Source organism: Schistosoma mansoni, chromosome W, assembly GCF_000237925.1.
Source record: "Schistosoma mansoni strain Puerto Rico chromosome W, complete genome".
Lineage (NCBI taxonomy): Eukaryota > Metazoa > Platyhelminthes > Trematoda > Strigeidida > Schistosomatidae > Schistosoma > Schistosoma mansoni.
Genome location: NC_031502.1, coordinates 2566036 through 2683509, shown reverse-complemented (window position 1 = coordinate 2683509; position 117474 = coordinate 2566036). Strand labels below are relative to the sequence as shown.

The 117474-nt window shown below is 35.4% G+C and overlaps 7 protein-coding genes across 7 annotated transcripts in view; all 7 read left to right on the top strand.

Moving 5' to 3' along the window:
* Nucleotides 1-442: 442 nt before the first annotated feature.
* On the top strand, nt 443-1070 carry Smp_143040 (putative cullin; the record flags this gene model as incomplete). Its single annotated transcript, XM_018799925.1, has 3 exons — nt 443-619; nt 651-750; nt 786-1070. The coding sequence occupies exons 1-3, from the start codon at nt 498-500 to the stop codon at nt 1068-1070; spliced, it is 507 nt and encodes a 168-aa protein (XP_018653790.1). The 5' UTR covers nt 443-497.
* A 5746-nt stretch (nt 1071-6816) lies between these two features.
* On the top strand, nt 6817-25933 carry Smp_143030 (putative cullin; the record flags this gene model as incomplete). Its single annotated transcript, XM_018799924.1, has 9 exons — nt 6817-6948; nt 9522-9704; nt 12979-13148; nt 13491-13622; nt 15306-15385; nt 16908-17167; nt 19505-19738; nt 23597-23715; nt 25488-25933. 9 exons carry the CDS (start codon nt 6817-6819, stop codon nt 25804-25806), a joined length of 1629 nt encoding a protein of 542 aa, XP_018653789.1. The 3' UTR covers nt 25807-25933.
* A 15731-nt stretch (nt 25934-41664) lies between these two features.
* On the top strand, nt 41665-77095 carry Smp_038440 (putative heart-specific myosin light chain phosphatase small subunit; the record flags this gene model as incomplete). The annotated part of the gene is made up of 5 exons (XM_018799923.1): nt 41665-41727; nt 61315-61542; nt 62566-62742; nt 76418-76459; nt 76790-77095. 5 exons carry the CDS (start codon nt 41665-41667, stop codon nt 76880-76882), a joined length of 603 nt encoding a protein of 200 aa, XP_018653788.1. The 3' UTR covers nt 76883-77095.
* Nucleotides 77096-81618: 4523 nt separating this feature from the next.
* Nucleotides 81619-83406, top strand: Smp_038430 (hypothetical protein; the record flags this gene model as incomplete). The annotated part of the gene is made up of 1 exon (XM_018799922.1): nt 81619-83406. One exon carries the CDS (start codon nt 81619-81621, stop codon nt 83404-83406), a length of 1788 nt encoding a protein of 595 aa, XP_018653787.1.
* A 146-nt stretch (nt 83407-83552) lies between these two features.
* Smp_038420 (hypothetical protein) lies at nt 83553-97162 on the top strand (the record flags this gene model as incomplete). Its single annotated transcript, XM_018799921.1, has 6 exons — nt 83553-83593; nt 87245-87550; nt 90236-90452; nt 93076-93225; nt 94575-94628; nt 96802-97162. 6 exons carry the CDS (start codon nt 83553-83555, stop codon nt 96835-96837), a joined length of 804 nt encoding a protein of 267 aa, XP_018653786.1. The 3' UTR covers nt 96838-97162.
* Nucleotides 97163-97850: 688 nt separating this feature from the next.
* Smp_038410 (hypothetical protein) lies at nt 97851-98321 on the top strand (the record flags this gene model as incomplete). The annotated part of the gene is made up of 1 exon (XM_018799920.1): nt 97851-98321. One exon carries the CDS (start codon nt 97851-97853, stop codon nt 98319-98321), a length of 471 nt encoding a protein of 156 aa, XP_018653785.1.
* A 14833-nt stretch (nt 98322-113154) lies between these two features.
* Nucleotides 113155-117474, top strand: part of Smp_143020 (hypothetical protein) — a gene marked incomplete at both ends in the record, with an annotated part of 15740 nt that continues 11420 nt past the window's right edge. The window contains 6 exons of the mRNA XM_018799918.1: nt 113155-113208; nt 113256-113421; nt 114237-114361; nt 114609-114746; nt 114792-114881; nt 116810-116899. Of these exons, the coding sequence (XP_018653784.1) occupies nt 113155-113208; nt 113256-113421; nt 114237-114361; nt 114609-114746; nt 114792-114881; nt 116810-116899 (663 nt within the window). The remainder of the gene's footprint in view (nt 113209-113255; nt 113422-114236; nt 114362-114608; nt 114747-114791; nt 114882-116809; nt 116900-117474) is intronic.

The following is a 117474-nucleotide window of genomic DNA, read 5'->3' as shown; positions in this document are numbered from 1 at the left end:
CGCGATGGCGTTTGAAGCTACGGTACTGGGTTCGAGTCCCAGAGTGAAATCAACTCTGAGATGCAGGTACATCCAGCTGACGAGTCCCAAATAGGACGAAACGCGCGTCCTGGATTCCACTGCTAGCCACTATCCATCTCTGCTAACCATGCTTGTGAATTAAGGCTATATCGAGGCAATACGCACAGTATGCACATATGCCAAATAGAGACTGACCAGATGCAGTCCTAACAAAATCGATGGGAAGATCCAAACAAGTAATACGAAGTGAATTTAATTCATAGCTTAGTTACAGGCAAGCTATTATAAAGGTCGAATATGAATGGATCTGAGGATTCGGATAAAGGTTTTAATTTTGTAAATGTTGCTTCTCCCACCGTGCTATTTGAAGTTTGATCTCATCAATTAGTCCTTGAATTGATATTTTTACAGCGCGTAGTACGGAAAAGTTGGGATGCTAGCTGTTGATGTGAGTTCTTCAGTGCTAAATTGATGACATGTACGTTTCAAAGTGCCATGAGGACTGTTATGAACAGAGGTGGCCAAAAGTGAATACAATTGTGAAGCGCATCCTCAATACCGAGAATGTCAGTAGGGACGAGTGGCAGAATATGTTTGCGTAAGGATTTTACCTCACGTTTATTGTTTAGAGATGTACATTATATCGTCTCATGGCAAGAATCAGCAACGACCGCCATCATTTCTTCTCTTACAGAGACTGTTAAGGAATCGATTATGAGAGTTCAGCAGGTAATAATTTCTCATTTCTGGAATTTCAACTTTAGCTTGTTATGCGTAATCAAGATGAATCTTCATTATTAAAATCGTACATAGCTCAATGGAATAAGTTTTCTAAACAAAGCGAATATCTTCCGCAACCATTTAGTCCACTAGAAAACTATCTGGTTGGTAAGCATCTTAACGGTCCCAACAAACGTCATCTTCAAGAAAGTACTATTAGAAAAGTAGCTTACAGTATGACATTCAGTTACATTTTAGCTGATGCTGGAAACGTGGAACAGTACTATATACGAATCCATAAAACAGAAGCTCCTGGACAGTGCTATTAAGCTTATACAAGATGAAAGATGTGGCCAGGTTATTGATTCACAGCTCGTCATAGGTGTTCGTGAGTCCTGTGGTAAGTGTTCTACCATTTCACGTTTCTCGCATTATTTTTATTGAGCCATGTAGCGTCTGTTAGTGGTTGGTATCGTAGGATCTTTCAAAATTTGATTTCTGACTGACATGTCTTAGCCACTTGTTTCTGCTTCATTCGTATACCATCGTGTATATTAATTTTAGTAATTCCTCAGCCTGAATTATTTGTATTTATTCCCTTAATAACAAATCTCATTGTGGTCCAATAGCAAGTTGACACGTAAAGTCGCTTCGCTTTGTTGGTCACACATCCTAAAGGTGTGCCTTCCTCAGGAATAAAGAACAGTAGAAATGTCGGCGAGACTATAATTTCTGAGTGAACCACTAAGATTAAGGATAACAGATCCTAGGTTTTGGCGTGAAGTTCATTCACTTATTTGTCTTAGCGTTTTGGTATTTTCATAGTTGAAATCATGAGTGAATTGAAGCTAGACCACCATGAAAAACCTGGAAGCACTGGACGGCCGTTTCGTCTTACTATGGGACTCCTCAGCAGTGCGGATCCACGATCCCGCACTCGCGAGATTCAAACTCAGGACCTGCCAGTTTCGAGCCAGAGCCCTTAACCGATAGACCACTGAGTCGGCATCCAACGGTGTTAATATCTTGGCATTTTAGCTGATGTCAGTTAGTGATTAAAACCCCAAATATAATTCCTAACCTTAACCATCAACTGTAGTTCATAATGTCTCCATATTTGTTTCATTATGTTAAGCGGAATAGTGCTTTCGTTTCTTAAGGCGATCGTAAAGTACTTTAACATGAAAAACTAGGATATCGACGTTTATTCACCTTGATTTTCAGCCGTTTCTCAAGTGATCGAGGCTGATAATTAAGTAGTCACTTTTATCAAAATCAGTAAAACTCTCGGTGTCTTAATAATATACAAGAACTCAAATCGTTCTGAAGGGTTCAGTTAAAATATCATCTATGTAGAGGCTGTCAGAAACATGAGTTTGTTCGTTACCATGACTAGATTAATAGCAAGAGATCAAAATAATGTGGCAGTATGAATAAAGTAAACAATTGAACATTGAAAATATAGATCAAAATTACAGATCGGAAAGGTATGTATGAAGGAATACTGGAGCTCATTATCATGGAAAGGCCTAAGAGCGAATGTTTCTGTGTTATGCCTTGAGACTAATTGTTGATATGCTGCTACTGGCGTCCACGTTGGTTATAGCTGGGAGATAACTGATTCTTGTTCAACGGAACAAGATTGAGTTAGCTGAATGAAATGAAGGAAGCAAGACTTAGATGAGGATTTATCTCCAAATAAGCCATTAATTAAAATATCCGAACTAATAAGAAAATGCATCATTTTAAATTTTCGGTCAATAAATGAATCCTAAGCGTAATGACAAATTGGTGGAGGATAAGGTACATGTGGATGCTGAGAAAGTTTATATATATATATATAATTTTAATTATTCGGTCAGTAAATTTAATGGATTGAACTAGAAGCTAATCAATAATTTAATATGTGTGTACGATTTATAAAATCGATAGATCAACATGTTTCAGCTAACAGATGTTACTAAATTACTGAGTTACGTATTTTGCTTCATCATATTACCTATCCCCTATAATTCGAGTGCACTTGAGTAGGGTTTCCTACAGAGGGACCTTCAACTTGAAACTTTGTTCTCTTTCTTGACTCCCTCTTCTTTTTGCGAAACATATGGTATGGAATCATGTTCGTTTGAGTCTTTGACGTTGTTGAATGCCACTTCGATGAAATAAATAAATTGACGGGAAACTAATCTTATTATTTTTGTGAATGTATTTATTTTATTATTTATTTAAACACATAAATATTGGTACAAGGAAGCACCAGATAAATATGCGCCTCACAAATCTCATTTGATTTGTGTGAGGGCTGTGATACTGCTCAGGTGCCCAGACCGAAGCAGGTGGTTTTCGTAGGGGGCCACACCCCGAGTCTTTGACCTAAAGGTCTAGTCCACAAGGCAGTGGAGCATCGTAAGGAGATACAGTCCCATGGTAGCCGGTGACCAACAGTTGGTTCATACGCCATTCGTTCCTTCAGGATCCTGGAGCCCATGTGCACCATTGGTTTGGAATCAGGGTTTGTCAACTCCCCTAGGTGGATCCTCCACATCCCCTAACCCGGTTAAAGCACCGGACATTCGCTTTTCGTCCTCTCACTTTTGTGAACAACAACCCCGCCACGAGAAGGCAGTGAGTAGGGCTTCCCTGGCAGAGACTATATATTCGCGTGGCCATATGAGAGCATTTCGAGAGGGAGGGCAAACTCTCCCCACTCTCGGCTGTACCAGGGCATTTGGGGGCTTGTGAATGTATAGGCGACATCGGTCTTCTTAACAAAATGACCTTTGTACTTCCCTCTTTCATGCTTTACACATTTGTGCTTTTCACGTAAAAACGATAGATACTCGATAGACGATAGATGCCATAGATCGTGTTGAGTTACGTTACGAAGCATACATTATAGAACTACGTATGGAGTTGGCCATTCGATTGAAAAGTCTTTGTACCCGCAGTATTAAAATTAGCTTGTATATTTGATCGAATCAGCTCTAGACTCTTACATATTTTTACTTTTATATCTGTTGGCTAACACTTATCTGATGTTCTCAGTTTATATAGTCTTTGAATATTGTTAAGTCGCATAATTTAGTGGTCATTTATGCTTGTAATTCTAGGCTGGTTTCATTTTTATGTCTTCTCTGCGCAGAATTGTTAGGAACCATGTACAAAAAATTTGCTGGTCTTTTCTTCACGAAGCTTAAGTATTGCAATTTAAGTGTGTTATTTCAGTATCCTTCACATTCATTTCCCATGAATTCAGTCCCCAGTTTATTTTTAATCCATAACACTTATTTTTATTGTTCAGTCTGCTTGTAAATCATATGTATTTTGTTGTTTTACCTTACGCATTCTAGTCAATTTATCTACGTTATCAGAAAAATCCTTTCGAATATATGTGGATAATTTTGAAAAAGCATATATTGAAAGCACAGAGAGTTTTTATCGTATACGTATAGATGAATACATTCAGAAACATGGAATAAGAGTAAGTATAAAAGTGAAATAAAATAGTAATGATGTACATATCATAATCAATATTAAATCTCTTGAAATCAAAGCGAGGCTGTGAGATATAAGCCTTAACTGTCTAGTTATAGTTTAAATCGAACTTTACGTACATTGACTTGATCAGTTCGTATCGTTTATCTTCAAATCAGTAGATTTCGATATGAGTAGTGAATTAGCTATATCTGTTTCAGTCATTTAATTGAGTTCCGAGAATCCATTCCTCATTAAATCTTAACCACTATGTAATTTTGAACCATGTCACCTAGTTTCTACCACCTATCACCATCTGCTACTGTGTGGACCCATACATATAGTATGCTCCTATCCACACTATTCAGACCAAAGGTAAATGACTTCATAGACTGATGCCGCATCTTACTTTGGCCACCTTCAACTTACTTCCAACGCGCCTCTTAACAAACCGGCTTTGGGTGTCTGGGTAGGCGGTGGGTGAGGATTCGTAACTCATTCTCCAATTACCTCAGTCAATGTTGATTTACAGTAACATTAACTGTTTAGACATTTCTATCTGGTACCCCGCATCCAACTTCACTATTGCTTATTTGACTGTTCCACCTTATGCGAGCACTACTTCGAGGAGATCTGTGATCAGTTACTAGTGAAGTACATCAAAGTAGTGGCTTCGCGGTTAAGTCGTTCGACTTTCGGCCACTAAGTCTTGGGTTCAAACCCAGCCCCACCCCACTTACCTCGGCTCGGGAAATCAGGTGGTACTGATAGTCCTGACACTTGGATTGTGACTTGCTTCCAAACACTTGGTGAATGAGTTGGTTGATTTATTTTTTAGTGACGTACACATGTCGTCTACCTTAAGAGGTCGTATCTCCCGGTCGTAAAGCTATGCAAGGTAGACTATTTAACAGTATACTCTCCTCCTAATAGAGAGGTAGGTATTTTGGTTGTGTCACAGTTAACGCAAGTTTGTAATAACCGAATGAGATATTATGAATTTTGTTAGTCATGCATAGACTAAGGGAATGGTCGTGTGGTAGAGTGAGGTATACTTCATAATCCAGGTTATCTTCTCCCAGTGGTCCCACTTCAAGGTCACTACAGTGATGGCCAACACAACCGTTACATCAAAGAACACAAGATCGTACTTTTAATTTGCACTGTGAAATTTCTTGGTAACTTGATGCATCCATTGCTCAAAAGAACGAGGCTAGTCCATCATCTCCCCTCAAGAAATCGACTCAATTGTTGATAATAAAAGCAGTTACTGTTTTCCACTTCTTTCTGTACTAGTTAATTGTTAACTACTAGCCTTTTTTATAGTTAAACTATATAAATGTAGCTGAAATTTTAAGCCTTCAAACTTTTATAACACAAAATATCTTACTTTCTTTTGAATATCAACTTCTAATAAATCATACTAGCCAATAATAGTTATTTCATTTTGTATATTCTGAAATTGTTCAAAGTATGGAAATTATGTGATTGTTTGATTACTCGGAAATTAAATGATGATGATAATAATAATTTTTTCTAGGTTTATTTTATTAAATAAATTATTTAACATTATTTCTCATTTCGATAATTCAATGAGAAGACGAAGCTTATCAGAATTATGCGATATATTTGCTCAATACATTTCAAAGAGTCTGACCACACACATACTTGTTAAAACATTTTATGTATGAAGACATAAGGGTCAACTACACAAATTAAAAGGTAAGTGGAAACTAGTCAGTCAGCTACAACGTAGGACCAGGCACATATATGCATCGGTCCAAGTTGCCACACCTCATTAGCACAACAAATGAATACAAAATCCATAGAAGTAGTCAATACAATAGCAGCAATGTATAAAAGAAAGTTTGCATATAAGGATACAGTACAGGAAGAAAGAATTAGTTCGTAGAAAGAGTTAAATTAAGCAATTCGTCACAATAAAATAATAATGTCCTTACTATAATCTTTGTTATTTACCAACTTCAGAAAAAATGTGAGCAGAAACTTTGCTTATTATCTACTGATAACCTCAATAAAGAGTTATAGATTGCAGTGCTTCCTAAAAATTGCTCTTCACAGGTTACAAAAGTATTAAAGTTAGCTAACATCTAATCATCGATAAATGTGAATCTATTTTTATCAGTAGAGATGGATAGTGGCTAGCAGTGGGATCCAGGACGCGCGTTTCGTCCTATTTGGGACTCGTCAGCCGGATATACCTGCATCTCACAGTTGATGTTCACTCCACCATCCAACTCTGCTTATGATGCTTGTAACTTCGTGCAATATCGAAGCAGTCTCCACAGGATGCACATATGCCAATAGGAGACTGATCAATTGCAGCCCTGAACATCAATGGGAAGACTCAAACAACTAATACAAAAGTGAATCTATTTTGTTTTCAAATGTTTCTCATAATTCCTAGCTTATTTCTCCCGTACATTTTTGAATCATGTTTGAAATGTTCACGCGTCATCAGTAGTAGATATATTTGTACATTATCTTATGAATTATATGCATCATTTCCCGTTAGTGCTTTCAATTTATCTTGTTTTCTTATAATTAATATTTATTTTTTATTAAAAAATACAGAGTTACATGCAATACGCTTTGCAGAAACTAGCTGAAGAAGAGGCTCGAGCTGTAAGATATTTAGAAACTCAGCCAGAATTCAATTCCATCCCTAAGTTAATGAAAGTATGCCTCAAGACATTTGTAGTCGACTATATGGTAAGTTTGTCGCCTATTGTTTACATTGATATTTTACTTATCAGTACTTTTATACTGAGATATATAACCACAAGCAATATGTTCATATATATTGTTTAAATCGTTTGCATACTGTCTACTCTCTTAGTCCATTCAAATCACGTGGTACCATTCATATGTTATAGACAATTTATTTTTACAATTAGTAGATTACTAGTTCGAAATTTCACCATTATCGATTGTCTTGGAAGGTTCTATTCACTGTCTGATTGTATAGACTTTTCTCTGCAAATTTCTATATCATTTTTCATTGGTTACATACATATTTATGTTATATAGAAATACGACTCCTTTTGTTGCTGCCTAAATTATACTTTCACATAACTTGCTTATATTAGACTTACTAGATTTGGGAAAGTTGCTGATTTTTCGTCTTTGAATATTAAAACTATAGTATGGATTAATTTTTATCAAAAGCGATTGTTTAACTAAACACTAATCATTTCTCATTGAATAGATGAATTGAAACACTATAATTTTGCATAATCAATGTTTATCATTCCAACTGGGTACACTGTATATGAGCATATCGAAAAAGTATATTATTCAATGTGTAGAAAGGGATATAGACTATAGTGAAAAAGTGTAGTAAAAAACAGCTAAACAAATGAATGAGATTAGAAAATCCATGGTAAAAATATGTAATCTAATGCGATATATATATAAACGACCGAAGAAATCAGGATGGCCATCAGACAAATCAAGAGTGGGAAAGCAGCAAAACCTGACAGTATACTAGCTGAAGCTCTGAAGTCAGACATAAAAGTAACTTCAAACATGCTTCACGTTCTATTCAGGAAGATTTGAGAGAAAAAACAAGTGCCATTGACAGAATGTAATGAAGGATACCTCATCAAGATACCAAAGAAAGGAGATTTGAGCAAATGTGAGAACCACAGAGGCTGACATCGTCAACATCATACGGAATTCATAACTTGGACTACTCTGCAAAGTGGTGTATGGAGGACAGATGACAGACGCATTCCAAATGAGAACCGGAGTCAGATAGGACTGTTTACTCTCCCTCCTTCTGTTTCTTCTGGTGGCTTACTGGATTATGAAGACCTCCATATCTAAGGGGAAGCACGGAATACAATGGACAGGTTGGATGCAACTAGATGATTTGGACTTCGCAGATGACCTGACCCTTCTATCCCATACACATCAACATATGCAGGTAAAGGTAACCAAGGTGGTAGTAGCCTCTATATGAGTTGGCTCCAACATACACAAGCGAAAAGCCAAGATCCTCAAATACAACACGGAGAATACCAACCGAGTCACACTTGATGGGGAAGCTCTGGAAAATGTGGAATCTTTCGTGTACCTGGACAGCATCATCGATGGACGTGGAAAATCTGATGCAGACGTAAAGGTGAGGATTCGCATAGCAAAGACAGTATTCCCACAGTTGAAGAACATATGGGACTCAAAACAACTGTCAACCAATGTCAAAGGCAGAATCCTCAATACAAACGTGAAGAACTACTACAACCATCATCAAAAAGGTAAAAGTATTTCTAAATAATTGTCTACACAAGATGCTGAATGTGCATTGTTTGGACACCATCAGTAATGGCCTACTGTTGGGGTGAGCTAACCAGCTTCCAACTGAAGAGGAAATTAAGAAAATATGTTGGAAGTGGATGGGACATGCTTTTCGGAAATCATCGGACGGCCCCATGAGGCAAGCGCTAACTTGGAATCCTAAATGGAAACGGAAAAGATGAAGGCGAAAGAACACACTGCACCGGGAATTAAAAGCAGACGTGAAAAGGATGAATAGCAACTGGAAAGAACTGAAAAAGATTGTCCAGAACAGAGTTGGATGGAGAATGTTGGTGGGCGTCGTATTCTTCTCCGTATAGAGTAACGGGCGTAAGTAATTATTTGTGACAAACTTATGGTTTATACTAAAGCTACCCTGAGAAATCAGTCTCAATAATGTTTCTCAGAGTTAGGATTATTTGTGTAACTTATCGCCCTGTGGAGTTGTATGTAGTAACTCTGCTGCGTAATACGTTCATTTAGTCAATGGCCCAGATTAGGTTTAAAATGTTATGTCACATTTCGAAGGGGGATTGAATAGCAGCTTTTCATATATGCCTAACCTTGTCATCCAATGTATGGAAAACTGTAGAAATCTAGGCGATGATTACCTTACCACTAAGTGTGTGTGCATATATGACAAATTTGAATGAGAGCGTGGTTAGTAGATAGCTGTGTTAAGTAACATTCGATAAAAATACTGGGTCATAACACAAGAAAGTCTTTGAAAAATGTCCTAGTAAACTATTTCAATCAGTTCGATGCCTGTCGCAGCAATAGACAATGTATAAAGACATCTCTGAAAAATTAGTTTGATCTCTTGAAAAGTTATGCGAAAATTTGTCAGTTAATATCTGTTTGTTCCGTAACATGGGGAATGTTAAATGACGTTTGAGACCCAGTTTTAGCAATATGTTTTTGACTACTTACTAATTTAAAGTAGTGTATATTTTCATATTACATTAATACACATTGAAACCATTTAGGACCATATCCTCTCAGAAGTTCCAAGACTATTACATGAAGAAGATACAAACCAGTTAAGATTATGCTATGAACTAGTTAATCGTGTTCCACAGGAAATTGACCGTTTATTGGTCCTTCTGGAAGAATATATTCGACAAACAGGCTTGAAGGATATACGTACTAATGCAGAGATTATGCTTAAAGTTAGTTAACTTTTTATGCTATCTGGATTTTAATTATTAGATTTTAAATATTTTTACAGTTCCGACTTTCTAAATCAAATATCCTTTTTTGTGACTTCATGATCAGTAAAATCCAAACTTTATCAGTTAACTATTCTAATCAACACCCTTTTACTTGCAAATGTAATGAAGTATTGCTTTATGGTTTACATATATAGTGATCTAACATTAGGTCAGTTTTTTATTCAAATAATCTTAAACGTCGTTGTGACATATTTGGCGTATGGCTTATTTCGAAATCCAAGACGCGCGTTTCATCCTATTTTGGGCTCGTCAACTGAATGTGCCTACATCACTGTTCATGTTCATGCTGAATAAGTGTAACTGTGATAAATACCATTCGATGCGAATACTAGGTGACAGCACGTGAAATTCTCTGATATGTATTGTAGTAAGCAACTTCGATCAATACGATTCACCAATTTGATACCTCTTTTAGTGATGGATAAATGACAATCCCAGTTCAGTTCACCTAGGATGGACTTATCTATCTAGAGATTGACTAGTTGCAGTCTTTATCATCAACAACAAGAAAAAAATTAACCCATATAAATAATAATCAAAATGTAGGTCATTGGTTCGTGCGTTTAGTTTGTGAACTACGGATTCAAACTAAGTGGGACTTATTGGAACAGAGTTCTGATAACGAAATTATATTATTAACCTAGTTACACAGTTTTGTTTATTGTTGCCAAGTCACTAGATCTTTCTGAGGTCGATTTCTAGTTAAACTTCAATGTATGTTTCATGAAAGCAGTGTTATTCCTCATGTGCACAATATTTATAACATATTATCTACTATACGAACTTATTCACATCTGTCTTCCTTCCTGTACTATATCCTTATGTACAACCTTTCTTTTATATATTACCACCACTAAATTAACTACTTCTATGAATTCGGTGTTCATCTTGTTGTTCTAATGAGTTATGGGAACTTGGACCGATGCATGTGTGCCTGGTCCCACGTTGTAGCTGACTGACTGACTGATACGAACTTATTTATTGTTTGTTGAATCACTCAAAGTGCATTCATTATGAATTTCACGTTTCATAAAGAGACTAGTGATTATAAATCATGGGAGTAGTTACAACTGTTGCTTAACCCCTTCTGAACTAAGTAGGAAAGCCATTTGGCTTATCTGAAAATGTAAATACCTTTAGTGAAGATGTGTAAGACTGAGAATTTTCACAATAGTGAATGGTTGACATGTTTAAGAGTAATGGTTTTTGGTTAAATTAAGCTATGACATAACATGTTTGTTGTATGTTAACTGTGGTAGACACCGTATAGCAGAACGATTAGTATCTACCTTTGAGTATATAAATTCTAGTGTATCTACGTTTCATTCTACCAGAAAATATCTACGAAGAGAAATTTGGATGCAGTGGATAATTTTTATCAGATGAAATAACACTTGTCAGTAGTTTGCATGATTTTGAAATGTCTATCTACAATCATATACCTAATAATGACATCAATAAATTCATCATACACACACTTTACTAATTACCTTCAGCACTCCTCAACACGAAGTTTTTCCTCAAAAGTTTAAGGAAGAACAACGTAAAACAGTAGAAGAAACTAGGTAATATATAGGGACTCATAAGTAGTGAAAGTACGTATCGAGTTGGTGAGTGCTAAAACTACTCAATATCTTTACATAAAATATAAGCCAGACGGAGAAATTCCTTCAAATGTTTCAACATATGCGTAAATTAATGTAAAAAATACATCAAGATTATTAAATGTGATATATAGTTTGTTATTTTTTTTAGCAGTTTAAACATCTTCATAGAATATACTCAAAAATAAAAAATATTGAGGCTAATAAGTGCTTCCAATAACTTCATCAGGTTCAGTTAGTTCATAATTATTGTGTTATATTGCAAAGGTCAAAATATGACATACATCAATTGGATGTCGGCTCAGTGGTCTATCGGTTAAGTGCTCTGGCGCGAGACTGGTAGGTCCTGGGTTCGAATCTCGTGAGTGCAGAATCGTGGATGCTCACTGCTGAGGAGTCCCATAATAGGACGAAATGACCGTCCAGTGCTTCCGTGTTTTCCATGGTGGTTTACCTTCAATTGACTCATGGTTTCAACTATGAAAATACATCAATGTATTAAATAATGTGTTTAAAAAAAGGTGAACTTTCTCATAATTGCTTCAAAAAACGTGTCATTTTTCAAATTAGAAAGGTCATTTACAAAAGGTTAGAACGATACATTGTAAGGTGTTAAGTTATAATCAATATAAGTATGAAATAAATTATGTGAATAAAGTGTATCGTAGGTGAATTTGTTCTGTTTAATGTAAATAATAATAACGATAACGTCGTGTGGTTATACATTGTAATAAGTGGGGTTTTTTCAAGGTAATTATGATTAAAAACCCTTGTGAATTGGAAAAGATAGATGTATACACTAAGAATGGAACAGGGCAGATATAAACGTGCCAGGAATTAGTGGATAAAAGGGCCTTACAGTGTCCAATTTAGGTTTATGATAATCCGGTTGTTGACAAAAGTAAACACAGAGAGTGAGCACACTTCTTTTGGATACATTAGATCTAGAGTTTATCCCGATGTCTTCAGTTAGTATAGAGAAGTGGAAATCCTAAAGTAATACAAAATGGATAAAGTTTCATCTATCCTATCGTAATGTTCACTATTCATCAATTCTGAAAGGGTAGCGTTGTGAATAGATTTTGCGACACCCTACCCTAACCATACCGACACATGTTCACGAGTACAGCCTACGTAACCAGCTCTACATAAGTAGTTCATTCGGTATACTCACATTTTTCTAAAACGTAACATTGTCTGATTTACTAGCATGTCTTATTTTGGTCCGATGACGAAGTTATTAAGAACAATTTCTCGCTCCAATATTCTTTGTTTATTTTCTAATTTTAAATAACGGTGTTCTGTAAACTGAGTTCCTTACCAAAAGTGCGGTTCTTTTGTACAAGTCGTATGTATAGGGTTGTGGAGATTGTTGAATTTAATTAAAACCGTAAACCTATCTAAGTTAGACCACCGCTCTAGATCGAAGATCCTGGGTTCGATTCCCACGTGCATGGTCGTGGATGCTCACTAGCTCGAAATAGTCGTCCAGTGCTTCCAGGTTTTCAATGACGGTCTAACGTAGGTCGGTTCACGATTTTAATCAAATATTATAACTTGTTGTTTATGCTTTTCAGATGATATTGTTTCCTCTCTTTCACGTTTAGGATGCAGACAAATATGTATGCCGTTTGTTAAATTTATACGTTCGTTTTTCACGTATGGTCAATGATGCGTTCAATAATGATCCACATTTTTTAACTGCACGTGACAAAGCTTATCAGGATATTGTAAATAATACATCCGTTTTTGTGACTGAAATTCCAACTTCTGTTTGGTAAGCTCTCCAATGGTTGCAAATAATTAATAATAAATATTCTCCCATAGAGTAATTATAGGTGTTACTATTTATCGTCAATACTAATTTGAAATGGTCAATTCTTGTTTCAATAGTTAAGTACCCACTTAAAAGCACTTTGATATAATAGCAGAATTTGGTTTTACACAGTCAAACTCAGTTTTTTTACAATATGTAACTAATAGTTTCACTTCGAACTGATTACCGTATTACTTGTTTACATGATATTCTAAAGTTTTGTGCATTTTGAACCAGGTCAGTCCAGACGTCATAGATTAGTAGCAGGACATAGGCTCAAGTTGTTACATCACATCAACATAGTAAAATGAAATCAAAAACTGATAAACAGGGGAGTGAAAGTAATCGCAGTTCCCATAATGTATGTAGTATGATTCTAAAAGAAGTAATGAATTCGTGGAATGAAAAGTATGATATTCTTCTAAAGTTTACAATGTAGAAGAAGTTAAAACTGAATGCCTTTATATCACTGTGTCCGATTTTTGAGCCAATTAAACTTTCAAAGATCTCCAGTCGTTTATTATGATTGCTACATGAATTAAAACCGAAACATCTGTCTCTGCGCACATCTCAGTTCACTAAGCAATGGTTTCTTGTCCTAATACTGCTTCCCTATTTTCCTGCTCGTAGAATTTTTCCATTCCTGTTCTATGTCAAACAGTATTATTTGTCGAGATAGTCTATGGTTGGGCATGTTTAACATATTCCTTAGTTGTCTCAATTGATGGAGATTCACATCAATCGATTTGACACATTTACCTAGTACCAAGCGTTTCGCATCATCTTTGCTCACTTGGCTGTTACATTATACGCTAATAATGCTTCAGTGACATCTGTAATTATTTTTTACACCCGTGAAAAGAATACAGAACAACTTGTTGGAAAGTATAATCGTTCTTTGATGATAGGAAGATGGATATTTTGCTTGTATCACAGGTACTGCAGTTTAACAAAAGTCTAACTGGTGTTTTGCATTCGTGTTATGATTTCATTAGACTTCTACTTACTTAGGTTAATTAATGAGATTTCTGAGGAAATCGAAGTTATGAACGCATTAATTATTTCGTTTCTCAAGGGGAATTTTCAACCGATCGCCTTCATTCAGTAATCGTAGGAGTCTTTGCTAATATAATCAGTTGTTTCTTTTGTAAATTCACATTTAAAAATAATTTTATTGACAAAACTGTACTTCATGTTCACAGTTTATTAAAATAATAATTTGCTTAATAATAATTGACTTGAATGATTGACAAAGGTTGTTATTATAGACACTGTTTCAATAAATACAACTTCAAACTAAAGCATTTCTTTAGTAATCATTATTATTATTATTTGAACACATAAATATTGGTACAAGGAGGCACCAGATAAATATGCGCCTCACAAATCTCATTTGATTTGTGTGAGGGCTGTGATACTGCTCAGGTGCCCAGACCGAAGCAGGTGGTTTTCGTAGGGGACCACACCCGGAGCCTTTGACCTAAAGGTCTGATCCACAAGACAGTGGAGCATCGTGAGGAGATGCAGTCCCGTAGTAGACGGTGACCGACGTTTGGTTCATACACCATTTGTTCTCTGAGGATACTGGAGTCCATGTGCACCATTGGTTTGGAATGAGGGTTTTCCAACTCCCCTAAGTGAACATCCCGTATCCACCAAACCGGTTAAAGCGCCGGATATTCTCATTTCGTCCTCTTAATTTGGTAAACAACACCCTCGCCACGAGATGGCAGTGAGTAGGACTTCCCTGGTAGAGACTATATACGCGTGACCGTGTGAGAGCATTTCGAGAGAGAGGACGGGCCCTCCCCACTCTCAACCGTACCAGGGCACTAGTAATTATTAGTACTGGTTTATAGCGATACAACTTTCTCATTATTGGTTTACTGTAAATCATTCTGAAATGGTGTATATTAACATTTTCTACACTATTTGTTAGTAACGACAATCAATAAGAAAGTAGCTTTTTCTTCCAATTTAAGCAATTTTGGATTGTGAGAAATAATATTTCAGTGTTATTTTGAACTGTTTCTATATTGATATTATTGTATTGGTCAATTACAGGAAATGCATCTGCAAGTTAGTTACATATTGGTTTAATTAAACCATAACAAATAGAAGTACATTAAATTGTTTATCGCTTTTCATACAAAACTACCATCAAATTGAAATCAACAAAAAAATAATTTTAAAACATTGTACGTTTATTTTTTTGAGCTAAAGTTTTTTCAAAAAAATGGAAAAAAATGCTAACGGTTATGTACTTGGAATCTTTTCGCTTCACCTTAAAGGTTATGGTAGCACCGGAGATCTGAGTTTCATAGCTACTAATATAAATATGATATGAAATCATCCTATATTTTACAAAGTTGTGAGGATGGAAAGCAATTGTCTTGCGCTTTAACCGGTGTGGTGGGTACGGAAGATCCATGTAGGTAAGTTGGAAAACCCTGATCCCAAACAAATAGTACACATGGGTTCTAGGATCCTAAGAGAGCAAATAGCCTATGAACCTGCTGTTGGTCACCCACCACCATATGAAACTGCAACTCTTAACGTCGCTCCACTGTCTCGTGGACTAAACATCTGAGTCAAAGACTTGAGGGTTGGCCCCCTAAGAAAATCACCTGCTTCGGTTTGGGCACCCAAACAGTATCTAAACCCTCACACGAAATCAACCATATATTGGTGCTCTCTTTGTATCAGCGTCTATGTGTTCAAATAATGAAAGCAATAATAAGTTTTAAAATAAAAAAATGGAAACGAATTTCGTCAGACGGTAGCCACAAGTTTTTCAGGTAATTTGATATTCTTTAATTACTTGGGTGTTCTAATAGAGTTAAAATACAGGTTTCGAAGCTTATTCTTTTCAAGTTAAGTGATTACAGTAAACCTAACAGACATTTTTAAAAATTCAAATTAACTTTTTTCAAGTATCACGCTTGTACATCTTTTGTCTATTCTTGTGTTTTTTTTCTGAATTACTTTTTCAGTAGCGGTATTTCACGTGTAGAATCTCGTTGTCCTGAATTGTTAGCGTCTTATTGTGATATGTTACTTCGCAAGTCACCAACTAATCGTCGTTTAACAACTGATGAAATTGAACAAAAATTACGCAATGTTTTATTAGTATTAAAATATGTCAATAGTAAAGATATTTTCATGCGTGTTCATAAATCTCATCTCACTCGACGATTAATTCTAGAAACATCAGCTGATAATGAAATGGAAGAATTGATGGCTGGACGTTTACGAGTAAGTTAACAAAAACCAAACTATTGTCATTTTTTGTTGTTAATTGAGATTTTTGTTGATCATAGTTGGCTATGTTGGTCCATATGGTTACCCAAATTCACTTGATCAAATGTTGCATATAGTACCTGTTAGGAGTCCGCAAATATTCCTTGACAGATTCTTTAGAAGCCTAGAAAATAGTTGAAAACCCTTTTTTCCAGTTAGCATTGAATAGAAGCTTCTCAGAAACATCTGGAAGAACGAAGGACTACATATCACCTTTTGTATCAAGTATCTTAGGAGTATTTTTCTCGTAATTCCTTAAGTTTGAATAATGAATCACTTGCAAAATTTAAGTTATGAATACTGAAGGGATAGAATTTAGTTTGTCAGTTATTTAATCCTAAATCCTCTCTTTCTCTGTGTGTGTTAAGTTACTTTATATTTAATGACCTTTTTATACCAAAATATTGTATTTTCAGGAAGTTGGAATGCCAGCTGAACAAATTAATAAACTTGGTCGAATGTTTCAAGACATTAAAATATCACATGACCTTACTTCTGAATTCAAAGAAAAATATAAAATATCTCCACAGTGTTCTACATCATGCATATCAAGTAATACACCATCGTTAAATTTAGACATCATAACAATTAAAATTTTGAGCGGTGGTGCCTGGCTTTTACGTCCTCAACCACAATCATCTATTTCATTACCAGCGGAGTTAGAAGATTTCCTTCCTCAGGTAAGGTAAATTTTGATAATGTTAAAGTTACCATGCAACACACATATATGTGTATTTATAAAACTTGACCGTAATTTGTATGGGTCTAAATTTCCACTTAAAATGTAATTCAATATTTGTAGGAAAATGTCACAACTCAAAGAAATTCATTCAAATAAACATCACTGTCAACTCATCCACACATTTCATATATACTAATAAATGTAGAAATGAATGTCATTACCAAAGTTTGACTTGATAATTTCAAATAAATTGAGCATTGGGTAGATTGTTGTAAATAAAAATAATATATTTTGTAATACCCTAATGAGTGAAAAAAAACAGGTCATCCAATCATGTTGACAATGTTGAAAATAAGATTTGGTTCAGTGAGTATAAGAAATTTTATATGAGTCCAAAATAGATCAAAACGCGAGTCCTGGATTCCACTGCTAGCTACCACTCATCTTTGCTTATAATGCTTGTGACTTGAGGCAATCTGGAGTCAATCCACACAGGATGCACATGTGCCAACAGCAGACTGATCATTTACAGTCCTAAACATCAATGGGAAGATTTAAACAACCAATACAAAAATGGATTGAAAACTTCGCCTCTTTACACAAGCTAATGGCTATCTGGACTCAGTAGCTAATTGGATAACGTGATGGCGTTTAAAGCCAATGGTATTGGGTTGCAGTTTCGGAGTGAACATCATCTCTGGGATGCAGGTACATCCAGCTGACCAGTCCTAAATAAGACAAAACGCGCGTCATGGATTCCACTTCTAGCCACCATCCATCATTTCTTATAATGCATGTGACTTAAGACAATATCGAGTCACTTCTGACAAGAAGCACAAACGACAATAAGAGACTAATCAATTGCAATCCTAAATATAATTGTAAACATTCAAACCACCGGTACGAAATGGATTTGATATGAAAAGTTGAGAAAAGTATGTTAAAACAACAGATTGTATGTATGTGTAAATGGATCTGAGGTGAGAGAAAAAAGTCCATCAACTGCTTTTGATTAAGTCAGATAGTTTTTATAGATGACATCAGTTAAACCTGTCAAGAAATACATAGAATGATTGATTGTTCATCATCTATTCAGATGAATCAGCTGATTAGAACAAGTAAAAGCGATTGTTGTTTTTCACATAATAAGTGATAGATTAAATGGAATAAAGACTTCTGTTTGACTTATTCATTATTAGTTACCATGAGACAGCTATTTTTATTACATTCCACCTAGTAATACTGTTTGGATTTGTCCATATATGTAGGACTTCTGCTGTTATTATTCTTTCTTTTTATATGAACTAAAACCTTTTTTCATGATTTTTGTTCTATTGAAATTAATTGTATGATCAGATTCAATTGAGTGTAAAGCTATTGCTGGTTTTTTGTGTGGTCGTCTGAGGATTTAAGGATATGCTTCAATGGAGTTATTTATTCTTTAATAATTTCACACATCCCCATGATTTTATTCATAATTGTTTCTAATATCACTTCATTTCATTTAACCCTTCTGTTACCTTTAATTATTGTAATAAAAAAGGTAATTATCTTATTTCATTCACATTATAATCCATTGTTAACTTATTAATTTTACAAGGCACTTTCTATTTGCACACATACAATCTTTTATTGTTACCATTACCATTACGTTATCTAGGATTATAATCTTCCTATTACTTCACCATCTTCATCCAATGTTTATATATCCTCACGAAATTAATAGTTAAAATCATAGTCTTTATTTCTGTCTAGTCCTATTGATTGTTACCCACTTGGAATTATTACCCACTTAAATGTTACTCCTCCTCACACTATACAACTTCACAATCTAAAATGTTACCAGTGATCTATACCTTACAAGACGTTGATGAGTATGTAACATATCAGTATCAATTACCAATTAAAAATACAGTATTTTCATTATGTAATGGATACTAATAGATACAGCCTGTAGCTCGTCTAGCGTTACTGTCTATCCCAAGCCCGAATAAAGGAGGAGGTGGGGGTAGGGGTCAACAACCCCATCCTATAGAAAACAACTTTGTTATAAGGAAAATGCTAACCAGGATAAACAATTTAAGAGATGGAATATTGTAAATGTATTTTATATCTCTTTCAAGCTTACTAAATATATATATATATATATATATATATTAGTGTTTTGGTTAATAATCGTATCCAACATTCATTACTACTATTCACTTCGAATATTTATAATTACCAAGATATTAAATAACTATATTTGTCTGATAAGTTTCACCATAATTTATTATTTCGTTACAAGTAATATGTTTATCATTATTTTTATTATATTTTCAACCATACTTTTCAGATTGAAGATTTCTATCGTCAGAAACATCAAGGTCGAAGTCTTCTATGGCAACATCATTTATCGCACGGAGTACTGGCTTATACAAGTGATCATGGTCGTTATGAATTTGAAGTGACCACTTATCAGCTTGTTGTTTTATACGCTTGGAATAGAAGATATGATCAACACCTTCATTTAGATTGTTTGCTTACATCGACTGGATTACAAGATGTTGATCTTCGTCGAACATTATGGGTATGTTTTAAATTAGTTACTTATATAAATATATATATATATTGTTGTTTACACTACTTATGCGAACAGAAATAAATAGTATGTAGCAGGAATCGGAAGTAGAATACTTACCAGTAGAAGAGTGAAATAAAGAGAAGAGGAAGGAAAATGTAGAGTTATCGGAATGACAATAGGATTAAAAGAATAATTAAGTGTGTAAAGGACAACTGACAGAAAATATACAGATGATGTATTTCTATGTATGATTTTGATATTTTGCAAAGCCACTGTTTTTGATTTTACATAAAACAATAAATTGGTTTACCCCAACTATGTTTTCGTCTACAACACTATATGTCTTGTGTAGTTTGTTTCATATGTTCTGAAAATATCGATAATATTATCCCTAACTAAATCAGTTTTCTAATATTCTTGATTATCATTAATCATTTTATGTTAAGATACTTTAAGTTTAATTCTATTTGAAGGCAACTAATCATTGAATTGTTCTAGAAATCATCTGTTGTTATACATAATGCAGATGTATAAAAGAACTAACGTATTATTATTAACACTAAAGAATTCTTTGTCAAGAAAGCGATACTCACCTAATGAGTTCTGTAAGTGGAAAAAGTTTAACTAGGTTTGAGCTTAACTCATGCTAATATTATCATATCTGTTGAATAAGAAGCTGATAATAAGTTCAGATTACAACATGATTGTGTATACATTTATAATTTCCTTTGTTTTTTATAGATAAATATATTTCAAACATACATTTGCTCTGTGTTAAGTACGCCTTATTCTTAGTAGACAGTTCTGGTGTTGGCACAGGAGTAGGCTGAAGGGAATATAAGGTTGGAGGAAAGACAGTAGCACATCAGTCCATGAAGTCGTTGACTGTTGAACTGATCTGTGTGTAGAGAAGCGAGATTCCTTATTAGAATCCTTGCGATCTTAGTGATCACTGATTGACGAGTTTGGATAGTAAAAATGGCTCAGATTTAGATGAATACATTATTTATTCAAAATACTGTAATCAAGGAATAAATTCACTTCTCTACTAGGATAACCATTATATGACTGTCGGAGTCTTTCTGATAAAGACAGTATGGTAAAACTCCCACTTTTCATAGTTATAAACTTTTTCTTTCCTAACGATCACATACAAACATAATTTATAATTCCTTTTACTACAAATATGACTACTCACAGGTCTTCAGTCTCTCTACTTAACATCACCTATAAAAGTACCAGATAATCTGTTTTATATCAAAATTCCTCATTCATTGATATAACTAATTTATTGAAAAACATTTCTAGACAAAAAACAGATATGTGAATAAAGAATATTCCTTTCAATAAATTCTCTTCAAGTTCAACTGAATGACCCAATAAGTGATCAGATTAAAAGCAAAATACATTTAAAATTATAGCATATGAATTAAGGATTATAGATCAGGGGTTTTGTGGAGATTTCAGTATTTTCATAGTTTAAACCATGAGTCAATTGAAGCTAGACCACCATGGAAAACCTGGAAGCACTGGACGGCCGTTTTGTCCTATTGTGGGACTCCTCAGCGGTGCACATCCACGATCCCGCCTCGTGAGACTTGAACCCAGGACCTACCAGTCTCGCGCCGGAGCACTTGACCGATAGACCACTGAGCCGGCATCCAACTGTGTTAATGTCTAACTTCAACTAATCCACGAAATTGGGCAACCGTTCACCAATTGTCTTCAGTGAGTTGAAATCTCTACAACAGACGTGGTTGAATTCCACTGGTTACTGCTTTCCACTAGAACTTCAGGAAACATCTCTTGAAGTCAGTCACTAGTGAGCATATGATTATAGATCAGAAGGAGTTTTGTGGAGATTTCAGACAAGTAGGTCCTGGGTTCGAATCTCGCTAGGCGGGATCGTGGATGCTCACTGCTGAGGAGTCCCATAATAGGACGAAATGACCGTCCAGTGCTTCCGTGTTTTCCATGGTGGTCTAGCTTCAATTGACTCATGATTTCAACTATGAGGATTAAGGATTGTTTATAATAGAAAATCAAATCAAATTGGTAATATTGGGTTAACTTATATGAAGTATTGATTTGAATAAGTTTATACTTTAAGTGAAATGGCAAGATAAATGATCAGACTAAATGTGGTCAACATTGGGTGAAAGAGAGAATAATGTAATTAAAAATAAGAAATCACATAATATATAGAGTAATATGAATTAGATACGAATTAGTAAATAGAGGTGAATGCTGAATAGCTTTCTCAAAAAGGTTAGCAAGTGTAATAATAATATTGACGATGGTAAGATGTGTAGATAAGATGAATTTAGGATATAAAAATGATCATTAACTAATTAAGCCAGAATTTGGTCAAGGTAAAAGTGATATGAACGAAAACTCAGATGGAGAAAATTAATTTATTGTTAAATGCAAAATTACAGAATGCTTTCATAAAAGATGAAAACCATGCATTAAGTATATTATCTGAACATCTTCAGTTGTCTTCAATATGTTTCATGATTCTTCTCATGTTGTTAAAATTGCTCTCTGTTTACATTTCTGTTCTCTTTAATTCGATCTTCTTAATCTTCTGTTGCCATGAATTCTATTTTCGATCGGTGTTACATGCTACTTATGTCTGTCAACATAAATAGCATACACCACAAATGGAGCGGTTGAACATACTTTTTTTTAGGAGCAAAGCTCCGACTTTTTGATCCAAATAGCTATTACTTCAGCCATCTGAAAGATTCTCATGTTAACCGTATTTACTCTGGTTAGTTATCTTACAAATTCACTCGATGTATAAATTTGTTCAAGTCAACACTTCATATTAGTTAACTCAACATTAACAATTTGATTTGATTTTCTATCATCAACAATCTTTAATTCACATGCTATAATTTTAAATGATGTATTTTACTTTAAATCTGGTCACTTATTGGATTATTCATTTTGATATATGTGAGGACGGCCCCAGGGTGAACTAAAGGAAGCTCTAAGAAGCTCAGAAAGAGCCAAAAACATTCCATCCAATCATTTCTTAGGAGAACATTCCAGAATCTTCACGTGTAGCTTTCCTATTGAACAAATACTAAAAACCACCGTATGCTGACTGGAAAACTGTAATGACGATTTCGATTTTACAAAAAACTACCTGAGAGTTTTGTACTGTTTGGAATAGCATTCTTTCTCACTTGTCTTCTGTTTTCTAACTTGCGAGTTGGAGGGTTCTAGAGTTCGAGCGCTCAAGTAGTACGTTGTATAGCAAGAATCTAAACTCTGGATATAACAATCTATGATTGTAGAACATGAGATTTTGTTGAAAGGAATATTCTTCGTTTATATATCTGTGTTTTAATATGATGGGAATTTTTCAGCAATTAATTATTTGTTTTTCACTATTCAGACCTGGAATACTATCTGATTGTATTACTCTTGGAAAAGAATGTATCTTGTTATTTATTTTCAAAAGAAATAATAGAAACGACGATCACAACAGCATGTCTTTCAGACTTCTTTTTTCTGTAGTTCGACTGTTTTTTTCTTCAAATTCGATTCGATTCATTTGAGTGTTCACTATGATTTCTTGTGAGTGCGAGAGGTGTTTTATGCAGAGAGATCTTAGGCATGCTGATAGATATACACACCTAATGAGATTAATGTTCCAACACTGGTAAGAAGCAACTATCCATTAATTTACTAGTTTTGAATGGTTGTTTAATTTAGACTATTACATAGCGTACTTCATGGGATGTTTATTTTTTCTCATCACGTTTTCGTTTCGTATATCATTTACACATCGTTCTGTTACTAAGTCTCATATTTGACTATCATCCTTTTTATATTTTTTCCCATACTTTTTAGTCATTATGTGAACATCCTAAATTGGAACAACAGATTGTTTGTTATTCTCCTAAAGTAAGCTCTGAAAAACAATTCACTGCTAAGACAGAATTCTGGCTTAATTTGAAATTTACAAATACGTAAGTTATTCGTAATATTTGAATAAGAAAGACAACTTGTATTATAGAAAATATTTATGTTAGTTTGTTTACCTAATGTTATATATAAAGTTTACTGCTGTACCTAATCCAAACTACTCAAGTTCTGAGTTATTGTGTTTATTTATAGTTTGATTTCATGGTTTTGATATAGTGCTAATAAGGGAAAATGTTCGCTAGTTCTATTACTCCATGTAACTTCACTGGGTCGTTATTCAATTGTAATCACATTGCAGCTGAAAATCAGATTTGTTTAGGGTGTGTAAAAGGCTATATTTTGTTAGTGTTGTGATTTAAAAGAAAAAAAAAGACGTTTAAGTGGATGACGTAACCTTTATGTAATAGATAAATCTCTAAGGTATCAGACGACAAAGTTGTATTAATGACGAAATTGAATAAAAATGCACAGAGTAGATAACTGTGGTGAATATCGTTTAAATCAAACATTTTGTAACAGCAAACAAAAATACCTTTCATTGACAGACGATATTACAAAGCCCCTCTACTGATGATACCAAATACCTTCTTTATATTGGGACATGTAATAATTGTTGTTTATTGTGAAACTGAATGAAAGGCAAAAAAATTGTCCTATCTAATGATGGCATAGCATACAGATTTTTTTGCTCTCAGAGGTCAGTTGTTTTTGAACTTCAATTTAACTTCGGATTGTTATGAAAGGCAAGATTTTAGATACATGACTATTTAAGCCGGCTTATATTGATTGTCACAAAATGTGTCTTTTCTAATGAATTAGACGATTTGACAATGGAAGCGGTCAAAGATTGATTTGTTTTCTTATCAAGATCCAGCTATTCATAATTTCACTGACACTGTTGTACTTCAATTTCTAGTGTCGTCGACTAATAAAAACTTGTTACTTTTTAACTGCAAAATCTTGGATCATTGATCGACAGCGCTTAGTTATCCAATATTTAGTTCCATCTGTGTATTGAAACGCTAGGTTTTGGGACTTATACATCAAACATAACTGATAACTGAAGGAGTTGAGGTTTTAGTTTTCTATCTGACTGGAAAGGTTGCCTGTAGATGTCGCCTTACAATGTTTAATGACCAGAACTCTCCTGTCACTTTGGGACAGATAGTAGAAAGCTAATAATCAATGGAAAATGTTTGTGAAAATGTGTATTTAGGACAGCCGGCAGAACTCGAAATAGAGAGAACAGGCAAACAGACTATTGGAAACTGACAGCAAGTGTGTTAATATTCAAACATAGAGCGATGAATTAATGGTGAATCCGTTCGATTTTCGGCCACTAATTTTTGGGTTCGAAACCCATGCCAGCTATCTAAACCTGAACTACCGTGTGGTACCATTCACCCTCACACAGTGCAGTTCGTATTAAATCAACGTGACAGACTGATTTGATGTATTTTCAAGGGTTCAGTTAGATTTCTTAGTACGGATCATAGACTGACCTTAGCCAGATAACCGTTGAAAAACAGGAATCCCTAGACAACTGTTTCTTCTTAGTATGTTACTTTTTATCATTACTCTTACAAGATCTTGTCGGGCATCGAACCTAGGACTTTTTTTGTCTGGCGGCAGTTACTTTGGATCAATGAACTGGCATCTAATGGTTTACTTATCTAGCCTCAATCAATCCTCGATTTCGTGCAGCCATCTTTCAGTCCCAATAATGTCCATGCATCAAAATTCCAACAAATCATCTCGAATGTACTGAACGCTTCATTCCCCCTGTACATTTTTAATGTTCTTTTTCTTTTTATAGAAAAATGGGCAAAGTTCAAAATCGACGAAGAATCAATCTGATCGGTCGTCTCCAATTAACTCATGAAATAACAAATGAAGAAGAAAGTATGGCTATTGTAGAATTGCGTCAACTACGTGCACAAGAGGGCATAATTAAACTATTAAAAACACGTAAACGTTTACATCATAATGAATTATATCAAGAATTAGTTGATCTATTAAGATTTCAATTTGTTCCATCAAAACGATTAATTAAAGAAGTATTAGAATGGCTTATTGATAAACATTATGTTCGTCGTGATAATAACGATATGAATGTATTTGTATATGGTACTTGAATATTGAATGCCTTTCTGTTTGTTTTTTTTCATAGCTTACTATTTTAAATTTATTTACATGAAATCAATTAGATCTTCACCCCTCCTCCCCCCTCTGTTTTATACTTCCCATGTAATTAGTCTCCAAAAGAAAAAAACAACACTCAATGAAGGCATTGGTGGTCTTTTTCCTCATATGTATCACGAATTTTTCTTTTGTTTTTATTATTATTATTATTATTATTGTAGAATGTAAAGTAAAAGGGTTGAAGTCTGGGTTTTCATTGTTACATTTTTAATTTTCTTAGTTTTCAGAAATACGCTGTCTTTTAGTTACCAGTTATTCGTTCGTGATTTTGTAACGTATTCAATATTTTTTTCTATTTACTTCATGGTTAATAGACTGGTACTAAATATTGTTTTAAATGATATTCTAACGGGTTGATGTATGAAAGTTATCTAAGAAATGATACGTGTTACAAAGTCATAGAACAATAACTTTTTCATATCTTCTATGCTCTTTCTGCTCTCTTTCAATCTGATATTATTTGGCATAGTTGCTCAATCGTTTGTATTTGTAAAAAAGGATTGAAGGATAAAGTTATAATCTTTGTTTCTTGGTAATATCTCAGTTCTCTGTTTGTCATTAATATTCATAAAATTACCTGTGAACGATTTTATTGTCTAGCGAACTTTAACATTTCTTTTTTACTTTACTGTTATTCATTCTTGTCATTCTGACCTATTCTTTCTAGGATTTTATAAAATCCTAACTATCTCTTTATTGAATAATGCATAGCTGGTTCGACTTCATGTATTCAGTTTAATTTATTTAAGGTTTAGCTTATTAATGTTACAGTTGAGTTTGTCTTTTTGTTTCTTTTTGTTGTTGTTGTTGTTGCTGTTGCATTATCTTCAATTTATTTTATTTCATATTTTTCATTCGGTTTATTTTCGATTGACTTTGTCAATTTCCAATAGTTTCATCATTGTATAAATTACTCTAGTAATGTCTATGAATGAAATGAACGAATCAATAAAACAATTATTATTTAGTTGAGATCATGAGTCAATTGAAGCTAGATCACTATGGAAACGCTGGAAGCATGGGGGTCTAGTTTCAATGGACTCATGATCTCAACTATATATAAAATTACTAAAATCTTCACAAAACCCCCTTCTGATAATAATAGTGATAATTATTTATTAATTTAGTAAACATTTTTATTAAATTAGCTTATCTGTTAATGGATAATTAAGTGAGTATAATCATTTAATATATGTAATATATTCAGTTTATATAGAAGAGGGTTGTGTTTAGATTTTGTTTAAATGGAAGTAAATGGTTTTCGTCAAAAGTATTGAATTTTCAATGATTGCAATTTTGTACATTATTTTTGTTGTGAATCATAGAATACGTGCACAGTATGTTGTTTTAACATTTTGATTGTTCATGCTCTGGGAAAACTGGGATTTTTCGTTATAGGTCCATCCATTCCACTGAGAAAAAGATTTCATATGAAGTTTTTTTAGTTAGGTTTTGTATTTTAGCTGTATGGGTCGTTTGAGAAAAAAAAGAGGATTCTAGTTATTCTTCGATTCACCACGTCAGGTCATGTAACTTGAATAAATGAAAGTCTTTCCATTCCACGAGGCATCACATATTCTTTCGACTACTTTATTACATGCAGTAGTTATTCGTAATGTTATTCCCAAACACATCAAAATATTGCTAGTCAAAATCGAACTCAGACCTCGCAGTATTCAGAAGGTCGTGATGCTGTGTCCCATAAACTAACATCAGTGTTTGATGAAGATCTGACTGATCTACGAATTGTCTTTAAATCAGATCTAGAAATTAAGTTTGTCTCATGGCGGAAACACGGGGCGAAACATTTTCGTCTATATATGTGGCTTCAGAGTGACATATCGATTTGATTTGTGTATTATAGGTGTGTATGTAGTGCATATTGCACATTGAGCTAATCTAAAAGAAAGCGAAATTCCACTAGAAAAATGTATAAATATTTTCCTTTTTTGGTCTATTACTCCTATATATCACATGGTAGTTTTGCTTCTAAACTATCACTAAACTTGTAGGGACTAATTAGCAATCAAGTTAGTCATGAAATGTTTATAACGTCGATTCTAAAATAGATACAATAACTGTCTGGTATCTTCCAGTTGTTTCAATGCATTGTAATTGCTGTGTGTAAGACTGATCTCTGAAATTGTAGAATAAAATCAACATTTATTATTTTAAAACGACATTAAAATGTGATGATATCGGCTGTTCATGTTAATAGTGGAATCATTTGTAAATATGAGTATATACCTTAGTAACCACAAACAGATCCGTGTATCAGACAGTAGGAAATATGTATGTTTTGTAATATCATTCGGTTTATTCGTTCAGAATCTTTTAACTCATGTTTAACTAGTTGTTACTTCTTTGTCAATCTGTATTAAATTTTAGTCATTTAAGTGACCTTTCTCTGTTGCAGATGATGATCAGTCAGTCATAATCAACGTGGACCCTAATACATAGTATACACTAACTAAAATTACGATTCAACATTAACAGGACAAGAGAGATTTAAAAAAGACGAATATCAAAAGAATCGAAATAATTTAACGACAATGTTAATAAGAAAGATTGAGTATTGAGAATATAGTTAGAAATTACTCAGTAGAAAGGTAATATACGAAAGGACACTTGTACTCAAGGTCGAGAAAAAAATAAAGAGTCCCATCTTGATGGAATCTGAACCATTTTGTCCAAAGTCTCTGTCTACTGTTCGTAGTTATCGCGCGGGTCCTTACCACACAGACTATATTTTTTGACATGACTCAGATCAACAGTCAGTGGCTTCATGAACTTTTCTGCATTTCTTCCAACTTCACAAATCGTAGCTATTCGTTGGATTGACGTGTACTGTTAGCACACAATCAACATTATTAAATTTGAATACAATCTAACGGATTGTTTGTTTGGTGTTGACAAAAATATTGAATAAATAATTTTCTTTAAGTTATAAAGCGAACCTGGAATTGTTATCTTGGATTTTATTGAACTGTTCCTTATCCTCATTCTTCGGCGAAATCAGGTAGAGCTTATACATGACATATTGGGCCAACCAGAGATCAGTCAAATAATAGACGAATATGATTCGGCAAAAAGTGATGTGCATTTACTAGGGATGCGACAAACCATTGGTAGCATGATTTGTCTGATAATATATATATATATAAACGGGGACACATATGGATTAGGTTTGTCAATCAACTTCTTGTTATCAGGCTTTCCACTTAAGTATAACCAGTTGGGTTCGTGTATGGGAAGATTGTGTATCAACATTAAAATTGAGCACTTCACGTCACAGCAGTTCTGTCTGATGAATTCAGGTAATTCCAATTACATGATGTATTTATGTCTAAAATACTGGAGGGAAGATACACTTCATTAGCATTATTCTATTTCTCCAGCAACCTTTGCTTTAATGTTCATCTTTTTGAGGTTATTACTTCTAATTCAGGCTATTTTGGAATTATATTAATAGATATTTATAATTGTTCAACAAATTGGAATAGTGGCATTAAAAATCCTCCAAATTAATCCTATGCAAAATGTGCGTTTGGGAAGTTCTCTGGAAATTAGGGAAGTCCCAATCCGCTTCAAGAACCAAAGATTACAGGATTTTAGAAATCGGCTATAAAGTCATCGTCTTAACTGTTCAGATTAACGGGACCTTCAAAATCTTGGTGAGACCGTCGGATAACACGGGTGTTTAGTGGGGAAGCTATTAAGTTTGTGTTCTGGTATGAACGTCAACACTGGGTTGCAGGTATATCCGACTGAAAAGTTCTAAACAGATTGAAATATGAACCTTGGATTCTCCCAATAACCACTATCCATCTTAGCTTAAATACTTTGGTTTAGGGTTTAACCTGATTGTCTTCTCATTAACACGGTCTATCTTCAATTTTTCGACTTAAAATGGTTCAAAGCTAATAAATTAATGGTAAATTTATATTATTTCTGATGAAAAGCGAAATCTTATGCCTCTAATATGTAATGAACATGTAAAGCTATCCAGGTGATGAAAAACTAGCATTTCCTAATATGAATGGGCTAAGTAAACATTAAACCACTATATATATACATACATATATAATACTGCATTCACCTGACCTAACTTATTCTGTGTTCCCTAATAAAGGAATTGGCATTTACAATATAAGAAAACTGAAAATATCATTGTATAACCCAACAAATTATATATAATCTACGTTTATATGTTTTGTAATTAATATTAAAAAATTTCCTCATAAATTAGTATTTATTTTTGCCCATTATTTCCACATTTTGCTCTTTCTCTCTCTTCATATGATTGAATTTTCTTTATTTAGATGAAAATATTTGAAGTACATAATTGACGTTATAATTTTCAAATATTTTTGATACTTCAATTATATAATTTTATAGTTAGTACCTATTAGTGAGCTATAGGCCACCAAATGCCCTGGTACGGCTGAGTGGGGAGAGTCCGCCCTGTCTCTCGAAATGTTCTCACATGGCTACGCGTTTATGACCTCTTTCAGGGAAGTCCTACTCACTGCCTTCTTGCATCAGGGGTGTTGTTTACGAAATTGGGATGACGAAAAGCGAATATCCGGCTCTTTAACCGGGTTGGTGGACACGGAAAGTCCATCTAGGGGAGTTGGAAAACCCTGATTCCAAACCAATGGTGCACATGGGCTCTAGGATCCTGAGGGAACAAATGGCATATGAGTCAATCTTTGGTCACCGGCAACCATGGGACTGTATCTGTTTACGATGCTCCATTGCCTTGTGGATCAGACCTTTAAGTCAAAGGCTCCGGCTGTGGTCCCCTAAGAAAACCACCTACTTCAGTTTGGGTACCTGGGCAGTATTTCAGCCCTCACACAAATTAAATGAGATTTGTGAGGCTCATATATATCTGGTGCCTCTTTGTACCAATATTTATGTGTTTAAATAAATAAATCAAAATAAATAGTGAACTATAGAGTTAAGCCAATGTAATCATAAATTAAGAGTAATTATAAAGGTTTCAATTTTTCTTGCTCATCAACGTGCTCCAACCATTGAGTTTAAAGATTATTTTATACTTATGTGTATCATAGTTTCATTTGTTATTTTTAAATTACACCCTTTTTTTAGTTCACTTTACTATCATCGATACTGATATTACTTCAACCTTTTGGATTTCCACCGTGTTGATTACCTCTCTTGTTTTACTGATATGGCGTTTTCGACCGATACAATTTTACCAGGTTCCATGTTGCTTATACGAGACTAACTGACTGATTGATGAAAGTATACTGTCCAGTAACAATCCTTATTTAGTTACGTAGTAACATAGTCCAGAGATAACAAGGTGTTTTTTTACAAAATGTTTGTTCGGATGACTGCATGTTCCCTGAACGAAATTCATTCCAATTAAGAAGTATGCTTTTTCAAAGCATCAAATTTTTTGATGCTTAGATGAGTGGCACCGATAAGTTAGCTAAAGTCTCTTTCACATTCCTCCACCACATTGTTTGTTATAGAAAAGTCATTCACAACAGAAAAGTAAATCCAACACATTTCACATTACTAAAAGTGTTATTCCCCATTTTAATACTTACCTTTATTTACATGTGCCTTTTGATAGTCATCCTTTTTACAATCTCCCTTGTTAATGCTGATTTTTGAGAACTGTAACTGTATTTATTATCAATTCGTTTATTATTCATACATCCATGCTGGTTATTCTATTATTATTCGATTGACTCACGCTTTCAACTATGAAAAATACTAAATCTCCATAAAACCCCTTCTGATAATTAATATAATCATATGCTCACTAGTGACTTCGAGAAGTATATCTAGGAGCTCTAGTGAGAAGCAGTGACCAGTGGAGTTCAAACCACGTCTGTCGTGAGATAGGAACTCACTGAAGACAATTGGTGAATGGTTGCTCAACTTCGTGGATCAGTTGAAGTTAGACATTAACATCCGTTGGATACCAGCTCAGTGGTCTATCGGTTAAGGGCTCTGGCCCGAGACTGGTAGGTCCTGGGTTCGAAACTCGCGAGTGCGGGTTCGTGGATGCGCACTGTTGAGGAGTCCCGCAATAGGATGAAACGGCCATCCGATGTCTCCAGGTTTTCCATGGTGGTCTAGCTTCAATTGACTCATGGTTCCAACTATGAAAAATACTAAATCTCCACAAAAACCCTTCTGATAACTATTAAAGCTCACTTAATTTTTGATTTAAAGCGTATACAATACTTATTTGAACTACTCAATTCAGTAAATATTATCTCATGTCTAAAAATTGTAATAATCCTGACACTCAAGTGATGGTGCTGAATTAAAATTGAAATTTATTATTTAGTTACATATTTTCAGATAACTGTTTTTATCTGTATTAAAATATATCTTAGTAACCAAATGTAAAAGACTGTGAGTCACTTTCTTCTTCTTCTTCTTCAATCTACTAGTAGTTAATTGAATGTATTATCGTGTAAATTAATTGTAATGTAAATCGTTTTATTTTGACCCAGAAGTGTGTGTTTGTGTCGTACTAGCTATGGTGGAACTACAGCGTATAGTTTTATTAACAGTTGTTTCTGAAATACAAGAAGTTTTCAACGATAAAGAAATATTCTTCTTTCTTGGATTTATCATTTAGGAGTATAAATCAATATCAATCGGTTAGCAGATTTTCACAAAGTAAACACAGAGTAGTAACTAATTACTTGTTGTTGTGTGATCCTAGCTATCAAATGACTGCTATCGATAAACTTGCTAAATGGGCACTAGTTTAAGTGACCTGATATAACAGACAATATGTGATCCTGGATCCACAGAATTGTGTTAGCTTGTAGTATCAGTTTATTTGTTAAGCCCATATACTTTATCCTAGCTACTGGCCAAGCCAATTCGCCTGTCATGAGTCATATTTTGATCTTGTTCATTATTCGCTTATTAACCTTGGCTATACTTTTATATGAGCATATATGTGTACACTTCGTATCTTATTCATCATATGTCTGTCACTCATTTTTGTCTGACTATAAATGTTGATTAACGCTTGCTTAAATCGAGTTGGCTTCCCAGCCATCTCCGATACGCATCATCTTTTGCCTCGCTCTCGAGTTGGCTTCCCAGCCATCTCCATTGCGCATGATTTTTGCTTCGTTCGCTTCATCACTCTGATTCTCTGGCCAAATCAATGACTGTAGAAAATATATGTATCCTAATTCCATTCTCGTATTTGACTTATTTAACTCCGTTGTTCACCAACGCGGAATAAAGTCATTTATTATATACGAGTATAGACAGAATCAGATTTAGGCCACTACATAACTGGTTAGCCCGACTTACGAACACGCAACATAATTGGATGCCTCGCCGAACGAACACGGACAAGAATCGACAACCTCTGCGTACGAACTCACTACATAATTGGCGACCGCAACGAACGAACACAAACCAAAAATGGAACCGTCGACGACATATTCTGTTATGATTCGAATAACCTCTATATGCTCATTATTACAATAATTTCATATCATCAACTAACGTGGAATTATTTTTTGTTCGTATTAACGTTAAACTATGGCATTTACGCTGTCGAATCACTAATCGAACAAATCATAATTATATGGACATTACACGTTATGATATTCAAAACTCACTGGATTATTTTTATTATCCAATGACGTACAATTTTCCTGATTCAAGTGAGTTCGTTCCAATTTTTTTTTCATGTCACTTTCGGTCTAATATTACACTCTATCATAGACATAAGTTTGGAGTCATACTCCCGATAGTAGGAACTTATGTTCTCGATACAACTAATATTCATTCATCTCATCGGTATTCAGCAATCGTCGTTTTCTACTTTTTACTCGACAACCTCAACTGAACTTCAGCAATTTTGGTTTCACGATGATCCATACTTTAATGTCTATACACAAATCAAGTATTCCACGCCGCATTACCAGCCGATTTGTAATGATTATGTTCATATTATCTATTCATTCACATGTATAGCTGAATGCTGCATCATCCGTTACCCATAAATATTATTCGATTACTGCTATTAATTTTCTATTCCCATTGCACTGTACACCAGAACATAGAGTTTAGAGCTAGTCTCTCAAAGATACACTCTTGTTCGTCACATCCAAGGCAGTCTCACCCGCCGTCATCGATTATCATATGCATTGGTATTTTTATCACGCCTTTATACGGTTTCGTAACAAACGAGGTTGAGCGCATATCCCTCTAACTACACAAACCACGATAGGCTGCATGACCATAAAGGAATACGACTCCGCAAATCTCGTCTCCGCAGTCACTATCCTGTTCCTCTGGTCATTCTACTAATACATATTTAACGATAACTCGACGCACACGACAACGTACGCTGACTTCGCATTTTATTATCATTATTAGTACAGCAACAAATATCACCCGTTTACGCAGTCATCATCCTACGGCTGGATTATTTTTTATCCCACATAAACTCCAATCGTGTAAATTCGAATCCACTCATCGCCAATCAACTCTATTTACTCAACTGCAGCTTATCAGAACATATTTCACTGTTCTTCATCCTCATATTCAATCAGCACCACATAGCAATTACTGTTATATTCTATTTTCACGATATTTCGAATCGCTCATACAAACATGTTATTTTATCATCCGGACAGTCTCAACATAAATGCATGTTAAATTTTTTTCGTACGCTTACTAATGTACTCATAATCACATGCTAGCATTTCAATTTTTGTCCGCATCTTGACAATATTCATGTACCTTTTCACATAAGTATGACACTTTTGTTTAATACGCTCGCCCCTCACATGACACTGTAATTTATCAGGTATTGTACCATTTTTTCCCACATTTTGACGTTATCCACATACCGCTTCAGTGTTATTTTTCGAAAACAGACATTTTTTTATAAATGTGCTATTTTCTACAAGGGGGCTATGTAGTATCAGTTTATTTGTTAAGCCCATATACTTTATCCTAGCTACTGGCCAAGCCAATTCGCCTGTCATGAGTCATATTTTGATCTTGTTCATTATTCGCTTATTAACCTTGGCTATACTTTTATATGAGCATATATGTGTACACTTCGTATCTTATTCATCATATGTCTGTCACTCATTTTTGTCTGACTATAAATGTTGATTAACGCTTGCTTAAATCGAGTTGGCTTCCCAGCCATCTCCAATACGCATCATCTTTCGCCTCGTTCACTTCCTTCGCTTATTCGCCTGTTCACTCGCTCGTTATTATTCGCTCAGGTGTTGCTAACTTTCTGACCTGAGTTATTCGACAATAAACTGTAGTTGCTGCTATCCTTTGTCTTCTGATTTTACGCGCCGTTAAGATTAGAATTATATCGGTTATCGAGACGAACGATTAACGAATCGCGGCACTACAAGCTGATCATTGTTAGCAATGTGTGTCTGTAATTTCAATTCAACCGATGAGTGTTAACCAGTACTAAATCTATAGGTCAAGTTTCCTGAAGAATCCCTCAAAGTACCAAAAATACTATGCTGAGTAATAAAAGGTGTATGATACGATGACTAGACGTACATTTTCATTGGTTGTTTTGCAAGTTTTTGTTAATTTCTCAATCAGTTATTTACGATCTGATAAGTACCTCATTTTTATTCTATTAAATATTATATGTGTATTATGTATTCGGCTGTTGGCCAGATAGCATCAGCAACAGTCTAATATGAAAGAGAACAAACCAGCTTCCAGTCGAAGAGGAAATTAGGAAAAGACGCTGGAGGTGGGTAGGATATACATTGTGGAAATCATTAGACTGCATCAAGAAGCAAGCGCTAATTTGAAATCCTGAAAGGAAACAAAAAAATAGGAAGATCAAAGAATACACTGCTTTGAGAATTGAAAGCAGATATAAAATAGATAAATAACAACTGAAAAGGATTGCCTGAAAGAGAGAGTTGGATGGAGAATGCTGGTATATGGCCAACTATAATTCCCCTAAATTTATTCAATTATTTGATTAATAATTTTTTCTTAAGAAGTTTAATTATCGTTTGAATTTGTAGATGCGTCTTGGAAAATCATCAGTTCATTAAACAGACTCAATTATTTTATTAGTAAATCATTGTATCATAATCTGATCAATCATTAGTCTGTTATATTCAAAGCAATTTATAATTTCCCTATTAAATTATTTAATTAGACTTGTAGTAAATATGAAAGAAGTTTTAGTTTTCCTTAAATGATGATTATAAATGAATGGCACCTAAGTGTCATGAAATATTGAGTCTTTTGAACAAAAACTCGTTATTATAAGCAAAGATGGATAGTAGCTTGCAGTGGAATACAGGACGTGCGTTTCATCCTATTTGGGACTCACCAGCTGGATGTATCTGCATCTCAAAGTTGATTTTCACTGTGGGACCAAACAATACCACGTAAATTTATACTTCACCCCATTGCACAAGCAAGTGGCTATGAGGATTCAATAGCTAAATGGATAACGCGATGGCATTTGCAGCGAATGGTACTAGGTCCGAGTTCCAGAGTGAGCATCACCTCTGAGATGCAAGTACATCCATCTGACCAGTCTCAAATAAGACGAAACGCGCGTCCTGAATTCCACTGCTAGCCACTATCCATCTTTGCTCATAATGTTTGTGAGTTAAGGCTATATCGACGCAGTCCGCACAGGATGCACATATGCCAATAAGAGACTGGTCAATTGCAGTCCTAAACGTCAATTGGAAGATTCAACCAAACAATGCTAAGTGAATTTAAAAACTAGTTATTTTAACAATGAATCTGTTATTGTCTTTCTAGATAACATTGCGTTATTTAAGATGATAATGAAAACGTGAAACTGTAATTTGTGGACGACCTTTGAACAAGTTTAAAGTGACTGAGAGTGTCTACCTACTTACTAGGGCTAAATGAGGTTTATAAGGCAGTTTGAACAATAAGGATTATGATTCACAGTTGATGGTCAGGAATTAGATTTACGGTTTCTCATCACGAACTGACCTCAACTAAAATGCCAACACGGTATTTGGCCAAATGGGTCGGTGAATTTCGCGCCATATTCCGAGATCTGTTGTCCTAAGTCTTATAGGTTCGTCTATAAATTATAGTCTCGTCATGAAAACTTTATGACTAAATCATTCAACACGTAAAAGACAACACTACCAAACTTTTCATTCTGAGCTAAAAAATATTCTCATTATCACTATACAAAAATGAAAGTAATTTTGTAAGTAGATCAATCCATCTAACGAACAAATTAAATAATTATCAGAAGGGGTTTTGTGGAGATTTAAGTAATTTTATATAATTGAGATCATGAGTCAATTGAAGCTAGACCACCATGGAAAACCTGGAAGCACTGGACGGTCGTTTCTTCCTATTGCGGGACTCCTCAGGACGAAACGGCCGTCCACTGCTTCTAGGTTTTTCATGGTGGTCTAACCTCAATTGACTCATGATTTCAACTATATAAAATTAAATAATTATTAATAAGGGAAGAATTGCATCTTCAATTCCTCTTTAATATTCATAGCTATTCAATTCTTTTATTCCATAGTTGAAAGCATGAATCAATTAAAGCTAGACCACCATGGAAAACCTGGAAACACTGAACGGCCATGGTGGTCTAGCTTCAATTGACTCATGCTTTCAACTATGAAACATACTAAATCTCCACAAAAACCCCTTCTGATAATTCTATTATTATCAATATAATTATGAATGATCGATACGATTAATAAATAAAACGTTCAATTGTCCTAAAGGTGAGACAACACAATAATAATAATGATAAAGTTGACCTCTAATTAATCACTAGTCGGTTACTAAATGTAATTCATTATTTCTATAGTCACTTAACATCGATCAATTAATTTTTTACTATAAAATGTTGACAGTAATAGTAAATTAAGAATTCATTGATCATGCAATAATGAAAGTAAAATACATCCTATACACAGTTCTATCTGTTTACATATTCGGTTGTTGGAGAAATTGTAATACCCTTTACCTCTGCTATTCGTAATAAACAAACGCATCTTGAAAACTTTATTGGAACTCTGTAGATGATGGTGAATGTTGAACATCTATTGGTTTTATACTCTGTTCCTAATGAATAAGACAATAGTGATGTTTTGATTGATGAAGTTACTCCTTCACTTAATCATACTAGATAAATACCTTTAAAGCATCAGTGGATTGACTAGTTCAGTCGTTTTACAGTAGCAAATAGAGGGTAGGCTTCCAAGTCGAATAGCTTTTATATGTATTTGTAGATTTGACTATACTTGTGTTAGTAACACCTGAGATAGATGTAGGAAGTAATTTCCTACAGATTAAATTCTAAATTTTTCTAGACTGTAGAACACAGAGTCTGAGCTTAGCGAGAGCCAGAACAAGTAAGTTATTTGGTTTGATAAACTTTATCTGTTTTGAACAGTAACTAGAGGATAGGAAAATTCAGTCAACAAAGTGAATATTGTTTTATGATAAACATAAAATTGTGATTGATGAATAACCAAGGCATAGTCATACAAAGTGAAAGACAGTTAATGTGGTGGTGAGTGTTTCATATTATCATTGGCGGGTTCGTTTATCGATCACACTTTACAATAACTGCATTAAAACAATGACCTGAGAGTGTCACCGTGACTTTTCGAAGAATTGATCAGCATTGACTAGTTGAATGGTTTGTCAAATCAATATTTTTATTTATTAGATTGATAAAAATATAAAATTAATTATTGTAAGCAAAAACATACTTAACGTCAACTAGATGATATAGATAGATACTGTTTTGATCGATGATAATTATATTTTTATAGTTGAATTCATGAGTCAATGTAAGCTAGACTACTATGAAAAGCCTGGAAGCCCTGGACAGCCGTTTTGTCCTCGTATTCGACTCCTCAGCAGTGGGCATCCACGATCCCGCCCGCGAGATTAGAATCAAAGACATATCGGCGTTGCGCGCGAACATTGAACCTCTAGACCACTGAGCCGTCTTCCAACGGAGTTCATGTTTAGCTTCAACCAATCCATAGTAGAACGAAACGGCCATCCGTTGCTTCCAGATTTTTCATGGTGGTCTAGCTTTATTTGACTTATGAATTGAACTATAAAATTACTAACATCTCCATAAACCCATCTTCTAATAATTATATTTTTATCAATATAAAAACATGTACATGTTTATGGGAAATAAGGCGGTTTAGACCAATACTTGAGATTAAGGTAATACAGAAAACATATAAAGTAGATATTATCAATTACAGATTGAAAATTAGGTGTACTAATATTCCAAAATTAGTATTCAGTTCTCTTCACAACAATAAATAGATAAAACCAACTGGCTCATTTTCCGAAAGGTAGAGTTTTAAATCGTAAAATTCTTTGACTGATTACAACGTTTTGATGAAAACAATGAATGATGCAAAAATTTATACACCTTTACTTACACGTTTCAATCATATACTTTTTATAATACACTAGAATAAAAATGAGTCTCTTGAGTTTCGGTTGTATTAATATAGGAGGTTTGTAGAGATTGTTCATTTTGACGATAGTTAACATTACAGAGATTTTATGTAGATGGCCATTGACAAGTCGGAAGCACTGAGTAGCTGTTTCGTTCTAGTATGGAACTCCTGAAATATGAACATTCATGATTTGATCAAAGATCAAACTTAGCACTTTTCAGTATCTTAGCGGGCAAGATAAAATAGTGGGTGAGTTAAAATCCAGTGGTCCATAATTTTCAGTTGTAAGAGAAGTACATTTACAACTGAAGAACATCTGGAACTTAAAACAATTGTCAACCAACACCAAGATCAGAATTTTCAATACAAATGTCAAGACAGTTCTACTGTATGGGGCGGAAACCTGGAGAACTACCAAAGCCATCATCCAGAAGATACAGGTGTTTATTAACAGTTGTCTACGCAAGATACTTCGGATCCGTTAGCCAGACACTATCAGAAACAAGCTTCTGTGAGAGAGAACAAACCAGATTCCAGCAGAGGAAGAAATCAGGAAGAAGCGCTCGAAGTGGATAGGGCATTGAGGAAATCACCCAACTGCGTCATAAGACAAGCCCTCACATGGAATCCTGAAGGTCAAAGGAGAAGAGAAAGACCAAAGAACACATTACGCCGAGAAATAGAGACAGACGTGAGAAGAATGAACAAACGTTGGATAGAACTAGAAAAGAAAGCCCAGGACAGATTAGGTTGGAGAATGCTGGTCTGGGGCTTATGCTCCATTGGAAGTAACAGGCGTAAGTAAGTAAAGTAGGTCCATAATTTCAACTTCATTCAATTTGTGATATATTAAGAGATAATATTCCAATTCAGTCGACTATATTATGTATTTTCTTTTTATTCGGAGCAACATACAAGTGTAATGGCCATGATTTTGTATAACTATCCACTTGAACTGTTGAGAAACGAATTATATTACAATGTATAGTAAATTTATCTTACCTACCTTTTTTACAACTACGTTAGAGATAATAGCTAACATATTTTTTTAAAAAGATATGTCTACTTATTGACTTTACTAGTATGTTCTACATAGGGAAATAATGCTCAATATGTGTATTAATTGTGATTAGTCAACATTTATGAAAAGATAAATGAAATCACTTTACTTGTTCGACCGTTGCATCCTACAGTACAGTTTCTACTATGAGTTTGGTCTAATTCATAAGTATTTTAAAAGTTTTTTTGCTTAATTGATATATTTGAAAAGATTTTGTCGAGATTGATCAAAATTATTCTTACAATTCTTCATAGATTAATCTCATTTAGGCTTAGGCGTTCGCTATGAGATCTAGAGATGCCCTGGTACGGCCGAGAGTGGAGAGAGTCCGCTCTCCCTCTCGAAATGTTCTCACATGACCACGTGTATATAGCCTCTACCAGGGAAGTCCAACTCACTGCCTTCTCGTAAAATTACTATTGTTTACGAAATTGTGAGGACGAGAAGTGAATGTCTTTAACCGGGTTTAACCGGGTTAGTGAACACGGCGCCTCCACCTAGGGGAGTTGGAAAACCCTCATTCCAAACCAATGGTGCACATGGGCTTCAGTATCCTGAGGGAAAAATGGCGTATGAATCAATCGTTGGTCACCGGCTACCATGGGACTGAATCTCCTTACGATGATCCACTGCCTTGTGGATCAGATCTTTAGGTCAAAGGCTACGGGTGTGTCCTCCTAAGTAAACCACCTGCTCCGGTGGGGGCACCCGGGCAGTATCACAGCCCACACATAAATAAATGAAATGATGATTTCTACCGATAATCCTATTCACTCTCCCACTAGAGATCCTGGGATCACTAGCTGGTGTACTGGGAGATGCACATTTTTGATGAATTCAGTGCTAGAATGATATAATTGTCCCGTTCTTCCTGATTTTCAGTAATAAATTTAAATAAAATTAACCTCAGATGAATGCTACACGTAATAAATGTGTTTATCTATATTTGTAAGTGAGTAAATATCAATTTTTTGTAGACCAACAATACGATCCACATGTATGATGATAAGATTTGAAAAAACATACGATTTTTCAAGTATTAAGACATTTTACTGAAGAAAACTTCTTTTTCGACGATATCACCTACTTGATCTATAAAATCATATTTATAATTAATAATCAATTGTTTTGACTGTATGGACGGTTTTGAAATAGAATTCTTGTGAAATAGAGTAATCAAAATATACAAGACGTTCTTTATGTTGCTTGATAGATTTTTGTAATCATTCTCAAAGTTACGTAGGATAATGTTTGAAGAGTTGTTCCGAAAGAGCTTGCTTTGTGCAGTCAATAAAGGCTGTATCACAAAAGTAAGTGAACTGACTGGTGTACATTGATATAGTTCAAAGCGGAAGTTTATTCTTCACATAATCATGACCGATTCGATAAGACAATGTGAAGTTTGAGACAAATAGAATGTTTTTTCTTTAAAGAGATAGAAAGTCAATTTTTTACAATCTCTACTGAAGAATCTTATCTAGAGTAAATGTTTATGAAGATCTTTCTTGGTACCCTATACATTCTTTCCTTTTCATTGTTATTGTTTTATATTTCTGTCAACGAATGTAGATGGATAGCTGCTATTGATAAATATATGCCCTAGAAGCCCCTACTAATCCACAACATGAAATGGTCAGTTGACCAACTTTCAAATTGGATTTTAATGAACTGAACAAGAGACTTGATTCACTGTATGTCCACAAGGACCAAACAAATTTTTACAACTGACTTAACTGATACTTGAGTAGATAAAATTATTATTTGCAAACGTTAACCATTAGTACAATTGTACATTCTAAGTAAATAGAGCAATACCGAAAAGAAAACTTTCTTTGCTGAATAACCCTTAATTCTTCTTCAGTGGTAAAATATATTTCGTTCATTATTTGCTGGTGAGATTTCCAAGTTAAATATAATATTTTAGTTACCTTATTATAATGATTTACAAGTTTATTAATTTATTTAAACACATAAATATTGGTACAAAGGGGCACCAAATATATATGCACCACACAAAAAAATTGTCATTTCATTTAATTGTGTGAGGCCTATGATACTGCCCGGGTGCCCAGACCGAAGCAGATGGCTTTCTTAGGAGGACACACCCGTAGCCTTTGACCTAAAGATCTGATCCACAAGGCAGTGGAGCATCGTAAGGAGATTCAGTCCCATGGTAGCCGGTGACCAACGATTGATTCATACGCCATTTTTCCCTCAGGATACTGAAGCCCATGTGCACCATTGGTTTGGAATGAGGGTTTTCCAACTCCCCTAGGTGGATGCGCTGTGTCCACCAACCCGGTTAAAGCGCCGGACATTCGCTTTTCATCCTCCCGGTTTCGTAAACAACAGTAATTTTACGAGAAGGCAGTGAGTTGGACTTCCCTGGTAGAGGCTATATACACGTGGTCATGTGAGAACATTTCGAGAGGGAGAGCGGACTCTCCTCACTCTCAGTCGTACCAGGGCACTTGGGGTCATATAAATGCATCATAGAGAAATGATCAAACCTAAAGTTGGTCAGCGTATCTTGTAAAGGTGAATGCGAATAATATCACACATAAGTATATAGACAGATATATTGAAATAAAGATCAATTAAGCTGCCTTTTACTCGTCATAACAAATGTATAAAATATTTTTTCTAGATAGTAAAGATATTTCGAAAGTTCTTTATTTATAAAAAGTGCACAAAGTTAACAGACTAATTGCTTCTCACAAAGCAACTGGAATATTATAGATGATTCTTCGCTTAAATATTTTTTTGTTATATTATCCCCATTCTGATAGTAATCATGTGCTCACTAGCGACTTCCTTTAAGATGGATTTCCTGGAATACTAGATAGAAGCCGTGATCAATGAAGTTCAATCCGTGTCAGGTGAAGACAGGTGTCCACTACAGACAATGGATGAATGGTTACCTAAGTTCATGGATCGATTAAAGTTAGACATTAGCACCGTTGGATGCCGGTTCAGTGGTCTAGAGATTAAGCGTCCGCACACGAGACCGAAGGTCGTGTGTCCGAGTTTCACATGAAGAATCATGGATGCTCACTGCTGAGGAGTCCCTTACGAGAACGAGACAGCCATCTTGTGCTTTCAGGTTTTCAATGTTGGTCCAGCTAAAATCGACTCATGAATTCAAGTATTAAAATTACTACAATCTCCACAAATCCCCATTCTGACAAAATTAAAAGACCAATCTAATTGATTATTTGTAAGAATCTATTCGTGTTAGTGTGCAGACTATTTCACATTTTGTGCAAAATATGTGCTTTAGATTTTGAATATACATATAAATACTTAACGATATACATACATAAAAGCTGGTTACTATCTAAAGCCCTTTTCATTATATGTAAAGATATAACTATTTTTATTGAAATTTGGGAAATCTAAAGACTAATGCGATATTTTCTTTCTATCTAGTTTTAACTACTGAATTCTATATCCTACTGTGGAAACTATAGCTGTTATCCCCTGAAATGTTATTATTATTCTAGCTTAACTGTCTGCATAACAATCTATTTTAGTTTAATATAAACTTTATCATTTTGTGATTTAATGTGTCTTTAAGTGAATTCACTATGAATTTGTCCTTGGAACAAATTGTATCATTTTTACCTATTATGAAGATAGAATGAATTGTGAGAGAAACCATCGATCGTTTACTAATCTAGGTGCATTTATTGGCCAATAAGAAAAAACCTATTTATATACATACACCTACAAATATTTGTCCGCAAGAAGAGCGCATATATATATATATATATATATATATATATATATATATATAAACCGCAGATGTATGCATAGAGAACATATTCATCTAACCGTGTATATACTGTAGTTACATTCACCTATACCAATCACCAGTAATATCCAACCTTAATCATCGTTAATTTATCATTCAGTAAACTAGTTACTCAACAATGATTAATTAAAAAGTAAATAGTTGTGGATAAAATCGACGGTTTTCTTTTCTTCTTTCATCCATCAAACAACAAATTCATTGTCTTTCTCATTTGTTGAAAGGATCTCCACAAAACCCCTTTCTTATTTGTATAAATTTTGAAATTGTAAAAAAAAAACAATATTATCCTATTCTACGCATATATCAATTAGTGAACATGTTATACGGTGGTCCTCTTGGTACTTATCTTAGTGGTTTATCATCATCATCGTCATCATCTTCAACTAGTGGAATATCACATCTTAATTCATCAAGTTCAGTATATAATACATCTGGTAATAATACAAATTATTATACTGGAACAATAAGTGGATTAAGACGTAGCAGTTCAAGATATCGAAATTCTACAAGTGGTAATAATTTATCAACAACATCAACTCCATTAAATACTACTAATAGTAGTAATATCAGTAATAGTAATAATAGTAATAGTAGTAGTAATGTAAGTGGAACTAATCCATATTCATCTTATTATACACCACCAGTAAGAAGAAAATATGGAACACCTGAAGTAAGTCGATGTCAACTATATAGTTTATTTATAGTTTTTTTGTTTTTGTTTTTAGATGCAGCATGAATTTGTTGTCAAGGTATAGGGATATTTGCTTTGAAATATCATTAAAAAGTTATCGTTTGTGAACTATGATATTGAAATAAATGAATAGTTGAAACCATGAGTCAATTGAAGCTAGACCACCAGGGAAAACCTGGAAGCACTGGACGGCCGTTTCAATTATGAAAATACTAAATCTCCACGAAAAAACCCCTTCTGAAATAAATGAATATCAAACTGTTTGTAATTGATCACTTGCATTAAATAAATGAATTCGGTTATGATTCAATGTAAAATAATGTAGAAATGTTTTGAAAAGAATGTTTAGTTTACTGATATTAATCACTAACTGGTGTACACTACTTATTCAGACAGACATAAGTAGTATTTAGCAGGAATCGGAAGTAGAACACTTACTAGTAGAATAGTGAAATAGCGTGAAGAGGAAGGTAAACGAAGAGTAATCGGAATGTCAATAGGATTAAAAGAATAATGAAGTGTGTAAAAGACAACTGACAGAAGATATGTATGATTTTGATATTTTGCAAAGCTACTGTTTGATTTTACATAAAACAATAAATTGGCTTACGTCAACTGAGTTCCCACCCACTACGTTATGGAGTTTTGAAATTATAGATAACAAGTAAAAAGGGTATATTACTGTCTATAAATTTATTTAGTTAACAGGGTTTATGATAGATGATAGTTTATTACTAAATAATAAGGTATAATTAAAAATTATTCATCTCTTGTAAATGTTCAACATTTAATTAACGAAGGTTTTATGAGTAAATATTTGAGAAAATTCTAAATTTACTAGTCTACATCTTTTATAAATCAAGAACAAGTAAATAAATATGGTGGAAATCATGAGTCAATTGGAGCTAGACCACCATGGAAAACCTGGAAGTACTGGACGGCCGTTTCGTCCCATTGTGTGACTCCTCAGCAGTGCGCATCCACGATTCCGCCTCGCGAGATTCGAACCCAGGACCTACCAGTCTGAAATCTCCACAAAACCCCTTCTGATCTATAATCATCGCGCATCCACGACCACGACCACAGATATCTTAGAAATATTGCTCGCATCTGCTGGGATCACTGGGTAAGTAATAATGAGGTTAGACACAGGGTATTAGAGAATGATGGTCAATCAGTTGATATGGGTTGTGAGTCTTCATCGACTGAGATGGTTAGGCCACCTGTCACGTATGTCTAAACACCGACTATCACGACGCGCCATGCTGACTAGTATTGGCGATGGTTGGAAGATAGTTAGGGGCGGCCAAACGAAAACGTGGCATCAGAGCTTGAAGTCACTAACTTCTAGTGTGAGCCATGTTGGTAGATGCAGACTACTTGGTTGGGGTCCGCGTGACTATCGTAACCAATGGTTGGAGGTGCTATGGCTCGGAATCGATCACAATGACCGTTTCGTCCTATTGTGGGACTCCTCAGCAGTGCGCATACACGATCCCTCTCGGCCGGATTCGAACCCAGGACCTGTTAGTCTTGCGCGCGAGCGCTTAACCACTAGACCACTGAGCTGACCGGCATCCAATAGTGGTAATGTCTAACTTCAACCAATCCACGAAATTGAGCAACCATTCACCATTGTCTTCAGTGAGTTACTATCTCACAACAGACAACAGATAAATAAATTTGATTTAACTCACTTATTTAATGGAAGTTTATGTACCTGGTTTCAATTCATATTGTTCGTATATGTTGGTTATTGATTATACTCAGTTGTCCAATGCCGGTAACAATCGGTTTCCAGCTGAATAACTATGAATGTCTATAATGTTACTTTTGATGGAATTTTTTGATTATCCACATGGTTCACATTCATGGACATTTTTTTAAATTTAAATATTTTCAGAATGGAAAATGATATAAGTATTGCTTTATAAGACAGTTAGTTACTCATGATCAGATTAAGTAGATAAGCTGTTTACAGATGGTTTTTATTACGAGTTAATGATATCAAATAGACAATTATTCAAAATTAGGGGTTACTAGAGAAGTATTTCTTTGTAATTTTGAGTAATTTTTACCATCGAATATTCATGAATTCAGTTGAATAAGATCAAGACTAGAACTTTCAATTTTTTATCGAAGATCATGATACTTTAAGATGAAAACAAAACTGTCTATTTTTTCACTATTTAGTCAATTTGTGATAAAGAACAATCCTCGACAATCTCATGTGGGTTATTGTCTTATTTAGTTGACTGCAGTAGTGACGTTTTCCCATTAGAACCTTAGAAAAAAGCCTTGCCTACTAATCTTATTCTTATCAACATTGTTATTATTTAAGAAGTGGTTTTTTAAAGTTTGAAAAGGACTTTTACCACTGACTGATGTCAATACTAGCGATCCATTGATAGTTTTACAAATGTCTTAAGGAATAGCATCAATAGACAAATAGATATTTTATCAGTATAATATTACGGAGATTGTTGAGTTCAGATTAATATCATGAATGAAACAATTTTAGACCATCACTGTAAACCTGCAAGCAGTGCACGACTGTTTCAACCTAGTATGGAACTCCTCAGCAGTGTACATCCACGATCCCGCATGCGGGACTCAAACTAGTTGTCAAGACGAAATGAATATGTATAAATGACCTTAAATTTAATGCATCGGGTACTTGAACGTTTGATTTCGATTTTTAACTACTTCCTAGTCCCCCAAGAAATCTCCTACTCTTAAATCCCCCAAAAGGAAGAAAAGAGATTGATTGAAAGTATAGGAGGAATGTTTACTTTGAAGGGTAATTTAAGTATGGAAAACAATTATATTTATAGGCTTGTGAGTATGTTTGATATTCTGAAGTCTTCTGGTAACAATGAAATTAGCAGTTATCTAATCAAAATGTTATACAATTCACTGCCATTTTTATTTTTAGAATTCTCTTAAAAAAAGTTTATATTCAACATTAAGGATCTCCTCTTTTATCTAACTTCTCAAGGTGTTATATCGATTGCTTGAGTGTGCCCTGTTAATATATATGGACGTTATAAGACCGTCAATTGGAGAGCAGTGATTTTATCGATCGGATTATTGACACACAAAATCCGTATGAGCAGTTTTGAGTACTTATCAATCCTGCTATCTGCCTAGCCCAGCCAATTAAGTCCAGAACACCAATAACAGTCTCTGCAATATGAATCATTATTCTCAAACATACTGGGTTTATATACCAATCAAACAGACCACATCGTCCCATAAAATAGAAAATAACATTTGTACAAGGGTTAGCCAAATATGGCTATGAATAGGGGGAACAGTAATTGATAGACTGGGTATAACTCAGGGATGGTAAATCGTATAATAATAGTTCATAGGTCAAAATAAAACTCATAATAAAAGAAACATGAATATGAATAGTTAAGTTACTTAACAGTTATGCAATAGAAAATATACGTCTCGTATTGGTCCGCGAACAGTCTTCAAAGTTACCATTCATAAATCTCCACGGGATATAACACAAGGCCTTCCAAAGTACCTACTTATGCATGAATTCATGAATTATATTTATTAATTCATGAATGATCTATCTTACAAGTAAAATAACTGCACATAGATCATACTGAAAAGATTGTTTATAGAAAGGTATAGTAAGACTTATCAATACAGAAAGATAAAGAAGAGAACGAAAGTAAGTCGAATGATGGATAAAGAACAATAAAAAAAAGATTAGCATGTAAAATATTGACTATTAACACCGTGATTAGTAAACATTTACATTATCCCATTGTTGATAATCTTCACTGAATTCCGATCAGTCTTGGCTTGTATGTATAGATCCTGAGTGGATTATTTCAAAATAATCGTTTTCATAGGTTATTGTAGAATAGATCAATTTGATCGAGTTTATTAACAACAGGATAATTTAAATCTATATCAATAACGATATCGAACACATATCTGTCATACAAGTAAGTGACTATTTGGATTCAATAGTTCAGCAAATATTATTTTGACCATTCAAAGCAAAATCTAATGGCTTTGAGTCCCGGTGTGAGTATCAATACTGGGATTCAGATAAATTCCAACTGATGAGTCCTAGATTTCACTGCTATCCACAAAGTCATTCCTTTTACATACTATTATTTATACGATTTTTATTACTTATAATAAAACTTTTCATTAATATAGTAATTTTTGATATTTAAATGGTTTCTACATTAGTATTTGATTGAACCACATAATCCTGAACAACTTAACTTGGCGAAACTATAATTCATGGACAAACAAATCAGATTTAAGATAGAATGTCTTAGATTTTGACGTGAGATTCATCCACTTATTTGGCTAAATAACATTTGGCCATTATAATTGATGTCAGTTCGTAATGAAAACATTGAATATCATTTCTAACCTTAACATTCAACTGTAAATCCTAATCCTAGTTCCTCGCACTAATTTTTAACCTTCATTTAACCCTAGTAAGTAGATAGACATTTTCAAGATCATTTTAGCGTTGCTCAAGGGTCGTTCATAAATTATAGTCTCACTATTATATTGCAGTGACTTGATAACATGTGGATTATATTCAAATCTATTCAACTAATCAACTAAATATACTTTTAACTTGTTATTACTAAATATTATTATTTTAAATTAGTTTATATTTAAATTCACTTGATATTGTTTGTTTGAATCTTCCCATTGATGTTTAGGACTGCAATTGATCAGTCTCTTGTTGGCATATGTGCATACTGTGCGTATTGGCTCGATATTAGCCTTAATTCACAAGCATTATAAGCAAAGATGAATAGTGGCTAGCAGTGGAATCCAGGACGCGAGTTTTATCCTAATTGAGACTAGTCAACTGGATGTACCTGCATCTCAGAGTTGATGTGGATAACACAATGCCGTTTGATGCGAATGGCACTGGATTCGAGTCCCAGAGTGAATATCAAATCTGAGATGCAGGTACATCCAGCTGACGAATCTCAAATAGGACGAAACGCGCGTCCTGGATTCCACTGCTAGTCACTATCCATCTTTATTTCATATTTAGGTATAATTCATGATTTGAATGAATCTAATTGTTATTGGTTGTTCACGTTTTATTTGTTTGTTTGATAAATGAAACTATTTGGTCATATCCTACTTTCAAATTATTAGTAGCATATGTTAAGTTGTTATTTAGTGCTTGTGATTGAAGAAGCATTTAACAAAGGAAACACAATAATTTATTAATCAACCAATTATTTGTCATTTTTCAACAATAATATTATCGATTCCTTTGAGTATTTCTATAATGATATGTTGCTTACGTGAATATTGTTCTGGAATTCAAGGTGTCATAGAAGTCCTCATCTTTATTATGAAATCAAGTTTCCATGAATTTGTTGTTCATAGGAATACATTTTCGAATCGCATTAATTTTAATAGACTAATGTAGTTGGGGAAATGTGTTATGTATGCTTAGCCACAGATGACCTCGATTAGTGATGTTTTTAGGTGTAGTAGTAGACTTAAAAAGGCTAGATGTGACCAAATTAAGGTGAGTCATCAGTCTTTAAAGTCGCTGACTGTTTGACTGAACCATTTTAGTAGATGAAGACTACGTGGTCGGTGTCCAAATGATTCTTATGACCAGCAGTTAGAAACGTTATTTGATATTGACACAGTTGTATTCTCCCTTTCTCGCCCCTTAAACCTTGAGTTTGAAAATTATTTTACAGCTTTTGCTTAGCAAATTTAGTCTTTCTTCTCGAATTATATATTTTATATCTAATCTTTTCTACTGTCACTAATAGCTTAACCACTTATATTACTCTGATAATTGTCTTGATAATTTCATAACTTTGTGCTAATATTGTATAGCAACTTGAAATGATGCACATGTACGTCATATTCTATGCTGCTTATGACTGATTGACTGATATTTATGGTAATATTTACTCTGTTAACTCATGATTTATGGTTTAGGGTTTTTGACAGTAATTGAGCCACATCATGACTTAAATTAAAAGTTCACATACAGAGTCATAAATATTAGACTTTCATTATTCTTGAAGTGAAGCGGGTAACCATAAATGCGTTTTACAGAATTTTAAGGATTATCATCAATCGACTATCGTTGGAACCAATTTGAATTCAGTATCATAAAGATAAAGTGTTCTAGATTTAAGGAAGCAGTCTTCTAGTATTCCTTTATCTTTACTGTTTCTTTCACGTAATATTAGTTTTTGACATAAGCAATCTATCATTTAATATGCCTTAGTGCTAACAGAGTTCAACTTTCAGCCACTAAGATGTAGGTTAAAAACTTTTCCATCTGATTCGGTCTAACTAAACATATTATCACTATCCCCAACATTTGAATTGTGGGTTTTAACTATATTATACACAAATCAATTCTATATCTAGTAAATGAATCAGCAGAAAGTTGAAAATTCCCCTATGGCTATGTAAACTCGACAGATGTATCGATTAATTTAGACTGAATTTGCACAACTATTTTTGCAAAACAATAAACATTCCTTGTTTCCCAGTATTAAATATGGACAGGTAACTGATTACAGTATAGAAACTGGACTTATTTTTTTCATAATAACCAAGTCATGAATAAACATGAACTGAAATATCCATTTTCTATAAGATTTACCACATATCTTTATATGTATTCGGTATAACTCTGTATAGTGTGTGTAATTTCTTTTGATAAGTCAATAGTTGAGGGTGTGTGGTATCTCATAACACGGAGTATTAAACCGAAGAAAATCGTACGGTAATGTATATTAAGGTTTTTATTTCATGTCTGAATGCTTCTACTACTTAGATCGATTTAAAGTCTTCAGTAATAAGAATGACAGGTCACTTGAGCTATATTAATCGTTGTGGTATGTTTTTTTGTGAGGATCCATCTTCTTTCTAATAGCGCTCACCTGTGGGGCTTGTATAAATTGTTACAGTAGAATTTTTTCATCACTGAGCACTAAGCACTTGATGAGGTAATGAAAATCCCAATCTGAGTTTCTTTGGTTCAAGTATTTAAATCATTTTCCATAGGAGAGATTGTAAAGACCAGTTACAAATTCAATAACCACAGAGTAAACACACTCAAGCATGTCCACTTCCTTTAAAACGGATCAAATGTCAAGTTTTTCATTTTGTTACTGGTCAGAACTCAATAGTCCGTGTCATATTCAAGTACACTGAAAATTTATAAATGTTTAGCTCCTAAATACGATTTATTGATATTTGACGAAATCACATATTAGAAGATAAAATGGATTTCTTATATGATCAACAGTGAAATAATCCAATTTTCTGAAGAAGGTTTATGAAGACTTTTCAAATGTCATAGAGTAAGATCGTAGATGCTTTTTGCTTAAGAGTCCGACGCTAAAACGTAACAGCTCTCATCTACTCCCCTCTTTTTCAGTAGTTGTTTAACTAAGATTAATCCGTGATGTTAACTGTGAAACGTTATATTTCTGATTTTTGAAAATTATGACCACATTGATCGTTGAAAAGTTTTAGTATATTTTGATATGTGGTGATTATTGAATAATGATAAAAAAACTGTTTGTTGTTTTTTTGAAAGGAATTTCCGTTATATGATAATAAGCGGCTGACAAACGTGACAGTTATACGGCATTGCTACTCTGTTGTATCTTAAATAATTCAGTGGGGATAGTTGGATGACGCTGAGTCGAATCTCACAGGAAGCATCATCTTCCTCGAAATTGTAGGTAGTTCTACATAACGATAACCTATGATTATTCACGTTATTTAGTCAGCACTGGCAGCGTCTCAAACTGTAAAACTGGGTGACTCAGGTTCAAATTCATAAGAAGCATCAGTTCTTTCAAGATTGAAGATACGCTTTGCTGGCGAGTTTCAGCTAATATGAAAGAAAGACTCAGAGTTTCCTACTGAATACCTTCAAACACGTAACGTTGAATCATAGTATTTGCTTTGTTGAATCACTCATGTCAGTGATCACACTGAAATTTGATAGATAAAATTCTACCAGCTTTAATTAGTAAACAAACATGATATTAATCGTTGCTCAGTAATCAGACGATGTATTAGATAATTCTACTGAGGACACTTACATGCAAAATGATTCCAGGTAGAAGTATTAACTGTGAACGTAAGAAATATGCGCTTAAGTGACTGAATCAAGTATATGGTGAGATATATCTGTGCCGGTGTCATCTTCTGAAATCGCAGAACTGTATTCAAGCTTATTCTAAAGAAACTCAATCATAAATAACAGTTAATTAACAATATTGTCTAAAAAGGTAAACAGTTTTTTGCTTCTGTCTATCAGCGGACAACAACGCAAACACATCAATACACATTAACTATGAACGGTCATTTGATTGGATGTGTTTATAATTACTGTATTCACATTTCTGCATTGATAGAATAGAATACTAATTCAACATTGTTTCTTGTTCATATGAAAAGATTGTTGATTTTGTTGTTTATTCTAAGAAAATCTGTCCAACCGACTTGTTTATTTAATATCTATATATTTATTGAGTGAACATTTGCTTATCATGTGTATCCATCGTATTGATAACACATGATTCTGTTAATGGAACGTCGTTAATCTTGTGTTTATTCCCAACTAATCAAAATAATAATAATAATAATTTTTTATCAGCAAAGACGGATAGTGGCTAGCAGTGGACACGCGCTTCGTCCTATTTGGGACTCATCAGCTGGATGCACCTGCATCTCAGAGTTGATGTTCACTGTGGGACTCGAACCCAGTACTGTTCGCTTCAAATGCCATCGCGTTATCCACTTAGCTACTGAGTCCTGTTAGCCACTTGCTTGTGCAATGGGGTGAAGTTATGTTCACTTGTTTTTGTTTACTTATATCTCCACATTGTTATTTTGGAATGCAATTGATCAGTCTCTTGTTGGCATATGTGCATCCTACGCAGACTGTCTTGATATTACCCGAAGTCACTGCTAGCCATTATCCATTTTTGTTTATAAAGCTTGTGACTTCAGGCATTATCGAGGCAGTTCGCATAGGATGCACATGTGCCAACAAGAGACTGATCCATTGCATACCAAAATAACAATGGGAAGATACAAGTAAACAACAACAAGTGAAAATAATAATAGTAATAATAATAATAATTCAGAAATAGATAAATGCAGTTGGTAGAAACGGCCGTCCAGTGCTTTCAGGTTTTCCATGGTAGTCTAACTTCAGTTGACTCACGATCTCAACTATATAAAATTACTAAAATCTCCACGAAGCCTCCTTCTGAGAAATATTGTTGTGTTTTTCTGTGTGAACAGATTCAGAAACTCATTTCAAATGTTTCGTTTCTTTCCTGTATAGTTCAAGATTATTGATTAGCTATATTTTTGATTGTATCCGAATATTTATTTCATAAGTTTCTCTTAAAACTTACTCAGTTTCGTGATGTTTCTTGTTGTTAGCTTACTAAGATAATTAGATGAATAGCTTTACCCTGGTAATAACAGCTATTGAGTAAGATCAATAACTGACTAATAAGTTACTTTAACTGTTAATATTTCTCGATATCCAACTCATGACATATATATGTATATACCATAAGTAACAAGACATCTTCATTTTCTAAGTAACTTATCAAATTGAGTATGTTGTTTTTCAACGCAGAATCTATTAAAGAACAACATGTGCACACGTTCACTTATGTACTTATCGATTCGTTTTCATGTAGAGGTGACATAATAGATCAATTATTGAATAATATATTATCATTAGGGTATCCTAATTTAAATACGACCTAAACTATTGCACTTGTTTATACATTGAAGTTAGAACGAACAAAATACAAGAACAAATCATATATGTCATATAAAATAGAATTGATATTCGTGAATAGGTATCGCATACATTCTTCGATGTTCATACTATGTGCAGTATTAGGCATTTTCAGAAAATTTTCCGTTCAGCTTGTGAGTACTTACTTACTTACGCCTGCTACTCCCATTGGAGCATAGGCCCCAGACCAGCATTCTCCAACCCACTCTGTCCTGGGCCTTCCTTTCTATTTCTATCCAACGTTTGTTCATTCTTCTCATGTTTGTCTCCATTTCTCGGCGTAATGTGTTCTTTGGTCTTTCTCTTATCCTTTGGCCTTCAGGATTCCATGTGAGGGCTTGTCTTGTGACGCACTTGAGTGATTTCTTCAGTGTCTGTTCTATCCACTTCGAGCGCTTCTTACTGATTTCTTCCTCTGCTGGAATCTGGTTTGTTCTCTCTCACAGAAGCTTGTTTCTGATAGTGTCTGGCTAACGGATCCGAAGTATCTTGCGTAGACAACTGTTAATAAACACTTGTATCTTTTGGATGATAGCTTTGGTAGTTCTCCAAGTTTCCGCCCCATACAGTAGAACTGTCTTGACATTTGTGAGTGATTAATATAAATAAAAGCGCAATTGATAATGAGAAAATCGTTTCTAATCATAAATCTCACGTCAATTACTTTTTTTTATTATACAGATAACAACACTACAATAGACTTATGTTCATAGAACATATACGTAGCTATTGCAATTGATCGGTCTTTTATTGCCATGCATATCTAGCTGACAAGTCTCAAATAGGGCGAAGCCCGTGTCTTGGGTTCCACTGTTAGCAACCATCCATCTCTGCTTATAAGAAATTTTATTAATCTTTTAAACGTGTTTTAGAAACGTATATTTGATCAGAAATACTTCACAAAAGCATAAAGAAAAGATTTATAACGGAAAGTACATTCAAGTAAATAGCACATGACTATAACGTACATAGATCAATGTAACTTGATTAATTGATCCCATTAAACTTAAAAGGTATAAATTCATTATATAAGATAATAATAGTATCACTTAGTTGTTGTAGTTGTTGTCATACCAATCATAAATATGATGCAATGACCTTAATGATGTAAAGTTAAGGTTTCCATTATTGATCTTCATACAATAATATGATTAACGTGTTATACTATACTATACTATGCTATACTATACTATATTAGAAACATCTAGAGATTTCGCAGATAGAAAAACATAATTCAAGATTGGATGATGGTTTCGTTTGTTTTACATCTAGATAACCAGTAGTTTATCACTTGATAGACTGGGTAAATTATACAACTTGTGAATGGTACAGGAGATTTTTTGGAGATTATAGTATTTTCACAGTTGAAATCATGATATGATCTTAGCTAGACCACCTTTGAAACCTGGAACCAATGATTGAAGTTAGGCATTAGATGCCGACGCAAAAGTCTAGAGTTTAAACTTTCACGAGTGAGACTAAAGGTCTTGGGTTTTATTCTTGCGTACGCGCTTGTGGATGTGGACTGTTAAGGAGTCCGAAACTAAGACAAACGGTCATTCGGTGTCCGAAAATTGTCAGTGGTTTTCTACCCAAAATCTATTTCTAATTTCAAATTACGCTTGATAAATTAATGTAAACAGACCAATCATAAATGTACTATTTCTTTAAAGTTGATCGGATAAGCAAAATAATGTAAGTTGGTAAGTCTGAATCATCTATCTTTCATTTTAGTTACAATTTTAAAGATAGAATACTTTTTTAGAAGATTAACAAAGTTATTTTCAGAAAGGAATTCTTAATCATTGAATATGCATTGTACATTAAATTAGTCACTTATAATAAATACACATGTAACTTGCACGAGATATTATAGTCTCAATGCTGGATGGTTTGGTTTTTGTCCTTCAGGGCAATATCATCAAAAATATAGTCCTATTGAAATTAACTGTCTGTTATAACGGAACGAATATTGCAATGGTTGAGATTGGTTTTTCGGATTATTATTAATTATGGTTTCTTCGTATAACTACTGAGTATCTAGATCGAAATGTCTATCTATTCCATTTATTATAAGCTTTTGGTTGACTTATTAACTAACATTGTATGATTTACCATTACTAAATTATTGCCAGTCGATTATTTACAATCTCCCCTATTCACGGACACTTTTTAACTCGTTCATGTGTAATCGTTATTTCTCATTTTATGATGTAATGCGGTCCAGTATGTCTGTACATAAACCGTCTGTTTAAAATATGTATGGTACAGGTGATGGTTGCTACTTCTCGACTCAAGGGCAGGGCATAGAAAGGAGCTATCGAATAGTGAACTAATATGAACATAGCTGCCCCTTGAAGGTCAACAGTGTTGGCCGTGGCGTGTAATTGGCCATGTCAGAGATACTTAGCTATACAGTAAACTCCAGGGCAAATTAGAGTTAGGATTCTGACTGCTAAGCGGGCCCGTGATATTGGTCAGCGGCCACAAAACATAACGCTAGTAAACATCTAATTAACTGAAAATGAAATTGTATTAATCTGTAAGAATGATCGGGACTTCAAATGACGTTTAAAGGTTCATTAACTGTATTCTTTTTCATTTGTACTGAATACCCTAGTCATATTCTCTTAATTTATTTTGTTTTAAGCCGTGTGCAAGTAAGACAGCTTGGTGAAGATTAGTAAAAGCATATTTTCTAGCTATTGTCTATCCACGTTCTACAAGTGTACATAGTGACTTCGTATATGTAGTGTTTATAAGTTATCTATTCCATATGAATCCTGTCTGTTTCATATATATACTGTAACTTATGTAACATGTTAAGTATTGTGTGAATTTCATTCTCATGAGTCAAATGTAAGGCTCGTCTGGCTCTGATATTTGTACATACTCATTTAATTCTATATATCTCCTTGACATGTTTCGTTGTATAACAAGGTCCAGTGAAGAAGATGATATAATAAGTCGATTGTAAAATGCTTCAACAATATTTCATCAAGATATATTCAGAAGACCACATGAACAGTGTACAGCGTTAATAGAAAGTGAGAATTCTTTATTGTGTATAGTATGTGAGAAATAGGTTTTGTATATATCGATCGTTATGTAGTGTGTGATAAAGGTTGATACGTCAGTCAATTCATTGAGATAGTTGGTCACTCGGTATATATATCTAAATATTTAGTATTCCAAATGAATAAGCAGAAATATCAGCATTCTTAAGTATTTGAATGAGAATGAATACAAAACAGTTAATGAGATTAAACAATACATTTCTTTATCAGGTTTATAGATTGTTCGGATAACATAAAATTTGTGTAAAACTGTAATAAAAAAGGTAATACACATAGACCGGTTATTAGTTAATACTGATGTCTTATTCATTGTTATCATTTCGATGGAGTTTTGTTCTCTGAGCTGGATGGTTTGGTCGTGGAGCTTTTATCGTCCTTCTGAATGACATCAAACACTTCACTCCTACCCAAAGTTTGTGCTGATGATGTCGTTCAGAAGGACGATAAAAGCTCCACGACCAAACCATCCAGCTCAGAGAACAAAATTCCATCAAAATCATCCACCTGAGCTACAAATCTTCTCCACCATCTCACTGTTATCATCTTAATTTTAAATTTATATTATATAGTTAAAAATGTGACGTTTTGGGCTGTCATCCAATTCTACATACTTTTTGTATAAGAGTACAACTTTCAAACTGAATGAGAAAACTAAGAGTATTTCGAAAGATGTATTAGCCATATCAAATTAAAACATGTTCACAAATATATAAACATAAGTGTAGAAATGTTCTGCGTCAGATTTCTATCCATCACATTTAGTTAACCCAAACTTCAACTAAAACCATTCATCTATCAACATTTCTCACTAATAGTTTAGTGTCCAACTGATATATCTGATTGCCTCAGCCTATCACTATCCAAGTAAATTCTTTCAATTTATATACTACTGAAGTCGATTAAATTCATTTGTGAATCTCAAAAACTGTGACATTTAACAATAAACAAGTACGCTTATTAGATTATTCATATGAAGTGTTACAAGTTTGGACAGTTTACACCGATTTCCAAAAAAAGAAAAAAATCGATTATTAAACTCAATGATATTCAGTAAGAGAAGTTAAGTGACTTTAAGCTATCAAGGGATAATAATTAAAATTCACTTTCATTTTGTCTCTATCAGCATATTGGTAAATTAAATACCATTTAATAAATGATGAAGCTTATAGTCTTTATTAAGTAAAATGTATATTTTTATATAGTTGAGATCATGAGTCAATTGAAGCTAGACCACCATGGAAAACCTGGAAGCACTGGACGGCCGTTTCGTCATATTGTGTGACTCCTCAGCAGTGCGCATCCACGATCCCGCCTAGCGATATTCGAACCCAGGACCTACCAGTCTCGCGCCAGGGCACTTAACCGATAGACCATATTACTATGGTCTACAGTAATCACTGCAGTTATATTGTTAACATTGTATTGCTGATAATAAAAACTTTAGTGTAAACAATTTTACATATTTACTAGAAACGATAAGATGGTGGTTTGAGGTGGTCAACAGGATTCGATTCGCACTAAGAAGGGCTTAACATACATGACATTGATCACCACCCAATGATCAATCAATTGTGATTACTAGAAATGATATCTAGAAAACAAGAATTCTTTTCATTAATGAAATTTATTTATTTATTTACTGGTATTTTTAATGACTTTTCTCATGTATGATAATATCTAGCACTGAAAAGTCTTCATTTCATTTCGTGGTATAACAACAATGAGAAGTTCTGTGTTGTTTAGTAGTCGATTTCTTTTGTTTTTGAAGAATGTTGAACTGCATTAAGAATAACTTCTGTTGAAATAACGAAACAATCCAAGTTAGGCAACCATTAGAAACCCGGTTAGAATGGATATCTGTTTTATCTTAATATGGAGCTTCTCAACAGTATGCATCCACAGTATGGTTACTGTTATAAATTTAAAAAAAGAACAAGGCCGTATGCCAATTTGTTGTGGTCTGATATCCGGCTTTTTATCACGTGAACTATCCACCAGTCGAAATACTACCTGTCTAATCTTAACACTGTGCTAAATCAATGACGTTCGACCAGTATGTGTAGTCTAGAGTCCTTATTGATCCCTTGTCCACTTAGCCCTTCCAATTGAGTCCAGAACACCAATTACAGCTTCTGATATGCGAATCATTTATTCCAAGCATACTCGGTTTATATACCAGACGGACAGACCGTATCACACCATAAAATAGAAAATAATATTTGAGCAAGATCAAGGCGAATGTGACTGTGAACGTCGGATACAATAATCAATAAACTGAATACAATTTAGGGACAGTAAGACGTATAATTATAATCCATAGGTCAAAATGAAGCTTATAATACGATGAATATAGATATGCACCATCTAGTTACTCAACAGTTAAAACAATAAGAATATACGTAGAATAATCGGCCATTGATAGATCTCGGAAGTTACCGTACTCATGTCTTCGCTAGGATATAACAGTCACCACTTTTTTTATTGACTTTTATGAATATCTGAAATACTACTCAAAATAGTTCAAGCAAATACTTCTGAATAATATACTTAAAGTATCATGAAAATATCTCTATAAATAACTGAACTATTAAGATAGACATTTTTATCTCGATCAATATAACTTACTGTCAATAGAATTCATAAATGAGTAGTATAATAAAATTGTTTACATTAGTAAACTTATCAAATATCAAGTTGATATATGTGTGACAGAATTTTGTTTATTTATACAATGATCTATTTTAATAATATAATGACAAAAGGTAATCATTATTGACAATGAGAAATATTTAATTTGTTTAAAATAGATTGATGTCATTAATCTGAAATACCTTTCTAATCATAATCATTTAAATTCTTCAATCATCAACATTTCACTCAATTAATCTTTATCTCTTTTTCTTTCATACATAAATCTTTAACAGAAGGGGTTTTGTGATAGGTTCTGGGTTTGAATCTAGCTCGCGAGGCGAGGTCGTGGATGCGCACTACTGAGGAGTCCCATAATAGGACGAAATGGCCGATAAGTGCTTCTAGGTTTTCCATGGTGGTCTAGCTTCAATTGACTCATGATCTCAACTATATAAAATTACGTTTATGTTTAAACTAATATCAATGAAAGGAATTAGAAATTAAGAATAAATACAAGACAGCAAGACAATATACATCAATTGTGTTTGACATTAGAAGAATGCTAATTTTCTAAATTGATTTTAGAATAGAGTTCTTCGAATCATTTAGGTACCTATTAATGTACATTAAAATTATTTGTCGAATGGAGTATGGTACATATTTTAAGTATACGAAAGTAACTGGACTTCAGTAACTATCATGGGAATGTATCATATTGGAGTTTAGCTGTTTTGTTCGCTTTGATGATTTTTTTGTACAGGGAATAGATTACATTGTAAAAGTTTAAAATATGAAGTATTAGCACATATTACATTTATTCATTTATTTTTGTATAAATATCTATTACTTTAGACGGACACTCCAAAGCCATCACGGTATTTAACACGTACACAAGGTCTTTCAAGTAATAGTGGGAGTAGTATTGGCAGTGTTGGTGTAGGCAGCAGTTGTAGTGCAACTGGTACATCAACTTCATCTTACTCAGGACTTCCACAATATCCACGTAGGTCACCAAATAAAATTAGTTCAAATACAAATTATACAGTCGGTGGAATAGGTACTAGTTCATCATGGAATTCAGTAAGTTATATATTACAACGTTTGATCTTATATAACTACGTATTTTATATAAAATGATTTTAATTTGAAACTCATTACTGTGTTGGAGGTTTAATTCACAGTTTGATGTATGAACAATGGAAAATTACCATATCGACTACCCATTAATAAGTAGAGGAATTTTCAGACTTTAATTCAGTCAATTATAAAAAGATTACGGAAATGAATAGATTTAGAAAAATAAAACTTTCGAGTTCAGTCACAAGCCTAATGTGACAAGAATGTGTGATGTAATCAACTTCAGTGAACTGGATGAATACTGATGTTCATTGACAAACTTAAATTTCACAAACTACTATGAACTGACTATCTAATTGATTATGGATTTCATTTCATTTCAACTGTGTTCCACCAATGAAACTGTTGATTTTGTTTTGATTCGTTGATATTTTGAAAACGTAAAACTATCGAAAATAATTGTATTGCATAGTCACATGGCTTCTTCTAGTGGTTGACTTATCAGAGTATTTAGTTAGCTGAGATTTTCCATTATCGTCATCATCTTGTCAAATTCGCGTGTGAGTGAAAGTGACTCAAGCATGAAGAAAAGAAAATGTTTCTGATATATCGTATCTAACTGGTTACGAACCATTAGGGTAAGAACATTGAAGTTAACAAAAGCCAATGAGATGGATGTACTTAAGAAGAAAGTGCTGGAAACCTTAGGAAATATCTAAGGTGATAAAGTATTATGGCTTTATACCTGGATTAATGGAGTACTATATGCAATAACAGATAATTGTGTTTAGCATGATTTCACTTCTTACCTTAATGGCATATATATTTACGAATAAGAAAGCGGAGATTTATTTGTTGCCGACTAGTGTATACAAGGAGCATTTTAAAGTATGCTTTCTTCCGTATGCAACTGTTTATCTCTTTCTAACTTTCACCCTTCCTCAATAGATAAAATTATTCGAAGTTCAGTGCTTTTAGTAATTCAATAAATGTTTATTGGTTGTTTCATTGTATTTACTCTAATAGGACTTGAGTAGTGCTGCAAGTAAAACACCTAATTACAAACAGTTATACGAAGAAGAAAAAATACTAACAAACGGTTTGCGTGAAGAGGTAAAAGCAGCCCAGAAAGAACTGAAGGAATTAGAAGACGCCTTGGAAAATTCAGTTGGTAGACGAAGACCTAGTGAGGTTGAACAACGGGTGAGTGGAACTATTTGAAGTAAATTTAAAAATTTTCTTTTAGAAGATATGATGCTAAAAATCTATAAGGATTGGCAAGGTGGTCTGATCAAGTTTAGGTATTTTTAGTCACTGTTAAATTGTGACAGCTTTCTGCAAATGAATCGCAAGTTGTGTCGTTATGTAACTAAGTACTTTCTGTCATCACTCAGTTTGACTTGAATAGGATTATCACTAGCTGTTATGTGAGACAGTATTTATAACTTCAAACGATCCTAATTCATTTGTACTGTTTGTATATCCTCACAGAACTCGCATATGCCAAAAGAGACTGATCAGTTTCAGTTCTAAATATCAATGGGAGGATTCAAACAACCAATACAAATGAATTAAACTTAACCTCATTACAGGAGCCAGTAACTAACTTGGCTCGGTACACAAGTGGATAACGAGATGGTATTTGAAGCGAACGGCAATTAGTTCGAGTTTTGGAGTGAACATTAACTTTAGGACGCAGACATATCCAGCAGGCAAGTCCCGAATAGGACGAAACGCACGTCCTGCATCTCACTGATAGTCATTATTCATCTCTGTCTATAACGATCTGTTGTTACGTTTATTATCTTTGGAAGCCTGAAAGTGTAAAAAATGACTGTTCTCTTCTCTGTAATTCCTATATATTCCACAATCAATGTATGCTTTCAAATATGACCATGTATAGATAGGTGGTCATCTTCAGTCTATGTCCATTTTTTAAAAATTATCAGTTATCTACTTGTTCACATGTGATAAAGTTTATCTCTAAGCTAATGATTTCAACCACATTAAATGACCTGTTTCGAGTATTTTGTAAGTTTATCTAACGATTTCCGAATGAGTTCACAGTAAACTTCTGTTTATAAACAATAACAGCATGCATCGTTGATACACTACAGTCTTAATGAAAGTTGAAAAATAGAATACTTCTTCATTTGCATCACTATCCATGTTGTTTAAAAGTTACTTAATGCCTCAGTTTATCATACTGGTAACATAGGAAGTTTACTGAGTCGTTAAGAAGATCTAGTTTTTATCTACTTACAAACAATCTTATATTACTATGGAGCAATCTTTCCAACGAAATCTATGTTCCATTACATTAATTGGAGGTAATCAATAAATTTGAAGTCGGAGAGTGACTACTTATTAATCCACAAGTTATTAGAGAACATAAGGATAACTGTAGTCCGACTAGTTTCTGTTTCAGTGAAGATAGCAAGTCCATCTAAAATTTGTTTCCAATTTAAACAGAAAAATACTTTGTGAATCTTAAGGTGTATTTTTTGTCTTTTTCAGAAATTTAAAGTTTAAATAAACTAAGGTCAGAGATTAGTTTGTTCTACCCCCCCCCAATTTTTTCGTTTCATTTCATTTTTGTGTACTTCATTTACGGGTCATAACTAATTTGTTTATACCTGTAATTAGTTCTGATCTCAAAAAAAGCTAATTATGCTTGTAAAATGTAATTTGAATGTAGTTTTGATTGTGTATAGTCTTTAATTATTTTGTTAGATAAGCATCCTTTCTCATAAATGAACTTAAAACATAATGACGTAGTTGTGAACGCGTCTAATCAAAAATGTTATACATATGAATTATATAAAATTCTACAATACGAATAGTACTGTAGTTTATGCTACTTATGTCGACGGATGTAAGTAGTATGTAACACCAATTGAAAGTAGAATTCATAGCAGCAGAAAATTAAAAAGATCAAATGGAAGAGAACAAGAATGTAAACAGAGAGCAATTTTAACAACAACAGAATTGAAAGAAACATGAGACATGTAAAGGACAACTGAAGATGTTCAGATAATATACTTAATGCATGGTTTTCATCTTTTATGAAAGCGCTCTGTAATTTTGCATTAACCAATAGATTGGTTTTATAAGCAAAGATAGTTAGTGGATAGCAGTGGGATCCAGGACGCACGTTTCGTCCTATTTGGGACTCGTTAGCTGGAGGTACCTGCATCTCAAATTTGACGTTCACTCTGGGACTCGAACCCAGTTTTACTGCTAGCCACTTTACATCTTTGCCTATATTGCTTGTGAATTAAGGCTATATCGAGGCAATAGGCACAGTATGCACATATGCCGATAAGAGACTGATCAAGTGCAGTTCTAAACATCAATGGGAAGATTCAAAGAAACATTACCAAGTGAATAAACTGGCTTTCCTCATCTGTGTCCTCGTTTATCGCAGTACTACTAGGTTATACAGCCCACATCGATGCACCACAAGAATAAACAACCAAATCTAAAGCGGATAAATGGATGAATTGACAATGGATATGTTACGTCCTTGAATCTTTCTACCCACTTTGTGCCGAGTATGACCTGTGTAATGTAGATTAAGACCTTGACCCGGTAGGCTGACTGGCTTAACCTTTGAGGCTAATATGAGTGAGTTCGAAGTGGGGGTAGAGAGACGAAAACTATTCTATCCCTGATTGGCTGGCAAGCACGCGAGAGAGAGAGAGAAGACAAAGACAGCTGGAACGCTAATCACTTTATTCCAACCCCGATCTAGCACTCGAATTCCCAATTCAGATTAGGGTGAAAGGTTACATGAATAAATAGATGAATAGGCTGACCACAACGTACAATAATTAGGAAAATACAATTATGTCCAAAACCGGGGGATTATAGTAGAAAATAGGGTACAAAAGATTACGTCTAAATGACAATAGCTTTACAACAGAAAATGCTATGGCAATGAATTATACATCAAACGAAAGCTTATGATCTGTAGAATAGGCTAGGGGCAAAAGTAAATGTTACAGTTTTACAAGCTTTGAATTAAATGAATTAACGTCCCCAAAAATAGCTTCCGTAATTTGTTAAGGCTTCTTGTTTTGCGGTTCACATCATCTTCCCCCTTGACAAAAAAAATTATGTTATCACTGCCATTGACATAGTGCATGAGGGAAACTGGACGGCGTTGTGGTCATTGTGAGAAAAGGACCCATTGGTTAACTGGAATGAAAAAAAAGAAAAGCGGTTAGACACTAATTACAAACAGTAGCTAAGATATCATCACTGATATCTCCCCTCAGAAGCATATGCTTTTTTCTTCGGGTCCACCTGCAGTATCTCAGGTCTTCTGCGTTTCCGTAGTGATCTCCTAATAGGATGTTGTTCCAGTTGCACAGTTTTCTTAGTTGCTGGACTTCCTATGTCGAAACTGTCTAGGAAGACTTCCCACATTGAGCACATTTTCTCGGTTTTCTGAGGAGTGCCAGAACTTTCCAGATTGTGGTTAGCGTGACGTATCCACTTTTGGCCTTCAACCTCCACCACATACATTACATTCCCTCGTCTCCCAAGTATGCGTCCACTAGTCCATTGTGGAGGTGAGTATCGGAAATCACGGACGTATACTTTTTGATTATCTCGGAAGATTCTACTTTTTGCTCCATAATGGCGATTAAATTGAGATTCCATCTTCTGGTTTCTTCTTCCTACACCATTTTGCTTTGGTTTTATGGCATCGAGAGCAGTTTTAACTTTTCTACCAAACATAATTTCTGCTGGAGACAATTTATTCGGCGCTGAAGGATTTGGAGTCGTTCTGTAGACTAACAGAAAATCATCAAGAATTTCCTTTATCTTCCCTCCCCCCCTTGCCTTCAGTAGCGCTCTTTTGAAGGTATCCACAAACCTTTCTGCTTGACCATTCGATTGTGGATGGTATGGAGGTGAACGAACATGTTTGACCCCAAACCTGTTGCAGAAGTCTGAGAAAATGGAAGAAGTAAACTGAGTGCCATTATCTGACACGAGAATATCTGGAACTCCGAAACGAGAGAATAACTGCCGTAACTCGATAACAGTCTCTTGCGACGTGATTTGCTTCATGGGTAGAATCTCCGGCCACTTTGAGTAGGCGTCAACACAAATGAGGAAATATGTACCCTGAAATGGGCCGGCAAAATCAATGTGTATACGCGACCAAGGTTCCTTCGGGGATGACCAAGAGTGGAGTTCAGCTTTCCGTGGACATTTCGAGGCTGCAGCACATTTTCTGCACGCACGCACTAAATCTTCGATGTGTTCATCAATGTTAGGCCAGTATACATAACTTCGAGCAATAGCTTTCATTCTTCCAGTACCTGGATGAGCTGTGTGCAGTTGTTTTAGAACGAGTGAGCGTAGGTTACTTGGAATTACTACGCGATCAGCGAACATAATACAGTCATTTACGATGGATAAAGATTGACGTCGTTGATAATACTGTTTTAGTTCATGAGATGTTATACGTGGGGGCCAACCACGCCGGATAAATGTAGCTAGTTGCCTTAAGATAGGATCACGGAGAGTGTGATCAGCGATTCGAGCAGCTGTCACTGGAAGAATTCGCGTTGAATTAAGCAACATACTGCTTACATCTTCTTCCACTGATATAGAAGCAATGACAGTATCTTCATTCTCAAGCTTATGATTTCTTATTAAGCGCGATAGTGCATCAGTATGACCAAAGTCAGAGGTAGATTTGTATTTGATAGTGAAATCATAACCCAAAAACATCGTAGCCCATCGTTGGAGGAGATTTGCAGTATAAACTGGTATACCTTTCTTAGATCCAAAGATAGATAATAGGGGTTTATGATCAGTAAATAAGGTAAATTTTCTACCATGCAGCATTTTTTGAAACTTCTTAACTGCAAAAACTAGTGCCAATCCTTCTTTCTCAATTTGACTGTACTTGCGTTCTGCCGAAGTCAACGTTCTGGAGGCATGGGCTATAGCTTTCTCTGTGCCGTCTTGAAACCTGTGGGATATAACAGCGCCGACACCATAATCAGAAGCATCTGCGGCAACAACAATTTCCAGTGAGGGATCAAAATACGTCAGAAGTAGGTCCGATATTAATAGTGACTTTACTTTGTCAAAGCTCTTTTGACACTCAGTGGACCAGTTCCATTTTACATTTTTGGATAATAAATGGTTCATGGGTGCTCGGAGGCGATGCAATTGTGGTAAAAAGTTACTGTAATAACTGATAAGACCAAGGAACGAGCGTAGAGTTGCGACGTTAGATGGTGGAGGCATATTTTGGATAGCTCGTACGTTTTCTGGATCTGAGCGTCGTCCATTTTTGTCGAAAACAAAACCAAGATATTTTACCGAGTCCATGAAAAATTTACACTTCTCTTCTTTTAGATAAAATCCATACTCAGATATTTTGGCCAAAACAGCATCAAGTCGATCAAATAAATCGGACTTACTGGAACCTGTAACGATAACATCATCCAGATAGACAGCGACTCCTGGCAAATTTGCCAACATAGTGTCCATAATTTGTTGAAAAATAGCTGGTGCTGGTTTCACGCCAAAAGGCAAACGTTTATATTGGTAAAGGCCTCTATGAGTGTTAATCGTCAGTAGTGGTTGGGAGACTGGATCAACTGCTTTTTGGAGATATGCGTCAGCAAGGTCAATCTTAGCAAAATACTTCCCTCCATTTAGTTTGATAAATAAATCTTCCTGTATGAGAAGTGGATAAGTGTGATCCTCTAAAGCATCATTTAGACCAGTGGAAAAATCAGCACATATGCGAACAGTCCCATTTGCCTTTCTCACAACTACTATGGGAGCAGCCCACGGTGAGTAATTTACTGGCTGAATGACACCCAGTGCTTCCAACCTGTCAAGTTCCTGGTCAACGACTGACAGAGCAGCATAAGGTACTGGTAGTTTTGGTCTGAAGACAGGTTTTGCATTTTGCTTTAACGACAAGATAACTTTGGTGAACTTACAACAGCCCAATTTGTTTTGGAATATACCTGCATGTTTTTGTCGAAGATGATTTACGTGGGATGTGGTCGACATTTTAAAGGAATAAGATGCATGAGCTTTTGAGATATTACGACAGCATACTTTGTTTCATGAATTTGATGGGGAATCATTTTGTGAACATGTTCCATCGGAGTCATTTGGTTTAACATCATTGTGAGAACACATTAAATTGGAGTTATTCGATTTATTATCATTATGAGAACACATTAAATCAGAAGTATTTGATTTGACATCATGATGAGAACACATTAAATCTGAGGAATTTGATTCAGAAATATTACGAGAACATGTTACATCGGAAGCATTTAGTTCATAGACATCAGGGGAACATAACACAACTGAGGCATTTGATTCAGAAATATCATGAGAATTTTGGATAGACTCAGAGCAAGAATTATGAGAACATACTTCATTTAATAAACTATTTAAGACATCAATCTTCTCAATCCAGTCCAATCCCAATAGATCTAAATCATGCCGATTTGTTAGATAACAAACATCAGTAAATTTATGTCCCTTGAACTGCACGTTGCAGGTGACTTCTCCAGTTAGCTTCACTATGTCGCCTGAAGCATTTCGAGCAACATGCTCTGTTGGTCGGATGCGTGGGCACCCTAGCTTACGCCATGTGTTTTTGGAGATCAGTGTAATGTCGGAAGCAGTGTCCAACTGAAGACGAATAGGTTTTTCATTTACTAATAAGTTCACGTACTTCCGTTTACTTTGAAATCCCACTTTAAAAGTTGCAAATGTGCTTTTGACTTGACTCTGTAGCTGTCGCTTCACATTTATGCCACGATGTTTGGACTGACGTTTATCTGAGGAGCAGTAACCTTCTTTATGACCAATGCGATGACATTGACGGCATTTGTGGTTCTTGAATGGGCATAACTTCACAAAATGCCATGAGCCGCAGATTTATTTTATTTATTTAAACACATATATATTGGTACAAAAGGGCACCAGGTACATATGCGCCACACAAAATAATGAAAGTAGGAAGAGAAGGGATGAAAAGATAAGGCGGACTGAAATGTACAACCAGAAGACTCTTTCAGTTAGGAAAGTTAGAACCATTCTTTATGTAGAAAGTAAAAGAAGGTTGCAGCAGGATCGCCACTGGCTTCTATTCTGAGCCATATCTGATAACGTCTCTAGCCACTGTGTTGCACCATCTCTTGGACCCCAACCAAGGAGTCGTGAAGGACCAACAGAAGCTAGCCCTTTGCAGCTCTCTTCCATGCCACGACACCATGTCATACACTGACCTCCTCTCCGCTTTTTCCAACCAGTCCCAGAGTCGGCAAATAATGCACGACGTGGAAGTCTCTGGGACGACATTCGTAAAACATGTCCAAGCCACCGAAGTCGGTGTTTAAAGATGGTGACACCAATTGAATTATCGTCTCGGCGCCCGAACACACGATGCCGAACCTCTGCATTACTAACATGGTGTTGCCACCGGATGTCAGCAATCCTTCCGAGACAACGATGATCGAACACAGAGAGACGTCTAACATCCTCAACTCGGAGAGGCCAGGTTTCACAAGCATAGAGCAAAACTGCTCTCACCGACGCGTTGTAGATCCGACCTTTTACAGCCAGACTAACATCACGAAGGCGCCAAAGATGGCCCAGATTGGCACAAGCCGCTCTGGCTTTCATTATACGTGCACCAATCTCATCATTCACGCCACCACCAGCACTTATGTAGCTACCTAGATACACGAACTTCTCAACTACTTCGATCTCCTCACCATCCAGGGTGAGTACAGGATTAGAATCCTGCCAGTCTTGTAGGAGTACTTTGCACTTGGAGGGTGCAAAGCACATGCCGTACCTGCGGACACTGATTGCCAACTGATTAAGTGCGGATTGCATGCCTTGGGCATTATCGCACAGTAAGACAATATCATCCGCATACTCAAGGTCGAGAAGTCGTTCTCCAGGCAACAGATCCACACCGCCATTACTTACATCCATCAGAGCTGTTTCCAGGATGTCGTCGATGGCAAAGTTGAAGAGGAATGGTGAGATCGGGCAATCCTGCCTAGCCCCACTGCTCGAATGGAACAAGGGAGAAAGGTGGTTGTATGCCCTCACTCTGCCTGAGGTGTTCGTATACAGGGCCTTTAAGATGTTAATGAACTTCTCAGGCACACCCTTCTTCAATAGACAATCCCAGAGAACAGTCCTGTCCAACGAATTGAAGTCAGCCCTGATGTCAAGAAACACTACGATTGTTGGCCTGCGATAAGTATGACGGTGTTCTAACATTTGGCGGAGGGTGAAGATGTGATCAATGCATCCTCGACCAGAACGAAAACCAGCCTGCTCCTCGCGAGTCAATCGTTCTCGGGTTTTAAACAACCTACGAAGAATGATAGAAGCCAATAGTTTGGACGCAATCGGAAGTAGACTTATCCCCCGATAGTTATTGCAGGAACAACGTGAACCCTTTTTAAAGATAGGGACGACTATTGACTCATTCCATGATGTTGGAACACTTTCTTGCTCCCAAACCTTTCCAAACAACACAGTCAATTCCTTAGTCAGAAAGTCGCCACCATCTTTAAAAAGAGCCGGAGGTAAGTCATCTGGGCCAGGTGATTTGTAACGTTTCAAGAGTTGGAGTTCCTTGCGGACTTCCGCCTCGTTTGGTGGAACAGTCGTCACCGGCCATGGAGGGCAGGACAAGCTGGTTGATGTTGCCGGAGCAGCAGGCCAGTTGAACTGCCCTTCGAAAAATTCCGCCCATCGTCCAAGACGTCGGGAGATGTTAGTGATTGGCATCCCATCATCCTCGTAGATTGTTTCACTCACACCAGACTCCTTGCTGCCAGTGGCTCGGATGAGTTGGAAGAGCTTCCGGCAGTTACCAGATGCAGCTGCTGCTTCCATCTCATTAGCACTCTCCGACCACCAGGCTTCCCGGTCCTTACGCAAGCTTTGCCCGATTTCATTACGTAACAGCCTTCGTTTGTGGTCAAACTCACGGTCACCCGGAGTAGACCGACGGGCTTCCATCAGCTGTAAGGAGCCAGAAGAGACCCAGTGCTTGTAAGCGGGACGTTTCGCGAAGCCGCAAGCGGCTTTACTCGCCATTTTCATGGCGTCGTGAAGATGTAACCAATGCTCATCTATACTTTTCGGTGGGGTGGTAGCTAGCCTAGAGGCTAGCTCCGCTCGATACTTACTTGCAACAGAAGTTGCAGCCAGTTTACTAATATCAATCCGTTGGTGGTGGTCAATCCTTCGGCCACTGAAAAGTAAGGTGAGATTGGCGCAGACCAGGGCATGATCAGACTCCAGATAGGTACTCCAAAAGGAGCGGCAGTCTTGTACACAACCACGCCAGCGGTAGCTGATCGCGATGTGATCAATCTGAGTCCAGGCTTGGGATGCAGAGGGAGGACGCCAGGTAGCACACCGGCGATGACTGTGCCGGAAGTTAGTGCTGGCCAGAAACAGGTTGTGGTCTGTGCACAGTTGCAGCAAACGGTCCCCGTTATCTGTCCTGCGACCAACAAGTCCCCATCGGCCACCTAAACGACTCTCTTCTGTGCCTAGACGCCCGACCTGTGCATTCAAGTCTCCGGCTAGTACTACAATATCTGTCGAACGCGCTTTCTGGAGAAGAACTGTTAACTGATGGTAAAACTCATCCTTGATTGCATCCGGGCTGCAATCTGTCGGGGCATAGGCGGAGATGACGAAAAGACACCGTTTCTCACGCCGATTTCTTCTCACTTTGATGGAACTTTCTAATCTAACAGCACATAACCGACTGTTAATGGGGATCCAATCGATTAGTGCTGCCTCAGCCCTAGCGCTTAGTGAGACACCAACGCCAGCAAGACCAGACGAAGATGCCACAGGGTCCCCGGATAAGCGCACGTGGAACAAGCTTTTCGAGGCGACAGATGGAGAGCGGATTTGTAGTACTTTACTAGAGTCTTGAATACGGGTCTCGGATAGACAACAAACATCAACATTAAGACCTTCCAAAGACATAGCCAGCCCTATCTGTTGTCCGATCTGCATTAGTGTGCGAACGTTGAAGGAAGCCAGCTTGAACGGCGTACGTGGTTTCAGAAAGACTGCCTCAGTATTCATTATCGGTGGAAGCATTCACTTTCAACCAGACAGTGACTGGAGATCGTTTAGATAGGACAGATTTTCCACCAAGAGCGAGCTGCTGCATAAGTTGAAGAGTAAGGTTACACAAATTGGGGATAAAAGGGGGTGAATTAGCGATATGGTAAGTAATAATAATAATAATAATAATGTAAATTGTCTTGCTTATAATATGAGCAGGAATAGAATCGTCAGTAGAGTTCATCATTTCATTCATTTGTGTGTGGGCTGTGATACTGCCCGGGTGCCCAAACCGAAGCAGGTGGTTTTCTTAGGGGACCACACCCCGAGCCTTTGACCTAAAGGTCTGATCCACAAGGCAGTGGAGCATTGTGAGGAGATGCAGTCCCATGGTAGCCGTTGACCAATGACAGGTTCTTCCGCCATTCGTTCCATCAGGATACTGGAGCCCATGTGCACCATTGGTTTGGAATCAGGGTTTTCCAACTCCCCTAGGTGGACCCTCCGTGTCCACCAATCCGGTTATAGCGCCGGACATTCGCTTTTCGTCCTCTCACTTTCGTAAACAACAGTAATGCCACGAGAAGGCAGTGAGTAGGACTTCCCTGGCAGAGCCGCAGAACCAGCATGGTGATGGTGGTTTACTAGAAGGCTGCTGTGTGTTCGCCGTCTTTTGTTTGGAAGGTCTGGAAAATCTGCATGCATTTATTGAAGCAAGATTGGAAGTCTTTGCATTTTGCTGTACCATCGTGGTATCATGTTTAAGATTTAACAACCGTTGACACTCGGTTGTGACCATTTGCAGGGTCATGTTAGGCTCCTGCTCAATGCGCGATAGAATTCTGGTACGTATATCCATATCTTCCGGATTCTTTAATCCACAGATAAAAATCAGACATTTAAATTGATCTGCTGTAATTTCATTTATTCCAAAACGTTCGCATTCTTTATTTACATGTCCAGCGTATGTGAGATAATCATCAGATAAGGATTTAGATATTTGAAAACACTGATAACGGATGCTGAATAATGAGGATTGTTCACCAAAAATTTTAGATAAAGTTTGAACTGTCTCATTGAATGATAAATCTCGTGGATTTTGTGGCAAAATGAAGTTCACATATTTGTTGTATTCAAGTGTTCCGAGTCTTCTCAAGAGTAAGCGAACTTTGACTGCATCATCAAGGTTTGAGCATTCAACACGAAATGTGTCTTCAAAACGACGAAACCAGGAATCGAAAATAATACCAGAATCGGGATCATAATTGAATTCACAAATAGAATTTGTGATACTGTCATATTTATCTGACTGAGAATTTGATGATGAATGAAATGAGAGCTTCTGCATCAATGCATCTAAAAGCTTTATTTGGTTTGCATCATTCCGAGCTTGCTGGATTTGTAGAATAGTTTTAAGGTCGTCCAAAGAAACAGACATTTTGATTTGGATCAATCAATATTAAAAAGAAATCCCCGTCGCCAATTTTGTTACGTCCTTGAATCTTTCTACCCACTTTGTGCCGAGTATGACCTGTGTAATGTAGATTAAGACCTTGACCCGGTAGGCTGACTGGCTTAACCTTTGAGGCTAATATGAGTGAGTTCGAAGTGGGGGTAGAGAGACGAAAACTATTCTATCCCTGATTGGCTGGCAAGCACGCGAGAGAGAGAGAGAAGACAAAGACAGCTGGAACGCTAATCACTTTATTCCAACCCCGATCTAGCACTCGAATTCCCAATTCAGATTAGGGTGAAAGGTTACATGAATAAATAGATGAATAGGCTGACCACAACGTACAATAATTAGGAAAATACAATTATGTCCAAAACCGGGGGATTATAGTAGAAAATAGGGTACAAAAGATTACGTCTAAATGACAATAGCTTTACAACAGAAAATGCTATGGCAATGAATTATACATCAAACGAAAGCTTATGATCTGTAGAATAGGCTAGGGGCAAAAGTAAATGTTACAGTTTTACAAGCTTTGAATTAAATGAATTAACGTCCCCAAAAATAGCTTCCGTAATTTGTTAAGGCTTCTTGTTTTGCGGTTCACATCAGGATATAAATTAGTAACTTTTTAAAGAAGAAAATACGTGTTCCTGTCAAACATACCATCCTTACCGGTTAGATCATTACTATCAGTTCAAAGAATAGTCAAATTAAGGGAAAATAAATAAGACAGCCGTCATGTAATGATAGTTAAAATATTTTATTTTATAACCGTAGATGATAATAGAAATATGATAAAATGTAGACAATTTTTCGTTTTATCTTGAATATATTCTGATAATAATTTCAGTAGTATAACATAATCAAACATAAAGTATAGATTTAATTTGACAGTTGATGTATAGTTGAGATTCAATTGTCAGTTCCTTAGTCAAAAACAGTTTAACTCATGATTTCTGTATATGTTTATGCAATGGGTTGAAACAACCTACCTAGAGAATTTTTAAATTTTAATGTATTTCAGTTTTTATCCCACTTTTAATCAGTAATGCTATTGGGTTGATATTTACTTTATAATATTAGTCCATGTGAGGTTGGTGAATCCTCATTCGGCAAATCTGATTGGCTTGTCCTGATTTGAATCCACTTTCCGAGGCTCACGAAACCAACGCGTCCGAGCGCTTTCGTCTTGGCACACGGGCGTCGCACCAGGGTCAAGTATAGTCTATATTCATACCGGTAACACAAAACTTTTCACCTATACATCCCTTGGCATACAAATAGTTGCACTTACCTTGTGGGCAAATATACATTGCATGCAAACCGGTAACACACAAAATTATGCATTCCATAGCATACAGACAGTTATATTGATCCACCTAGTAGGTAGATGGTCACCATTCCGTTTAAAAGTATTTGTTACGACTAATTGTCTTTTAAGAATTACATGCGCACCACTGGTGCAAAGACTTCCGTCTATGCACTTCATGACATACACATAAGCATAAGCCCTATCAGGGAGGGTTGATGGTCACCTCTTTCTAGTATTTACTACCATATCCTTTTTACAAACCTACATACATAAACAACACGAACCTAGACTCACGCAACCCATATACATAAGCATACACAGCGGTGAACCCATCACAATTTTTGAAGCCTCGAAGTGTGAACTCTAAGTAATTCACGTAAGAGTAGTGAAATAGCTCCAATCACCACTGACCACCCAAATTAACTAGTAAGTTCGTCCTGCCTACCAAGCAAAACCACGTGGAGGCTTTGGGTCAGATTTCGCTGTCTACGAATTTTAGCACTCCGTGTGTAGAAAATTATAGAATATTCAAACGTATAAAATTACTTTTCAATTCTTTTCCTAATAGTTTCATTAACATAAAATATTGAATAAAGCCAGTAATAACAACAATAGTGATTGCAATAATCATAGTTAAAACTTATGAGTGAGACTATAACTTATGGACGACGTTTGAGCGACGCTAACTTGACTTTGAGAACATCCACCTACTGAATAGGACCAAACGAGGGTTGTAAACCAGTGTGTAGAATTAGAATTATGATTTACAGTTGATGGTTAGGGTTAAGAATTACATTTAACGTTTTTGTCATGAATCGACATCAGCTATAATTTCGTCGAGTTATATTCTATGTGTAAACTAATAGCATGACTAGTTCTTATTTTTTTGAGTGAGAGATTAGACTTTAAAATTAGTTATTTTTCATTTTGATTATCAGTGAAAGTATAATGATACATTCGTTTGTTTAATTTCATATGAATTTTTCAAGAAAATGGAAAGAAGAATTTCAGAATGTGAACAAGAACTTAAAGTAAGTCAAATAAAATTGTCATATAATTGAATAGACATAAGTAATCTATTATCATTTCAAATGGTTGAAATTAGACATAAACGCCGTTGGATGGCTACTCGATGGTTTACAGATTAAGAGTTCTCATGAGACGCCAATGGTCCTGGGTTTGAAACCCACGCACGGGATCGTGGATGTGCATTGATGAGGACGAAACGATTGTTCAATACTTCCAAGTTTTCAATGGTGGTCTAACATTAATCGGTTTATGACCTCAATCGAAATCTAACAATCCATACAACCCCATCCTGATACTTAACTATTTATCAATCTTTTTTTGGTATATTTTAGTTAATTGATAAATTACGTGCTGAATCTGAAAAATTACATGCTGAACATCGAGCACTTATCCGAGTGGTATCACGTTTAAACAGAGAACAGTAAATAAAACAAGTTTTTTTCTAAAAAAATAAAATAAACAACAATTTACCATTTTTTTTCTTTATCAATATTTAACTAACATGAATAGTGAAACAAAACTCTGTTCTTTACTTATTTAAACATGATAGTTATATTTATACATAAAGATTCTTTTTAATTTCATAATAATGTTAATTCATTTGAATGTATGAATAAATAAAATTGAAATATTTATCGAATGAAATTTTCTATCAAAATCCCATTTATGTCATCATCATCATCATCATCATCATCATCATCATCATCATCATCATCATCATCATCATCATCATAAGATGAGCAATGGCATATTTATGAGGGAAAAGACACTTGTGGCGGGTTTTTACGTAGTCTTCCGTGAACATACAGGTAAATTTAACAATAACCTGACAAAAAGCTCCTTATATCAGTTATGTTTACCAACTTTAGGGTAGCTTTTGATGAGGCCTAATACCGAAGGTTTCCTACCACACTAATGTCCTTCGGCACCCGAAATTCTGTGCGCTTATATTTTATTTTAACTGCATTTTAAACGTCAGCAAACAGCAATGTACAGCGACGCCCTACCACTACCGACATCAAGAACTGATGAAGTTGTCCATAGGAGTGTTTCAGGTCTTCTTTTGTTCCATACGTCAACAAATGGTCCAGGTAAAATCACACAACTTTACAGACCATATTTTAAAGCTGGTGAACTCATAATAATAATATGTTTTGTACTTGAATTTCTTAGCGTGGATGCATCTCAGTTTCCAAATAAACCTGATAATGTATTTATCTGCAGGGAAATATTACAATTAATATTTAAGTGCAGCAAGTATGGAATTATAAATCTTGAAAACAATAGCTCTAAACCAAGTTAATGTAGAGCCTAGTCATTCAGATCGACCCGCACTCTAGGAATTATTTACTCAGTAAGCTCGAATCTCGTGGGACTGCCATTTTTCATTTCTAAGTGAGGACGACATCAAATAAACAATTAAATGTAAACAATGCTTTTCAGAACATTGATGTAGCCGTTCACCAATGATCAACTTTATAGGATGTGGTCTCTTGTTCACAATCAAATCACTCAATAATGACACTCGGCCCTGCTTACAGATTGAGGAAAAACTCGTAAACGTGGTGTGATCATAATTAAAGAATCGTAGTTTAAATGATTTATACGACGTATGTTTAGTATAGCTACATGGTTTCAATAATAATCGTCACAATCGATCAAGCAACGAGAAGTTGGAGGTGTTGTAGCTACATTTGCACTTGTCAACTGGCGTCCAACTGATTTCAAGATGCCATACAAAACACCTGTACAAATACAATTATGTTTATGTTACCAATGTTTACGTTCAAATGGTTGAGGACGGAATAGAAGAAGCTTTCGCTTAACGGGCTTCCGTGTCTAGTAGCAGTGGATCACCAATACCTCCAGGCAAATCCTAGGTATATGAACGATAATAGAGGAAAAAAAGAATTTGGTAAATCATATGTTATCCTTAGTCCTTAAGAATAAGTCAAGTTTCCTCTTAAAGGACTCCTGGGAGGTCGCTTGGACTAGCTCAGTCGGCAGCGAATTCCAGCACTTGATAACTCTAACGGAGTAGAAGTTGTGTCTGCAGTCTGTTCTGCTATGTAGGGTCTCTAATTTCTGGGTGTTATCTCTTAGGTTAGTGTTGTGACTAAGCTTGAGAAGATGTTTAAGGGGATGACCAGAAGTATTAAGAATACTGCAAGTCATGAGAAGGTCACCTCTAAGACGCCTGTACTCTAATGGGTAAAGGTTAAGTCATTGGAGGCGCTCTTCGTAAGGTTTGAATTTGACTCTGGATTGCAAATCATGTGGACTATCTGTTTTTATTGATGAATCCAATGGGTTCTCTGTTATTGCCTACAACGGCAAACCTTCAATTCTATCTCGTAATATTGATTCACGTACTTGTAGATTTCATTAGGTTACCAATTTGTAATAGATTTTTCTACTCATTTGAATGCGTATTGAGAACTATTTTCCAACAGTGATATAGGATTATATGTAACACGTAAGCGGGCTCTATGGTCTGTTGCTGATAATTGTCTTTTTCGTGTTCTGTTAAAAGCATAGGACAAGCTTGGAAACTGCACTTTCTTGTATCAGACGAAGAAAGTCAAATACGAGAATTACTCAGGAAATATCCAGAATATGAAAGACATGTCCCGTACGAGAAACTGGAATTTTTCCACAGATGACTCATTGGAAAACTCTGTTGGTGGTGTCGCTTGATGCGTAAACTCTGCTTTGATTTATGTTTCCTTATTGTAACTGTTTTCGTAAGTTCTGATAGACTTAAATCCCACGTATACCTAAGAATCTATACACGTAAGGAAAGATTTAAAACCTCTACTATATATTATCTTGCAAATGAACCATGTTAGAAACAGGTTGTTAGGGCTGAACTAGTCAGAACTTGTATCGTTAAAAATGTTTGGAACCAGAAGTTGTAAATGTTCTGATATTAATTTAAAAAGTACATTTAACTATAGGTAGTTTAGTTACTTCATTTATGTATACATATATACAGTTGTCAGATTTTCTTTTTTACTTTAATAAAAACCTAATACGTTAAACATATAGTGTAGATGGCATCGAGTCACACTTGAGTATGATCGCTACTACAGGAAGATTACGTGCCAAGTATCGAGTTCCGTCCCTCCGTAAGCCTAAGATCAGGAGACTGTTGACGGTTGTAATAAAATGTATTTGTTGGCGATTTCGTGGTATCGAAAGTATACCGGGACGTGCCAGACTTTACAAGCTGAACTACCGAGCGTAAGGGAGTTCGTGCAAGGTCACAGGCAACGGAAGAAAGTGTGTGTTTAATACACTTGAACAAACAAGTACAGTAAAACAATCACCAGTACAGGTGGTTGTAATAATAATTAATTCCATTATACTAATTGCGTTCTCATCACAAAAGTTGGTCACTACAACAGCATTAAATAAAACCGTAGACAGTGATAATATACACTGCCAACCGTTAAACACTAAAAATTAGTACATTGAAACCGTTTCACAGTATTTTATAGTCTTCTTTGGAACATTCTCTCATAACCTGTACTCGATAGTAATACTACCACCGGGTATTGATATTTTTGAGTCATATGTTTCTTAAAACTGGCAGTTTCATGAGGCAAATCACTTGTGCGTCCACTCTTGCCGAAAAATAAACTCAAGACAACGCGTTCTGGAAGAAGAGTAAGATTTCCAGAACATCTAAATGACTATTGCACGTAGGACACAGACTTAATCTCGAATTCCCTTTCCAGTATTTATTATAAAAAATAATTTTTATTAATATGCCCATTATTTTTCCCCTCATCTTGTGTCCTTACGCAAGTACGAGTGTATTTTCGACATGCACTCACACGTTCTATTTTTTCTCTTTTCCAGGACGGCTGGAAAAGAACGACGAAGTTTCACAAGAAACCGAAATTTTCATTGTACTTCATTTCTTTATTGCTATGCTGTACATTTTGGTCCCTTAGTGTAAGGAAAGACGACCAGACGCTGCTAAACATAGCAAGCTATCAGAAGAGTGTTTACAAACGACAAACTCGTTGAGTTTAAACTTCTGGCTGGTCAAGTCTTATAGGCATCACTACCTCACTAGGGGGGGGGGATTGATCTGTAGCTGTAAATAAATCCCCAAAATCAATAGCTCATTAAGTGTTTGACATTGGATGCTGACCACGTTGTTTAAGTGGACTTGTTTAACTGAAGGCTTTCGGTCATGCATCCGTATCAGATCACATTTCGACTCAGCGTGGGACACAGCTCCTACGTTCACTAGCCAGCTAAGAACAAACGCTTCTCGATATTTTGATAACGTATCAAATATATCTTTCCTACCTCTTCTCGTCTGACTTCTGATTTCCATTGGTCGGGAAAAAGCTTCGAATATAGAAGGTGCTACTGGTAGCAGGTTGCAAAATCTGAATATCAGTCGTATCTTCATCTTCATCCAAAGTCTGAGTTTCCGAACTTCTCATAACTAATAAGGTATGGAAACTTGAACCAATGTGTACACGTGCCAGGTCCTACGTCGCTTCTGACTGTCTTACTAACTGACTGATCAGAGAGGATCTTCTGTTAGTCCGAAATTCGCTTCGTCTCTTCGATTGTGTTACAGTTAATTGCTTCATTTCTTTCAAAGGACCTCACTGAAACATTCATAGTTAAACTCAATCTTTAGAGCACTGCGGATTGACAGGATGACATAAATAGTTCCGAATTCTGTCTCTAAAACCAAAGATTGATAACCACCCGATTAATCATCTCTGATGTCATCTCAAGAAGGATCAAAAACCACGACCATATAAACAGGGAGAAGTTACCTACGGCCGTGAGTTAAATCGTGACGTGGTACTAGTACCAGACTGAATGTACTCAGCTAGCAGCGATACAACCTAGATTAAGATTTTCAGAATCAATTTGGGATACTTGGAGCCAGTTAATTTAAGGAAAAATATTTACTGCTGCCAAACTATTGAACTTACTGTCTTGGGTGTGTATCGAACTCATTTTGCACCTAGGTTGACAAAGATTTCAAACTTTCTTCTGATATACAGATATAAATCGAAAGAAGGTCGAGGGTTTATAATAACTCGCAAGAAGAATTTCACATTTTGTTCACAGTAAATACATTGGATTTTGTACGGAAGCGCACATTACTGGTTCTGCGTTACTCATGTCTGAAGAGATAGTCACTGGTAGTGTGCATAGTATTTGCTCTTTGATCGATGAATATACTGCTTGCCGAGATGTGAAGAATGTAGAAAAACAATTCACTTTGTTATACCAGTGCATACAAGACAGCGACCTACCTTATGTGGTCCAGTGGGTGTGTAACTGGCTAGGAAAACTTTGTTTGTTAGATGACAGTAGTGTACTTCTTGTATTTGAACAGGGACTACTTGAAATATCCACTTCGTTCGACTGTGATCAGTGCGTTCTTCTCCTTCAGGGTTGCCTTAGTACCTATAGTAACGTGGGATATTTTACTCGAATTCTTAAAGCCATATCTGTTTGTGCTATTAAAATCGAATTAAAATACTTTGGTCGGATCAAGGGGGTCTTTAATTTTTGTGAGGATTCAGTAAAAAACTTTGCTGGCAATGATTTATCCTGTGCGCTATATGCATCTGCTGACTTATTTAGAAATTTATTTTCGCCAACTTCAGTTAGGCTGTTAAATCCTGCTGATAAGTGTTTTTTACGACGTCATAATCTGTACATGATTTCTATGTTACTGTACACTGATTCTAAAGACAAAGATGAGCTCCCTATGCTTTTTATGAAAAATCTTTCGAATGTATGTGAAGGATTGTACACGTTTTATTTATCATGTCGTAGACTACTTCTCACATCACCAGATACAGTTTTGTACGGAAAAACAGCTGCTTCCGTTATAGTACCAAGCTGGATCCAGCTACTCCACTACTTTTTTACTAGTCATACACATGAACTGTACAAGTTTTGGCCATTAGTTTTTACTCATGAATACTGGATCGATTTAATCTGTCCTTTTGTACATTTCTTGCTGGATGTATCCAGGAGTAATTCGCGGTTTAAAAGCTGCAAAGCTGATTTGATCGACTTCAGCGAACAAAAATTTCACCCTGACAGATATTTCAGGTTAAGACAATTTACCATGCATTTTATTGGAAGCCTTTTTAGAAAAAACCGTTGTTCTCTTCAACGTGCTTGGTGGGATTCTCACCGGTTTAAGTTGTTAGAGTATCTAGAAGTTCTTGCTACCGAACCAGTATCTAACGAAACTCTCCCAAATCATATAACCCAAGCAATCAGTTATATTGAGCAGATAGTCTCGTCGTCAACCTACCTCGCTCGATTCCACATCTACGCTAAATTTCTGGAACCCACTCAAGGTAATGTACATCATGGTTGGCGTGGCCACGTGATCACTCTATTCAAAAATCATTTACACAACCTTGTGCAAAGCATTATTGATTCTAAAGTTCAGTCTGAAGTAACTGACCCAGAAAACAGTGCTAATTCGTGTTACTCAGAAGACGTCAAGCGTATATTTAAATACGTATTCAGGTATCCATTGCCATTCAGTTCGCAAGAAGATTTGATTGATGAAAGCAGCTGGTTATTATCTGCCTTGAACTTAGCTTTGTATGTGTTTATGAAGTCCAAATCATATCCTTCACCATTAATATCCTATATTGTGAAGCTTATGACCAATGATTCTGATGGGAAAATAAGCTACTTTAGCGAATTCCTGTGTAATTTAAAGTCATGTTTGGATCAACATATTGCTCAGTATCAAGCACGTATTTCTGCACTCCAAACGACCTTGTGCAATACAGGTGACACCAAAGAAACAAATCGTTTAACATCAGAACTTGGCGTTCAAGAAAGTGTCATGCTTCGTTTGCGTCTTTTAGAAATGACTTTCCATCAAACTCAGACGTTATATCTACAATCCGAATCTACCAGTTACATGTAAATGAAGGTGACTTGTTTTTGTATTGCTCGTTTTGTAAATAAAACTTTATTTCCATACTCCTTGTTATAATCTCAATTGTTTTATTGGTTTGTAGCTCCACAACTTGATTTTAGGTAGTTATCTTTGTTCCTTGAACCGAAGAAACTATGATTGGACGCTTTGTTATTCTTGGGGGACGACAACCGAAGTAAGCTATTTTCGTGTGCTTCAATTCTTTTTACACTTGTGTGCTTAGAATTCCAGTTTTTATCTGTTAGATAATGTTTCACATAGCTCTTTATCTCAATGTCTATCAAGCAGTATGTTGCATTATTAATAAAACAACCGATTAGGTTAGAGGCCGTTAAGTGTCTGGTTAAAATTCAGTCACAAGGATTTTAAATGTGCTGTTCAATCAAAAACGAAGCAAAAACTTGGGATAGGTATGTATTAACTTGTTTCCAAGCCTCATGCTAACATAGCAAAAGAAAAAAACTGGTGAAATAAAGAGCTAAGAATAAACATACATTTGTCCAGTTAAAATTCCCAATATTTATTAGCATTTTATTTTACATTGAGGTTTCCGATAGCCAATTTCGCACGTATGAAAATCATAACGTTGAAAATCCTCTTGCTCCATCTGGTGTCCATACAGTTAATTTTTTAATATCTCTATGATAGTTTCACCAACAAGCCAAACTTTAAGAACACTTAGTTGCTTTTTTATTACACAAATATAAATGTGCTCACATAAATCTACGGTTCTAGTTCAAGAATATGCTGTGTACAGGGCGAAAATACACTGATCCACTGATGGATTGTAGCCATATAATCTGTCTGTACCAACTGTTTAGTTAATGTTGGTAATATTTTGACCAAACTTCTGTTTGTACTCAAAGTCGATTCTCACAACAAGGTCTATCCACAGCAAACGGTCGCCGTAGAGTAATCACTGTGCTGAGGTGCCGGAAATAGTATATGAGCATTCTGTGGCTTGATTTATTTTAAGTGTCTGAGTGATAGGGTCTCTTGGAATGGTTAATTCACTTGTGAGTCTGACTTCATTTAGAAGGCTTCCTATCATACCGGTTTCCTATTTCATTCAAGCTAGAGTCATAGGCTGAAACTAAGAAAAGTAACAATATGTATTTCGAACTTTCCAAGGTTTTGTAGTGTTATTTGGTCGTACATTGAAAAGGCTATAAGAAGAAAATTTTCTGTCAAATGGCTAAATTTCCAAAGGATGGCTCTTACAGTATGAAGTAAATTATCGTTCTTCACAGATGTGGTTCGGTTCCGGAAACATAACTTATATCCATGGGATGCGATTCTAAAACTTTGACGAATGATGCTTATTTTCGATATAATGGTTGCAAACACTGAAAGCTCCATCTTATTTATAGCTAGACCCAGGAAAATCATTATTTATTATTTATAAAGTTTAGTTTTTAACAATAACCACTCTCTTGTACATGACGTGTCTGTTTATTTTATGACATTTATTAAGGAGAAAATAAAAATTTCGACCGAATCTCATTGTTTTAACAAATTTATATGAACTACTGAGGGTCTGGACATGGATATCATATTAAAGTGAAGTTTCAATTCACTTTAATTTACAGAGTGAATAGTTCCGGCTTAGGAAGCTGGGAACTTTTGTAGAAAATAAATGTGAGGGTTTGTGTTTATTCGTCACTTATGTGTAGAGTGGTTTGAAGTTCTCACAAGAAAAATATATACCTACGAATTCTTGGAATTCATAATAAAGAACCATGTAATTTTACGTTTAAACACTAAAAGGCTCAACATTTTGTTTTGGAAAAAAATAATTCCAGGGAGCAAGGATGGCATTTCGTGGGTTTGAGTCGTTATCACTGGGTTGACGTGTTAAAGTAGATTGAGCTAGTGATGAATGGTTAAAACTAGAATAAGGAGAGGACTTGTGGGGTAAGGGAAATATCCGTTGTTAAATCTGACTGGCATCATAGGTGCTTGGGCTACGGGGTAGAATAGAGTACAAAGTAGCTATCTTAAAAGCATTGATCGTATATTTTGGGACTACCGAATAAGCAATACCTGGGTTAGCAGTATGACACTTGGTAAAGATATGAAGTAAATATGTGAGATAGTAAATCTTCATATGGAGCGTTTTAAACATGTGTTACATATTCTCGACCATCGCCTACCTCGATGAGCGATAGTGCATAGTGTATTAGTAGGTTGGAAGAAAGCAACTGACAGCCAAACCAAAACACGTCACTAATTTATGAAGTCAAAGACAATTCGACTAAGGCATGTTAGCAGGTGTACATTATTTGGTTTATATCAGAGTGACTATAGTGACAGGTTGTTAGAGGCTTTGAACGACATGGCTCAAAATCGTCTACGACATTATATATATAAACGCATAAACTTTTGTTTCATATGCCTTTATTTTTAATTATAATCTGTTTTAATTGTTTAGGTTATGTTCATCTGTCTCGTCTGCAAGCAGTAGCTCTAAATACAGAATGGTCACTATAGTATCATCCATTATTCATGTTCCTTTACAAAGGTTGTGTCAGTCATGTAAGTTGTTTAAAGCCATATTTTGCTTAATATTTAGAAAATGCTTTAATTAATAAGTTTTTACAGTTAATTTTTTTCATATCTCAAATTGTTAAGTAGCCAACCTTTTTTATGTATTTGAGTGTTCGCCAAAATTTATACAAACAGTTAAACAGAAATTCCGCGCCAATAATATAAGGTACATTATTTTTCAAATTTAAGTAATTGCAACCATTTTCCTGCTAAACTTTTTTATAAGAGGTTTTTCAGGGGAATAATCAAAATTCTCAACGAAACTACTTGAGTAACTAACTGTTTTACGTTTTTTTAAAATTATAGCTTACATCTATGAATTCATACCTTATTTCCGACTGATACAAACATGTTTAGTTAGTTCATATTTTCTGGTGGCTTTGACGCTGCAGTACAGTTACATATAATAAAAATTAGATAATGTCATTGACCTCTTAAACTTAATTTCTATGAATAGTTCGTGTCTTAATCATTATGAGTTTGAAACCTACTTTTTCGATCATAACAACTAACAGTATTAGTCGAATAAATTTGATCGACATACTGGTAAAGATGGTCATCGCTTCTAATTCCCAAACTTCAGTTCAACATACTATGAAGAACATATAAATGAGTACAAAGAGCAGTTGTGGAAGACTAACAACCAGGTAGCATCCAAAATATACAAATATATTAAAAGTATGAAATAATATTGATGATGTGTATCAGGTTTAAAGGGAAATAAGGCGGGATAATATCCATACTACCTAGAGTACCCATTCATTGTCAGTCTTTGTTCTGCAGAACCAAATTAGAAAATCGGTACCTCTTAAAGTCGATAATTTCATATATCAATATCATATCTTCATTCAACTGCCCCAGCTCCTAACTCGAGCTGATATTTTCCAAGCTATCAGTTGACCAGAGCTGATATATATCCTAAGATAAGTAGAAGTGGTCTTCCTCTCTAGTAATTCGCTCTTTTAGTAGGAATAGGTTTTGATATGGGCTAGTCCTGATGCAATAATTTTTAAATTCGAAATAATTAACGCATACTCAATTTTCGTTTGTTGTCACTTATTAGTCCACTAAATAACTGTAAAAGCATATCTGTGGCGATTTTAAAAAAGAAAATTATTCGAAATTGACGAATGCTGCTTAATGTAGCAGGTATATATATATATATAACCCATAAGTAGGTCCTAGCAGTTACCATTAACTTTTTCTTCGTCCGGATATAATAAATAGGTTTTATTTGGATATTTTTCTCCCGCACATTTCTAGCTTCTATCGTTTTCAGTGATCATAACAAATTTCACGGTACTGAAACCCATGAACTCGTACTAGATTCAAATTTGAAGGCACGTGTTTTGGAATCCACATTGGCATATGTCCCCAAATATGGTTGGTCACGAGAAGCGGTTGAGGCTTGTTGTCAAACTGAAGGACTGCCCCCAGGATTACATGCCTATGTTGCACCTCAAGGTGGTATTGACATAGTTTTACATTTCTATGCTACACGTAATCAACAGCTGGCTGAAGTCATGCAACAATGGAGGACAACTAGTGAAAGTATAAATAAGAATATTGATATTAAAGGATCAGAGTATGCAATTTTTGTATGTTCGCTCCCATTTAAAGTCCATATGTTCTAATACGATTGAGGATTCTGTTAATTTGTTTTCTTATTAAATAGTGAATTTCTGCAAACGTAAGCTTATTGTTAATTAACTCTCAGAGTTCTTCCTTTCCAATGTTCTGACTGATGATAATGAAAGTGTCATCTATTCCACTCTTATCAATGAATTATAATCTAACTACCTTGATCGGTTTAATAATTTCGTATATGCATATAAATATTACTGTATATTAGACTAAAGCCTGATGAGGATCTAGTCGTAAAAAAATAAGTTGACAGTTTGCAACGTCACTCATCTCAAAATAATGCCACTGGTGCAAGCGCATTTGCACGTTCTCCGTGAATTGTAGAAAATTTATCACTCTTTGTATATTTTTGCCTTGTCCACCTTAGTTCTGTGAATTAGTTTTTAATAATCTTATTTTGTTACTTATCTGGTTGGGTTTCCAAAACATATTTAGAGATATTAATCAATGTTTTTATTTTTCAAGGTCTACTTTTCTCTCTGTTTGCATGTAGTGCTAGTGTAAACTTGATATTTATATAAGTTTGGATTTTTTCTGCTCGAAAATAGTTTGTATCATACATACACATCAACTGGAAAATCATTTAAAACTAAGAGGCGATTGGTATCTTTTTCATCTCAGTTTAAGACGACTGTACTGCTCAGTAGTTTGTTCTGTTTATATTTATAGTTGTGAAGTATGGTCCCTAAAGATAGATGATATTTGTAGATTACTTGTGTTTGACGATAGATGTCTACAAAAATTGCTCGCGGATGTTCCAACCCCTGTGTAAGCAGTGCTGGTGTTAGACGAAGGAAGTAGTGAATTTTCATAGATCATGCCCCCAACCCCTGCATACTTCGACCAGGTATTGTAAGGTTAGATTGAAAGAAAACTAGGTAGGATCGAATTAATGTGTCTTACGTCTTTTAAGTCATTAACTGTTGGACTATGCCATATAGGTAGATGCAGATTACCATATTGGAGTCTGTGGTATTACCGTAAATGATGGTTGGTAATGTTTGTTCACATCGTTCACAATCGGTCTCGATAACGCAAATGCTGTCCTCGTAAACTCGCACTTTTTGTTTTCAAAATTCATCTTTTTTTTCTGAAATCATATTTTATATGCCTAATCTTTTCTACCACTACTGACACTGTTACTACTTCTATTATTTTGGCATGTCTTAATAATTTTATCTCTCTGTGCTGATATTTTGTGACAACCTAAGTCAATGCACTTATGTATTAGGCTCCACCCTTTCTTGTTACTAACTGATTTACTTTTAGATTTCTTCAATGAAAATATGATGATCCAATTTTCGATGTGTAATTTCCAGCCAAGTACACGTTCGTATACTATATTCGTTTAATTCATGTAGATAAACATCTCCTTAATTACTAAAATATAATGTATTAATTATTGTACACATAGATCAACTATATAAATTCTAGCACTGACTTCGTATATTCAACAGTGATATCAATTGTTATTTATTTATATAAACACATGAACATTGGTACGAGGGGACACCAAATACATATGCTCCACATAATAACAATGAGCCCAGAAGTAGTCTACATTAATTCGTGTGAGGGCTGTGATACTAGTTGGATTTTCTTAGCTTGAAATTTGTATTTATCAGTGTTCAATTAATAGCTAAACCAAATATGATTTATGTAAAATGTCATCGTCTGTTAAGCCTATAGAATATATCTATATAAATAAACTATAATTAGTTTGTAAGGCAAAGATGGATAGTGGCTAGTAGTGGAATCCAGGATGCGCGTTTCGTCCTATTTGGGACTCGTCACAATACTAAGTTAATTTAAACTTCGCTCCATTACACAAGCAAGTGGCTATCATGACTCAGTATCTGAGTGGATAACGCGATGGCGTTTGAAGTGAAAGGTACTGGGTTCGAGTCGTGGAGTGAACATCAACTCTGAGATGCAGGTACATCCAGCTGATGAGTCCCAAATGGGACGAAACGCGCATCCTGGATTCCACTGCTAGCCACTATCCATCTTTGCTTATAATGCTTGCGAATTAACGCAATATCGATGCGATACGCACAATATGCACATATGCCAATAAGAGACTAACTTGTTGCAGTCCTAAGCATCAGTGGGAAGATTCATTATCACTGAAGAACAAGTTATTAAAAGGGGCAATGAATTGATCATATAGTGAATAGGGAAAAAAGCGATTACTTACTACAGTCTCAATGTGAAGTGTATAACTTTTAAAGTCTGTTAATAGTTCATTATCATTTTCTTAACACACTAGCCCTAAGTTAGCTTTAGGTAATATAGATATTTAAATTAATTGTAATGTAACATGCCAGTTTCATGGATAACATATTTTCACTCTTAAATAAAGCTAAATCATCCTAGCATGTGACTCCTCAGTAGTGCGCATTTAAGATCCTGCACGTGCGATTCGAACCAAGTACTTTCGGTCTCGCGCTCAAACACTTGGTTGAATCTAGATAATAACACTGGATGCCGGCTCAGTGATCTTAAACTAAATCACTTTAAATATATGTTCACTTATGGTAGAATACTATAATTTATATATTAAATAGGTAAAATATAATTTTTTTATCATAAATAAAAATTTATTATTTTTTGTTTTAATCTTTAGCTCACCTTTATCAACATTCCCATCTACAGCTGCTGAAATAGATCAATTTTTATATCGTTCTTTGGAATATCGACTAAAACTAATTATACCATATTTAAATGTTTGGCCTCAAGCATTAGGCTTGTTATCTTTACCTAAAAATATTCCTTTATCTATTGGTATGCTTGCTGAACTTGTTGATGAAATATGGGCTCAAGCAGGTGATCGTTCAACTGATGTATGTTTTAAAGTTTATATTATTATATCAATTGTTCAGTATATTCAATGGAAGATCTAGCACCTATACATATATATATAACCCTAAATCAAACCAAATAAACTGAACGAAATGAAACCGGTAAATGAATAACAAAATGTCGAAATTACTGTAGTACTGTAGTGTGGTCTACTTATATCCATATAAGTAGTATATAGTGATGGTTAGACATAAAATGTATTTTGGCAGAAGACCGATAAGGAAAGAACTGAAATGAAGCGCGATTGGTAGGAAAATGCACAAACAATGAAATTAGTGAAGATGGATTGATATTTACAGAAGGAACAGTGAAGTTTGAGACAATTGGTTGTTATTTCGCAAATTAACTGTTCTTTGTATAGTTATCAGAATTTAGTGAGATAGTCTGTAATTTGTGTCTAAATGCATTCGATTGTCCCCACTTGTGTTCTTGTTCACTACAGTACTAGTAATAATGAAAAAGACTCGACATTATGAATATGGTTCAAGAAGAAAATAGAAATAAAATAAAGTATGTTTGAAAGATTACTGTAACTCAAGGTCTATAGGTAGATAAAGAGTGAGTTTGTAGTTTAGATACTCATTTTCCATACATTCACTTACAGATACAATAATTCTTCAGCTGATTTTATTAAGGCATTTAAATAGTATCGCTACTCCCTCTACAATAATTATGATTCAAAATACAGTAAGCGACATCATATCCACATTTTTGCTCACTTTTTTATAACCTCGACTCAGAAAAAATAACTTCAGTATGTCCGAAATTTATACAAATAAATGACCTATCACTAAACCATTGTAAAAATCATACATAATATGTCTCAAGCTTCCACGGAATATCGATCATTTCAAGTTAATAAATGACAGTAACCTCAATAATTGATTGTTTAGATATCAAAATATGTTTTTTTTTGGGGGGGGGATGATTTCTTTTGTTTATTTCATCATTTCAACATTTTGCTTAATTAAATAATTACACTAATCTCTTTATTATTGCTTTGTTTATTATAAATACTATAATAATTTATTAATATAATTTGAACTTTACATAATTTTGTTCTTATCAATCAGTCAGTTAGTCAGCAACAACGTAGGACCAGGCACATATATGCATCGCTCCAAGTTGCCATACCTCGTTTGTACAACAAGATGAACACCGAATTCATAGAAGTAGTTAATTTAGTGGTAGTAATATATAAAAGAAAGATTGTATATTAGGATATAGTACAGGAAGAAAGACATATATGAAGTAATTTTAATCTCACGTTGTATGGAAAGATAAAGAGTGTATTCTTATACAATCTGTTGATTACATACCTATTTGTATGAACTCTCATATCATATGTCTAACTTGATAATATTGAATAATATAAATCAACAGAATATACACAGTGATTTTGGAATGAAATGAATGCCATGGATTCCAACTAAACGTAGACAATTCACAAACGATTATGTCACATCCCATGTTTCTGTGGACACACATAAATAGAGAGAAGTAATCGGATAATGCAATCAAGGCTTATGGAATATGTGTCTAGATGGCTTCAAAACCATATAATATCAAATGTTCCAATCAACGTGGCAAGTATAAAATTATGTTCATCTATAGCAGTCGATAACAGTCAATGTTAATAAGTCAGTAATTAACAAGGTCAGAATGTGACTCAAGAAGAAATAATGAATTGATCTGTCGGAAAGCTAGAATAAGTTATGTGGGCTCAACATAGTGCCAGCCACTACAATATATGATGAGAAACTTCATTTATATTCTGTATTCATTTGGTCAGAAGCTCCCGAATGCCCTGATACGTTTGAGGGTGAAGAGAGTTTGTTCTCCCTCTCGAAATGTCCTCACATGGACATGATTATGCAGTCATTGTCAGAGAAGTCCTACTCACTGCCTTCTCGTGACATTACTGTTGTTTACGAAATTGAGAGGACGGAAAGCGAATGTCCGAGGCTTTAACCGAGTCGGTGTATACCGAGGGTCCATGTAGGGGAGTTGGAAAATCCTGATGTCAAGCAGATGGTTCACATGGGCTCCAGGATCGTGAAGGAATAAATAGTGTATGGACTTGTTGTTGGTGACTGGCTAGCATGGGACTGCATCTCTTTCTCAAGTTGTTCCATTGGCTTATGGATGAGACCTGTAAGTCAAAGGCTCGGGGTGTGGCCTCCCAAGAAAATCACGTTCTTCGGTTTGGGCATCCAGCTAGTATTACAGCCCTCACACAAATCAAGTGACTTATGTAGCGCATGTGTTCGGGGACCCTTTGTACCAATATTTATGCAAAACTGGTAGGTCCTGGGTTCGAATCCCGCGAGTTGGGATCGTGGATGCACACTGCTGAAGAGTCCCACAATGGGACGAAACGGCCGTCTAGTGCTTCCAGGTTTTCTACGGTGGTCTGGCTTCAATTGACTCATGATCTCAACTCTATAAAATTACTAAAATCTCCACTCAACCCCTTCTGAAAACAAATAAATAATTATTTACCATTCTATTCAAGTTACTTATAAGTAATATAATGTTTTTATTAATTAATAACTGCTTATATATATTATCCTTTTTCTATCAAAAAATATTTTCATTTTCTAGTTATCATGGTATGCTAAACGTCTGGGTGTTGCTTATGTGTACAATTTAACAGAATTGTATATGTTACAAGATAAATCACCAGAACTTTCAGAATCATGGATATTTTTACGTAAACGAATCGAAGATTTACGCTCTATGAAACAGATGAATGTAAGTTGTATACATTTTTCTTCTTCTTTTGAAGGTATTCATTGTGATTGTAGAATCAGACTTGTAAAACTTACAATTTATTGTTCATTATGTACTGATCAATATCGAGTTTATGTAGTCCTTAATATTGATTACATTTTGTCTATCAATTTGTAATGTGGCCTCCAATCTATGTGATTCAACGTTACATTCATTATAACTCATGTGTTAAGTGATTTTAGATGGTAAATAAGAAACTCTAGATTTAGTTTTAGTGCTATTAAGCAGCCGGCAACATGGTGTACCTGTAATCTTTAAGATCGGTATTCAAATGACTTGACTAGTCGATTGCAAATATCTCAGTGCCACAGGATGTTGTTCGCCTCTTGAATAGTCCAGTGGTAATGTTGCTATTTGTAAAGCTGGTGTTACGCGGGATCGAGTGTGCTAGGGAGTACCAATTCCCCCAAGATAAGTGGTACGCTAAATAAAACAAAACGTTAGTTCAGGATTTCCGCTCAACTACCTCCAACCACCAAACATGGTACCTAAAATGAATTAGTAGTTTTATTTTTGACTCTGTAGAACATAAATTAACGGGTACCGATATATAAATCGGTTGGGCGACTGAGTTTCAATAGATTCCAAATGATTGTTGACTTTTGTTATTGCTTTTAACAGGATCGAGCTGATCTAAACCTGTTACCTCATGAATTTTTTTGTATGAATATTCCAATATCACCTTCAATCCCTTTCTAATTAATTTTAACAATTGTAAACAGATGTATCGGAAACTAGGTTTCTTCGTATGTGTTATTGGTAAACTGCATCCCCATAGATTTCTCTCGCATATGTTTTTCAAAAGTAAGATCTACGTCGTGGAACTAAGAATTCCACCATTCCGACATGGAAGTTTTCCTCGATGTAAGTTGGTCGGCGGTAATTGGTAGGAAACTCAAATAGCCTGACAATAGCGTCGCAAATTTTAAACCGGGTGATGCTGATTTGAATACTCCAGAAGGCGTCAGCTTTCCCTAACTTGCTAATAAACCATACTGAAAAGTTTCAACTAGCAAGAATCCAGGATTTCCTACCCACTGCCTTCAATCACCTTACATCCAAACCTAGTCCTCGTGATATTGAATTATTAAGACTATTGACCATATTCCAACTTTATCGATGAGATCCTATCAACACTGATGGATTATGGATTTCATATATCTTATAATTATTTTGTAAGTATCCATCGTAATAAAACCAAATGTACTTTGAGTAGGTATTCCTACCTTATCGTTTTTTAAAAGTAAATTAATCTAAATTGAAATGCAACATCTTTTCAAATATGTTTTTTTATTCTTGTAAAATTTTAGTTGAAGGCTGCATCAAGTATGCTTGCAAATGGTGTTTTAGCTTTTGGAAATGTTGTAAGTTATATCTTAGTATTTTGATTTTCCTATCAATTTCGAAAATATCAATCCCGAAAATCAACTAAAAAAATTACAAACTCTTAAAACTTCATTCGTACTTCCTAATCAAGTTATTAACTTTGTGGACTCAGTAGCCTAACGAATAATGTGCCGAAGTTTAAAGAAGTATGTATTAAGTTATAGTTTCAATGTGAGGATCAACACTGAGATCCAAGTGTATCCAACGCGTCCTGATTTTCTACTATTAATTATGCTATTATTATCTGTGATTATTCATTATAGCAATGGGTTTTTCTTTCCAGAAGTTAATGTTAACCTTAATACTATTAATTTGGTTCTGATAACCGGTTTATCATCATTCCCTTTCATGTTCAGTATACATTTCTACATAGTAATATGAATACCTGTTATAGAGTATAGCAATTTTCACGATCATGGTTAATTATATGTGATTTCATAAAGGTATATCTCATTCGCAATAAATAAGTAGTTTGTTTCACTGTGTCACATGTTGCAACTGATTTACTTCCCATTATATTAAATGTAATAATGCAGAAAATGCGTTCATTATAGAGGTTAGCGTAGTTAGAATTGGAGAATTGAGGACAGTTTGGATTGTAATGAAAATTTGAGTAATTTATTACATTTCCACACTGAAACAGTATAGTTAACGAAAGAACTGTCTGGAAATAATGTATTATCCTTAATTGTATTAATATCATAACCAAACAATCAAAAACTAAAACACATGAGACCGAAGGTTCTAGGTTCGATAGCCGCGTACGGGGTCGTGTATGCCCACTGCTGAGAAGTTTCATACTAAGACGAAACTTCCTTCCTGATTTTCAGTGGTGGTATAACATTGATCGGCTTATGATTTCAATCAAACTCAAGAATCTCCATAACCCTATACTGATAAAACATATATTGTTTCAAAGTTGAAATCATGAGTCAATTGAAGCTAGGCCACCATCGAAAACCTGGAAGCACTGGACGGCCGTTTCGTCCTATTATGGGACTCCTCGGCAGTGCGCACCCACGATCCCGCACTCGCGAGATTCGAACCCAGGACCTACCAGTTACGACCAGTTGTTTGTTGAGTCGATTGATTCTGTTTATGGTTTTAATTTTATCAAAGGTGTTAACTTTTATATGACATTTATTATCGCAATTTGTTTGAATGGATTAAATTGCACAACAATCTAATGTATATCCATATTTCATTCAAGCTCAAATCATACTGCATTAAACTTTTTTTAACTCATCAGATACAGATTCGTTTATTTAACTTTTTACCATACTCCATTTAGCAATGTAATCCCTCACCTAGTTGCCTAAAACGAAGTATATAAAGTGAGTTTTATACCTGCTACTTAGTCAACAGCCTTAACCGATCGAATCATCCCTCTGCTGAATAAATGCTTAACTTCAATTTTTATTGAATGCGGACATATTGTTTCAATGTATACATCTACTGTTCTTGTCTAATTAAAAAAGCCTAATGTTACACTTGGATCAACAGTTCCACTGGGCTATTTTTTTCACCATGTTGAACATTAGCAATATTTAATTGACATGATGAAAAGATTCTAAAGTTAAGCGCTTGTACAAATTTTCTCAATACATTTTATAGCTAGATGATTTTTATTTTCATATTAGTCCCACTCGTTGGTAATAATAACGAAATGGAGAGGACGAAAAGTACTTTAACCAAGTTGATGGGTATGGAGGATCCATCTAGAGGAGGTGGAAAATCTTGATTGCAAATCAATGGTGCACATGAACTCCAGAATCCTAAGAGAACAAATGGCGTAGGAACTTATTGTTAGTCACTAGCTACAATAGGACTGTATCTCTTAAACTTGCCCCACTGCCTTATGGATTAGACCTCTAGGTCAAAGATTGAGGGTGTAGGCCCCCTAAGATAACCACCATCTTCGGTTAGAGCACCCGCGTAGTATTCCAGCAGTCATACAAATCTAATGATCAAGTGTGGTACCTATATATTTGGTGCTTTGTACCAATATTTACACGTTTAAATAGTCAATAAACAACAACACAATAACGTTTATCATTTGACATAATTATTCTTAATATTCTTGTTCAATAAGCAACTGTTTTATTGCAAAATTGATCATTTACTTGTTTGCTTTGTTTTCACTTTCCATAGACTTGCAATGTTCTCGGATGGAATCGTAACACTTAGGATGAAATGTTTACTTATTGGTTTCTTTTTGTGATAAGAATATTCTCGTTTTTCCTGTTTCTCTTTTTCTTCTGAAAAAAAACAAGATAAAACTCAGGACTCGTGAAAAAAAGTTCTCTTTCTATTCACTTCTTCTTTGCTCTTCTATTAGATTCTGTGTTTAAAAGCTTTGTACCTAGTGATTATAGTTGTATACCAATACTATTCATAATGTAATTGTGTGTACATTTTATACTTGCGTTTTATTAATTTACTCTTTATCTTCTTTATATAGAAGCAGAAAACGAAATATACAACTACAAATTGTGGTTTACTTTTTATATTGATTGAATGTTTTTGTTTTTGCATAATAGTAAATCTATGACGATTGCTATAGAAGGTTTGTGGAAATTGTTTCATGTCATAGTTTACTTTACAGACTGATCTTATTTAGACAATTATTAAAAATTAGAAAACACTGATGGGCTGTTTGATCCTAGTATTGTGATGTGTTCTACCGATGTTGACAGATATAAGTAGGATGTATCACCAATCGAAAGTAGAATGTCTAGAGGCAGAAGGTTGAAAAGATCGAAGAAAACAGAACGAGAACGGCGAATAATTAGTATGGAAACGACAGAACAATAAAGTCTGAGACAATTGATAGATATTTTTCAAATGAATTATTCTTTGTATGATTCTCAGATTTCACCAAGTTATTCTGTAGTTTTGTATTCAAATGCATTTGGTTGTCCCCCATTTGTATCCTCGTTCACAACAGTATCGCGAATTAATTGGTTTTGGATAAAAAAAAACGACTGAATTCTCACTCATTGATGTTAAAGCTAAACAAATAAGTGTCAAAGTTGTCCGAATCCTAGTGAGGCTGTGGATATCCATTTTTCGAGAGGTTCGTTACAGGAATCAAACAGCTGTTGCGGGCTAATAATAGTTGTTCAACTAAGATTTTGCTTTATGATTACAATTGTTTACCTATTTCTCTGTTTCCTTTTAGGCTTCATTGTTTCATATGAATGGCATCAGGTTTTCGTAGTACCGTTTGGGATCCAATTTTAATTATCAGTCAAATTATATTTATGCAATGTATATTTTATATATCTGCCGGTACAATTTCTGGACTTCTATTGATAATCTTTTCACATGATTTACCAACATTGGATATGATTTTTATTGATTCAAAAATACATTTTCCTGATTCAATTGGTATATGTCTCTTTATTGGTTTTCTATTAACACCATTAATATGTAGTATTGGTTTATGGTTTATTGTAAAACGTAGTAAACAATGTCTTGATTTTTCATGTACTATACATTTTTGGCATTTTATATTTTGTATTATATATTCGTCTAGTTTACCAAAATCTATATTATGGTGGATTGTTAATTTATTATCTATTGCTATCATGACAGTAATGGGTGAATTTTTATGTATGCGTAGTGAAATGGCTGATATTCCTTTAAGATCTACATATAGTATTAGTTGATTATGTAATCATTATTATATGGTTATGATTTATATTGATTACCTTATTTATATTTTGATTTTTTGCCATTCATATATATATTTATTGAGATTTTATTTGCTTTATTAAGTTATACTGACTTTATTGGTGATAAACATCTGTATCATTTCATCCATTTTTTGGAATTAGCTCAGCTTTATGCTTATTGTTGTCATTGTTATTATTTTTCTGATTAAAGATTGTTTTTATTTGTTCAGTTACGTGGTGCTTCATTTGATTATTGATTTATAGGGAAAAGGATTTTCTCTCCACTTACTTAAGCCTGTTACTCCTCGTCGAGGAGCATAGGCCGCTCACCAGCATTCTCCATCCAACTTTGTCCTGGGCAATCCTTTCCAGTTGTCTTCATATCTACTTCTATTTCCTGGCGTAATGTATTAGTTGGCCTTTCTCTTTTCTGCTTCCTTTCCGGATCCCAAGTTAGGGCTTGCCTCGTGATGCAGTTTCCTCTCCAGCATAATCCATTTTCAACTAGATTTCTAAGTTTGTTACTAAGTTCTGAATTTCGAGATTTTTATTGTTGATCAATGTTTCGAAATTGAGTTTTGTTTTTCAAAAAAATAGTTATTCTCTATCTGTATGTTTCTAGTTCCTGCTGATTCAGTTATCGTTTGTCCTATAATAAAAGTACGGATCGTAGCAAGTCCCTCCAACAGTACACTTTAGTGTTGCCAACTTCAGGGTGTATAGCTTGTCCTTAACATAAAATATAATTGATCTCGTTCTATGCTTTATATGAAAAAAAAGAATGGTTGAGGTATAAACCGATGACGTTCACGCAGGAAGCTCATGAGAACTTTTACTATCCAACGGCAATCACTCATAAACTAACATACTGAATCAGTCATGCCATTTCCGGAGTTGTTTAGCCAGGCTGCATTCAAATGACGTTTTTCTCAATAATCTTTTTGTTTCTTTCAGTTCCAACTAAACCATAATTACTACCGCTATTATCAACGGATACTGTGTTAATTAGAATGACGAGATATCAGTAGAATCTATTTTCATGTTATCCATCGGGTAGTGGCTGTTATTGAAAGGTTTTGTACATTTGTAGTTGGTCATTGGGATTTGTGTATGGTTGATATAGGGATAAAGGTGATGACAGTTGTTTGTACACTCAGGTAAATCGTCTTTTTGATAAAGTGTATATGTGGAAACGAGTTGTTTCTTTCAATACTGATGTCCACTTGTGGTATGTACTACCGATGTCGACAGATATAAGTAGTATCGTCAGTCGAAATTCAAATGTCTGGAGACAGGAGGTTAAGATCGAGGAAAAGAGAACGAGAACAGAGAATGATTGCTGTGAAAACAAAGGATCAATGAAGTCTGAGACGACTGATTGACAATTTGTAAATGAAGTATTTACTGTATGGTTCGGAGATTTTACTAAGACGCCCTGTAATTTTTTTTCAAATACATCCTATGGTCCCCACATGTGTTCTCGTCCACTACACACTTATTACTATATTCGCATATCGTGAGAAATCATTTTCCCAACTTTTTTATATTCGTGTGGTTAAAAAATTTACCTTCAAGATATCCATCTATACAATAGGTTGACTGTGCCAGTGTAAGAGTGAAGACTTAGTCAATATGCTGAGTCTTATTTCCATTATTGAGCTAATTGTATTAACCTACTTTAGACTGTGATGATGTAACTGTAGGAAACATAATCTTATGCCAAAGTTACACCTGATCTTTTCCTAAACTGATCTATCAAACAGGTTGTCTGACCTCTTTTTGGGGATTTAGTTTACGGTTGATTTTAGCAGTGAAGTGATTGAATAACTTAGACTAACAATAGTTGTTACATTTAGCCTCCTGATAATCCTTTGCTTGTTTGTCTGTCTATCCCTTTATTTGTCAATCATATTGATCTGTAAATATTTGAGACACACTGACGGCGCTCGACAGTTTGTAATCACTTCAATATAATGCAGATTAGAACAGTTTAATGCAGTCCAGAGTTTATTTTATCCTAATACAGTTTCTGGATGTCTTATTGTCGGTGTTATTTCTATAATAGTACAGTTGCTGATGATTATGATACCTGTGTCGATATAAATCCAATATAACTACAAAGTAGTCTAACTGTGGAATGTATTTATAGCTACAATTATTTTAGTCTAGCTGTGTCCATACAGTGTTTTAATTTTGTTTCTTACTACTGTTTATCCCAGTTAATTTAGTTAAATATACATCTAAGGGATCCCTATTGGAGTTCTTATTTAATCATTTTACAACGAATATAAGATCCATGGTCCTTATGAATTTTAGAGAATGTCAAGAAACTTGTTAGATACTAGTATCTCGCTGGCTTTACACGTAATGATCAATAATAACATGGTACTACTTTTAAAAGAAGTCGATCGGACAACAATGCCGACTTGTCATATAATGTGATTCACCTTCTGGGGGTTGAATATCTTACCAGTTCCTATTCGCCTTACTTCCTGACATTCCTATGTAAGAACTCGTCGTCTCTGCCTTACTTAATGATGAAAATAATTTGAGAAACACTTGTAAGTATCGTCATTATGTTTCTGTTTGATTTTAACAAATTATAATCACCACACCTCGAATATCCAAATATAGCTGATCTAAAATCTTGTGCTGACTAAGATACAACCGCTTTTAGAGGAAACTTCGCATCAGTTTGACGGTACAGTTTTTACCTCAGTTGTTAACAGTTCCACTTGACACTACTTTGTGTATGAAGACAAATGTAAGTAGTATTTTTCATGAATGGATGGTGGGATTTTTACTGACAGAATAGAAAGAAAAACGAAAGCAGTCCGAGTAGCGACTTGAATGGAGGAACTGTGAAGTTTGCTAAAGAAAATTCAAGGGAGATGTGTGAATGGTTTATTCAATGTATAGTCTTCATATGTTGTAAATGCAGTGTGTGATTTTCCTCAGTAAAATAAGTTGGTTTACTCTAATCAAGTCTTCATTCATCGCGGTAGAAGTGATTAATTACGCATTGGTACGACAGTGAACTCTGACCGAAACCTCAGATTTAGTATAATAATATGCCGTGACCAAAACACCTTCAGTGGACAGTTTTAGGCAAGCCACGTCAGTCATTTACCTATTTATGGATTACCGTCCATCACTTGGAATATCTCTTCCTAACTCATTTCTCATACCACCTCATTACCACCACAATTATCAACATAATCGCTGTTAATTATGGTATTGGTCATTCCCTGAACATCTAACATGTTGTCAAGTCCATTTGTTTGTTATGCTCAAACATTTGGCTCCTCATATTGTTTGTGTAAACTATTCACTTAACCTATTCTCATAGACATTTTATTTCTCCTGCTCTACATTCATGGTTGGATGCCTTGAGCATCAATAGTGTGTCCTAGAAAGTCTAAGGAGTTTGTTCTGATTTGGCATTTCTGAATGTTGACAGTAATGGCATGCCTTTGGAGTCGTTCGAAAACAATGTCCAGATGCTGGAGATGTGATTCTCTGTTCGGACTTGCTATCAGGCAGTCATCAACATACGCATGTACGAAGTTGAGACCTCGGAATACGTCGTCTATGAACATTTGGAAGGTTTGAGCGGCATTTCTTAAGCCGGAGGACATTCGTAAGAATTCGTAGAGGCCGAAAAGTGTTATAATGGCGGTTTTCGGGATGTCGTCAGTTGCCATAGGTATTTGGTTGTAAGCCTTAACTAAGTCGATTTTCGAAAAGGCAGTTGTACCTTTCAAGGTAGCTGTCAAATCGTGAATGTGGGGCAACGGGTAACGATCGGGAATGGTTTTAGCATTCAGACGTCGATAATCGCCAGCTGGACGCCAATCATTGCTGTCCTTTTTAGGGACCATGTGCGAGGGAGATGACCATGGACAATTTGATGGTCGAATTATTCCTAAGTGTATCATGCGATCGAATTCGTTTTTAGCTAACCTAAGCTTTTCGGGAGCTAGTCGGCGTGCTTTTGAGAATACAGGTGGTCCTGTAGTCGAGGTGTGATGTGTAACATTGCTGGTTACACACGGCAATTTTGGTTGTGGTTGATATATCCCGGAGTATTTATCGAGTAATGGTTGACATAAGGGGTCTATGTCATGCCTAATTGTAACTGGGGATAATCTGCAACCAGAAAAAGGAGTTACGCAAATAGATAACTCAGAGTTTCCGTCTAATAACCTTCGTTTGCGCGTGTCAATGAGTAGATTAAGGTGCTTTAGCAGGTCTATACCAATGATTGGCATAGAAACATCTGCGACCACGAAAATCCAGTGGATGGGTTTGCGTAAACCCACGTTAAGGTAAACGTACATTTTCCCATATGTGGCCATCGGTTTTTCGTTTGCCGCTTGTAAGCTTAAAACAGACTCGTGAAGCCTGTCGTTGGAGTTCGCTGGAAGAACGCTAACTTCTGCGCCAGTGTCGACGAGGTAGAGAACTTTCGTAGTCACATCCGTGACGTATAACTGACAGCTATGTTTGCCCGCTACAATTGCCGTTAACGCGTGCTGGCTCGGAAGTTTCCCGAGTTGTTTTTCGTGTCGATCGATTTTGGGTTCGGATAATTGCAGAATTTTCTGCAATTTCTGGAAAACTTCCCATACTGGTTATGATACCAGCACCAATCGCGGTTATCCGTCTCTCGTGGTCTAGGAATAAATCGCCTACGTGTAATGCTTCTTCGCAAGGTTTGTGACCGTTTACGCTCATAACGAAATCGAAGATGGCGTGTCAGTGTATAACACAGTTCCGTGATGTCATTCTGATTCGTTTGAGTGTTTTTTTTGACTGAAAAAACCTCGGCATTAGATTTCATGATTTCTTGGATGCGGTTGGCAGATGTAGCCAGTTCGTCTACGGCGTTGTTTTGAAACGAGACCAGAACTGCTTGCATCTGTTGCGGGAGTTTAGATAAGAAAAGCTGTTTGAATAGGCCTTCGTCGAAAATCATTTGGCATATCACCTCTCTCATCCTAAGCAATATATCTGTCACAGAAGTATGTTGCAAGTCGATGTTATTAAGGAGTTGGTTTAATCTTTGTCAATCGGTTGACTCTCCGAGTCTCAAAATTGATCGTTTTAGAGTTTCGTAAGATTCCGAAACATCACTAGTAAACAAACTAGGTGTTACCTACCTGTTAAATTCGCGCGACAGTGCCTTAACAACCGCGAGGAACTATGTGCGTGAGTCCGTAATGCTGTGCTCGTAAAAGTCGGCTTCTGCGTAGCAGAACCAGGCTCCGATATTATCCGGCCAAAAGGGCATTACCTGAAACAAGGCTGAGGACATAGTCTTTAACTTGAATACTTTGGGTGTCTGTTACGTTACAGTGAAAAATCAAGTATTATAATGAATGAAAAAGAAATAAGTAAAATGTATCCGAAAAGTTGAAAAATATATCACAATATATACAAGTCAAAATGAAGCAATGACTTATGAAATTCCAAAAAGGAAGAGACTCACAATTATTAGGTCGGTGTACCAGATCACGTCGGACTCACCACTGGAGATACCAACAGTATTGTAGTTTGACATTAATAACATATGTAATGTTATTCAAGAAAATGGGTATATCATATTAACGGCGAAAAATCATAAATCCGTAATATGTACATACCAAACTTCCTGCTTTTAATTAGTTGCGATTCGGTTTGTCATGCAAGTGTAATTGTGATGTTTAAGAATATTTGAATTAGAGTATAAACTAGTAATCCCAGAAACAACGCAATTTATTCAAGAAGTATTAGACGAACATGAATGAATGTACTGTATTTGGGATTCAAAATCAAAACAGTCGTCGAGTACAAATGAGTCATTGGTTCATATATAATAACCATAGTAATCCTGGTAAATTTGAACACACCAAAATCAAGCTAGCCCAAAACAGATCCTTAGGTGAAAATTCTTAAAAACATGACGTATTAACTCCCAGTAGCCTACAAATAGTCTGATCGACTTGAGTGGAGCAAATAAATGAGCGATTCTGCTAACTAACCTCAATTCTGTCACTATTAGTCTTCAATAATATAAATGACAATTGCAAACACCAGTCACTGAAAAATCTCATTTAACAACTACCTGACCGCGCGCAGATGGAAGATTGCATGTATCTACCATCAACTCAAATGCTCAGTAAAATTAATTTATAGGAATCAAAAGGTGACCTTGCTCGATTCTTAGTTCAGAACTGCCTCTAGTTTTCGCTTGTACGTGATAATTCAGATGAATTTACCAGTTCACTGAGGGTTGAATTTTTTTGCACATGAGTGAGTTTGCACTTGGAGAGTGAGGTTGCTAATATCAAAAGCTGTCACTTGTTCACAGAAAAATCAGCTATATTGTAATATGGAAGCTTACTGAAGATGCTACCAGTATTGTAGTTTGACAACGTTTACCAGTAACATCTTCTATAATGGAATGGCGCCCACCCAGTTAAACCCTAATTCAGAAGCGAGGAGGTTGTAGGATACATTTGATGGGTTATCAATATATCGAGAAGTGGCTGATCTAATCTGGCTAATGATCGTAGGAGATGTTTCCCACTCCGTTCCCTCTTGCATTATCCTATGGTTGACTAATCATCTTTATAGCAAAGCGGATAGATATGTCCCTTGATTGATAGAACTACTTTACCATTGTGATCATTAGTTTTATCACATTGTAGTGAATAAGAACACGAGTGGGGACAATCGAAATTATTTAAGCACAAATTACAGACTATCTTACAACATACTGATAACCATACTGTAAACAGTTAATTTGCAAAATAACAATCAATTGTCTCAATCTTGACTGTTCCTTCTGCAAATATCAGTCCATCTTCTCTGATTTCACTGTTCATGCATTTCCACACCGATTGCGCCTCATTCTTGTTCTTTCCTTATGGATCTTGTGTCAAAATTTATTCTATGTCTGGCCATCACCATATACTACTTATGTGGATATAAGTAACCCACACTACACTCAGTTGCGAACTTTGAAGGGGCATGTGATAAGTTACTGTCATGTCATGAACTTTCCCGACAATTCAAGCATACCATTTGTCCATATTACTGAATGGGAGTACAAATTCAACAAATGCTAAAAGCGTTGTACTCTTAATTACTTCAAGCCATTTTTTTGAGCAGCTTTCTCTAGTAATAATTCACTCATAAAACTTCCTTCTGGAATGCCTGATCTGAAAAATGTCTCATGAATTCACGAACATAATTAATGCGAAATCATAATAACTATTATTTCAGAAGTTCAATTCTAGTCATACTATTATTACAAGCCACCACTTTAATGGAGTTCTCATCTTTTGAAATTCCTTTATGACCACTTTGCTTTGATAGAGCATTTTAAAAGGAGGTAAGATAACCGTTTTTAAGGACAGCTTGACATCATGAAAATGCGTTGCGAAAACATGTATGTTGTTTGATGTCAATCACGTGTTTAGATTTTGAAGTTACGTTCATAGAAAAAACTTATTTATCGGACGACTAGTGCGTACATTCTCAATTACCGGTTAGGGACAAGATCACACTGTTACGTCTCTTACAACCCATTCACAGTATTAGCTAGGTATAATGCTAACGATTGGGTGGAAAATGTTTGTGGTCGACAGAGATTTTACCCTAGAAAGTTATCCCATAGTAAGGATTTCTTGTAAAATTTGAAAGTGAATAATACACGACACTTAAAAAAAGCAATGAAATAGAGTGAGATGCTTTACAAACATTCGTGTTACAGTGCAATTTCCATACAGATTCCCTTGGCGAATTTACGTTCCTGAAAGCCCTGTAAGGGCAATGAAATGTCACTGAGCCGTAGCCAAATCCTCCGTCAATTAGGTCGCTGAATATCTAACAGATCATGGATCCCTATCAAAGTTAAGGACCACAAACGCGCATCAAATAATAGTATACCATGGACTGGCGCATGCGGTGGTGGTCTCGCTATCTCCCATATACTCATTCTTACTAACATATTTCCATAATGATGTCCTTCATGTTATAAGGTCCTGAAAGAAACCATAGTACTTTAATACGTCGAAGGTGTGATCCACGTTAGATTATGACCGCGAGGTGCGACTTCCAGGTCTAACTCGAGTAGGCCTCCAATCATTCGACAGAGATCATCAAGGTTGATTGTCTAAAGTCCGAACATCATATTATGGCTCCTGATACTTTATGCAACATAATAGGGCGTTTGGGATCGTGAACTTAATTTGTTTAATGCCATTTATGGAACTCAAAAAACCGTGCAATTCTTTAATGATTTGCACTGTTGGTTTTGTGTAAGATAGTCCTATTGTGCATATAAGCTATCGCATATACATGCTATACACTTATCTTTTTATCCTAGTAACTTCCAGGAAGGTTATTTAGTTGCATTTTTAAGAGCTACATAGAATATTAAACCTTGGATCGAAAATGATAAACGTATCGGGATCCTAATGCATCGAAGAACAGAGCGGCAATATTGACAATATACACATAATTTATTAGAATGATGCAAGCCATAAAAATTCTGTGTACGACAACAAATAAAAAGTTTCAACAAAATCACTTGTTATTTGTCAGGCTAACTGAGAGGTAAGCATGAACAGCGATTGGTGATTTGTGTATCAACCTATGAAGAAAAGATATTGCTATAGGTGTATAAAATTTCATTTCAGTTAATATTATGCAAATGGTTTCCTTGAATTTCGATTCTCACCTGCATATTATATTTCAGTCCTGAACTGTGGGAAGTGCAATTAGTTAATTACCCTAGGTCGTTCGCTCAAAAGAGGAATTTAACAGTTGTGGTGCTTGTCTGAACTAATGATTTCTTTTTACTTAGTGTCTGCATGATTTTGAATTCTAAATACAATAAGTTCGTTCGTGTTAACCTGATTCTATTTGGTTTAAATTACACTATTTCAGAGATTCCTAGTTCGTTCGCTCGTCGAAATGCTTCTAATCATCACATTAGCGTAGCGATGGAGCCTGTGATGGAACGATAGAACATTCATTCGAATTTCTATGCTTTCGGAAGTCATACTGATTCGTTCAAAATCTGGACCATAGCCAAGGAAAGATGGTGAGGATGTTAATATTGTGGCTCATTTTCTTACGCTCATCGCCAAAGAAGCCTTACTAAAACCTCTGGCATTTCCAAATAAGCCGACTTCACTTCTCTACGCAATTCTCAAGGAACTACTACTAGACTATGTAAAGTGCACAAATCTCGAATTCTACGAAGGGGAAAAATTTCATAACTCCACTATATTAGCAAACGGATGCATGACCGAACGCCTTCAGTTAAACAAGTTCACTTAAAACAGTGTGGTCAGCATCCAATGTCGAACACTTAGAAATCTATTGATTTTGGGGAATTATTTACAGCTACACTCCCCTGTAAACACTAATGTTTATAACACCAATCAATGTATGTTCAACCTTGGAACCGGCGTTAATCGTTTCTCAAATAAGTGGCCAATCTAACAAACTGAATGACACCTGCGATCATGAAGTGACAGCAAGAAAGAAGATTAAAGGGAACAATCGTTTTTAACACAAGCGTAAGAATGTATTTAACATGTTGTTGTGCAAACGAAAAGCGTTGCATTGTAGATTACTATTTTATCAATCGTTCGGGAAGGTTTTTTGAAGGATTATTGATGTCATTGCACTATAAAATTATTGGAAATTGAACATTCCCGTACCTATTACAGTTCACATATTTCAACTGCACGTTACTTTCTAGGTCGTTTGTGACGGCTTGTGAATCTTCAGGTTCACTCTTTGTTCTCTCTTGATTTACATTAACAACTTATATACTTGTATAACTTCAATTTTTGCGTTATTGCAAATGCAAGATTATAGATGTTTGTCATTTGTAAACACCTTCAATATATAGATTCCTAACTTAATCTTGATTGATTGCTTTCAGTCTTCAGTCTTCAGTAATAAGGATAGTAGGTTGATGAACCTGTGTTAATCCTGACAGATTTCCTTCCAGTGAAGGTCCAGCTTCTTTTTGAAAATGTTCACTGATGGTGCTGATACCACTTGTTCTGGTAAAGCGTTCCAGTCATTGACCACTCGACGAGAAAAACGGGACCCCACCTTTAGTTTATTAGATCGCGGTTTCAGAACCTTCTTGCTATGATCCCGGAGATTATTAGTGCTGGAGGGAGCAAAAAGATAAGACATATTAACACCTAGATCATAATTAAAGATACGAAATGCCAGTATAAGGTCACCTCGCGCCCTACGATAAGATAAGGGGAAAAGGTTTAGACGTTTTAAACGCTCACCGTAAGGGAGTTTAGAAAGACCCTTAACTAATTTTGTCCCTACACGCTGGACACGCTCAAGCGATTTAGTATCCTTTATCAGACAAGGGCTAGCTGCTTGGATACAGTATTCTAAGTGTGGCCTTACATAGGTGGGATATAAAATTCGAAAAATATCCTCGTCAAAGCATTTAAATGCTCTGCGAAGCGACCATAGCGCGCGATAGCCTTTGGAAGCAACCGCACTGCAGTGCGTTGTAGTTTTTAAGTCGTGACTTATAATTACTCCTAAGTCTTTATGCGCATGAACGCGTGGCAGAGATGTACCATTAATGGTATAGTGGTAACTAATATCGTGCCCGATGTGCATGAACACGCTCTTCCTAGAATTAACTTCCAGGCCCCAATCATGAGCCCACCTAACTAATTCGTCTAAATCTGCTTGTAGATAACAACGATCAGTCTCATTTCTTATTGTTCTCCAGATTTTAACATCATCCGCAAACAATAACGTCGACGACTTAAGTAATAAAGGTAGTTCATTAATATACAGAAGGAAAAGTAAAGGGCCCAAGATGGTGCCTTGGGGTACACCACTTTTGACCGGTTTCCATTCGGATAGAGTTCCATTGACTCTCACTCTCTGTCTGCGGTCACATAAGAAGCTTCCTATCCATTCCTGTATAGCACCTGTTATACCAAAGCTCGAGAGCTTTTGCATAAGACCTAAGTGTGAAACCTTATCAAACGCTTTGCTAAAATCTATAAATATCACGTCGACAGACTGGCCGTTGTCTAGTGCAGCTGTCCAATCCTCTCTCGCAATGAGTAAGTTAGTCAAGCATGAATGCTTGTTACGAAACCCATGTTGCTCGGGAGTTAACAGATTGTACGAATCAATGTGGCTCAGTAGCTTAGCCCGAATTAATTTTTCAAGTAACTTAACTACTATACTGGTCAGGCTAACAGGCCGGTAGTTAGATACTATCCGTCTCTGACCATCCTTAAATATAGGACTAACTATGGCGTCTTTCCAGTCTCTAGGTAGTTGAGCCTGTGAAAGGGACATGTTGAAGAGCATCGTGAGCGGTCTTGAGATAATGTCCGCAAGCGACGACAGCAAACGTGGGTGTAACCCATCGGGGCCCGGTATCTTACAAGGTTTTAGGTTAGTTATCAAAGGAAGAACTATATCCTCTGTCACGTGTAAAGGTCCTATGGCTGGTATCTCATTGTCAACGGGACAAGTAGTTGTAACACTACACGTAGAGTAGACTTCACTGAAATAGTTAGCAAATAACTCCGCTTTCGCCTGATCAGATTCAGCCAATAAAGCTGAATTTTCGCTTAACAGTAATGAGGGGATACCATCACTACGTTTCGTCCGCCTTTTAACGTACGAAAACAGTCGCTTCGGACAGGTACGGCTATCGTATGCCAACTGTCGTTCGTAAGCCGTGCGGGATTTAGCTATGGTCTTTTTACATATATTCCGGATTTTTTTATATTCGCACTTAAATGATGCCTGACCTGTTGACAAGAATAAGTCCCAGAAGTGTTTCCTACGCTTCAACAGCTTCCGGGTTTCCTTATTAATCCATGGAGGGCAATATGATAACTTACGTGCTGACCATGGGATAAACGGTTGAGTTACGGATTCGAACGTAGACTTAAACCTATTCCATGCATCATCAATCGATCCATCAGCATCGACCGACCAGTCAATTGAGATAGCATAGTCCCTGATTGCCGGAATATTAGCTCTCCAGATATTAGGACGGGGTGGAGCTGATGCAAATTCTATACCATGTATCCGGAACTTAAAGGAAAGTACGACATGGTCACTATTCACCAGTGGGGGAAGATGTTGAATGTCAACGATATCTTCACAGTGGTGTGTGAGGACAAGGTCTATCAATGACGGATTATGTTCCAAGTCTATATGCGTCGGCTTAACGATACATTGTACAAGTGCACATTGAATAATTGATGACAGAAGGACGCTATCGAAACCCCCACATGGAGCTCTGAGCTCTATCCAGTTTATATGGGGTGCATTGAAATCTCCAACGATGAGACAACATTCTGCTTTACTCCAAGAACAGACGTGTTTTAGGATAAAGTCGTCAGCGAGACAACACGGACTACGATATATTCCTCCTATCGTCACTAACCCGTTTCTAGACCTAATTGTACAACATACTACCTCACACGTACCACTTACATGCGCCTCCGATACGATCGAGTTAATGCGGAAGTGGTCCCTAATATATAATATTATGCCTCCTCCCTTGCGACTTCTAACTCTATCACTTCTGACACAGATGTAGCCTGAAATGACTGGAGAACAGTCTATATCTACAGTGAGCCAAGTTTCGGTGATAACAATTATATCCGGATTTAAGTCGTCTACCATCAAACTTGGTTCAGACATCTTATTCCGAAGACTACGAGCATTCGTATAACACACATTTAGGGTGTTTTTGGAGACATGCGTTCTACCCACACAGGTCTCGGAAGCATTGGCTTCCAAGACCTGACTACTCGAAAACCCTTAATCGTAAGGTTCGCTTCACCGTTTAGCCTTCGAGTTTTTAACTCTGTTAGGGCATTCTTCCACTTGATCCGATCCTCAAGTGGCCAGTCAGGTCGAATACGAATGTTTGAGTCACGAGTTTTGCGTGAGTTATTTAGTAATACGTCCCGTTCCTCAAAATTACCGAGTACTAATTTGAGGATCCTTCTCTGTTGGGTTTCGCCTCCAACATACTTACCAAGTCTGATGACTTTCGAGATATGTACCCCTGGGACCTCCTCTGGCAGTATATTTCTGATGAGAGATCCCACTAACTGCAGGTCGTGGGCATGTCTCTTAGTGGGATCAGTGTCTTTCGATTCTGCCAAGTTCCAGATGATTACACTAGGCACCTGTTTAACTGCCTTAAACGTCGTGTTCACGGCCTTTGACCGTGATGTCAGATCCTGCCGGTTAGCTGCCGGCTTCTTGCTATTAGCTTTCTTTATGACAGTGTCATGTGGGTCAAGCGAGTTACTCCCAACAACATTTGGTGAAGTTAGACTATTTCCATCCACAACAGTATTAATTATTTCCTTACATTTGGACTTGAGCGGAGTTGCCTGATGCTCAGGACGTGAGTCCAACGATGACTTACCGACTATACGCGCGCTTTCTTTGGATGTTTTTCCGTCTCTTTTGCGTTTCCGCGTAATCCATTTGCCACTATTCTCAGCATCCAGATTGGAACTATTCTGGACGATAGTGGTTCTAGCCGGGTCCTCAGTCGCTGCTAAAGCGACTGGTCCCTCAGTACTTAATGGCATGGCTTTCATTGGTTGTATCGGAGTACAAATTTTTGCTTCATGTTGCGAAATTGGGTGTCTGGTACCTGCCATGGCAGCATTTACGACACTGATACAATCTTCATTATCAGTATCTATGTTGCCTGCACGGCCTACTTCGACCTTTTTAGCTAACGCTAGAAGGCTGATGGCTTCCTGAATGAGTAATGTCTTACTTGAGCAACAAAACATACAGAGCCAATGAGAATTTGGTTTCGAGCACCTTTTATAGGCAGCAGGGCTTAAGCGGGTGCACATTTTATGAAACCACTTCTTACAATCGTCACATTGCATCCCTTCTTCCACGGGGAATAAGCAATATGGCTGTCCACACTTGTGTACAGAGCCGACCATCTTAGAATAAAACAAAATGATAGGCAAGGTAGATATGTAAGATAAATCGCAACCTTATCAAATAAACAAGCCTCAGTCGACCAAGAATGCTTTGATGCAGTAAATACACAAAAGCAGAATCAAAACACACAAATACAATGTCACGTTAACTGAAATAAATTCAATTAAAGTGTAAACGGTAGTTTTGATACGTAATTTACGATCAAAACAGTGAATTAAACTCAACGTGAAACAATACCACCGTCCTTTTAAATAGCGCGCGTTCAGATATGATAATTATGTCTCGTAATAATACCCGTAAACGTAATTCTGATTTGTTGAGGTACAATAATATATACCTGAGGGACGTTCTCAGATCGTGACCCGTCAGCCTAATGACCACTGCCATCTAAATAATAAACAGACTGTAAACTGAATTGGTTTAATTAGAAGTTTATTCTCTGTAGCTTGTTGCCAAATGAATATATCTAAGGCTCGCAACTCATCTTCAGTTGTCAAGGGGAAGTGTAGATCGGCTAGTCCTCCGCGAAATTGTTTTAACTGATGATTTGTCGTTGGTTTTTCCAACAATAGCATTAATTGCCTCATACTTTCGGACAACTCTCCAGTCTCGACTGACAGTTTTTTTATGTTTGCATTTATCTTTTATAATCTACAAAACTTAAGAAAATATCAAAGTTACCACTCTGTTATCTTATTATGCTCACTCAGTATTTTTTTTATTAGTATCACTTTTATACATAAGTTGTGTGTATATCATATACATATTCTACTGCTCTTTAGAATATCAAACTTATTAAATGATAACATTACATTTCTAGATGCTTATAAAAAGTTTGAACATTTACAGACTCTTAAAGCCTGTTGGAATACGGGTACGTCATGTATTTGGTTGAATTAATTGTCGTTTTGAACGTTTTAGCCCGTAGTGACTCTAATCAAAAAATATCCGCGCAAAGTACCTTCGATTTTGTTGGCGGAAGGTATTTCGCCCAAACTGACTGCAGACGATATGGTATACGAAGAGGTCAAGATGGAAACGAATGAATCTCCGTGTATAAATGTTTTATTAGTAGATGACGTGCCTGGTACGTTAACATTTTTATGCTGAATCGCTTCATACCTGTTTAAAAATCTAGGGCGTTTTCGGAACATTTTAAACTGAAAAGCTAAAAGAAAATTTACTCGTTATTTACTGGCATCTTTCTGTTGAAGCATTTCACGGTTTCAACCATGAATTATTGACGACTATATTACTCTTCGACATTTTATCCTAATTCTCCTGATTTATTTTACCAAATTTTCCTCTTACTCTCTTACCACTTTCGTTCGATTCAGCACTTAATCATATCCCTAATTCTTTCATTCAGCCAAACTGTCATGTATTTGCAAGGTTAAATTTTACTTTCAAACATTTATTTACTATTTAAAAGTGCATGTCGATTTGTAGGTTATTGGTATTTGTCCAATCTATCAACTAGTGATCGTCATCACGTAAAATTAAAAAGACTTATATAAGATTTCCTGTAAATGTAGTGTAGTTGATCACACCATTCCCATGCGAACTCAAATGTGAAATGATATTCAGTAAAGCAGAAACTACCAAGGAAATTTACTGACTAAAATTCTCACAGTAGATTTAAAATGTAACATAATGTCTAAAAATAGAGTATCTGAATTACAGCCCAAAATATTTACAAGTATAAAAAGTAATTCAATTGTTTCTCGTATGTTATCTCTTCAAAATAGAAGGGGTAGTAGTACTTAAAAGAGAGCAGCTTATAAAGTGCTGTTGCATTTAATGCTGTTATTACTTCTGAACTAGGCTGAAAAATATATTTGACAGCAAGTTTTTAAATAGGTACAACATGCTGAATAAAAATACATATTTCTTTTACCCTAGGACTTGGTTCTGTTGGAACAGTAACTCCTGTACATCGTAATAAGTTTTGGAGATATTTGTATATTAAAGGACTTGCTGAGCTACCCACAGAAGAAAGAATCAATGAAATGAAGTCAAGACAAAAAGTTAGTTGATTTCTCTTGATAAGTTTATTACTTTAGATTGATTTTTAAATAGGTTTAATTTCTGTGGAATAAGATCAATTTTCTCTTTTGTTATTACTTGCCTGTTCCAGTTCATTTTGATATATATGATGTATTTTGCATGTTTTGTCTTATTTTACTCAATATGATAAATAGACTACAGTATTTTAACTTTTACCCACAAGTAGTTTGCACGTAAATGTTGTTCTCATTCTCTTAATTTTTTTAGGAAAGACCAACTGTCTTATGTGGTGAATCTTATGTACTTCAACAACGCTTGTCTAATATGACCCTTTATATACCTATGAATCCATCCAGAGAATGGACTCTCAATAAAACTCACGTTAAAGTTGCTTTAAGACGATATGTAAGTTACTTTTGATAGAATTTCACTAATTGTTTTTTGCTTTAGGGTTTCGCAATAAAGGAACATTATATTTCATTACCGAAAGAAGAAATAACGTCGAAAAATCCAACATCTCGATTCAAAATTAGCGTTAATGTGAATCTGTCTAACAAATATATTAACAGTATACCTTGATATTATTTGTTTCTCTGGTTAACTGTTTTTTTCTGATAAAATCCTTTGTTTGATCTGTTAATACTAGTAATTCTTAAAAATGACCATAGACACAGATATCACTTTTAGTCTATATTCATAACGAGTACGTACATTATTACGTATAATCCAATTGAATTTCAGTATCACTTCAATTTTCTACTGCCTTTTCACATCCTAAATCCAAAACAGAGTTTATATCAGTTCCCGAAATCATTTTTTATTATTCCGAATCATTGTATGGAAATCTACTCTTATTATCTGGATACTATGAGCTAGTAGTTTTAAATATGTAATAATTCCGAATTCCCATTTAAGATATATTTAATGATCAAACATGTTAAATGAAACAAATGTGCGGCATTAAAGCATTTGACTCATGGCAATTTGATCACAGGTTTAAACTATGTTCTACCTGGTTCTCTGTGAGCAACTAAGTAGTGTCAATAGCTCTCATACCACAGGTTTAAGTCAAAGCTGAATATATGAACCTGAGTTTAGCTCCTGATTTCACTTACAGACGGCACAATATCTCATTTATGCGGCCGTAGAAAAAAGCATTAAAACGATAAAAATATTCGTAAGGAAATCATCACTCTTAAAAGAATCCAGGGCCTTACTACGTTATTTCTATGTTTAGTCTCCAAAATAGCTTGTCTGTGGCAAAATATACCAATAGTTTTAATTTCCTTTAGATTATTCCAACAGCTTAATATAATCTTTAATAATACTATCGACTTTACCCTATTCATATTTTGATTCTCCTGAATCTTTACTTTATATCTATAGTGAATTATGAACAGGTGTATGTAACATTTAATACTTCATACTTAAACTTGACAAATTATTATCATTTTTACGTGTTTTTTTGTTGTTCATTTCCGTTATATTTTATTTGTTCTTGCTGAAATGTATAAAAACTCGAATTGATTTACTGCTGTTGACGTTAACTAGCTAATAAAGATAACATAGTTCATCCGAATTTAGAAGGGATATTTAGTTCATTTATTTTAGTGTTTATCCTTATGTCTAATGGGATTGACCATTACGTTTTTCTTGCTCACCTAACTAACATAGGTCTTTGTGTGTATATCCGGTGCTAATCTGTTGATCACAATAAGCTGTGATCGGTCAATGAACGAAGTCAGACATATTTGCTTATAGTTAATATAGGAGTTTGTTGCATATTTAAAACTGATTCTAATCTGTTTCATTCAGTCTATCGACTGCTTGTACTTTGTTTAATAGGCTACTGGTCTGGTCTATAGCGGATTCTTGATCTTGATTTAGATGATTAAGTCATGTGTATCACGCAATCTACTGCTCAGTTCGCTTTCAATCATCTAGCATTTAGTGTCCCAGTTTAGGATCGTATATAAATTTCTAGGCTTCAAACGCCATTGCGTTATCCACTCAACTACCGAGTTCTGATAGCTACTTGCTTGTGCAATGGGGTAAAGTTTAAATTCACTTGATATTGTTTGTTTGAATCTTCCCATAGGACGAAACGCGCGTCCTGGATTCCACTGCTAGCCACTATCCATCTTTGCCTGTAAAACTCGTTTCTGTTATTATCATGTAAAAACCTTCAAGATATATATATATATATATATATATATATATATATATATTCAGGAAATGAATTGTTTAGTTAACTCTCTATTTCACTACGTAATTAGTAAAATACTGGTGTTTATGCATTCACTGTCTTTAAAATATTCCGTTAGTTGAGATATTCAGTTTGTCCAAATTATAATATTTTTTGCAACACACATTTATTTGAGTGACTAAATTGTAACGTTTCAATTCAGTCCACTCATAGTTCATTTAATTTATCAAACTTTCTAACAATTCATTTAATTTTTTTACAGATTGATGATATCGTCAATGTTGATGTTTCATGTTCAATATTTCTTTATCAAAAGTTGGATAAAGGAATGTGTACTCAACCACCAACGAATGTGTTTAGAAAAATAAAAATTGAAAATTGGACTGCAGATTTTTCTGAAACTGATGTTTTAATTTCTCCTTAAAATTATTCAAATAGAACTTGTTATAATTTTCAAAATAGTAATTGTTTTTGATTTTGTTCAGTTTTATCAGGTTGTTTGTATTTTCATAGTTGAAAGCGTGAGCCAATTGAAGCTAGACCACCAGGGAAAACCTGGAAACACTAGACGGCCGTTTCGTCCTATTGTGGAACTCCTCAGCAGTGCGCATCCACGACCTCGCCTCACGAGATTCGAAAACAGGACCTACCAGTCTCGCGCCAGAGCACTTAACCGACAGACCACTGAGCCGGCATCCAACGGTGTTTATGTCTAACTTCAACCAATCCACGAAGTTGAGCAACCATTCACCAATTGTCTTCAGTGAGTTGATATCTCACAAGAGACGTGGTTTGAACTCCACTGGTCATTGCTTCTCACTAGAACTCCTGGATTTACCTATCGAAGTCAGTCACTAGTGAGCATATGATTATTATTATCAGAAGGGGGTTTTTGTTGAGATTTAGTATTTTCATAGTTGAAAGCGT